This window comes from Ornithorhynchus anatinus, chromosome 3 (genome assembly GCF_004115215.2).
Source record: "Ornithorhynchus anatinus isolate Pmale09 chromosome 3, mOrnAna1.pri.v4, whole genome shotgun sequence".
Classification (NCBI taxonomy): domain Eukaryota; kingdom Metazoa; phylum Chordata; class Mammalia; order Monotremata; family Ornithorhynchidae; genus Ornithorhynchus; species Ornithorhynchus anatinus.
The window spans coordinates 129,306,501-129,450,679 of NC_041730.1; the positions used below are offsets into that span (position 1 = coordinate 129,306,501).

Genomic DNA, 144,179 nt, shown 5'->3' on the forward strand with positions numbered 1-144,179 from the left:
TCTTTGTGCCTCAGTTTCCTCATCTCTAAAATGGGGATTAAGCCTGTGAGCCCTCTGCGGGACAGGGATTGGGTCCAACTCTATTTTCTTTTTTCCGCCCCAGGGCTTAGTATAGTGCCTGGCACTTGCTTAACAAATACCATAATTATTATCTACTCCCGTGCTAAGAACAGAGCCTGGAACATAGTATGCCCTTAACAAACACCATAAATACTCACACACAAACACACAAACGTACACTCATATCATCACAGTTCTCCAAAGAAGCATAAAGCCTCTTGATCCAGCATCATAAATTGAGTATAGGGGGCTCCCAAGATGCTAATTTCACTTGGGCCAGGTCTTCACTAGGTCCAGAGTTCATTTCTGGAGCCCCGGAGTCATTTGTTCGACCCTGGGGTTAGCAGAGTCAAAGAAAGTACGATTTTCATTAGTATGTGTGGAAAATGGCTTGGGGCAGGGTGGCTGGAGATACAGATGCCCAATTTAGCTTTTCATCGCTGCATAATGAAACACAGATCGCAGCAGCATGGCTTAATGGATAGAGCATAGGCCTGGGAGTCAGAAGGACCTGGGTTCTAATCCGAGTTCCATCCCATGTCCGCTGTGTGAACTTGGTCAAGTCACTTAACTTCTCTGGGCTTCAGTTTCCTCATCTGTAAAATGGGGATTAAGACCGTAAGCCCATGTGATAACGGGATTGTGTCCAACCTTATTAACTTGCATCTACCCCAGCACTTAAAACAGTGCCTGGCATATAGTGAGCACTTCACAAGTACCTCAATTATTATTGTTATTATTATTACTACAAATCATTACAAACCATAAGTCTCCCATCATAAATAAATCTTCGTTTCAAGAAAGCAAAACTGTATACACTCATTCAAACTACTTTATGTTTGTTTAAAGTCATGCTTATTAATTCAGTGTAGCAAAAGCCACATTTGCAATTAAACAAATGGGGCCTATTTTTCCAAGGCTACATGCGGTTACCTGATCTCATTAAACAAATTTGAGTCAGTGATGAAGTAAAGGTCTCTTATATTTTTAATTAATTGTGAAAAGCTGGATCAAGCTGGGATGAGTCTGGATTCTGAGGTTAAGAAGGCAAAATACCTGGAAAATTATCTTTACTACTATTATTATTATTAATTATGTAATTATAACTTTTGTTAAACATTTACCCCGTGCCAAACACTATACTAATTACTGGGGTAGATAAAAAGCAGCCAGGTCCAAGATGTAATTCACATTCTAAGTTGGAAGGAGAACGGGCATCTTGCAGTTGAGAGAATTTGGGGAGGGTGAAGTGACTTGTCAAAGGTCACACAGCAGGTAAATGGCAGAGACAGGATTAGAACCCAGGTCCTCTGATTCCCAGGCCAGTGTGGTCTACGCACTAGGCCACGCTACTTCTCATTTTGCATGAGGCACCATGTTACTGGCTTGAAAAAAAAAAAATGAAGACAGTGCAGAGTGGGTAGAGCAAGGGCCTGGGAGTCAGAAGGTCATGGGTTCCAATCCCGGCTCCGTCACTTGTCTGCTCTGTGACCTTGGGCAAGTCACTTCACTTCTCTGGGCCTCAGTTACCTCATCTGTAAAATGGGAATTGAGACTGTGAGCCCCGCGTGGGATAGGGACTGAGTCCAACCTGACTTGCTTGTATCCACCCCAACGCTGAGTACGGTGCCCAGCACTTTAGTAAGCGCTTAACAAGGACCATTATCATTATTATAGGAGAACGTGAAAGAGGGACTGAGTTAGAAGACTATAGGCAGAGGAAGACTGCTCAAAAAAGGACAGAACAAAAACAAAACAGTGTGAAGGGGTGGAGGGAAGGGAACTGATTTTCCAGCAGTGACTGTACCCAATGTCAGACTGTCCTTACAGATCCTAAGTTATGTCAGCAATTAATAATAATAAAAAAAATGGTATTTACTCTGGGAAAAATGAACCTAATTATCATGTTTATTGTATTTATTTTTTATTTATTAAGTGCCAGAACACTGTGCTAGGTCCTGGGTTAGCAACAAGATAGATTCTACCCTCCCTGTCCCACAACAGACTTACAGTTTAAGAGGCAGGCAAACAGAGGTATCTTAGTTTTATTTTCTGTAAACAGAGGCTGAGGCACAGGTTGAGTGACCTGCTCAACATAATTAAAAGGCCAGTATTGGAAATGTGACTGGACCTTCATTTCAGAGAAGCAGCGTGGCTCAGTGAAAGAGCACGGGCTTGGGAGTCAGAGGTCATGGGTTTGAATTCAGGTTCTGCCACTTGTCAGCTGTGTGACTGTGGGCAAGTCACTTAACTTCTCGGTGCCTCGGTTACCTCATCTGTAAAAGGGGGATTAAGACTGTGAGACTCAGGTGGGACAACTTGATTACCCTGTATCTACCCCAGCACTTAGAACAGTGCGCTGCAATTAGTAAGCACCTAACAAATACCAACATCATTATTATTATTATTTCTTGACACCTCATTCTAGTTATTTTCCACTAGGCTTATACCAACTCTCATCAGAGAAGCAGTGTGAGCTAGTGGAAAGAGCACGGGGCTGGGAGTCAGGGGACTGGGTTCTAATTCCAGATACACCACTTACCTTTCATTAGTTGATTGATTCAATCATATTTATTGAATGTCTACTGTGTGCAGAGCACCGTACTAAGCACATTGGAGAGTACATTGTAACAATAAATGGATGTATTCCCTGCCTGCAATGAGCTTAAAATCTAGAGGAGGAGACAGACATTAATATAAATAAATGAATTACAAATACGTACATGAGGGCTGTGGGTCTGGGAAGGGGGATGAATAAAGGGAGCAAGTCAGGGCCATGCAGAAGAGAGTGGGAGATGTGGAAAAGTGGAGCTTAGTCTGGGAAGGCCTCTTGGAGGAGATGTCCCTTCAATAAAGCACGTCACTTAACTTCTCTGTGCTTCAGCTTCACATTCTTCATCTAAAAAATAAGGACTCACTACCTGGTCTTCCTCCTACTTAGACTTTGAGGCTCCTATTCAATGAAACTGTAACCAACCTGATTATCTTGCATCTAACCAGGTGCTTAGTACAATGTTTGGCTCCTTGATAGTGCTTAACAAAAAATATTATAATTGATATTATCAAGATTATCGTTATCATAATGTGATTTACGGTTGGATAAAAGTAGTTTTTTTTTCCCCTCACTGAAGAGACAACAGGGACAGAAATACATCTTCTGTTGAGAGATGTATAGCTCATCAGTACGTTGAGTAGATTTTCTCCCAAACTGTTGCTTAAAAGTGCGGGTGCAGCCCTATGAAAGTGGGCTGGAGGAGGGCAGTCTGGAGGATGCGGAGGAAATACAGAGTTTCATTCTCAACTCAGCTCTTGGATTACTGGTTTGCCCTAGGCGAGTCATTTATCTTAATGCTGCCTCCACTTTGTCATCTATGAAATGGAAATATGAATTCTGCCTTCCCTGTACAGGGCTCGAGGAGGCTTTCATGGGGAAGTGTCAGCTCCAGTTTGGTTTGAGTTTCCAAGTGTGAGTTTCGGATCTTACCCCCCAAACCCACCAAACAAACATAATGAAGCACTGCATTTGTATGTATTTAAAAGTGATCTCCACCTTTTGCACTGCTTATTAGATGTGGAATATTAGGCTGGAATGAGAAGAGAAATAGGCACAATTATAGATAACAAGTATTATAAATGAGTAGATGTTTATGCTTGAGTTGAAATCTTTCAATCTCAGTCTAGTTTGCTCTACCTCCTAATAGTAAAAATGATAATAATGGTACTTGTAAAAGATCTTCCTACATTCCAAGCACTGTTCTAAACCCTGGTGTAGGTACAAGTTAATCAAGTTGGACGCAGTCCCTGTTCCACAGGGGGCTCACACTTTTATCCCCATTTTACAGATGAGGTAACTGAGTCTCAGAGAAGTTAAGTGATTTGCCCAAGGTCACATAGCAGACATGCGATGGATCCGGAATTAGAACCCAGATCATTCTGACTCCCAGGTGGGTGCTCTATCCACTAAGCCCCATTGCCTCTAGTCAAATAAAATCACAGAAAGAAAGAGCTGAGAGAAACCTTTGATCCACCTAAACAGCCCCCTGCCTTCAGGCAGATGAATGACTAAGCTACTGAAGATACATGGTTATCTATTCCAATTTTTAGATGATCTTTCTATTTCCAACTGAAATTTCTCCTGATAGGATTTAAAGCCCTTTCTTAGTGTCTTGTTCCTTTAAGATTATTAGGAATGTTCATAAAGAATAATAATTAGACCCAAAATGCATACGCTCCTATCTCCATACTGGAAGATTCCTAAGATTATAGAAAATTGAGCAAAGGGAAATCAAACATCGACACTGTCTTGAACAGGAAATTTCACAAACTTCCTTTCTCTTCTCACCCCATCATATACGCTCACATTCATTAATTAAATTGTATTTATTGAGCACTTACTGTGTGCAGAGCACTGTTTGCCGGTACATCAATAATCTTAACCTATTAGAAAAAGTCCAGGACCAGGAGTCTGGACACCTGTGTTTGACTCATTTCTGCTACTTAATCAATCAATCAATCAATCAATTGATTGCACTGATTAAGTGTTTACTGTGTGCAGAGCATTGTACTAAGCACTTGGCAGAATACAATACGTCAGAGTTGATAGTTATGTTCCCAACCCACAAGCAGCTTACAGTCTGGAGTCCACTTGCCTCCTGTGTGACTTTGACAAAATCACTGAACTTCTCTGTGCCACGGTTTTCTCATTGGCAAAATGGAAATTAAATATCGGTTCTCCTTCGTCTCGAGCCTGTGAGCCCCATGAGGGACAAGGACTGATTCTGATTAAAATGTACTTACCCCTACACTTAGCATAGTCCTTTTCACATAGTAAACAAGAAAACATACAACGTTCATTATTATTATTATCAATATAATTTTAATCGTTCACATTCGATCAATGTTTAATCAGTAGTATGAATGTCTTCTGCAGCTGGCCAGATCAGTGTGCCTAGCATAGATTGTAAGACTCTGAGATCAATCTATCCCAGCGCTTAGAACAGTGCTCTGCACATAGTAAGCACTTAACAAATACCAACATTATTATTATTATCAAGAACTTAGTTTATTGAATGTGCTTGGTCTCTGCAAGCCACTCAGCACTGGGTGGTGTAATAATAATAGTAATAATAGTGGTTTTTGTTAAACATTTACTATGTGCCAGGCACTGTTCTAAGTGCTCAGGTAGATAGAAGATAATTGGGTTGGACACAGTCCCTGTCCCATTTGGGGCTCACAGTCATAATTCCCATTTTACAGATGAGGGAACTGAGGCACAGAGAAGTTAAGGGATTTGCCCAAGGTCACCCAGCAGGCAAGTGGCAGAGCAGAATTAGAACCCATGACCTCCTGTAGTTGTAATTGTACTTATGAAGTGTGTTTTGTGTGCAGAGCACAGTACTAAGCTTGGGGGAAAAAAAAAACCCAGATGGGAATTAGACATGGTCCCTGTCCCTTGCGGGTATAACGGTCTAAGATTGATGTTAATTCTGGTGGTGCTGCTGCTGCTGCTGCTGATGATAATGATTATTACTGTGGTATTTGTTAAGCTCTTGCTATGTGTCAAGCACTGTTCCAAAAGCTAGGGTTGAAAATCATGTCAGACATAGTCCCTGTCCCAAAAGTCTAAGGAGGAGGGAGAACAGATGAGGAAACTGAAGCACAGAAAAGTTAAGTAACCTGCCCAAGGTCACACAGCAGGCAAGTGGCAGAGCTGGGATTAGAAGCCAGGTCCCTCTGTCACCCACATCTGGGCACTAAGGAAGGCAGCGTAGCTCAGTGGAGAGAGCGTGGGCTTGGGAGTGAGAGATCATGGGTTCGAATTCCGCTCTACCACTTGTCAGCTTTGTGACTGTCGGCAAGTCACTTCACTTCTCTGGGCCTCAGTGACCTTATCTGTAAAATGGGAATTAAGACTGTGAGCCCCTCGTGGGCCAACCTGATTACCCTGTATCTACCCCAGCTTTAGAACAGTGCTCTGTACATAGTAAGCGCTTAACAAATACCAACACTTTCCACTAGCTCCTCAGAATACCATTGTACTCTGTTGCTTCCCTTACCTATAATTTGTTTTAAGTTAACAATAATAATAATAATAATAATTGTGGTATTTGTTAAGTGCTTACAGTGTGCCACGTATTGTACTAAGCACTGGGGTGGATAAAAGTAAATCAGGTTGGACGCGGTCCCTGTCCCACATGGGGCTCATCAGATGGGTGATGGATCCAGGTTCTGTAAGCTCCTTGAAGGCAGAGATCATGTTCACCTACTCTACTGTAATCTCCCAAGAGCTTAGTACTGCACTCTGCATACAGTAAAGCAATTAATAAATACCACTGTTTGACTAACTGATTTAAAAATGCAAGACACAACCGATTTATTTGGGTTCTTCTTTTGAGATCCTCTACAGTTCCAGCTCTTCAGACCATGACGAAGCCATGTTGCTTATGTTACAGTGAGTATTTGGCACTGTTCCGTGTGTAAAGCAGGAGGTGCGATCGAGTAACACTGTAGGCTTGCTGTCCCCGAGGACCTTCATGAAAACAACATGTCTATCTCATTAGGTGATCTGCGGGAGAAAGATCAGTCCAGGGAGAATAAAGCCACGGATGCCTGAATCCATCAGAGCTTGCTATAACTGACGCACCTATAAATACAGCATTATGCAACGAATTTCTTCCATGGAGGATTTAATACCATCTGACTCATCGGCATTTAATGAGTACCTACTGAGTGCTAGACACTGTACTGAGCACGTGGGAGAGTGAAACAATAGCAAGACACACAAGCCCTGCTCTCTAGGAGACTACAATCTGATTGATGGTGGAGGGAGGGAGACGTTACGTACCAAGACTGCAAGGCGGAAGAAGACCAACTATAAAGCGGAATGCAGTGCAAACACATCAGACCAGACAGTGGAACAAATCATTCGATGTTCAGATAAACACATAAATATTATGAAAAATAAACATAATATATACTTAATACATGCTTAATATGTACATAAGTTTAAAGAGCTCCATATGGGCAGGGAACGTGTCTGCTGATTCTTTTTGTATTGTACTCTCCCAAGTGTTTAGTACAGTGTTCTCCCATTCTAGCTGTAAACTCGTTGTGGGCAGGGAATGCATCTGTTATGTTGTTACTCTTCCAAGCACTTTGTACAGTGTTCTACACACAGTAAGCGCTCAATAAATATGATTGATTGACCGTTCTGTACCTAGTAAGTACTCGAGAGCCTTGCTTGAGTAAATATATCGAAAATACACACCAATATCCAATGCTCTCATATTCCATTTGTAAATGTAGTCATGATAATAGTAATTGTGGTATTTGTTAAATGCTCACTACCTGCCAGGCACTGTACTAAGTGCTGGGGGGATACACGCAAATAGGGCTGGCTGCGGTCCATATCACACCATTGGGCTCACGGTCTTAATCCCCATTTTATGGATGAGGAAACTGAGGCACACAGAAGTGAAGCGACTTGCCCAAGGTCACACTGTGTTATGAGAAAGTTTCTGACAAGCTTCCAGGGCTATGGAACTGATGCTGTTTTAGGGCCAAGCTCAGTCTTGAGGAGCCATTCACACAGGACCCCTGGTCTCAGGGTTTCTGCTGCCTTCAGAGGAGCAGAGTCACCTAGTGGAAGGATCACATGACTTGGGGAGGGGAGAGGGAGTCATAAGACCTGGGTTCTAATCCTGACTCTGCCACTTGTCTGCTGTGTGACCTTGGGCAAGATTTCTGTCCCACAGTTTCCTCTCCAGTAACAATGGGATAAAGTAAGTCACTGTGCTCTTTTCCCCCTTAGACAAAGGATCTCATATGGAGCAACGTCTGGGTATGATCTGATTATCATCTCGTATCTACCCCAGGGCTTAGCACAGTGGATGCTTTGGAGAGTATTCTTCTACTTGGAGAGCTCGCACATTTCTACAGAGTAGTCCTATGAGGGATTTCAAAGTATCGAATGCCATGATACTTGCCTCTTACCACTTATCCACACTGCCTCTCTAACTCTCTGTTACCGTCTATGACCAGGGAAACCAGGTTCTCCAACCAAAGTGGAGACTAGAATACACTTTTCATTAGTCCTGTGCCAAAGTTGATATTTTTATTAGCTACCTGTTGCTTTCTCTAATTTTTTATCCTTTACCCACAGTTATGTTTAAATTCTTAAGGACATCTAATTTTCAAACATAATTCAGAGGGGCCTAAAAGATCTGGCTCAATAACACACAATAGGCTGACAATGGAAAACAGTTAAATACAGCTTCTTAAGATGGCATTCACTGAACACCCTCCTCTCTATGATTCTCAATAAAACTCAAAGATGGAAACCATTATCTGCCTTTTCATAATTTTTGAGAAAGCACAGACAGCAATACTCTAGTGTAAAATGAGAAATATAGTGTTATTTCTCATAAACTGAGCCCTGAGCTACATGAGCTAACCCCAGACTTCTCATTTAATAATAACTGTGATACTTGTCACAAACTTTGGGTCAAGAGCTGTTGTACTGTGCTCTCTGAAGCACCTAATACAGTGCTTGCACACAGTAAGTGTTCAATAAATATGATTGAATGAATGAATGAATGAATGAATTGGGGTGGATGCAAGATAATCAGGCGAGACCCAGTCACTGTTATCCTGTCACATGTGGGGCTCACAGTCTAGGAGGGATGACAGGTAATCACCATTTTACAGATGAGGAAAGTGAGGCACAGAAAAGTCACATAAATTGTCCCAAGGTCACACAGCGAGCAAGTGGCCGAGCAGGGATTAGAGCTCAGATCTTCTGACTACCAGGTCCAAACTCTATTAGGCCATGCTGCTTCTTTGCTCCCCAAAGCAGGTTGATTATGTATGCCAAATAATTTGAATTTATATCTTCCCTCTCCTCTCTCTCACTGTCTTTATCTCTCTCTCTCTCTCTCATGATCACTTTACCTACTTATAGGGATATTTTAAGGATTCAAGAGTTAATGTCTGTAAAGAGCTTTGAGCTCTCAGGTGAAAACCACTGAATTACAAAAACATTAATCACCATTCAATTAAGCTCTAGTTGGGCGTTAGCTTCAATATGTATGATTCGGATTTAGGGGGCCAAATAATAATTTGTGCAGTCTCTTCTACAGAGCTGTGAAAACGTCGATCGGGCCACTGAATTAGACCTCTCACGCATCCCACATCCTTAAGTCAGGGAAACAGGATTCCGATCCCCAAATTCCAAAGGTCAGGGGCAAATGATACCATTTTGCTTTGCAGAGAGACCACACCCAGCATGAATTTTTCCATTAGAAAAGTACGCTGCATTTTCAATTGTGAGAGTGCTCCTTCAGGCATTGCAAAGGCACACCCTGAAGAGTGGTGGTGGGGAGAAGGGGGAGGGACATGTGTTACTAGCATATGTTGAGAGTGGAATGCGAGCATCTCACTGCATTCATGAATGATGGCTGACCTCAGGGCTTCGGGGATACATATGTGGATGTCCATCACGGCAGTATGAATCTGAACTGACTCTTCAGAAGGCTCTTGGGAGAATATCTTGCAAGGCCAACTCTACTAATAGCCCCGCTGGTTTGCAGTATAAGGCAGTGGGGATGGCTGCTGAGAGAAAGTCTTTAGAAAATAGTTCTATCGGCTTGTGCGGAGCCTTCAGGAGATCCAGATCAGGCTTAAAAAAAAAAATTAAAGTGGCCATTACTGAAAAAAATGCTTTTGAGAGTAATAATAATAATGTTGGCATTTGTTAAGCGCTCACTATGTGCAGAGCACAGTTCTAAGCGCTGGGGTAGGCACAGGGGAATCAGGTTGTCCCACGTGGGGTTCACAGTCTTAATCCCCATTTTACAGATGAAGCAGTGTGGCCTCATGGAAAAAGCATCCATCTAGGAGTCTGGGGACCTGGGTTCTAATCCGACTCTGCCACTCGTCTGCTGAGTGACCTCGGGCAAGACACTTAACTTTTCAGTGCCTCGGTAACCTCATCTGTAAAATGGGGATTAAGACTGTGAGCCCCACATGGGATAGGAACTTTGTCCGACCCGATTAACTTGTATCTACCTAATTTTCTGGTATCTACTCCAGCACTTAGTATGGAACCTGTGGCAAGAGCACAGGCTTGGGAGTCAGAGGTCGTGGGTTCTAATACCGCTTCCGCCACTTGTCAGCTGTGTGACTTTGAGCAGGTCACTTAACTTCTCTGGGCCTCAGTTACCTCATCTGTAAAATGGGTCTTAAGACTGTGAGCCCCATGTGGGACAACCTGATTACCCTGAATCTAACCCAGCCCTCAGAAGAGTGCTTGACACATGGTAAGAACTTAACAAATACCACAATCATTATTATTATTATTATTATTATTACATATAAAACACTTAACAGATACCATTTAAAAACTAATCTACTTAGAGAGGCTCAAATATTTCTACAGGGAAACGCAACAAGGGAATCAAATGCAATAAATGTTTGGATAGTTACAAAAAAAAACACCAGGCAGGATAGTGGTACAGGCAGGCATTCTTCCACTTACCAATAATCAATCAATCAAGTATTCAATGACATTTATTAAACACTCTCTGCAGAACACTGTAATAAGCACTTGGGAGCATACAATGCCACGGTAGACATGATTCCTGCCCTCAAAGAATTTGCAGTCTAATAATGAGTTACAAAATCAGGCCCCATCAAACTGAGGGGCCAGGTCTGGGTTTTGGTATCAGTTTGAGGTTCAATCAATTAGTCAGTCAATCGATCTGGCTTAGTGGAAAGAGCACAGGATTGGGAGTCAGAGGCCCTGGGTTCTAAATCTGACTCCACCACCACTTAACTCTTCTTTGCCTCAGTTACCTCATCTGTAAAATGGAGATTAAGACTGTGAGCCCCACAAGGAACAAGCTGATTACTTTGTAACTCTCTTGGAGGAGATGTGCCTTCAGTAAGGTTTGAAGATGGGAGAGTAATTGTCTGTCAGATTTGAGGAGGGAAGGCATTTCAGGCCAGAGGTAGGATGTGGGCCAGGGGTCGGTGGCAAGACAGGTGAGATGGAGGCACAGTGAGAGGGTTAGCATCAGAGGAGCGGAATGTGCGGACTGGGTTATAGAAGGAGAGAAGCAAGGTGAGGTAGGAGGGGGCAAGGTGATGGACTGCTTTAAAGCCAATGATGAAGAGTTTTTGTTCCATACGGTGGTGAATAGGCAAGCATTGGAGATTTTTGAGGAGGGCGTGACATAACAATTAATAATAATGACTATGGTATTTGTTAAGTGCTTACTGTGTGCCAGGCACTGTACTAAACACTGGGGTGAATACAAGCATATCAGGTTGGACACAGTCCCTGTCCCACATAGGGCTCAGAATCTAATTCCTCATTTTTACAGATGAGGGAACTGAGGCACAGAGAAGTGAAGTGACATTAGGAAAGTCACACCACAGTCAAGTGACAGAGATGAGATTAGAACCCACGACCTTCCGACTCCCAGGCCCTTGCTCTATCCACTGTGCCATACTGAAAGATAATCCAGGCAATGGAGTGAAATATGGACTGGAGTGGGGAGGGGCAGGAAGTTGGGAGGTCAGAAAGGAGGTTGATGCTGTAATCCAGTTAGGAGAGGATGAATGATTGTACTCATGTGGTATTGTTTTGGATGGAGAGGAAAGGGTGGATCTTGGAGCTGTTGTGAAGGTGAGAGCAGCAAGATTTGGTGACAGATTGGATATGTGGGTTGAATGAGAGAGTGAAGTCAAGGATGATGCCAACGTTGCAGGTGTGTGAGACAGGAAGGATGGTGGTTCTGTCTACAGTAATGGGAAAGTTCGGGAGAGGACAAGGTTTAGGAAGGACAATAAGGAGCTCTATCTTGGACATGTTGAGTTTTAGGTGGTGGGCAGACATTCAAGTGCAGATGTCCTGAAGCAGGGAGGAGATGCAAGCCTGGAAGGAGGGAGAGAGAACAGAGGAGGAGATATAGATTTGGGTGTTATCCACGTACAGATGGTAGTTGAAGCCGTGGGAGCAAATGAGTTTACCAAGGGAGTGAGTGTAGCCTGTCAGTGATCCTCATTTAAAGTCAACTGGGTATACTTGATCCAAATAAAACAGAAAGGAGAAATATAATGTAATTATCTTTTCCTGTTTTTAAGTGGAACAGAACAAATCATCATTCCTAACTGGGTGAAAATGATATAGTGCCATCTTTTAAGAAGAAATTCAAAGTTTAACTCTATGGACTATATACTGAAAGGGCTCTTCAATTCATTCATTCATTCAATTGCATTTATGGATCGCTGTTGCAGAGCAATTTACTAAGCGTTTGGGAGAGGACGGTACAACAAAAACTGACACATTCCCTGCCCACAATGAGCTTACACTCTAGAGGGAGGGAGGCAGACATTAATACAAATAAAAAAGTTACATATATGTACATAAGTGCTGTAAAGCTGGTGTTTAGTACAATGCTCTGCACACAGTAAGTGTTTAATAAATATGATTGAATGAATGAATGAATTATTTAATTTGTTAAGCACTTACCATGTGCCAAGCACTGTACTAAACTCTGGGGTAGATACAGGATTATCTTGCATAAGTAGGTAGGAGAAGACGTATTGAATCTCCACTCTGCAGATGAGGGTACTGAGGCACCAGAGAAGTGACTTGCCCAGGGTCACAAAACAGCTTTGTGGCAGAGGCAGGATTAGAACTCAGGTCTCTTGACTCCCAGGCCTGGGCTCTTTCCACTAGGGCACTCTGCTTGCCTAAATGCTTAAATGCCTCAAAATTATCCCTCATCTTCTGTACAGCATTTCAGAAGATGAGCCCCTCAAGAGACAGAGTCTATATCTAATTCTCCTCTGCATCCTCTTTCCCAGCCCTTAGTATAGTGTTCTGCACAATTGCTCAATAAATACCATTGATTGAAAAATTAATAAATGCTATTACTAAATATTACCACTACTGTTACACTGTGGGTTTTGTTTTACCTCAGGGGATTTGTTTTGCTCTGTTCAAATTCAGAACTCAAATCATCAAGCAATAATTTTTCTTTAACATTTACTGTTTACAGAGCACTGTACTAAGCACTTGGGAGACCATTCATTCATTCAATAGTATTGATTGAGCGCTTACAATGTGCAGAGCACTGTTCTAAGCACTTGGAGTGTACAATTTGGCAACAGATAGAGACAATCCCTGCCCAATAGCGGGCTCACGTTCTAAATGGGGGACTGCAGTAGAGCAGGCAAACACAAACCTTGTGTACAAGGAACCTAAAATATTCATTCAAAAAATAACTTTTCTAATGGAGTTGTTGTGAGAAAAGTTCATAGTAACTACGAGTAAAGAGGGCCATTAGAATTATAGACAGGCAAAAGCCTAGGAACCTGAAGAAGCTATTATAGCAGGAATCTAGAAATCGAAACAAAATGCTATCTGGAGGGAGTCATAATTTTCTCTGCCACAGTAAATGTTCAATAATCATGATACCGGTTAAGCAATTACTATGAGTCAAGCAGGGTTCTAAGCTCTGAGATGGATAATCAGATAATCAAGATAATCAGGACGGACACAGTCCCTCTCCCACATGGCGTTAAAAGTCTAGGATGGAATAGGATTTAATCCCCATTTTATAGATGAGGAAATTGAGGTACAGAGAATTTAAGTGACTTGCCCAAGGTCACACAGTAGAAGCGAGATTAGAACCTGGGTCCTTCTGACTCTCAGGCCTGTGCTCTATCTAGTAGGTCACGCTGCAACTCTATGGCATGTTAAGTGTGGCTTGGGCAAGGATTCCAGCCAAAGCCAAGGTGATGCTGTAAATACCAATTAGCTAATCCCCAGATCTGGGAGGCGATAACAACTTGTCCCTTCCAGACAGCAAGGTTCCTGTGATAGTCTAACCCCCCAAGGGAGCTCCATCCTGAGCCAAGACAAGTAGCAAGAACCCATCACCCCACCACCCTGAACTCAACAGCACAGGAAACCTTGTAATGAATGGCCATGACTTGAAACCTCCAGAACTGGATTTAAATTGCTTTCTGATGGAGCAGCTTTCTTTAATCAATCAATGGCGTTTCTTGAGTGCTTACTGTGTGCAAAGAGGAGCTTTAAGTACCCTACAGGTAGTCTTCAAAACACAGTTCTCCCAACATTCCCGGAAACACACAAGCCTAAACTTTATCCACTTCACGCTTGAGGAAACTGATGCTCAGAGAGGTTAAGTCAGGCCCGCTCAACGTTTTGCCAAGGGACCTTGTGTCACTCATGAGGCAGTTGCTGGAGGTGGGCCCAAGGGCCCGAGGGAAGAGGCAGAAGTCACGACCATCCTGGGTGTTGACTCCGTGGGCGGTGGCTGGAGGCAAGGGGAGAAGAGAATAGAAGCAGGCAAGGGCGTCAGGACACAACCTGGCTGTTGCAGAAGTCTGAGTTAAAGCCCGGAGAATGAAGTGAGCCAGTAGAATTGACCCAGATCCCTTCACTCTCCCAAACCTTTCGATCCCTTGACTGTCCCATTTCTTTCACTGACTTCTGGTCTTCAAGAAGCAAAATCAAGGAAGTGAAAATTCAAGTCATCGGGGAGTAAAAGGGAAAAAGTAAGATGCACGCCCCCCTATTCACTGGGTTAATGGAGGTTTCTCATAAAGGAAATAAATGAAAAGGTATGATAGAACTATAAATACATATGACAAATAATCCTGAATAAAATATTAAAGACGGTTCTTTTTTAGTAACCCAAAAGCCCGATAAATTGAAGATGGGTGCTTCCCGTTTTCCTTCAGAGCTCTTCGATTTCAGGTCTGAAGTGAAGTCTGGACATATTGATACATTTGAGGTGTGTAGACCATGTGGGTCTCTCTCTTAAAATAAAAAGTACAAATAAAACCTGTCTGGGACTGAAGCCCCTAAGTGCCGAGTGGCAGCCTAAAGCTTTAGCTTGTGGCTAAGTTACAAAGCCCTAAACAGACCTGCTGACAGACATATCTTTGCTGGAGCCAGTGGGAGCTGCTATATTTAGCCAAATTCTTTGACTGAAACATTGCTCGGGAGCAAAAGAGTATTATTCGAGGGGTGGAGAAGAGGCATTGCATTTGTGTTAAGGAAGCATCGTGAAAGCTGAGTTTTCTTCACGAGCGGTATATTTTCTCCGCATATAACATAAATTCATAGGTCTACTTCGCTTTGTGCTTGAAAAAAGTGTATTGACCCCCCTCCTCTTCTCCTTCCTTTCCGTAATTTAATAATAAAAGTGGTTACTATGTGCCAAGCACTGTACTAAATGCTGGGGTAGAGATAAGATAATCAGGGCTGACTGTTTCTGTCCCAAATGGGGCTCGCAGTCTAAGTAGGAGGGAGAACAGGTATTGAATCCTCATTTTGCAGAAGAGGAATCTGAGGCACCGAGAATCATCATCATCGCCGTCGTCATCAAAATCATAATAATGTATTAAGTGGTGACTGTATGTCGACCACTGTTTTAAATGCTGAGGTCTTGTCTTATTCTGAGTCATTTATGACCCATAGCGACTCCATGGACACATCTCTCTCAGAACACCCCACCTCCATCTGCAATCGTTCTGGTAGTGGATCCATAGCGTTTTCTTCCTTCTTCCACACAACAAACTCGAGTTTTCTTCCTCGATTCTCTCCCGTGCCTCTGCTGCCCATCACGGATGAGTTTTGCCTTGTAGCAGATGGCCTTCCACTCACCAGCTACTGCCCAAGCTAGGAATGGAACGGACAGGCCTCTGCTTGACTCTCCCTCCCATAGCCGAGACTGGTAGAGAACTGGAAACTCTCCAGGTGCCATCCTGAGAGGGGAATGCCGGGGTAGGTACAAGTTAATCAGGTCAGAAAAACCTTCTCTGTAATAATAATAATAATAATGTTGGTATTTGTTAAGCGCTTACTATGTGCAGAGCACTGTTCCAAGCGCTGGGGTAGAAGAGAAGCAGCGTGGCTCTGTGGAAAGAGCACGGGCTTTGGAGTCAGGGCTCATGAGTTCGAATCCCAACTCTGCCACTTGTCGGCTGTGTGACTGTGGGCAAGTCACTTAACTTCTCTGTGCCTCAGTTCCCTCATCTGTAAAATGGGGATTAAGACTGTGAGCCCCACGTGGGACAACCTGATTCCCCTATGTCTACCCCAGCGCTTAGAACAGTGCTCGGCACATAGTAAGCGCTTAACAAATACCAACATTATTATTATACAGGGTCATCAGGTTGTCCCATGTAAGGCTCACAGTCTTAATCCCCATTTTACAGATGAGGTCACTGAGGCTCGAATCCCGGTCTGCCACTTGTCAGCCGTGTGACTGTGGGCAAGTCACTAAACTTCTCGGAGCCTCAGTCACCTCATCTGTAAAATGGGGATGAAGACTGTGAGCCTCACGTGGGACAAGCTGATTACCCTGCATCTACCTCAGCGTTTAGAACAGTGCTCTGCACATAGTAAGCGCTTAACAAATACCAACATTATTATATCCTCTCCTTTAGGCTACTCATCTACACCAGAGTCAATACGCCCCTTATTAACCCCAATTCACAGATGAAAAAACGTGAAAACCGTGGTCCGGAACTTGCATACCAGATCACATGTAGTGATGAAAGAGCCGAGATTAGACATTATGAAAAACTATCTGCTGGTCCACTCCTCTCATTCTCACACCCAAATGCACGTCTGGACAGCTCTAGGGAGCATATGCCCAGTTTAGTGGGAGCTGGACAGGGATGTGCCCTCTTCTTTAGACGGCACCACCACCCTTTCTGTCATACAAGCTCGTAACCTTGGCGTTATCCTTGTCTCCTCTCTTTCACTCAATCTATCACTTAATCCTGTCAATTCAATCTGCAAAACATCAATAAAATCTGCTCTTTCCTCTCCATCCAAACTCCTGCTATGCTAATCCAAGAATTTATCCTATCCCGCCTTGATTATTGTAAAAACCTCCTTGCCGACTCCCTGCCTCCTGTCTCTTCCTACTCCAGTCCATACTTCACTCTGCTTTGTGGATCGTTTTTCCACAGAAACGTTCAGTCCCTGTATCCTCACTCTTCATGAAACATGAATGGTTAATAATAATGATGGTATTTGTTAAGTGCTTAATATAGACAAAGCACTGTTCTAAGCATGGAACACTGTTCTAAGTGCTGCCCACAAAGCTCAGTGAAAAGAGCACCGGGCCGGGGAGTCAGAGGTCATGGGTTCAAATCCCAGCTCTGCTGCTTGTCAGCTGTGTGAATATGGGCAAGTCACTTAACTTCTCTGGGCCTCAGTTACCTCATCTGTAAAATGGGCATTAAGACTGTGAGCCCCACGTGGGACAACCTGATCACTGTATCCTCCCCAGAGCTTAGAACAGTGCTTTGCACAAAGTAAGCGCTTAACACAAGCCATTATTAGTATTATTATTATTCATTCAATCACATCTATTGAGGCCTTACTGTGGGCAGAGCGCTGTCCTAGACGTTTGGTAGAGTACTAAACAGAACGTCCTTACCATCAGCTTTAAAGCCCTCAATCACCTTGGTCACTCCTAACTCACCTAGCTACTCTCCTAGTACCCCTAAGAGAAGCGCCGTGGCTTAGTGGAAAGAGCACAGGCTTGGGAGTCAGAGATCATGAGTTCGAATCCCAGCTCCACCACTTGTCAGCTGTGTGACTGTGAGCAAGTCACTTAACTTCTCTGTGCCTCAGTTACCTCTTCTGTAAAATGGGGATTAACTGTGAGCCTCACGTGGGACAACCTGATTACCCTGTATCTACCCCAGCGCTTAGAACAGTGCTCGGCACATAGTAAGCGCTTAACAAATACCAACATTATTATTAGTGGCAAGAGCATGACCTTGGGAGTCAGAGGTCGGGGGTTCTAATCCTGGCTCTGCCACTTATCAGCTGGGTGACTTTGGGCAAGTCACTTCACTTCTCTGTGCTTCAGTTACCTCATCTGTAAAGTGGGAATTAAGTCTGTGAGCCCAAACACAGGACAACCTGATTACTTTGTATCTACCCCAGCACTTAGAACAGTGCTTGGCACAAAGTAAGCAAATACCATGATTATTATTATTATTATTATACAACCCAGCCTGCTCACTTTGATCCTCTAAGGCTAACCTACTCACTGTACCTCGATCCCATCGATCTCTCTGCAAACCTCTTGCCCACATCCTGCCACTGGCCTGGAACGTCCACCCTCTCCATATCTGACAGGTGATGACTCTCCCCCACTTCAAAGCTTTAATGAAGACACATCTCTTCCAAGAGGCCTTCCCTGACAAAGCCCTCCTTTCCTTTTCTCCCACTCCCTTCAGCGACATCCTGACTTGTTCCCTTGAATCACTCCCCCCCCACCAGCTCCACAGCATGCATACGGACATATCTCTCATTTTATTTATTTATACTAATGTCTGTCTTCCCCTCTAGACTGTAAGCTCATTGTGTGCAGGCAATGACTCTGTTATATTGTTATAATGTCCTCCCCCAAGCACTTAGTTCAGGGCTCTGCACATAGTAGGCACTGAATAATGTTAACGTTGGTATTTATTAAGCGCTTACTATGTGCAAAGCACTGTTCTAAGCGCTGGGGGGATACAAAGTGATCAGGTTGTCCCTCATGGGGCTCACAGTCTTCATCCCCATTTTACAGATGAGGTAACTGAGGCCCAGAGAAGGGAAGTGACTTGCCCAAAGTCACACAGCTGACAAGTGGCGGAGCCGGGATTAGAGCCCACGACCTCTGACTCCCAAGCCCGGGCTCCTTCCACTGAGCCACGTTGCTTCTCGTAAAATATGAGAATAAATATGATTGAATCTCCCACCAGATTTTAAGCTCCTGGAAGTCAGGAATCACTTCTACCAACTCTGTTGCATTTGCGCATCGAGAAAACAACCAGTAAATAGGATTGATAGATTAGATGGTAGTTTAATCCCCCTTAGACTGTAAACCCCTCAAGGACAAAGGAAGCGTCTTTTACCCCTCTTGTAGTCTCCCAAGTTCTGAGTTCAGTGCTCTTCTCCCAGGAGCTGCCCACTACACACTATTAATCGGTTGACTGATCGAGTGGTTAAGGAATCAATAATGACCAGCTTCCATGCTGCTTCCCTAGCACCTACCACCTGCTAGTGAGGTCACATGGAAGCATCATCCATTCACATGGAAGCATCATCCATTCACATCAAATAATTTCATCCCTATTGCAAGGCAGAGGTAGTCTGATCCAAGTTAGATGTGGAGCTCACTTAAGAACTCGATCCGCCTTGCAAAAACCTCAAGATGCCGGAAAGAATTACAAGAACCGAATTCCCTCTGGGCTTGTCAATGTGGTCCCCGTTGAACGATGCAGACATGTCCAACTCTACCTCCTTGGAAATCATAATGTAGCTCACTCTTCCCTTTTCTAGATGAGATTCTTTAATGATCAACTTTTTCTAATAATAACTGTGCTATTTGTTAAAGCACATTCTGTGTGCCTTGCGCTCTACTAAACACTGGCAGCCCATGGCATTTATGTATACATGTTTTATTTATTTATTTACTTATGAATATTAATATCTGTCTCCACCTCTAGACTCTAAACTCATTGTGGGCAGGAGATGTGTCTGTTAATGATCATATCGTACTCTCCCAAGAGCTTAGTTCAGGGCTTTGCACAGAGTGAGCGCTCAATAAATACAATTGACTAAATGAATGGATAGAAGAGATAAGATCATCAGGTTGGACACAGTCCCTATCCCACATGTGGCTCACAGTCTAAGAGGGAGAGAGTAGAGGTATTTAATCCCCATTTTGCAGCTGAAGAAACTGAGGCACAGAGAAGCTAACTTGCCCATGGTCACAGAACAGGCAAGTGGCAGAACCAGGATTAGAAACCAGGTCTCCTAACTCCCAGACCTGTGAGCTTCCTACAGGATTATGCTGCTTCTCCATAAAGTCGTCTTCATATTTGAAGAAGACACCACTGAGGGTGAAGTTCATCTGTGGGGATGAATGTGGCCGACAAGACCGACGTGGGATCAATCAATCAATCAATCAGTGGTATTTATTGAGCACTTAATTTGTGCAGCTTAATGTACTGAGCACTTGGAAGGGTACAATACAACAGATCCACATTCCAGACCTCGTTGGACTTGAAAAAAAATCACCCCTCACTGAATTGTTGAACTTAATGTTGGTACAGTTGGTGCTGTTTTCTCTGCTTCTCTAACATAAGGTGAACCTAAAATGAGAGTTCTAGGAGACAAATATTTCTTCTGTTTCTGGGATCAGAAATGTTCCAGTGTTGTCCGTCGCCTAACGTGCTTGGCTTTGAACACTTTAAGCAATTGATATTTTCCCCCTGCCCAGCCCCACCACATTTATATGAGAACCAGCATGGTTTGGTGGCAAGAGCAAGGGCTTGGGGGTCAGAGAACGTGGCTTCTAATCACGGCTCCGCCGCTTGTCTGCTGTGTGACCTTGAGCAAGTCACTTACTTCTCAGCGCCTCAGTTACCTCATCTAGAAAATGGGGATAATAATAATAATAATGATGGTATTTGTTAAGTGCTACTATGTGTCAAGCACTGTTCTAAGCTCTGGGATAGATACAGGGTAATCAGGTTGTCCCACGTGGGGCTCACACTTTTAATCCTCATTTTACAGGTGGGGGAACTGAGGCACAGAGAAGTTAAGTGTCTTGTCAAAAGTCACACAGCATACAAGTGGCAGAGGTGGGATTAAGAGGGTGAGCCCCACATGGGAAAAGCTGAATACCTTGTATCTATCCCAGTGTTCAGAACAGTGTTTGGCACATAGTAAGCGCTTAACAAATATCATCATTATCATTATTATTATTATTTACATGCTTAGCTGCAATTTATTTTAAAGTCTGTCTCCCCTTCTAGATTGTGAGCTCCTTGTAGGCGGGGACTGGGTCTAGCCACTCTACTATATTGTACTACCCCGAGGCCTTAATACAGTGTTCTGCTCACAGTAAGCATTCAATATATACCATTGATTGATGTCGATTGATTTGATGGATGTCTCCAACAAAAAGACACATGGCATAGTGGATAGAGCACCGGTCTGGGAGTCGCAAGGCCATGGATTCTAATCCCAGCTCCACCCTTGTCTGCTGTGGCTTCGGGCAATTCACTTCACTGGGCCTCAGTTACCTCATCTGTAAAATGGGAATTGAGACTGTGAGTCCCATTTGGGACGGGGACTGTGTCCAACCCGTTTGCTTGCATCTATCCCGGTGCTTAGAACAGAGCCTGGTACATAGTAAGTGCTTAACAAATACCTTAATAATAACAGTAATGGAGTTAATTTTCAGGCACTGAATAGTCAGCATTCTTGGGCATCCCAAGCAGCATGGTAAAATAATAATAGCAACAACTATTATTATTATTAAATATTCAGCAGGATGGTGTAGTGGATAGAGCACGGGCCCAGGAATCAGAAGGCCTTGGGTTCTAATCATGGCTCCGCCACTTGTCTGCTGTGTGACCTTGGGCAAGTCGCTTCAGTTACCTGGGCCTCAATTACCTCATCTGTAAAATGGGGATTGAGTCGTCAAGCCCCATGGACAGGGACCTTGTACACCCAATTTACATGTAACCAACCAGCTCTTACTACGGTACCCGGCACACAGTAAGCACTTAACAAATACCATTATTATTATTATTGTTATTATTATTATTATTCATTCATTCATCAATTCATTCAATAGTATTTATTGAGCGCTTACTATGTGCAGAGCACTGTACTAAGCGCTTGGAATGAACAAGTCGGCAACAGATAGAGACAGTCCCTGCCGTTTGACGGGCTTACAGTCTAATCGGGGGAGTTGGACAGATGAGAACAATGGCAATAAATAGAGTCGAGGGGAAGAACATCTCGTAAAACAATGGCAACTAAATAGAATCAAGGCGATGTACAATTCATTAACAAAATAAATAGGGTAACGAAAATATATACAGTTGAGCGGACGGGTACAGTGCTGTGGGGATGGGAAGGGAGAGGTGGAGGAGCAGAGGGAAAAGGGGAAAATGAGGCTTTAGCTGCGGAGAGGTGAAGGGGGGGTGGTGGAGTAGAGGGAGAAGAGGAGCTCAGTCTGGGAAGGTCTCTTGGAGGAGGTGAGTTTTAAGTAGGGTTTTGAAGAGGGGAAGAGAATCGGTTTGGCGGAGGTGAGGAGGGAGGGCGTTCCGGGACTGCGGGAGGATGTGGCCCGGGGGTCGACGGCGGGATGGGTGAGACCGAGGGACGGTGAGGAGGTGGGTGGCGGAGGAGCAGAGCGTACGGGGTGGGCGGTGGAAAGAGAGAAGGGAGGAGAGGTAGGAAGAGGCAAGGTGATGGAGAGCCTCGAAGCCTAGAGTGAGGAGTTTTTGTTTGGAGCGGAGGTTGATAGGCGACCACTGGAGGTGTTTAAGAAGGGTAGTGACAGGCCCAGATCGTTTCTGCAGGAAGATGAGCCGGGCAGCGGAGTGAAGAATAGACCGGAGGGGGGCGAGAGAGGAGGAAGGGAGTTCAGAGAGAAGGATGACACAGTAGTCTAGCCGGGATATAACGAGAGCCCGTAGCAGTAAGGTAGCCGTTTGGGTGGAGAGGAAAGGGCGGATCTTGGCGATATCGTAGAGGTGAAACCGGCAGGTCTCGGTAACGGATAGGATGCGTGGGGTGAACGAGAGAGACGAGTCGAGGATGATACCGAGATCGCGGGCCCGAGAGACGGGAAGGACGGTCGTGCCATCCACGGTGATAGGGAAGTCTGGGAGAGGACCGGGTTTGGGAGGGAAGATGAGGAGCTCGGTCTCGCTCATGTTGAGTTTTAGGTGGCGGGCCGACATCCAGGTGGAGACGTCCCGGAGGCGGGAGGAGATGCGAGCCCGAAGGGAGGGGGAGAGGACAGGGGCGGAGATGTAGATCTGCGTGTCATCTGCGTAGAGATGGTAGTCAAAGCCGTGAGAGCGGATGAGTTCACCGAGGGAGTGAGTGTAAATGGAGAACAGAAGAGGGCCGAGAACTGACCCTTGAGGAACTCCAATAGTTAAAGGATGGGAGGGGGAGGAGGCGCCCGCGAAGGAGACCGAGAATGACCGGCCAGAGAGATAAGAGGAGAACCGGGAGAGGATGGAGTCCGTGAAGCCAAGGTGAGATAAGGTATGGAGGAGGAGGGGATGGTCGACAGTGTCAAAGGCAGCAGAGAGGTCAAGGAGGATCAGAATGGAGTAGGAGCCATTGGATTTGGCAAGAAGGAGGTCACGGGTGAGCTTAGAGAGAGCAGTCTCGGTAGAGTGGAGGGGACGGAAGCCAGATCGGAGGGGGTCCAGGAGAGAATGGGAGTTAAGGAATTCTAGGCATCGATTGTAGACGATTCGTTCTAGGATTTTGGAAAGGAAGGGTAGTAGGGAGATAGGGCGATAACTGGAGGGGGAAGTGGGGTCGAGAGCGGGTTTTCTTAGGATGGGGGAGACGTGGGCATGTTTGAAGGCAGAGGGGACGGAGCCCTTGGAGATTGAGTGGTTAAAAATAGAAGTTAAAGAAGGGAGGAGGGCAGGGGGAACGGTTTTAATAAGGTGAGAGGGAATGGGGTCCGAGGCGCAGGTGGAGGGGGTGGCACCTGCGAGGAGGGAGGAGATCTCCTCTGAGGATACTGCAGGGAAGGATGGAAAAGTAGGGGAGAGGGTCGGTGGGGGGGAGGGGAGAGGCAGAGGGGTGACTTTGGGGAGCTCAGACCTGATTGTGTTCATTTTCATGATGAAATAGGTGGCCAGATCATTGGGGGTGAGAGATGGGGGGGTGGAGGAACAGGGGGCCTAAGGAGAGAGTTAAAGGTCCGGAACAATCGGCGGGGGTGACGGGCATGGGTGTCGATGAGGGAGGAGAAGAAGTTTTGCCTGGCGGAGGAGAGGGCAGAGTTAAGGCAGGAAAGGATAAATTTGAAGTGTGTGAGGTCGGCTTGGCGCTAGGACTTTCGCCAGGGGCCCTCGGCAGCTCGAGCATAGGAGGGTAGGAGGTGGACAGAGGAGGTGATCCAGGGCTGTGGGTTAGTGGAGCGAGAGCGGCGGAGGGAAAGGGGGGTGAGAGAGTTGAGTAGAGAGGGTGGAGTTGAGAGTGGTGACCTGATCATTACTATTCTGAGCTCTGATGTTGAATGCCCTGAGAGTTTGCTCAGCCAATAACTCAGTGGAACTTCTTCCTTCCTCGTCATTCTTTCACCTATCGGCGTTGACCTTAACCCAGGCATAAATCATCCAAGATAGTAAAGATGGCTAATTCCTGGTTTACCAGGAGAAAGTTTCCCTTTGCCCTTTCAAGTGACGAGTAATATTTTAAAGCCGTCCCTGTCAGCACACTGGCTGCTACTGAAAGTGCTTTTAACACTTGATTAAGCAGAAGCGGGAGTTGTTTTCTCTTACAGGGACACTGCCAACCTAGAAGAATCTCTTACTGAACACCAACATGTTTACTCTCTCTTTGAGAACTCTTCTTCTGAAGGAATCTTCCCAATAGATGTCAGAGTCAGGGTGGGCTTCGGGCTTCTGGTTGCCCAACGGGGGAAAGATCGGCCGACCCCTTCCATTCCACGTGTGTCATCACATCACGCTGCTCACTCTCACCACATCCAGTCTCACGGCACCATGGGCTGCATTCATTCCCTTATTCATTCATTCAATCATAATTTTTGAGTGCTTACTGTGTGCAGAGCACTGTTCTAAGCGCTTGGAAAGTACAATTCAACAATAGAGACAATCCCTGCTCACAGTGGGTTTACAGTCTAAAAGGGGGAAGATATATCAAAGCAAGTAAACTAGCAACAATAAAAAAAGAATTATAGATATATATACATCAAATCAAGTAAACAGTCATCATTATAAATAAATAAAAAGAATTATAGATATATACATAAGTGCTGTGGGGCGAGGGGGAAGAGCAAAGGGAATGAGTCAAGGTGACACGGAAGGGAGGGGGAGCTGAGGAAAAAGGGGGTTCAGTCTGGGAAGGCCTCTTGGAGGAGGTGTGCCCTTCAATAGGGCTTTGGAGGGGGGAAGAGTAATTGTTGGGTGGATGTGAGGAGGGAGGACGTTACAGGCCAGAAATAGGACATGGGCCAGGGGTCAACAGCGAGACAGGCGAGAACAAGGCCCAGTGAGGAGGTTAGCGGCGTCCGAAGAGCGGAGTGTGGGGGCTGGGCTGCGGAAGGAGAGAAGGGAGGTGAGGTCGGAGAGGGCAAGGTGATGGAGAGCTTTGAAGCCAAGAGTGAAGAGTTTTTGTTTGATACGAAGGTTGATAGGCAACCACTGGAGATTTTTGAGGAGGGAGGTGATATGCCCTGAAAGTTTCTGCAGAAAGATAATCCGGGCAGCAGAGTGAAGAATGGACTGTAGTACACAACTCGTACATCCGGCATTCCATACAACATCATTAAGGGAGGTATTTAACAAATACCTCCAGAGAAACAGCATGGTCTAGTGGATAGAGCATAGGAGACCTAGAGTTCTAATCCTAACCCTGCCTCTTACTTGTTGTATCACCTTGGAAAAGTCACTTAACATCTCTGTTCTCAGTTTCTTCATCTGCAAAATGCGGATTGTAAAACGAGAATTAAGACTGTGAGCTCCATGTGGGAGATGGACTGTGTCTAATCTGATTCACTTGTAACTACCCCAGCCGTTGGTACATTGCCTAGCACATAGTATGTACTTAACAAATACCATAAATAAACCTTTCTTCGACCCGATTAGATTGTGGAAAGAGCACAGGCCTGGGAGTCAGAGGATCTTTGAATAATAATAATAATAATACTAGTATTTGTTAAGTGCTTACTATGTGCAAAGCACTGTTCTAAATGCTGGGGGAGATACAAGGTGATCAGGTTGGGGCTCACAGTCCTAATCCCCATTTTACAGATGAGATCACTGAGGCCCAGAGAAGTTAAGTGACTTGCCCACGGTCACACAGCAGACAAGGGGCAGAGCTGGGACTAGAACCCAAAACCTTCTGACTCCCAGGCCTGTGCTCCATCCACTAGGCCACACAATCCCTGCCCATAAGGAGGGAAACAAACTTTAAAACAAATTGCAGAGAGGTGAAGTAGGAGAGTATTAGGAAAGGTACATAGGTGCTTTGGGCCTGGGGTGAGTATTAAAGTGTTTAAGGGGTATACAGGGGTACACGTGCATAGTGGATACAGAGGAGATGGTAGGTGGGAGAAATGAGGGCTTAGTCCAGGAAGACTTCCTGGAGGAGATGTGATTTTAGGAGGGTTATGAAATGACAACTAAATAACAGGTTTCTGTGCTCACTTGGAACTTTCCCTGCCCTGTTAATGGGTGAGACAAACATGAAAACAATTACAACTAGAGATGTCAAAAATAAAAAAAGGCAGACTTACATACCTGAGTCTGGAGGATGGAAATGCATTCATAAGTGCCAGAATTGTCTGAAGGGATATTTTATCTCAGGGTGCTGGGAGATCTCAGTGGAATGAGCACGGGCTTGGGAGTCAGAGGTCACGGATTCAAATCCTGACTCTGCCACTTGTCAGCTGTGTGACTGTGGGCAAGTCACTTAATAATAATAATAATAATGTTGGTATTTGTTAAGCGCTTACTATGTGCCGAGCACTGTTCTAAGCGCTGGGGTAGACATAGGGGAATCAGGTTGTCCCACGTGGGGCTCACAGTCTTAATCCCCATTTTACAGATGAAGGAACTGAGGCACAGAGAAGTTAAGTGACTTGCCCACAGTCACACAGCCGACAAGTGGCAGAGCTGGGATTCGAACTCATGAGCCCTACTTCTCTGTGCCTCAGTTCCCTCATCTGTAATATGGGGATGAAGACTGTGAGCCCTCACGTGGGACAACCTGATTACCTTGTATTCATTCATTCATTCAACAGTATTTATTGAGCTCTTACTATGTGCAGAGCACTGTACTAAGCACTTAGAATGTACAAATCGGTCCAGCGCTTAGAACGATGCTCTGCACATAGTAAGCACTTAAAAATACCACCATTATTATTATTATTAATAATCACAGCTCCGCTAGTTGTCTACTGTGTGACCTTGCGCAAGTCACTTCACTTCTCAGTTCCCTCCTTTGTAAAATGGGGATTGAGAATGTGAGCCCTATGTGGGACAGGGACTCTGTCCAATCCAAGTTGCTTGTAATAATAATGTTGGTATTTGTTAAGTGCTTACTAAGTGCCGAGCACTGTTCTAAGCGCTGGGGGAGATACAGGGTCATCAGGTGGTCCCACCTGGGGCTCACACACTTTTAATCCCTATTTTACAGATGAGGGAACTGAGGCCCAGAGAAGTGAAGTGACTCGCCCACAGTCACCCAGCTGACAAGTGGCAGAGCCGGGAGTCGAACTCATGACCTCTGACTCCGAAACCCAGGCTCTTTCCACTGAGCCACGTTGTAACCACCCCAGCGCTTAGTACAGTGCCAGGCACATAGTAAGTGCTTAACAAATATCATTCTTCTTATTATTATTATTATTATTATTATTAATTGAAAAAGTCTTGTTGGAGGAAACCGGATTTTAGGAGGGATTTGAATGTGAGAAGAGCAGTGATCTGTTTGATATGGGGAGGTGGGGGTTGGGAGAAATTCCAAACTGTGGGGAACAGCAAGAGAATGGAGGCAGAAGATCTGTGAATGAGGTACTACAAGTCGATTGACTTGGGAGGAGTGAAGAATAATAATAACAATGTTGGTATTTGTTAAGCGCTTACTAGGTGCAGAACACTGTTCTAAGCGCTGGGGTAGATACAGGGTAATCAGGTTGTCCCACTAGGGGCTCACAGTCTTAATCCCCATTTTACAGATGAGGGAACTGAGGCACAGAGAAGTTAAGTGACTTGCCCACAGTCACACAGCTGGGGGACAATGGGTGAAGAAAGAATAGGTAAGTTGAGGTCAGACGGTGGAAAGCCTCAAAGCAGATTGTACTAAACACTGGGGTAGATAAAAAAGTTTCAGGTTGGACACAGTCCCTGTCCTAGTTTACAGTTGAGGTAACTGAGCCCCAGAGAAGTGAAATGACTTGCCCACGGTCACACAACAGACAGGTGGTGGAGCTGGGATTAGAACTGTAAGCCCCTCCAAGGGCAGGGACTGTCTCTATCTGTTACCGATTTGTACATTCCAAGCGCTTAGTACAGTGCTCTGCACCTAGTAAGCGCTCAATAAATACTATTGAATGAATGAATGAATGAACCCTGGTCCTTTCTGACTCCCAAGCCCAAGCTTTATCCACTAGATCACGCTGCCCGATACCAAGAGATCCAGGGAGACAGACGAGGGTTTTGAGGAGAGATGGTGGAGCGAGGGATGCTTCAGGAGGGGATCCAAGAAGCAGTTTGCGGCGTAGACTATAGCGGGGAGAGGCTGGGAGGATATAATGAGTTCAAATATGTCAGGATGAAATAGCAGAATAAATAATTGAATATATAAATGAGAGTCCGAAAGAAAATATATGTGTTGCCAAAGGTGCTGATGATAGGAATGAAATATTTAGGTGTATTAAGGATGGCTGTTAGGATGACAATGAATAGGAAGTTGTGAAATGTTCTTACCCAATCTCCCAGAGAGAAATTATATAACAATAAGAAGAAGAGGAAGAAGAGTGGTATTTGTTAAGTGCTTGCTATGTGCCAAGCACTGTTCTAAGCACTGGGGTAGATACAAGGTAATCAGGTTGTCCCATGTGGGGCTAACAATCTTCATCTCCATTTCACAGATGAGGTAACTGAGGCAAAGAGAAGTTAAGTGACTTGCCCAAAGTCACACAGCTGACAAGTGGCAGAGGTGGGATTAGAACCCACAACCTCTGACTCTCAAGCCTGAGCAATTTCCACTAAGCCATGTAATAATAATAATATTAATGTGATATATATATTGAGCACTTACTATGCCAAGCATAGACTTAAACATGGGATAGATACTGGATAATCCGGTAAAATTCCTTTCCCACATGGAACTCAATCTATCGGGGAAGGAGAATGGGTACTGAATCCCCATTTTACAGATGAGGCAACGAAAGCACAGAGAAGGTAAGTGACTTTCCCCAAGGTTTCACAGAAAATGAGTGACACACCAGGATTAGAACCCAGGTCCTCTGATTCCTAGGCCCCTGATCTCTCCTAACAGGCAGTTGGAGTTGCTAAAACAATTCTAATCCTTCCATTACGCGGCGTGGCTCAGAGGAAAGAGCCCGGGCTTGGGAGTCAGAGGTCATGGGTTCGCATCCCGGCTCTGCCACTTGTCTGCTGTGTGACTGTGGGCAAGTCACTTAACTTCTCTGTGCCTCAGTTACCTCATCTGTAAAGTGGGGATGAAGACTGTGAGCCGCAAGTGGGACAACCGGATTACCTGTATCTACCCCAGTGTTTAGAACAGTGCTCTGCACGTAGTAAGCGCTTAACAAATGCCAACATTATTATTATTATTATTACTCTAAACTCAATCAAACTCATAAGGAAGGATTCATTCATTCAAAGTATTTAGTGAGCGCTTACTATGTGCAGAGCACTGTACTAAGCGCTTGGGATGAACAAGTCGGCAACAGATAGAGACAGTCCCTGCCGTTTGACGGGCTTACGGTCTAATCGATCCTGCTACTGGTTACAAAAAGAAACATCCCCATCCCATTAGAGCTGAAATCCCTGTTTAAATCCTGAGTGGTTGACCAGATTTTTATATTGGTGGATAGCACTCCGTAGCCTGACACCACCTATCATTTTATAGTGTTCAGCAGCGTGGCTCAGTGGAAAGAGCCCGGGCTTGGGAGTCAGAGGTCATGAGTTTGAATCCCGGCTCTGCCACTTGTCAGCTGTGTGACTGTGGGCAAGTCACTTCACTTCTCTGTGCCTCAGTTACCTCATCTGTAAAATGGGGATTAACTGTGAGCCTCACGTGGCACAACCTGATGACCCTGTATCTCCCCCAGCGCTTAGAACGGTGCTCGGCACATAGTAAGTGCTTAACAAATACCAACATTATTAACTGTACCTCTGCTGCAGCTGCAGTCAGAAAGAAGCATCGCTCAATGGTTAGAGCACGGGCCTGGGAGTCACAAGGACCCCGGTTTAATCCCGGCTCCGCCGCCTGTCTGCTGCGTGTCCTTGGGCAAGTCACTTCACTGCCACTTGGCAGCTGTGTGACCGTGCGCGAGTCACTGCACTTCTCTGTGCCTCAGTACCTCATCTGTAAAATGGGGATGAAGACTGTAAGCCTCACGTGGGACAACATGATGACCCTGTATCTCCCCCAGCACTTAGAACAGTGCTCGGCACATAGTAAGCGCTTAACAAATACCAACATTATTATTCTCTGTACATCGGTTACCTCATCTGTAAAATAGGGATAGAGACTGTGTGTTCCTTGTGGGACGGGGACTGTGTCCAACCTGATTACCTCGCATCTACCCCAGTGCTTGGAATGGTGCCTGGCACATAGTAAGCACTTAACAAATACCATTTTTTTTAAAAAAAAGAGCTGAAGCTCAGAAAGATTAGGTGCCTTTCAGCTGCTATCCTCCAGACCCTCATGGGAAGGTAATGTGTCTACCAACTCTGTTGTATTATACTCTCCCAAGTGTTCAGTACAGTTCCCTGAACACAGTAGGGGATGAATAAATACCACTGATTGATGGTTTGATTCAGCATCAAGATGATTCAGCATCGAGATTCCAAACTCAGCATGGCCTAGTGGGTAGTGGATAGAGCCCGGTCCTGGGAGTCGGAAGGTTATGGGTTCTGATCCCCGTTCCACTGCTTGTCTGCTGTGTGATCTTGGGCAAGTCACTTCCCTTCTCTGTGCCTCAGTTCTCTCATCTGTAAAATGGGGATTGAGAGTATGAGCCCCCGTGCTACAGGGACTGTGTCTAACCCTATTCGCTTATAATAATGTTGGCATTTGTTAAGCGCTTACTATGTGCAGAGCACTGTTCTAAGTGCTGGGGTAGACACAGGGGAATCAGATTGTCCCACGTGGGGCTCACAGTCTTTATCCCCATTTTACAGATGAGGTAACTGAGGCACAGAGAAGTGAAGTGACTTGCCTACAGTCACACAGCTGACAAGTGGCAGACCAGGGATTCGAACTCATGACCTCTGACTCCATAGCCCGTGCTCTTTCCACTGAACCACGCTGCTGCTGCTGCTGCTGCTGCTACTAAACACCCCAGTGTTTAGTACAGTGCCGGGCACATAGTACATGATTAACAAATACCATACAGCCACTAGAAATTTTCCCTCGAGTCTGTAAGCTTGCTATGGGCAGGGAATGTCACTGTTTATTGTTGCATTTTACTTTCCCAAGTTCTTAGCACAGTGCTCTGCACACAATAAATAAGATTGAATGAACAAGTGAATGAATGGAAAGGAGTTTAGTGCACCCGGTGCTTAGAAAAGTGCTGGGCACAGAGTAAGCGCTTAACAGATACCAGTATTAATTTTACAGACAGTAGCTGATCAGTACCCCCGGCAACAATGTGTAGGGCAGAAACCGAGGCAGCGTAGAATACAACCTCTTAGCGGGTGTTTCGGGCGATCCGAGATGAAGCAAGAGAAGGCACCGGCCACTTCCGTCAAAAATGAGAATAAGCACTCTGAGGAAAATGGCTGCTTCCCAGTAGAAACAGCATAGCCCAAAACAACGGTCACTAGGCCTTGGAGATAAGAGAGCTGGGACCTAATCCTGCCTTAGCCACTTGTTGCCACCTTGGGAAAATTCCTCGGCTCTCTGTTCCTTATCTGTAAAACATCTGTTCTCCCTCCCCCTTAAACAGGGAGCCCCATGTGGGCCAGGGACTGTGTCTGATCTACTGGTATTATCAGCTTGACTTATGCAAATGGCTTAACAAAAACCGTAACTATTAGTAGTAGGAAGCGGGCAAAGGAACAAATCATCAGAAGGGTTTTGAAAAGTCAAAAAGAGGAATTTTAGAAAGAGCAAAGTGAATATAAAACTCCAGTTTCAAGCTCTTTTGGAGACCTTTTTTGGAAGCAGGAAGTCAGGAAAAGCGTACCCCGCTCCACTCACTTGTCCATATGAAACTTTTCTCTGGGGAAAAATGTTTCTGCCTAGTGCCCGTAAGCTCCTGGTGGGCAGAGATCACGCCTTGTGTATCTAGAGAAGCGGCTTGGCGTAGTGGATGGAGCAGGGCCCGGGAGTCAGAAGGTCGTGGGTTCTAATTCCCTGCTCTGCCGCTTGTCTGCTGTGTGACCTTGGGCAAGTCACTTCTCTGGGACTCAGTTCCCTCCTCTGTAAAATGGCGATTGAGACTATGAGCCCCAAATGGGACAGAGACTGTGTTCAACATGATTACTTATATCATCCCAGCACTTAGTACAGTGGCTGGCACATAGTTAAACGCTTAACAAATTCCATTGTGATTATTATTGTGCATACCAATTGCTTTTGATCATGCACTGCACTCACTGGGAATACTGTCACCACCACACTTTTGGTCCACCAGGGTGACAGAGAGGTAGTGGGGCTTCCTGGGAAAGATATTGTAGCCAAATGAGAGCAGAGCACCCAAGCAAGTGGTGAACACGGTTTGGATTTTTCCACTGTTGGAGTGGATTATTCAGTGGCTCCCTGAAAAACTGAAAAAAAAAAAAATAATACACCTGGTTGTTATTGAGAAACCTCTTGAGGGGCCCCTCCTTCTTCCCTGTCCTTTCTTCTACTTCTCAATCCAGAAGAGCCTGCATCTGATGAAACTTCATCTGCTGGAGATGAAGCTCGAATTCGTCTTGAAATATGAAACCGAATGGGTCCGCTTTACTTCCTGGTTCCTGTTGCGTTTCCCGATCTCTTTCAGGGAAGACAGCATCCATTAGACTCCACCATCGCCCTCTCATGCAATCACTCTGCTCGCTTCAGGCCCAGAGATAGGAAATAAGCTCTCTGGAGTTATAAGGGCTCATTTTATATAGATCAGTTGCTATCGTATTGTGGTGCTCAATAAATATTAAATAAAACAATCTTAATTGCTAGATTACATCATGCACATTTTAGGGTGGGGCATAAATAAATAATGCAATAATAATTAATATTGAGGTACTAACAGAGTGCTCCTTTGTTTGACTCCAACACCAAGCTGAAAGTTTTAATATTCTGGCGGTTTGTATATTTAATGAAGGCATTTCTATTCACACCAGTTAAATCCTGGAAACTAAATTCAATTTGGAAGGATCCTGGGAGTCACTGAGAGTTCTGTAGAAAATAGAAAGAAAACTATGACTCTAACTGATGTGAGGGAAGGTGAGGGGAGAGGGGAGTAAGCATTCTTGCTCCCAGTCAACTGCCCTTTCCTTCATCTTTCTCTCTTTCTTCTCTCTTCTTCCCTCTCTTCCTCCCTCCCTCCCTGCCTCTTACCTCTGCCTCTCCCCTCTCTTCCCCGTATTTCTTCTTCCTTATGTCTCTCACCCTCCTTCCAACCCTCTCTTTTAACTCTCTACCTTCCTTCCTCTCTAAGCAGCATGGCTTAGTGGGAAGAGCACGGGCTTGGGAGTCAGAGGTCATGGCTTCTAATCCCGGCTCTGCCACTTGTCTGCTGTGTGATCTTGGGCAAGCCACTTAACTTCTCTGTGCCTCATTTACCTCATCTGTAAAATGAGGATTAAGACTGTGAGCCCCACGTGGGACAAACTGATTACCTTGTATCTATCCCAGCTCTTAGACCAGTGCTTAGCACATAGTAAGCGCTTAACAAATACCATCATTATCTTACCTCTGTCTCTCCCTTCCTCTCTCTCTTACTTCCCTCTCCCTCTCTCTCTTAGCTTTTGTTCCTTCCCTTCCTCTTACTTCTCTCCCTCCTCCTCTCTCTTACCTCTCTCTCTCTCTCTCCTCACTCCATTTTACCTTCCTCCCTCTTACTTCTCTCCCTGTCTCCCGCCCTACTTCTCTTTTATCTCTTTCCATCCCTCCCTCTCTCGTCTGTCTCCCTCCCTTTCTCTCTTACCTCTCTCCCTTTCTAGTATCTTTGTCTCTCCCTTCTCTTACCTTTCTCTCCCTCTTTTGTAACCCCCTCTCTCTCATTTCTGTCTTTTCCTCCCTCTCTTTCTTATTTCTCTCTCTTGCTCCACTTTCTCCATTTTACTCAATGAATGCATATTTTGTTCCCACGTATCTGCTGTTCTGATTACCTTTTCATTGATGTAATTGAAGTTTCCCGAATGGGAAAAAGAGATACTGCTTGATCCTGATAATCAGGATCATGACCCTGTGTATAGGAATTGATTGCATTATTCATTGTTTGTGCCATGCCATTTTTGCTCTTCCATCCCTGACAATCACTTTCCCGCTGCACTGTAGAGTGAGTGCAACAGGAGAATAAGTGGGCAGGAGTGCAGCACACTGAGAAGTAAATTCCAAGATGTTTCACATGCAGCATGTATTTTCTGTCAAAGTGGCCACAATATGATGCTGAAGCCAGACTGAAGGTCCAGAACCTGGCAAGTGGTTGAGAAGTAGTATGGTCTAGTGGATAGAGCATAGGTTTAGTAGTCAGAAAGACCTGAGTTCTAATTCCAACTCCGCCACGTGTCTGCTGTGTGACCTGGGCAAGTGGCTGAAACAGCATGGCCTAGTGGCCTCCTACTTCACCTCGCTACTCTCTTACTTCAACTCAGCTCACACATTTCACTCCTCTAATTCTAACCTTCTCAATATACCTCAATCTCATCTATCTTGCTGCTGACTTCTCACATTCATTTTGCCTCTGGCTTGAAAAGCCCTCCATCCGCCTATTCAATAAACAATTACCCTCCCTGCCTTCAAAGCCTTATTGAAAGCACATCTCCAAAGGTCTCACCTCACTAAGCCCTCCTTTTCCTCTTCTCCCACTCTCTTCTGCATTGCCCTGATTTGCTGTCTTTATTCACCCCTCCTCCCAGCCTCCCAGCAGTTAGGTACAGATCTGTAATTTATTTATTTCTATTAATGGTTGTCTCCCCCTCCAGACTGCAAGCTTGTTGTGGGCAGGGAATGTGTCTGTTATATGGTTATATTGTACTCTCCCAAGCACATAGTACACTGTTCTGCATACAGTAAGCACTCAGGAAATACAACTGACTGTCTGAAAGATCATGGACCAGCAAGACAGAGGACCTGGGTTATAATCCCAGCTCTGCCACTTGTCTGCTGGGTGACCGTGAATCACTTCACTTCTCTGCCTCAGCTATTTCATCTGTAAAATGGGGATGAAGACTACAAGCCCTCTGTGGGACAGGGACTGTGTCCAACCCCATTATCTCCTATCTACCTCAGCACTTATTACAGTGCCTGGCACCTGGTAAGCACTTAAACACCATAGTTATCATTATTACTATTCTCTGTGCCTCAGTTACCTCATCTGTAAAATGGGGATTAAGACTGTGAGCCCCATGTGGGACATGTATTGTGTCTAACTTTATTTCCTTGCATCTACCCCAGCAGTTAGTAGAGTACCTGGGACATAGTAAGCGCTTAACAGATACCATAAGGAAAAAAAAAAGTGGTTTCCTTGGTAGTTGATTTTGTCTTTTCCACTAATTTTAGCCAACTATGTTCAGGACTGTGATCATACCTGTTCACCCCACGAGGGATCTTAGGAGGTTCTTTGGTCAGGAATCTTCTCCAATAATGGCATAGCTTCAAGATGTGGTCTGGGTAAAACCAGCTTTATAGGACACAGGGTGAGCACTTCATAAATACCATAATTATGATATTATCATGGACCTCTTTTCCTAATAATAATAATTATGGTATTTGCTAAGCACTTACCATATGTCAAGCACTTTACTAGGCACTGGGGTGGATACAAGCAAATTGGATTAGGATGCAGTTCCTGTCCCATGTGGGGCACACAGTTTAAATCCCCATTTTACAGATGAGGTAACAGAGTCACAGAGAAGTGAAATGACATGCCCAAGATCACACAACAGACAAGTAGCAGAGTCAGGATCAGAACCCATCACCTTCTGACTCCCAGGCCCGGGCTCTATTTTCTACACTGTGCGGCTTCTCTTTCCTAGTCCTCAATTTATAGGGTGACCTCTTTCTAGTAAATAAAAGACCTCAGTGACAGAATTTCTAGGTGATTGACAGCTAGTAGAAAGGAGACTCAATACGTAGCCTTGCTTGAGGAACACTGTGCTATCTTTAGCTGCGCTATTCTATACATTCATTCCATCCTCTCATTGAAGGCATGTGTGAAATTTGCCATTTCCTCTTGGTCAAGTCTATGCTGGGAGCTAAAACACTGAAAGAAATATAGATTGGTTGAGGAGACCAGTATTTTTTTTTTTGAATCAGGATAAACCATGTATGTATGACTGGAGCCACACTAAACTATGATTATCCCTACAGAACTGGCCTGAAAATATACTTTGGGTTTTCATAATAATAACGATAATAACAATAATGGTATTTGCTAAGTGCTTACTACGTGCCAAGTACTGTTCTTAGCGCTGGGGACGATCCAAGGTTATAATGTTGTCCCATGTGGGGCTCACAGTCTTAATCCCCATTTTACAGATGAGGTAACTGAGGTTCAGAGAAGTTAAGTGACTTGACTAAAGTCACACAGCTGACAAGTGGTGGAGTCTGGATTAGAACCCACAGTCTCTGACTCCCAAGCCGGTGCTCTTACCACTAAGTCACGCTGCTTCTCATTTCATGGAATATATGTCAAAGAAAAGTTTTAATGGCCCTGAATGGATCATGTCTACTGACTCTATTACACTGTGCTCTCCTACGCTCTTAAGATGGTGCTCTGGACACAATCAGTCAGTCAGGGGTGTTTACTGAGGGCTTACTGTGTTCAGAGAACTGTACTAAGCACCTGGAAGAGTACAATATAGCAGTGAACAGACATAATGAGCTTAGAGCATAAAGGACACAGAGTGAGTGCTCAATAACTACTGATGTACTAAATTCTTACTTAATAAATTTATCATTCCTGGGCCAGGCCTAATAATAATGGTATTTGTTAAGTGCTCACTATGTGCCGGCTACTGTAATAGGCACTGGGGTGGTTACAAGCAAATCCGGTCGGACTCAGTCCCTGCCCCACGTGGGGCTCACAGTCTTTTCATTTAATAGTATTTATTGAGCGCTTATTATGTGCAGAGCACTGTACTAAGTCCTTGGAATGTACAATTCAGCAACAGATAGAGACAATCCCTGCCCAATGATGGGCTCACAGTCTTTATCCCCATTTCACAGCTGAGGTAACTGAGGCACAGAGAAGGAAAGTGACTTGCCTCAGGTCACACAGCGGACAAGTGGCAGAGCTGAGATTAGAACCCAGGTCCTTCTGAGTCTCAGGCCTCTCTCCTCTATCCACTAGCCCACACTGCTTCTCTAGGGGCTGACTCTGTGGAGAGTTAGTGATTCCTGATCCTGGCGATTCCAGATTTGGGGCTGAAAGCTTTGTTAGCAAAAATGCAGAATTTTGGATGCCGTTGGTATTTTTTGGATAAGGGTCAGTCTGAGCTCAAATACACTGTTGTGAGCATTTTTAAACAATCCTTCTATTGCAAAAGTGTAGCAAACACTAGAGCAGGCTGAGACGGGGCTGAGGAAAGAGGGCAGTGGTTGAACAATTTCCCCCGGCTCCGTGCCGAGCCCGTTCCCCAGCCGTAGAGAGAATGAGCGGCAGAGGTGCAGTCTCATCTCCTCTGTCACTTTAGAGTGACCTTATTGGGAAGATATCAGTGAGAAAAGCTCCCTTGGAGAGGAACAGTGTGGCCAAGTGGATAGACCCAGGTCCTGGGAGTCAGAAAGACCTGAGTTGTAATCTCAGCCCTGCCACTTTTCTGCTGTGTGACCATAGGTAAATCACTTCACTTGTCTGGGCCTTAGTGCCCTCATCTGTAAAATGGAGATTGATTGTCCTAAGCACTTGGGAAAGTAGAGTATAACAATATAACAAACACATTCCCTGCCCACCGTGTGCTTACAGTTTTGTGGCACCATTCTAAACTCTGGGCTAGATAAATAGCTCTTCAGGTTGGACACGATCCCTGTCCCACATGGGGGGGTCACAGCCTTAATCTCCATTTTACAGATGAGGTAACTGAGTGCTTGGCACAAAGTAAGCGTTTTACAAATGCTATATTTATTAAGAGAGACAGAGATAGAAAGGGATAAGGTAAACCAGACCCTAAAAATGTCCAGTGGGAGCGGGAGCACACGAATCATTCGTAGTCATCTTATCCTCCCACCTCCCCTCTGGCCACTAAGTCCACCTGGTTAGTCAAGGAATAGAAGCAAGACCAGGTAACCGAGGTCCAAGAATACTTAGGTTTGAGACTGGCGAGAGCACAAACTTCACTCCCATCCCTATACTCAGCTCTCAAATAATCCTTCTCTCCAGATCTTACATTATCCACTTAGCCAACTCATTAATTGCTTCTTGCAATCAGCTAGTGAACACGGTAATGTTTCACGAAGTCCTCAGTGGCTTCAGTGGTTTGGGAAATGGGACGAGGGATGAGCAAGATAGAAAACTTGAGAGGAGTGGACAATTACATATGTGTATATATATATATATATATATATGTATATATATATATATATATATATGAAAATGGAAAGGAATAGGGAGAAAATGACATTTTTTGAAGTGTGGTGAGACATGAACAGAGAAGGGAGAACCTGGAGACAGAGAGACCAGTAATAGAGGCAAAATATCTGAGCCCTTTGACCAGGGTGACGGTCATTCGGATGACGAGGAAAGGGCATATCTACGGGAGTGTTCTGAAGAAAAAACTGAGAGAATGGCATAACTGATTGAATATGATATTTGAAAGAGATTAAGATTGAAAAGTCTTTGAGGGCAGGGATTGTGTCTACAGACTCTTTTGTATTCTTCTAAATGCTTAGTTCTTCTAATTTAGAAGCTTAATGTTTCTAAATGCTAAATTCTAGAAGCAGCGTGGTTCAGTGGAAAGAGGATGGGCTTGGGAGTCAGAGGTCATGGGTTCGAATCCCCGCTCTGTCACTTGTCAGCTGCATGACTGTGGGCAAGTCACAACTTCTCTGAGCCTTAGTTACCTCATCTGTAAAATGGGGATTAGGACTGTGAGCCTCATGTGGGACAACCTGATTATCCTGTATACCCCAGCACTTAGAACAGTGATCTGCACATAGTAAACGCTTAACAAATACCAACATTTAGTAGTAATAACAGTGGTATTTGTTAAGCACTCACTATGTGTCAGGCTCTGTTCTAAACGCTGGGGTAGATAAAATACTGTGTTGGGCACAGTTCCTGTCCCACATAGGACTCAGAATCACAGAGAAAGTAGTCAGTGAATATTATTGGTTGACTGACTGATTACCAAGTTTGATTACCAAGGCTTCAGAGACAGAGAATGGAGGAATTGTCAACTGCGAAAGGAAAGGTTTAGTTTAGTTTTGCTTTCCCCAGTGGTATTTATGGAGAACTTACTGTGTGCAGAGCACTGTACTAAGTGGGTAGCCTAGCAGATAGAGCACATGCTGGGAATCAGAAAGACCTGGGTTTTAATCCTGGTTCTGTCACTTGTCTGCTGTGTGACCCTGGACAAGTCACTTCACTTTCCTGTGCTTCGGTTATCTCGGCTATAAAATGGGAATTAAGATTGTGAGCCCCATTTGGGAGAGGGGCTATGTCCAATGCAATTTGCTTGTATCCACCCCAGCGATTAGCTTAGTCCCTGACACATAGTAAGCCCTTAACAAACACCACAATTATTGGGAAAGTACAACATAATGGAATCATTAGGCATTTTCTCTGCCCAGAATGAAGTTACATTCTAGGGATTGTGGGGAGAAAGTCAAGGAAGTTAAGTGAAGGAGAACTGTTGGAAGAGCTTTAGAGCTATTAAGCTTCATATGCCAGTAGGCTAACCATGAGAAGTTTTGGAGGCAAGAGGAAACATGAGATTGTAGAGGAAGTGAGAAGTCAAAGCTAGTTACATGGATTTGGGATTCACTGGCATATAGATGGCAGTTGAAGCATTTTGGTGATTTTGTGCAAAGACCTAAACTGGGCACTGGAATAGATATAAAATAATCAGAATAAGCACAGTTCTTGTCCCGCATGGGGCTCACAGTCTACAGGGGAGGCAAAATGATTACTTAATCCCCATTTTCTAAATGAGAAAACTGAGGCACAGAGAGGCGCAGTGACTTGTCCAAGGACACACCACAGGCAAGTTGCAGAACTGCCATTAAAACACAGACTCCTGATTTGTCTGCTGTGTGAACTTGGGCAAGTCACTTAGCTTCTCTGGGCCTCAGTTCCATCATCTGGACTGTGACCCCCACGTGAGGCCGGGACTGTGTCCAACCCGATTTGCTTGTATATGCCCCAGTGCTTAATACAGTGTTTCGGACCTAGTAAGTGCTTAACAAATGCCATAATTATTATCAATATTAACTAAAATCATATCATATTTTCATCCCATCAGAAGGAAGGCAGGAAGTGGATGATCCAACAGATGGCAATCTTTGACCCCAGACCCGCCCCCTCAACCCCCCAACCTAAGTTGATAGCTCTGGAGGGTGTTGGGTGAGGTGAAAGGTTATTTTTCTAGGCTGCTTTTTATTCTTTTCTGAGAGCTCTATGTGCAGAGCACTGAACTAAGCACTTGGAAGAGTACAAATACAACAGAGTTGGCAAGCTCATTCTTTGCCCGCAACAAGATTACAGTCTAGAGCCTGTTTCTTTTGGTTACAGAGGGAATACCCTCGAGAGAAACAGCGTGGCTTAATGGAAAGAGCTCAGGCCTGGGAATCAGAAGGACCCAGTCCCTAACCCTGGCTCTGCCACTTGTCTTCTGTGTGACCATGGGAAAGTCAACAAATACCATAATTATTATTATTATTTAATTTCTCTTTGCCTCTGTTCCCTCATCTGTAAAATGGGGATTAAGACCATGAGTCCCATGGGGGACAGGGACTCTGCCCAACACTTTTGGCTCAAATCCATCCCAGAGCATAGTACAGTGCCTGGCACATAGTGAGCGCTTAACAAATAACACCGTGATGATGGTGATGATGAAGAGCTCAATAAGGATGCTGACTGGGTATCATAATTAGCTTCATTCCTATCTCTGCTCCTAACTCGTCTACAACGGGGGTGAGATTTGCCTAAGAGGTGTTTGATTGATGGATTATAGGGCAATCTGGAGTGGATCTGCCCTGCCTCCCGCTGCTCTCTGGGACAATCCTCTACCAAGAGGCAGGCAAACAGGAAAGCAACTGGTACTTGTCTTGTGGTCTAGTATTGGATACAGATGGAAGAACACTGATTATCCATGATATAATAATAATAGCAATCATCATCATCATCATCTTTCTGCTTATGGATAATAATAACCTCCAATGTTCCATCTTTTTCCCCATCATCGTTAGCATTTACTGAGTTCTTAATAGAGGCAGAGCATTCTACTGGGTATTTAGGAATTTGCATTAGAAGTAGAATTCAGTCCCTGCCTTCTACGAGTTTACCTTCTAACTGGGGAGACGAATGAACACAAATTGTTAAATATATAATACATAAAAGAGTAGTAGGGCCATGAGTATAAGCAATAAAAATGATAAAATAATCAAATAATTAAGTGAACTAATAGGTTAAATGAACAGATGTACGCATGAGAGATCATGCTTAGTACAGTGCCTGGCACATAGTAAGCACTTCACAAATACCATTGTTATCATTACTGTTGTTAGGGTGGCACGATTGACCTCACCAACTTGGTTATATTGTACTTACCCAACCGCTTAGTACAGTGCTCTGCACACAGTAAGTGCTCAGTAAAGAAGATTGATTGATTGAATGAGGACCAGGGAAGTGAAAGGGTTGGAGAAAGTGGCTTTTTAGAAATTCGACAGTGAGGAAGGTTATGATTTAGTGGGTTTTAGAAAAGGAACTAACAATAGCCTAAAGGCTGGAGTGAGTGTGGGATGGAGAGACTGGGATATTGAACTGTAGAATACAAACTTTTTGTCTAATCCAAGCTCCAACATACTAAAAGCACTGAGCCTTTGATGTGCTCTTCCTCATTTTATCTACCTCATCAATCAATCAATCAATAGTATTTACTGAGTGCTTATTGGGTGCAAAGCATTGTACTAAGCCCTTGCAAGAGTAAAATAGAATAAATTGACTTGAACCCTGCCCTCCTGGAACTGACAATTTGCAATTTTACAATCTACCTCACTCCTGCATGTGGCCACTTTTTTGTGTGTGTGGTATTTGTTAAGGGTGTGTTTGTTATTTATCTGCCAGGCACTGTTCTAAGCTCTGGGGTAGATATAAGGTCATCAAGTTGGACACAGTCCCTGCCTCACATGTGGCTCAAGGTCCCAATCCCCATGTGATAGATGAGGTAACTGAGGCAAAGAGAAGTAAAGTGACTCGCCCAAGGTCACACAGCAGACAAGTGGTGGAGTCAGGACTAGAACCCAGGTCCTTCTGATACCCAGGCCCATGTTCTATCCACTAGGCCACAATGTTTCACATTTATTTCTATACCTTGTCCCTAAATGGATAAATTTTAAAAACTTTCAGAAGTCTGTCGGTGGTTCAATCAGAAAACACAGAAATAAGGAGAAGGGACTGTATTAAAACTAGCTCTGGATTTTGCTGGGATTTTTGATGAAGACAAATTTAGAAGAAAATTAATTCTGCCCTGAAATTGATTTGGTGGTAATTTTACATGACAGAGTAATGGCTGGATCATTTTGAAGTGTAGTTAAAAACATTCCAATTGCTCCATCATTAGTGTTACATTTAGAGTAGTCTACATGCCATGCAAAGAGTAATAAGAATCTGTACAACACAACAGGGCATAATTATTTATGTTATTATAGTCTATGAAATCAGAGCCTGGTGATTGGAACTAAACAGTACAATTCTAAACAGAACACTAGCTATCACGGAGTGTACATGGTCCCCCATTTAGAACTGTGTTTTCAACTATATTCTTTCCATGTGACCCAGAGGTGCCTAGGTTTGAGAGAGGGTAAACCCCAAGAAATCACTTGTTCTCAGTCTCATAAAATCCAAGGGCTGACAGAGCCTAAGTGGGACAAACATATTCCGCAGGTAGCTATTCTGTTTTTCCCAGCTTTAGGTGCCTGAATCGGCAAATGAATCAAAGTTCCGTCACTGGAAAGGCTCATCAGGTCTTTGGCACGGAGCAGGTAGATGAATTATTGTCAAGAAACCTGATCCCACGCAAATCAACTACGATCCAGATTCTTGGACCCAAACCCTGCCTAAGCGGTGGTAACATGCCGTCTCTCAAGATGGGTTACTATCTTGTGGTACCCTCCATGGATTGAAGTATCACATTCTCCTCCTGAATCATTTTATAACTTCTGTTCTGCAACCTCCTCCCCTTCTCCAAACCAATCTCCAGCTTCTCCTCCTTCTTTTCAACAGCTGACTTTCAGACAACTCCCTTCCTTAGAGAGATTAAGAGGCGGTTTCTGGATGCTTATACAGGCATTACGGTCACACTCTTCCCTCCGGATGGCTGAACAGTGCCTATAGAAATGGAGAGTGGCTAGATAAAGAAAGGGCACCTTTGCTGACAGATTTTTTTTTTGCTTCTCCGAAGCATCTGAGTCCGACTCTAGTTTTGTTCTTTTAGGACCTGGTTAATGGGAGGATCTGCTTGTTCCTCCCTGAGCTTAACTCGTAACAATAATAATAATAATAACATTATCATCTCAGGTTATCACTTAGGAGCAGCATGGCGTAGTGGAGAGAGCTCAGGTCTGGCAGTCAGAAAGTCATGAATTCTAATCCCGGATCTGCTTTTTGTCTTCTGTGTGACCTTGGGCAAGTCGCTTAACTTCTCTGAGCCTCAATTATCTCACCTATAAAATGGGGGTTGAGATTTTGAACCCCATGTGAGACAGGAACTGTGTCCAACCCAATTTGCTTGTATCCACCCCAGGGCTTAATAGTAGTGCTTGACACATAGTAAGCACTAAACAAATACCATCATTATTATTTTTAGTAGTAGTAATAATACTATTTATTAAGAGCTTTCATTGTGCCAAGCACTAAACTAAGCCCTGAGATAGATAAAAGATAATCAGGTCAGACGCAAACACTGTCCCACATGGGGCTCACAGTCCAAGGCGGAGAGAGAGAGAGAATACACATTGAACCTCATTTATTCATTCATTCATTCATTCACTAGTATTTACTGACCACTTACTATTTGCAGAGCACTGTACTAAACGCTTGGAATGTACAATTCGGCAACAGATAGAGACAATCCTTGCCCAATGACGGGCTCACAGTCTAATTCGGGGAGACAGATGGACAAAAACAAGACAACATAATCACGATAAATAGAATCGAGGGGTTGTATACCTCCCATTTTACAGATGAGAAAAAGAGGCACAGAGAAGTTGAATGATTTAACAAGCATGTGACAGAACCAGAGTCAGAAGCCGGGTCTCCTGGCTCCCAGGCCTGTTTTCTTTCCTCAAGGCCATGCTGTTTCTCAACAATAAGAAGTGAACCAGCAAGAACAACACCTGCTCAGCTGTGCACCTGCTCAGTAAGTTGCTCTTCAAGTGAGATGAGGTGTGGCAACGGCTTGGAGAGCAAAGCCAGCATCCTGATGCCCATGTCTACTTTCCATTTGATGAGAGAAGGAGAATTGCCTAGTGGAAAGAGCAGGGCCCTGGAAATCGGGTGACCTGGATTCTAATCCTGGCTCCTCCACTTGCTTGCTGAATGACCTTGGGCAAGTCACTTAACTTCTCGGTGCCTCAGTTTCCTCATCTGTAAAATGGAGATTCAATGTTCTTTCTCCTTCTTACTCAGACTATGAGCCCCAGTAGGGCAGGGACTACATCCGACCTGATTATCTTGTATGTACCCCAGTACTTAGTGTGGTGCTTGGCGCATAGTAAGCGCTTAACAGATACCACAGTTCTTATTTGTAAAATAGTCTGCCTTTGACGATGCCCTATCTGATGACAACTGGACAGAATGGCTACCAAAGCCCTGGAAGCTGTCCTTGATAAATAGGGAGAAAGTGGGTTTGCATGGTGGTGGAATGGGTCGTTTTTTTAGCCTGGAAGGAAACGACCTGTGCTCCCTTGAGCCAATGACACATTCGCTCTGATTGCTTGATTAGTCGATTGGCTGATTAGATATTTAGTAAGCAGTTGCTACATGCCAGACACTAGGCTAGGAACTGGAGAGAATGCAAATGAGAAGGTCAGGTGACGAAGTCGTCTCCCGCAGGGAGCTCACAATCTAAACTGTAAAGTTATTCCCTGTAAAAGGGGAATAAAGGTGGTAAGCTTTGGAGCAGTCAGGAGTTGACTTGCTGTGAGTTCTGAGATTTCTGAAGAAAGGGGCTCTGGAAAAGCAACATGCTTCTTCTTAGTCAAACCAGTCTGGTGCATTGAGATCTCAAAGAAAGAGCCCTGTCCCATTGCACAATATACTTGATAATAATCCTGGTGGTGTTTGGTTAAACACTTACTATGTGCCAAGCTCTGGGGGAGATGCAAAGCAACCAGAATAGAACACGTACAGGTTCAGTGTCCATCCCTGAGAGAGCACAGCTCTTTAATGTCCATTTTAAAGATGCGGAAATTAAGGCACAGGGAAGTTAAGTGACTTGTCCAAGGTCACCCAGCAGGCAAATGAGAGAGGAGCGATTAGAACCTAGATCTTCTGACTCCCAGTCATGTGCTCTTTCCTCTAAGCTCTGTTGCTTCTCCATTTAAAAAGTCAAATTAAATTCCCTGTTTAGCTTACTGCTAACACCAGTTTCACTAGCCCGCATCTATGCCTACCTCCCTCAGACTTAATCTTCATTATATAGTTCCCCCATGGTTTCTCATCCTTGTGCAATGTTAAACTCATTGTGAGCAGGCAATGTATCTGTATATCGTTGTATGGTACTCTCCCAAACACTCAGCATAGTGCTCTGCAAACAGAAATTGCTCAGTAAATACGACTGACCGACTGCAACTTTCAAACTGCCAACTCCCCATGTCCCACCTCCTTCCCTACAAGAGTCCGGGGGTTTTTGCCCTCAGGAGACCAGAGAGAGTGGGTTAATTCCTCTAGGCATGCAGGTTACATTTGTCAGAGCTGATGATGAAATGGGCTATTTCTGAACCACAGATCAACAGACCAATCATGTGTTGCTTAAGGGTACATCCTTGATCTTATTTTTAATGGCTCCTTAGAAAAATATTTTTCCTCCCCACCTTGAGATATTTTTAAAATGTATTGAGGTGGCTTCAGAATCCTATAAATTACTTTGGATTGAGGTTTGGATCTTAGGGAACAACTCAACAGGCCCCTTATTTTTCCCCCTCCGTGAAGTTATCTATTACTACGGGCAGATCTGGATGTAAAAATAGCTGATGAGTCTGTTTGTTTAATCTGCCTGTTACTTGACACCAAATGGTTGCTCCAATACGTACTCTGTTTCCTCCTTCCCCACCATTTGGTTTCCCCTAGCCTGGTGTCTATTTAAGTATATTTTAGTAACTTCAGATTTCTTCCTTGCTTCTCGCTTGCTTCATTTGACCGGGCTTGGCAAGTCTGGAGAGAATAGAACGGTTTGGCCTCTTCAACTCAATTTTTTAAATCTCCAATTCAAGTAACCCTGTTAAGTAGGGAGCCCTGGGCACTTGAATAATGGAAAGTGCTAGTGTCGCTGGGCTAGTGACAGGGCTGCCGTGACATTTGGTGACTGTCCGTTTCACAGAAAGAAGCAGAAGCTGGCTTGCCCCGAATGAGAATGTGGTCTCTAGGAGGTAAGGTGAGGAAAATTACTCGGGCTTTTGAATGTGAGCAGGGGGCATTAGCAAGAATCAGAAGTGCAGCTGAGTGGGCATGTGAGTGTATTTTAATAGCGTGCATTTTTAGTGTGATCTGTGAGGGTGTGTTTGCATACAAGTGAATGATGTGTAAATTCATCTTTACGTGTGCTTATTTGAAGGGATTGCATATAAACTGACATAAGTATAGGACAGTAGTTTAATAAGTGAATGAAACAAATCAGTATTCACAGTATTTCATAGACTAAAGTACAAAAAAAATAGTTTTAGTTTTTGTTGTTGTTTGCCTGTTTGTTTGTTTTGTTTACCATCCCTCTTCTAGCAAAGGCAGAGTTGGAGACTTCTTGGCAAAGAAGAAAATAATTTTTGGATATTACAGCTACTGAAATAAAAGATGGTCTCCCCACTACAGAAGCCTTCTTCACCTAAAACTCTCCCTTTCTCTCTCCTCCTTTCTCTCTTACTCAATCTCCCCTGCCTTTCTCATCACCTCTCCCGGGGATTTTATCTCTCCTATCCCCAAATTTTATAGCATTTTGAACTGTTTTCCCCATTTTCTCCCTAATGGCATGGACTGAATGCCAAGTAAAAGAGTTGTTGAATTGTTATGTGGAGGGGGTTGAACTATGGAAAGAAAATATATCTAGTAAACCTTTTGTTATTTATTAGATTATCATTTAAAATACGCTTTACCTTCAGGATTGACGGCTTGTGTTTGAAAGATAGACTCCTCCCCAAGAGAGATAACCAAAGGCCATGCTAGAAAGAAAAATGTTCCACAAATTGGTTCTCCTTGCACAAAATGACCGCCTGAAAATGCCAAATCTTTTAAAATAGCCCTTGCAGTGAGCTCACACCAGGACAAATGACTGCATCCCCTTTTAATCATGGGGAGGCTTCATGGATGGTATCAGATTTTCCAAGTCCAGTTGGTGCAGGAAATCTTCAATCTGCCAACCAGAAGAGGAATGTCGGGAGAACTCTGCAGCCATTATTCTCATCCCAATATGAAACACTTCTGCATTTCCAAAAGTCTGGAGGAGATTTGGCTTCTTTTCTCGGCGTCATTTATAAATAGGCACCTGTCGGAAGATCCAAGGGACAAATCGGATTCCATTCCTGGGTCTTGGGGAGAGAGGTGACCAGGTATGTCCTTGAGATGAAGGAGTGTCTAGAAGGAGCCAGATTGATTGGGTTCATTCCCCACCAATAATCCGAGGAAGGGTAGCACCATTAGGACAGGATCAAGAGAGTAGAGAAATGGGCAGAAAGGGGAAAAAATACAATTCTGTGAAGAATGATGTCGAACTACCAATAGTTTTCTTCACCCAGTGAAAACTGCATGGATTTGATTGTTTTCACTGACCTGTTTCTCGTCAGTAATGGAGTGGTAGAGATTTTTGCCAAGGGGGGGAAGCTCCTCACCTCAAAATAGCTCTATTCCTTCAGCCTGTGCCAGAAATCTCAGAAACTGAATCTGGTCTGAGCTGTTTTCCTCACTGGCCCTTTGGGATTTGATTACACTGGCCCCATTACTACACGCTACAGTCATGGAGTAAAGGCTCTCAGAAAATGCAAACCAGATGAAGGACGGATCTTCAGACTCTAACCAAGTCCACCATGGCTAGTATCCGGCTGCCCTTTCCACATGGGGTAGGTAGTGAAAGCAGATGTGTCTCAGTGGGCGTAGATCTTGCTGCTTAAACTCATCTGCACAAAATCCAGTGAACTGCAGGACACGTTCTGGTGCCAATTCTTTTGTTTCACATTGCCACATGGCCCGGGATGTTACCGGGAAATTTTCTGAGGGGAGAGTCATTTTCTGGAGAGCAATGAGATGATTTGAGTTTGTGGGGGCACTGTGAAGTGGATCGGTTGTATACGTCTGTGTGTTTTACATGAGTGGCTATGTGGTCAAGTTCATCAGGGAAGGCAGAATTTATGAATCGGGTTAATGTAAGGGATTTGTTTGCTGGGAATGATGGTGGGACAGCTGTGTATATGTGGTGCACCTGTGTGTATGTGTAGAAGGGAGTATATCACGATAGCAAGAAGCACATCATGGGCTAACAATTGTGAGAACTGTATGGATATATGTTTAGGTGCATGAGTCAAGATTTTTATGTAATTTTTATCTAGCTTATGTCATCTGTCTCAATGCAGAGCAATATGTCTTTAAGATTTTAAGTTTAAGGTGATCTTATCGATAAGATAGTGGGAGAGAAATATTTCAGAATCCAGTAGCTCTATCTGCAAAAATAGAAATAGTGATAATGCCAGCAGCAATAATAATTTGATTGTCAATTCCCCTTTAAGGAAGTAATTCCTACTTGTGCTTGTTAAATCCTTGAGGGCAAAGGCGATATTTGACCTCGCTGAACTGGGTTCTCCAAGTTGCACTACGCCAGGCTGCTTCACTAAATGACTACATGACTAAACTCAGGACTTCTGAATGCCCCACTCACAATCAAGCCACTTTTTTCTCAACAAGATGCCTACAGTCTTCTTGGCTAATGCCTTTATTTTTAGAATGTGTAAAGACTAGATTAAAAGGAGGAAATACATCACAGTGACACTCGATTGTCCCCTAGTCAGCGGCTTCTCCTCCAGAAGGGCTTGCAGGGGAGCTAGGCCCCCAAACCCGACTGTAAAGTCGGTGTGGGCCCAGAATGTGTCCATTTATTGTTCCATTGTACTCTCCCAAGTGCTTAGTACAGCGCGCGGCAGAAAGTGCTCAATAATTACGATTGATTCACTTGCCAGAATCCATGGTGGGAACTAGAAAATGAACCATCAAGTGCTTGAAGTCAATCTGCAGACAATCGATCAATCGGTTAATCGATCAATAGTGTTTAATGAGGGCCTGCTGTGTGCAGAACACTAGACCGAGCATTTGGGAGAGTCCGACGGGGGTACGTGGCACAATCCTAGACCTCGAAGAGCTGACCATCTAACACCGGGATAGGCACATAGAAGTATTTCATTCATTCATTCCACCGTATTTATCGAGAGCTTACTGTGTGCAGAGCACTCCACTAAGGGCTTGGGAGAGTACAATACAACCAAAAACAGTTACTGAGAGGAGGAAAAAGGAACTGGAAAGATGGATAGGTGCATGAACACTTCGTAAATAGTGGAACAAGTAGGTCAAGACAGGTACATATTTATTATTCTATTTATTTCATTAGTGATGTGTATATATCTATAATTCTATTTATTTATATTGATGCCTGTCTAGTTTGTTTTGTTCTGTTTTGTTGTCTGCCTCCCTCCTTCTAGACTGTGAGCCCATTGTTGGGTCGGGATTGTCTCTATTTGTTGCCTAATTGTACTTTCCAAGCACTTAGTACAGTGCTCTGCACACAGCAAGGGCTCAATAAATACGATTGAATTAATTGAGTCATACTGCTTGGGCAAATCTTTGGAATTTAAGGAGAGTCCTAAGCAAGGAAAATGGAGAGGGAATTCCAGAGGCTTCTTCCCCTCCACAGCCTCTTCCCCACTCCCCCCTGAGCACTACCTGCTTTGGGGCATGAGCAATGGGATAGGTCTGGGAAGTGAGAAGCAGCGTGGCTTAGTGGAAAGAGCACAGGTTTGGGAATCAGAGGTTGTGGGTTCTAATTCCAGCTCCACCACTTGTCAGCTGTGTGATTTTGGGCAAGTCACTTAGCTTCTCTGTGCCTCAGTTACCTTATCTGTAAAATTGGGATTAAGACTGTGAGCCCCACGTGGGACAACCTGCTAACCTTCTATCTAACCCAGCACTTAGAACAGTGCTTGGCACATAGTAAGAACTTGACATATATTTTCATCATCATCATCATGTGGCGCTCCACAGAGATGAAGCATTCTTTCCCCTCCCTCTTTGGAAATTCAGAACAGCTCTCTTTCCACCCCAAGCTGAAGGAGTAAGAGTGGCAATGATAGTAATAATAATCTTGAAGTCTAGAAATAAGAATGCAAATAATAATAATAATAGTGCATATTATGTGTTAAGGAGTGTACTAAGCATTGATAATATGTTAAGGAGTGTACTAAGCATGATAATCAGGTCCCATATGGGGCTCACAGTTTAAATAAGAGAACAGGGATTGAATCCCCATTTTACAGTTGAGGAAATTGAGGCACAGAGAAATTAAGTGTTTTGCCCAAGGTCACCCAGTAGTAAGTGGCAGAGTTGGAATTAGAACCCAGGTCCTCTGACTCCCAAGCCTGGGCTCTTTCTACTAGGCCAGGCTGTTTCTAGATGTTAATACCCAGGAGCTTTCTTCCAGAGGGTTCCAGTTGCGGGTTAGAGTTATTCCACCATGCTTAGCCCTGGGGAATTCTCACCACCCTATTTTGGGGTCTCCACTGTGTGACCCCAGAATCACCCAGCCCCGTCTGGGAGCAAGTGGGTGGATGGGTGGGTGCAGCGTTATCACCGACCACCCACTCCATGGCCACTCTGCTTCCTCATCCTCTGAAGAGTTCAGCCAGGATGCCGGGGACCCAGGTGACTGTGTCCTGGGTGCCCATGGATTTAGCTGTCATAGGTTTCTTTATATTAATGTCTGTCTCCCCCTCTAGACTGTATGCTTGTTGTGGGCGGGGAATATGTCTGTTTATCACTGTATTGTACTCTACCAATTGCTATTTCAGAGCTCCACATACAGTAAGCACTCATAAATGCGTGGCTCAGTGGAAAGAGCACGGGCTTTGGAGTCAGAGCTCATGGGTTCGAATCCCCGCTCCGCCACTTGTCAGCTGTGTGACTTTGGGCAAGTCACTTAACTTCTCGGTGCCTCAGTTACCTCATCTGTAAAATGGGGTTTAATTGTGAGCCCCACGTGGGACAACCTGATTCCCCTGTGTCTACCCCAGCGCTTAGAACAGTGCTCGGCACATAGTGAGCGCTTAACAAATACCAACATTATTATTATTATTATAAATATGATCGAATGAATTAATGAATGAATGTCGGGTGCTCCTATTTTAAGGATCTGGGAATCAGAAGGACCCACATTCTAATCCCGACTCCTCCACTTGTCTGCTGTGTGACCCCGGGCAGTCACTTCACTTCTCTGTGCCTTAGTTACCTCATCTGTAAAATGGGGATTAAGGTTTTGAGCCCAATCTGGGACAGGACTGTTTCCAACCCATGTACCTTGCATCTGCCCCAGCTCTTAGAACAGTTACTGGCTCATAGTAAGCGGTTAAATACCACAATTATTATTCTTATTATTATTTGGACAGCTTGGTCTGGAAGGCAGGGTGAACTTTGTTGGGGGAGGAAGAGGAGGAAACATTTCTGGCATGACCTCTAGACTGTAAGCCCATGGTAGGCAGGGAATGCATCTATTTATTGGTGTACTGTACTCTCCCAAGTGCATAGTACAGTGCTTCGCGCACAGTAAATGTTCAATAAATATGGCTGAATGAAGGAATGAATGAATGACCTTGCCCATTTGGGTGGGGTGGGATGATTCCTCAGAACCAAGGACAGTTCCCCCGAGCTGCCCATACCCCTTTAACCCAAAGTAGATAATAATAATATCATAATCATATTAAACACTTACTATCTGTCAAGCACTGTTCTAAGCGCTTGGGTAGATAGAAGTTAATCAAGTTGGACACAGCGCCTGTCCCACATGGGTCTCACAGTCTTAGTCACCGTTTTACAGATGAGACAACTGAGGCACAGCAAAGTAAGTGACTTGTCCAAGGTTACGCAGTAGATAATTGGCAGAGCCAGGATTAGAACCCAGGCCCTTTAGACTCCCAGGCCCACTAGGCCATGCTGCTTCGCACAGTAATGGCCCCGGGGGTCTGGCCTGGGGACGGAGCGAGGGCAGGTGGCTGTCGTCTCTTTGAGCAGATGACCTCCACCTCTCCTTCACAAAACCCTATGGGCTGTGGCTTGAAGATTCTGGCTGGGGGGCCATCCGGCTACAGAACGGCAGGAGAAAGGTCCCCTCGCAAGAGGTATTTCAAGGGCAACACCGGGCAAGGAGGGCAGCAACTCGGTTTGGCTTCAGAGTCCCGAATAGCTGCTGTGCTTGGACCAAACCAAGTGAATCGGATACACGACTAAACACCACCACTATCTCAGACCCATCAATCAACCCTCGTTCCTTCCGTCGATCTGCGTGCATTGGTGAATACACCCTCTATTTATCCGCACAACTCTGCTAATTATAAATCAGGGGTGATCTTGGAAAGCCAGAAATCAGAATCAATCAGAAGTATTTACTGAGTGCTCTCCGTGAGCCGAGCACTGAATTAAGCACTTGGGAGAATATGCTATAACAGAAGGGGGGAAATAGGTTTTCCCTTCCCTTTCTGCCCAGAGATTGCCCTAGCTGCCCTTTCCAAGACTGAGACTTCTTTAATTAGTTTTTTCCACCCTCAGCCTTGCCAACCTTTTGGGCTATGGCCTACACGGTACCTTCTAATTGGGGCAGGACTCGTGTATCCTGTATCCCGGGAGGGCTTCCAAACTCACCCTCAGACATCCAGACACAAACAGCGGCTCATTTGCATTTGCATTTTCCCGTTTTTCTCTGAGGAAGTGCCCCCCTTCCCATCTCTGCAGGCCTCCTTTCCCTCTCTCCTCGCCTTCTGGCAGCCTCCAGCATGACCAGAGGGGCTCTTCAAAGCAATCAACTAGATATTTGGATGAGATTTATGTGGAGAGACAGCCTTAACTTGAAATTTAAGGATGGGAAAGGAGAGAGGGAAGAAAGTCTTCAATTTGCTTGAAAAGTCTCTAAAGAAGCTTTAGGAGGTTAACATTGGATGTGAACCAAATGAATCTGTAGAGTCAGCAGCAAACTGCAGGATCTTCCAGCTCTCAGCTACAGTAGCGCCTTTCTCTAAGGCCCGCCTGTGTCTATCAATGATATTTTGGCTCACACACAACTATCAGATGTTACGTGATTCCTGTTTCTGTCTATCATCTTTATTTTGGGGCATTTCTTTCGACACTAGCTCACCCGCCAAATGCTTCTGCTGTGTCCCGTCAGGATTTGTGATTTTTTTTTCTTCTTCTTGGAAACAGCTATCTATTCCAACTCAGAGAAAGGCAATTGAATGCCTGTAACTCACAGAGTTGACAAATACTCGGGGGTCAGTGAGCTTGGCCTACCGGTAATTTAGATTCGGAACGTCTTCTGCTGCCAGTTTGATCCTGCAGTAAGGGATCACATCATTCATGCTAAATTGGAGAACTGCCTCAACAAATTAACACAAAAGCCCTGCTTAGACGGTGAAAACCTTGTGGGACGGGACTCATTTTTATCTGGTATTTCCCCATGCTTGATACAGCGCTTGACACATAGCAAATTCTGAAGAAGTACCGCGCCCAGAGAGGGTGAATCCGGAAAGAACATGCGCCTGGGAGTCAAGGGACCCGGGTTCTAATCCCAGCTCTGCCACCAGCCTGCTGTGTGACCTTGGGTAAGTTGTTTTGCCTCTCTGGGCTTTGGTTTCTTCATCTATAAAATGGGGATGAGATGCGAGCTCTCCCTACCTCGTGCTTGGATTGAGAGGCTGTGTAGGAAAGGGACTGCCTGAACTCATTACCTCAGTTTGCCTCGGGAGATTTGCATTTGCATATAGTAAGTTCATTTGTTCATTCAACTGTATTTATTGAGCACGTACCGTGTGCAGAGCACTGTACTAATTGCTTGGCAGAGTACAATACATCAATAAACAGTCACATTTCCTGTCCATTCATTCTTAAGGAGTACCATAACTAACTAACCACAGACTCAAAGGGTTGGAAGAGATTTGGAGGCCATGTACAGTGATTCTCCCGACTTTACAATTTACAAGCTTAATAATACTTTGCTTCTTAAAAGACACCCAGTATTGTAGTCTACTAAGTGCTTAGTACAGTGCTCTGCACACAGTAAGCTTTCGGTAAATACCACTGACTGATTCTAGTGCTCACTAGTTCCACAGTGCTTAATACCTTATGAAAATCTCTAACTCTACGTTACTTATATTTTCTCTGTCTTTGGCCAGTTGTTCATATCTTTCCCCTAATCACTCATCGATATTTATTGAGCGTACTAGAGTTTGAGAGAGTACAATAGAGTTAGTGGACAGGATCCTTGCCTTCAAGGAGTTCACAATCCAGTGGAAAATCTTACACACCATCCCTTCTGTTCCACCACACTTAAATTCATCTAAAAGTCCATCTCCTATAAATCATTTCTTCCAGGAAGACTTCCCAAAATAATCTTCGCCCAGCTTTCTTGTTGTGACTTCATGCTAGCCCCGTTAGAGCTCAGGAGCCCCTGTTTACTTTTTATTTTCTTGTTTGTGTTATTTATTCCTATTCTCTCTCTCTTTCACCCATGATATCTGTGACAATCCTAGTTCACTTGTGTCACCTGTTAGACTGTAAAATCCTCAAGGTCTGATACCAATTTGTTTTTAATAGTTATTAAAGGCCAAATGTGTGAAAAACACTTTATCCTGGAAAAAAAAATTGTAGTGGTGGTGGTGATGGTAGCAGTAGTAGTAGTAATAATAGTATTTCTTCAACATTTTCTATGTGCAGAGCACTGTGCTAAGCCCTGGGAGAGGTTAGAATTAGAAATGGTCCCTGATCCTGATGAGAAGTAGTATTTCCTAGTGGAAAGACCACAGCTCTCTGGTAATCAGAGGACCTGGGTTCTAACCCTGGCTCTACCTGTGGTGTGCCCTAGGCCAATTCCAAGTGCTTAGTACAGTGCTCTGCACATAGTAAGCACTCAATAAATACTATTGAATGAATTAATGAATGTCACTTGACTTCTCTGTGCCTCAATTTCCTCATCTGTAAAGTGGGAATTCAATTCCTGCTCTCCCCTACTAGTCTATGAGCTCCATGGCTCACTGGAAAGATCCTGGGCTTGGGAGTCAGAGGTCATGGGTTCGAATCGCCACTCTGCCACTTGTCAGCTGTGTGACTGTGGGCAAGTCACTTCACTTCTCTGGGCCTCAGTTCCCTCATCTGTAAAATAGGGATTAAGACTTTGAGCCTCACGTGGGACAACCTGATTACTCTGTATCTACCCCAGTGCTTAGAACAGTGCTCGGCACATAGTAAGTGCTTAACAAATACCAACATTATTATGTGGGACAGAGGTTGTGTTCAACCTAATTATCTTGTATTTCCCTCAGCGCTTAACACAGTGATTCTCAGATAGTAAGTGCTTAATACAATCATAATTATTATTAATTGCATAGTGTCCGTGGTGTTCAAGGGGCACAGAATATAGTAAGATTGGGGGAGAAAGAAGGGGGTAGGCAACGGAAACATAAGGAAAAGTGAAACAAGCAGCATGGCGTAGTGGATAGAGCAGGGGCCTGGGAGTCAGAAGGTCAGGGGTTCTAATCCCTGCTGTGCTACTTGTCTACTGTGTGGCCTTGGGCAAGTCACTTCACTTCCCTGGGCCTCAGTTACCTCATCTGTAAAACGAGGATTGGGACTGTGAGCCCCACATGGGTCAGGGACTGTGCCCAACTCGATTTGCTTGTGTCCACCCCAGGGCTTAGTACAGTGCCTGGGCACATAGTAAGTGCTTAACAAATACCACCATTATAAAAACCCAGGAAAGACAAAGACCATGAGAAATATGAAAAGAGAAATAGGGGATGGTGGCTACAAGAACAACTTCCCTTGCTTCCCAGAATCTTACAGACACCACCTTAGTCTAGAAGTTGATTTCTCATACCCTTCCTGAGCTAAAGCAGGCGATCAGTTCAGACTTGTTTAAAACAGATTGACTTAATTTACCCATTGTACATAAAAGTGACCATCAGTAAAGATGGTTGGTAAATTTAGGGAAATTAAAGTCCAAGGCTTGGGCGGGATTTCTAGGAAGTGATATGTTCTTGAGGGAGAAATACTGTTGTATTAGGCTTTATATTATAAAGGGAATAAAATCCAGGGCCCCGCAGTGCACCAACTCTTAGAAATAGTCAAAATGCTTCTGTTGGGTGTCTTGGAGCTGAAACGGTTGGAAATTCGGGGACCAATGAGAATAGTGAAATAATCAAAGGGGAACATGTTTGCTAATTCTATTATACTGTACTCTTCCCCAGTGCTTAGTACAGTGTTCCGCACATAGTAAATGTTCAATAAATGTCAATGACTGATAGATTGATGGATGGGAAATCCCAATGGTGGAGGCAGAGTAGCGCCTTTCCCAGGCTGGAGGGGTCCTGTCCAGAGGTCTTGGGGATTAGAAGGAAGATCTCACTTCTCTTGCTTTTCCCCCCTACTCAGACTGGAGCAAAAACTGATGAGAAATCCTGATGGTGTGAAAGGACAAAGCTATCTGTGGTAAAAGATCTTTACTTTTATTGTATGTTTCCCTGAGGACTGTAAGCCCCTAATGCGAAGGGATAGAAGCAGTATGGCTTAGTGGAAAGTACAAGGGCTTGGGAGTCAGAAGATGGGGTTCTAATCCCAGCTCCGCCACTTGTCTGCTGTGTGTCCTCAGACAAGTCACTTACCTTCTCTGTGCCTCAGATAACTCATCTATGTAATGGGGATTTGTTGCAGGCTGGGAATGTCCCTGTTTATTGTTGTATTGTACTTTCCCAAGTGCATAGTACAGTGCTGTGTACACTGTAAGCAGCGTGGCTCAGTGGAAAGAGCCCGGGCTTGGGAGTCAGAGGTCATGGGTTTGAATCCCGGCTCTGCCACTTGTCAGCTGTGTGACTGTGGGTAAGTCACTTAACTTCTCTGGGACTCAGTTACCTCATCTGTAATATGGGGATTAACTGTGAGCCTCACGTGGGACAACCTGTTTACCCTGTATCTACCCCAGCGCTTAGAACAGTGCTCTGTGCATAGTAAGTGCTTAACAAATACCAACATTATTGTTATTATTATTATTATTATTATTAATAAATGTGATTGAATGAATGAATAAATGTGAGCCCTACATGGGACAAGGATTGTGTCCCAACTGATAACTCTGTATCGATTCCAGGGCTTAGTACAGTGACTGGCACATAGTAAGCATTTGAAAAATACCATTGTAAAATCATCTTTCTACAGTGAGCACTCAATCACTTGATCAAGAGAATGACCATCTATAAACCTATACCCTCATATATTACTTAAATAGGAGTAAATCATTCTTTAGCTTCTTATTTAGGTCAAATAAGCCCAGCTTTTTATTCTTTTTTTCAATAAATAATGAATTAAGACACTGAGTCCCATGTGGCACAGGGATTGTGTCTAATCTGATTAGCTTTTATCTACCCCAGCGCTTAGTACAGTGTTTAATAAATATCATAAAAAATGTGATTTTTGTTAAGCATTCTCTATATGCTAAGCACTAGGGTATGAACAATACAAGATTCAGTCCATCAATATCTGCTGAGCATTTGCCCTGTGCAGAGCACTGTACTAAGAACTTGGGAAAGTATTCTTTAATATGATACAGTATTAATTTTTATTCATGTCTGTTTCCCCTTCTAGACTCTAAACTTGTTATAGGCAGGGAACATGTCTACTAATTCTGTTGTACTGTACTCTCCAAAGTGCTTGGTTCAGTGCTCTGCACATAATGAGCATGAAATAAATAACATTGATGATGATGGTAACTTCTAAATTAGAATTAAAAACAGAAAAGAGCCAGGAAAAGCACTGTGGCCTAGTGGATAGAGCAGGGGGCTGGGAGTCAGAAGGACGTGAGTTCTAATCCCAACTCTGCTATGTGTCTGCTGTGAGACCTTGGACAAATCACTTTACTTCTCTGTGCCTCAGTCACCTCATCTGTAAAAAATTGGGATTAAGACTGTGAACCTAATGTGGAACAGGGATTGTGCCAACCCAATTGCTTTATCTCTACCCCAGCACTTAGTACAGTGCCTGATACTTAATAAGTGCTTAAATACCACACTATTATTATTAATATCATTATTAGTATTGAAGGATTGTAATCTGCTGTTCTAAAGGTTTTGAGGTACAAAGGTGTAACCAAATTCTCTTGGAAGGCGGGTAAGGAATCTACTAAATTCCCACAGCAGGATGTTGGTGGATATCAGAAATTCTTGCGCACGCGCTTGACTAACCTAAAGTTCCCCCAACAGCTCCTGCATTCATTCACTCGTTCATTCAGTCGTATTGATTGAGCGCTTACTGTGTGCAGAGCAATAAACCTACACATTGCCTGCTCACAGAGATCAGTAAAAGGCCAGAGAGAAGGAGCTAGCTTGGGGAAGCATAGGAGGCAAGTGGCAGCAACCTACAGAATGAGGCTCCACAAAAGTAGCTCTCTCATCAGCCCTCCAGTCTTCCTCTTTGCCTGTAGTCCCTCTACCATTCACCATCATTTGACAGAGCCCTTAGCCAAAAACCAGTAGTCAGACAATAGTATTTATTAATTCATTCAATCATATTGATTGAGCACTGTATGCAAAGCACTGTACTAAGCACTTGGAAAGAATAATTCGACAACAGATAGACAATCCCTGCCCAACGACGGGCTCCCAGTCTTTGAACGCTTTCTGCAGGCAGATCACTGTATTCAGTCCTGGGGAAAGTACTATATAACAATATCACAGATGCATTCTCTGCCCACAATGAGTTTACAGTCTAGAAGGTGCTCAGTAAATCATCCATATTTATTGAGGGCCTACTTCATGCAGAACATCATACTATGACTTCGGAGAGTACAGGAGAAGCAAAACATCAGATTCCCACCGTTCAGGAACTTTTTTCAATCTAATGGGCATTCGTAGGAAGTGGTAAAAATTAAATTAGGATGAGAATAGCTAAATAAATCATTGAGCATAGTAATAATTATTATCATTATGGTATTTAAGTGCTTACTATATGTCAAGGACCGTTCTAAGTACTGGGGTAGATACAAGTTAAGCATGGCCTAGTGGGTAAAGCACGGGACTGGGAGTCAGAAGGCCATGGGTTCTAATCCCAGCTCCATCACTCGTCTGTTATATGACCTTGGGCAGTCACTTCACTTCTCTGGGCTTCAGTTCCCTTATCTGTAAAATGGGGATTAAGACTGTGAGCCCTTTGTGGGACAGGGATTGTGTCCAACCCAATTCGTTTGTTTCACCCCAGCACTTGAAACAGTTCCTGTTACATAGTAAGTGCTGAACGAATGCCATAATAATAATAATAATAATCAGGTCAGAAACAGTCCCTGCCCAAGGTGGGGCTACAGTCGAAATCGATTTTACAAATCTCCATTTTAGAGATGAGAAAATGGAGGCACAGAGAAGTTAAGTCACTTGCCTAAGGTCACATGGCAGACAAGCAGCAGAGCTGGGATTAGAACCCAGGTCTTCTGACACCCAGGCCCATGCTTTTTCCACTAGGCCATGCTGCTTTGGATGAATGTACAAATTATGTAGAAATCTATGATCTACCTAAGTGATGAAGACAAGAATTAAATATGAAAGTGGTAAGGGCAGTGCTGAGTTAGTGACAGATGTTACGAATTGATCAATGAAAGCTTTCAGAAGGAGGTGGATTTTTTTTTTTTTAAGAAAGTTCTAGAAAATGGGGAGGTGTGGAGGACTGAATGTCAGGCTGGTGGAACAGCACCATACAGGGATTGAAGGCAAAAAGGTCAAGAGCGAGGTTCCAGAGAACAAACTGGAGAGTGTCAAGAGAAGAGAGCTGATACTTAAGATGGAGAAAGCTGGTCCAAGAAGCCAATGTAAGGAGTTTCTGCTTGATGCAGAGAGAGATGGGTATACACTGGAGTGGTGGTGGTTTTTTTCATGACATTTGTTACACGTTTACTATATGCCAGGCACTGTACTATGCGCTGGGGTACATACTAGCCAATCTGATTGGACACAGTCCACATCCCACAAGGCTCCCAATCTTTATCCCACTTTTACGGATGAGGTAACCGCGGCCCAGAGAAGTTCAATTACTTGGCCAAGGTCACAGAGCAGATAGATGGCGGAGAGGTATTAGAACCCAAGTCCTCTGACTCCCAGGCCTGGACTCTTCACAGTAGGCCACACTGCTTCTCTGAAATGTTCATGGAGTGGAGATGTTTGCCGAGCGGTGCTTTAGGAAAATGATTCAGGTGGCAATGTATAGTGTAGGCTGAAGTGGGGAGAGGTTGGAGGCAGGGAGACCAGTGAAGAGGTTGATGATAAGTGAGGAGGCTGATAATAATATACTCATTTAAGACTAGCATTCATTAAGGGAAAGAAGTCAAGAACAGGGGGCAATTAGAGGGCAGGTGGAGTGGGAGATTAAAAGCCTGCCTCACTGATTTAAGACCCACCATTTCACTTTGCCAAGATTCAATTTTTTCCTCTGTAAAAAAAAGAAAATGCAAAGCTTGTCTCATGACTCAGCAACTGAGACAACCAAGATATTCTGAGGATACATAGAGGAGAGAGGACCGTGAACCCTTTTAGACTGTGAGGCTTTTGCGGGACAGGAAGTTTATTGAGCACTTACTGTGTGCAGAGCACTGTACTAAGCACTTGGGAAGTACAATTTGGCAACAGATAGAGACAATCCCTGCCCAACAATGGGCTTACAGTCTAGAAGGGGAGACAGACAACAAAACCAAACAAGTAGACAGGCATCAATACCATCAAAATAGATAGAATCATAGATAAATGCACATCATTAATAAAATAGAGCAATACATATGTACAATATATACAAGTGCTGTGGGGAGGGGAAATGGGTAAGGCGGGGGGCAGTAGGGGCAATGGAGAGGGGAGGAGGAGCAGAGGGAAAGGGAGGGCTCAGTCTGGTAATTGTATCCACACACAGTAAGCACTTAAATACAATAAAGAAAAAAAATAAATCTAGAGTTCATCAAGGTAAGCACGGTGGACATAGGAGAAGCACTATACGTAGGAGAAGTAGTATGACCGAATGGCAGCTTCAAGGGCGTGGGAGTCAGAAAATCTAGATTTTAACCTGAGCACCACCACTGGCCTTCCGAGTGACCTTAGGTAAGTAACCTAACTTCTTTGAGCCTTGGTTTCCTTGTTTTTAAAACTTCTCCCTCCCATTTGGACTGTGAGCCCCACGTGGGACAGGGACTGTATCTGACCTAATATGGTATCTACCTCGGCACTTAGCACAGAGTAGGAACTTATCAAATAGCACAACTTAAGAGGTGGGGAGAGGATGTAACATCTCCACTTAACATATGAGTAACTGAGGCACGGGGAGGTTAAGTAACCTCCCAAAGGTTTTGCTGTCTCCCCACTTGAACATCTGGAGTAGAGCTAGGAAAATACTGGAACTCCTTGGTCAAAAGATGTAGGTCCTTACATCGTTTACATTATAGGAAGGAAAGGAATCATGGTCCCCCAGCTTGTTTGAGAGTAAAAAAAAAATCACTGGACAAATATATTAAAATATTATCAATAATTTTCCAAGAGTCATTCAAATTACCAATAAGCTCATTCCAAGCAAAATTATTTTTCTGCTCAACATTCACAAGGGGATATTTTGCTCTAATAACTTCATTCTTGTATTTATCGGCTGTAGCAAACCAGGCTGACCAAAAACGTAAATCAATTTCCAGTTTCCAAGCACGTTCCGGACAGAGCTGGGAGCATTCCAATCAGCGAGTGGCAGGAAGAGCACTTTGGAGCAGGAAATAGTGATTTTCACTTGTCATGGCACTCTATGGTCAGAGACATAAAGCGCTGCGCCTCACTGTCTAATCTCCTATGCCACCTCTTCTCTCACATCATGTCTCTGCCAGGAACTTCCTCTCCCTTTCGAATCTACCAGGCACGAATTTTCCCATCTTCCCAGCCTTTCTGAAGACATGCCAACTTCAGGAAGTTTCTCCTAATTAACTTATCTTCCCAGGTTTTGACTTTTCAACTGCCACTCTGGCACTCCTAGACCACATCAGCACTTAATGATCTTACAATCTCCCCTGGCACTTATATACGCATTTTACATGTTCTGTTCCTTCAGTAGTGACTCAAATACATATCCTCTTTTTCTCTTTCCTCTCAACTGTAAATTTTTTCAGGGTCTGTCTCCCCTGGCAAACTGGGCATTCCTTGAAGGCGTGTCTACTGACTTGTCTGTATTCTTGCAAGGACTTATTATGGGTTTTATAATAATAATAATAATTATGGTATTTGTTAGCATTTACTAATGTGCCTAGCACTGTTCTAAGCACTGGAGTAGATACAAGGGAATCTGATTGTCCCACGTGGGGCTCACATTTTTTAATCCCATTTAACACATGAAGTAGCTGAGGCACAGATAAGTTAAGTGATTTGCCCAAGGTCACACAGCAGACAAATGGTGAAGCTGGGATTAGAAACCATGACCTCTGACTCCCAAGCCCAGGCTTTTTCCACTAAGCCACGCTGCAACAATATTAACAACAATAATAATATGCTATTTGTTGAGCACTTACTTCAAGCACTGTGCTAAGTGCTGGGGTAGAAAGAAGTTAGTCAAGTTGGACACAGTTCCTTTCACACCCGGGGCTCACAGTTTAAGCAAAAGGAGAAATGGACAAATGCTTAGTACAGTGGTCTGCACATAGTATGCGCTCAATAAATACTATTGAATTAATACAGTTCCCACTCTCACAAGGGTTTGCAATCTAAGAGGGAGGCAGAACAGGAAATTAATCCCAATTTAGCTGACAAAGAAAGGGAGGCACAGAGAAGTTAAGTGACTTGTACAAAGCCAACCAGCAGGCAAGTAGCTGAGCTGAGCCAGGTCTTCTGACTCCCAGGACTGCGCTCCATCCACTAGAACACATTGCTCTTTACAATAGTTAGCACAGTTTTCACCCTATTCAAAGCTTTTCTACGATCCCACCTTGGGTAAGACACTTAACTTCACTACGCTCAATTAGCTCATCTGTAAAATCGGGATTGAGAGCCCCATGTGGGACATGGACTGGGTCCAACCCGATTAACTTATATTCATTAATTCAATCGTATTTATTGAGCACTTACTAGGTGCAGAACACTGGACTAAGCACTTGAAGTGTATAATTTGGCAACAGTTAGAGACAATCCCTGCCTAACAACGGGCTCACACTCTTATATCTACCCCAGTGTTCAGTAGAGTGCCTGGAACATAGTAACTGCTTAACAAATACCATAAAAAAAAAAAAAAAACTACCCTGAATAATTCCCAACACCCCAAATTTCCCTTAACACTGCGGTCATTTCTAGCACTTTGTTTATTCGGGTCCTCAGCACCTATCTTTGTTCCTTCACTTGTGCAGTAGCTCTGCCACTTGTCAGCTGTGTGACTGTGGGCAAGTCACTTAACTTCTCTGTGCCTCAGTTCCCTCATCTGTAAAATGGGGATTAAGACTGTGAGCCCCACGTGGGACAACCTGATTCCCCTCTGTTTACCCCAGCGCTTAGAACAGTGCTCTGCACATAGTAAGCGCTTAACAAATACCAACATTTATTTATTTATTTATTTTTCTGATGATTTTATTTGTAAATATTGCTTGTCTGTTGAAATGTAAGCTCAGAGCAGGGAATGTATCACTTTTTTCTATCCTTTCTCTAGCATTGACTAGTGTTTATCGCTCCCAGTTGGCTCTCAAAAAATGCCCTTACTACTACTATCACTAAAAGCAGTATGGCCTAGAGGATAGAGCAAGGACCTGGGAGTCTGAAGGTCATGGGTTCTAATCCCAGCTCTGCCCCTTGTCTCCTGTGTGAGTTTGGGCTAGTCACTTAACTTCTCTATGTCTCAGTTCCCTGACCTCTAAAATGGGGATTAAGACTGTTAACCCTGTGTGGGACGGGGACTTTGTCCAAACCAATTACCAGCATGGCTTAGCGGAAAGAGCACAGACTTGGGAGTCAGAGGATGTGGGTTCTAATTCCGACTCTGCCACCTGCATGCTGTGTGGCTTTGGGCAAGTCACATAACTTGTCTATGCCTCAATTACCTCATCTGGAAAATGGGGATTAAGACTGAGCCCCACGTGGGACAACCTGATGACCTTGTATCTACCTCAGTGCTTAGAACAGTGCTTGGCACCTAGTAAGCGCTTCACAAATACCATAATTATCATTATCTTCTCCAGCATTTAAAACAGTGCCTAGCACATAGTAAGCACTTAAATACCATCATTATTAATTATTTCTACTACTAACACTATTGCTATGACTACTGTTTCTACTATTCACCATTACGATTATCATTACTACTAACACTATTACTACAATCACAATTACAAGAGCCCAGCTTGGGAGTCAGAGGTCGTAGGTTCTAATCCCAGTTCCGGCACTCGTCAGCTATGTGACTTTAGGCAAATCGCTTCACTTCTCGTGCCTCAGTTCCCTCATCTGTAAAATGGGGATGAGAATGTGAGCCCCAAGTGGGACAACCTGATCACCTTGAATCTCTCCCAGCACTTAGAACAGTGTTTGGTACATAGTAAGCACTTAAATGCCATTATTATTATTACTAAAATTACTATATTACTTCTATTACCACTACTATCATTACTGCTATTTGGAGAAGCAGCCTGGCCAAGTGAAAAGAGAAAGGCCTGAGAGTCAAGAAACCTGGGTTCTAATCCCGGTTCTGCCACTTGTCTGCTGTTTGACCTTGAGCAAATCACTTCACTTCCCTGTGCCTCAGTTCCCTCATCTGTAAATAGGGATTAAATTCTGGTCTCCTACTTAGACCTGTGAGACCTGTGTGGGCCTGATTATCTTGAATAACAATAATATAATAATGATTGTTATTTGTTAAGCACTTAGTATGTGCAAATCACTGTTCTAAGCGCTGGAGAATTACAAGGTGATCAGGTTGTCCCAAGTGGGGCTCACAGTCTTAATCCCCATTTTACAGACGAGGGAACTGAAGCACAGAGAAGTGAAGTGACTTGCCCGGAGTCACATAGTTGACAAGTGGTGGAGCTGGTATTAGAACCTATGCCCTCTGATTCCCAAGCCCGGGCTCTTTCCACTGAATCAAGCTGCTTCTCTACCCCACTGCTTAGTACAGTGCTTGGCGCATAATAAGCGCTTAACAAATATTGCTATTCCTACTCCTACTACTGTTAATACAGTACTACTACTGGGAGAAGCAGCATGGCTTAGTGGCAAGAGCCTGGGCTTAGGAGTCAGAGGATGTGGGTTCTAAACCCGGATCCTTCACATATCTGCTGTGTGACCTTGGGCAAGCCATTTAATTTCTCTGTGCCTCAGTTACCTCATCTTGAAAATGGGGATTTAGACTGTGAGTCCCCTGTGGGACAACCTAATTACCTTATCTACCCCATTGCTTAGAACAGTGCTTGGCACATAGTAAGCACTTAATACCATATTTATTTTTGTATTATTGTTCAAATCATACCAAAGAGGGTGGAAAGGGCATGGAAAATGGCTTCTGCCACAGTGGCTGTGATGGCAGCGAGACCAACTTCATCTAAAAAGACTTGAGCTTCTGTCCTTCACCTTGTCTGCTGCAGCTGCTGCCCGGCTTGACCCAGGCAACACCGAAGAATGCAGAAAAACCTTCAGCAACAGCAAGAGCACTTGAACTGGTAAAAAGAACAGTTCCCCTCAAAGATTCCACTCTTGCCACAAAAATCATGATACCGTGCTCTGCCTCCAGCTTTCCACTCTATTGGCCTCCTCAGAAGCAGCAGCACCGGCCTAGTGGATAGAGCACAACAGGCCTGGGAGTCAGAAAGATCTGCGTTCAAATCCCAGATCCACCATTTGTCTGCTGTGTGACCTTGGGCAAATCAGTTAACTTCTCTGGGCCTCATCTGTAAAATGGGGATTAAAACTATTAGCCCTAGGTAGGCTCTTCCCCCATTCAAAGCCCTACTGAAGGCTCACCTCCTCCAAGAGGCCTTCCCAGACTAAGCCCCCCTTTTCCTCAGCTCTCCCTCCCTTCCGCGTCACCTCGACTAGCTCCCTTTGCCCTTCCCCCTCTCCCCACCCCACAGCACTTATGTATATATGTATATATCTATAATTCTCTTTATTTACAATCAGGGCTATTTATTTGTTTTGATGTGTATGTATCGATAATTCTATTTACTTGTAATGATGCCCGTTTACTTGTTTTGATGTCCATTTCCCCTCTTCTAGACTGGAAGCCTGTTGTGGGCAGGGATTGTCTATCTTTATTGCTGAGTTGTACTTTCCAAGCGCTTAGTAGAGTGCTCTGTGCACAGTAAGTGCTCAATAAATACAAATGAATGAGTGAGCAGGGACTTTGTCCAACCCAACTATTTTGAATCTACCCCAGAGCTTAGAACAGTGCCTGGCACATAGTAAGCACTTAAATACCACAGTGATTATTAGTATCAGTTGTAATGGCAGAAATAGTTGCTAATTTCACCTGCACCTAATCAATGCTGCTTCTCTCTTGGCTTTGGTGAGTATCTGCCGATTTCCTGTGATTTTACTCCACTTTACCTTTTCTTACCAGCTCTTTGTCTCCCCTGGTCCCTTATCATTAAAACCGAGGAAACCAAATGTTTTGAACCAAACCAATAAAGGGAGAAATCTATGGATCTGGGAAAGAGAACTCTGATCTCTGACTCTGCCCCACAGCCATTATCTATATATACTTCTTTATATCAGTGTCTGTCCCCATCCTCTAGACTGTAAGCTAGGTGCAGGCAGGGAATGTGTCTGTTAGATTGTTTTACTCTACTTTCTCAAGTTTAACTACAGTGCTCTGCACGCAGAAAATGCTCAATAAATACAACTGACTCACTGGGACGTGAAGAAAAGACAAGCCCTGCTTTTCGGCTCTAGTTCTGTCAGGACAATGCCAGCCATGTTTGCTGCATGAGGCAGCTGCTTTTTAAAAAAAGAAAATTCCTTTGGTGGCCCAGGTGGGCTCAGGGCAACCCTAATCTATCCATCAATCATTCATATTCATTCATTCAATAGTATTTGAGAGCTTACTATGTGCAGAGCACTGTACTAAGTGCTTGGAATGTACAATTCAGCAACAGATAGAGATAATCCCTGCCCAACAATGGACTCATTGAGTGGTTACTGTGTGCAGAGCATGGTATTAAGTGCTTGGGAGGATTTAATGAGCTGTGTGCAGAGCCCTGAAGATAGCATGAAATCCTGAAGTTCATAATAATGATAACTGTGGTATTCTTAAGGCACTTACTATATGCCAGAGACTGTACTAAGCACTGGGGTAGATACAAGGTAATTAAATTGACCCAATCCCTGTCCTGCATAGGACTTCCAGTCTTAATCTCCATTTACAGATGAGGTAACTGAGGCCCAGAGAAGTGAAGTGACTTGCCCAAGTTCACACAGAGACAAGTAGTGGAGAAGGCATTAGAACCCAGGTCCTTCCGACTCCCAGGCCCATTCTCTATCCATCAGGCCACACTGCTTCACTGTTGTCAGGACTAATATTGTACTACATTTCTTCCTTCTGCATTCCCTCCACTCCCTCTGACCTCCCTACTCTACCCAATTGACAGATAGCACTTGGGCCCTTTCCATCTGCAAGCCAGGTCTCCTTTCTCCTGCTGTCACCCTGGGCAACCTCCAGGACAACCTCTGAGCCTAGCACAACTTTCTTTTTTTATAATAATAACAGTAATGGCATTTGCTAAATACTTACAGTCTGCGAGCCCGTTGATGGATAAGGATTCTATCAGTTGCCAAATTGTACTTTCCAAGCACTTAGTACAGTGATCTGCACACAGTAAGCACTCAATAAATACAACTGAATGAATGAAAGAACTGTGCTAGGTACTGGGTTAAATATAAAACAATCAGGTCAGCCAATCCTTTGCTTACATGGGGCTCACAAGCTTAAGAAGGGGGACTAGAGATCTTATCCCCAGGATATAGATGAGGAAACTGAGGCACAGTTAAATCAAGTGACTTGTCTAAGATTACACAGGAGGCATGTAAAGAAGTCAGAATTAGGAACCAGTCTTCTGACTACTCTCGTCCACTTTCCACTAGACAATAGACTAGTGTAGATACATTATGAAAATAGACATTGAAACAATACATCTTCTATATTATAGGAGTGCCCCCATTAGTCACCATGGAGACCATTTTAGAGGGACAGCTGCATGACTGATCTGGGGTCATTGTCTCTCTGCTAGAAGACTTAGACCCTTTAAGTTACCTCCAGATCCAGGTTCGGATTCAGCCTTATCTCCTTTAGCAGTCCTCCTTCTGCCTCGGGTTTCCCCAGAACTCTGCCTCTCCTTCATCTCTTCCCCACGTCTCCGCTTCTCACACTGCAACCTGCTCTCCCCACTACCTCGGGGCACATGAGCTATTAACACATGACCTCCTCGCCCCCAGCTGGTCCAGAGATGTTCATCCCAACTTTCCCCTTTTCTGGCTTCAAGTGGCCCAGCTGCTGCTCTGAAAGATTTTCTGAGGGGGCCAGAGGCGATTCATTCTGTTCTCCCTAACGCCTCTGGTCTCAACACCTTCTGTTCAACAGAGGATTGACCCTGCTGTGGCTTTAGCCCATGCACTTCTGGACTAGAAGAGAGCGATCCAGTCCAGAGACAGGATGCCGGCGAGGGGTCGGTGGCGAGATAGAAGACACGGAGGGACGGTGAGAAGGTTGGCATTAGAAGAGCCAAGTGTATGAGTTGGTCTGGAGTAGGAGAACAGTGAGGCGAGGTAGGAGGGAGTAAGAAGAGGGTGCTTCACTTCTCTGTGTCTCAGTTCCCTCATCTGAAAAATGGAAATTAAGACCGTGAGCTCCATTTGGGAAAGAGACTGTGTCCAACCTGATTAACTTGTATTCATTCATTCAATCGTATTTATTGAGTGCTTACTGTGTGCAGAGCACTGTACTAAGCACTTGGAAAGTACAATTCGGCAACAGAGACACTCCCTGCCCACAAGAGGCTCAGAGTCTAGAAGGGGGGAGACAGACATCAAAACAAATAAACAGGTATCAGTAACATCAGTATAAATAAATAGAATTATAGATATATACACATCTTTAAATCTACTCTTCTTAGAGAAATTACACGGCTTAGTGGAAAAAGCACGAGTTTGGGAGTCAGAGGTCATGGGTTCTAATCCTGGCTCCGCCACTTATTAGCTGTGTGATTTTGGGCAAGTCATTTAACTTCTTTGTGCCTCAGTTACCTCATCTGTAAAATGGGGATTAAGACTGAGCGCCCCAGGTGGGACAACCTGATTACCTTGTATCAACCCCAGTGCTTAGAACAGTGCTTTTCACAGAATAAGTGCTTAACAAATACCATAATGATAATAATACTCCAGCGCTTAGAACAGTACCCGGCACATACTAAGCCCTTAACAAATACCATAATGAATCAACCATGGCACCATCTAGAGGGGTTTGGATGGTCCCGAGCCCCTGCTCCTGAAACCTGGGCGATCGCTCAAATAGTGCTATTTATTTAGCCATTAAGGCATGCAGAGCAATGTATTGATCCCTAGGGAGAGTACAGTAGAGTAGGTAATCAATCAATCACTCAATCGGTGGTATTTATTGAACACTTATCGTATGCAGAGCATAATGTTGAGCATTTGGCAGAGTAGAATATAGCAAAATTTGGAGGCTTATCCCCTGCCCACTATGAGCTGGCAATCAAGAAGGGGACACAGATATTAAAATAAATTAAAGATATGTACATAAGTGCTGTAGGGCTAGGGATGGGGTGAGTAAATGGGACAGATACAAGTGCAAGGCTAAACACGGAAGGGAAAAAGCGTAGGGGAAATGAAGACTTAGTCGGGGAAGGCCTTTTGAAAGATATGCAATTTTAATAAGTCTCGGAAGGTGGGGAGAGCGATGATCTGCAAGCTTTGAGAGGAAGGGCGTTCCAGGCCAGTGGTAGGGTGTGGGGGAAGTGTCAGTGGTGAGATAGATGAGATGGAAGTACAGTGGGTGAGCCGGCATTAACAGGGCAAAGTTAGATGGCTGGGTTGTAGTGGGAAATCAGTGAAGTAAAATAGGAGGGTAACAGTGTGATAGAGAGCTTTAAAGTCAATGGTAAGGAGTTTCTGATCGATGTAGAGGTGGATGGACAGCTACTGGAAGTTTTTGAGTGGGGTAGACACAAACCCTGCCCACAAAGACCTTATATTCTAGTGGGGGAGACAGACAAAATAAATTACAGATAGGGAAGCCACAGAGCATAAGATATATACATAAGTGCTCTGGGGTCCTGGGCGCTGAGTAAGAAAGTGCTTAGTGAATGTGGACATATGAGTACAGAAATGATGCAGAAAGAAGGGAGAACAGGATGGGCAGATGAGCGATTAGTCAGGGAAATCTTCCTGGAAGAGATCCTGGCTCTGCCATTGGCCTGCCGTGTGACCTTGGGCAAGTCACATCTTCTCTGGGCCTCATTTTCCTCATCTATGAAATGAAGATTGAAGGCGGGTCCTCCTTCCTTCTTAGACTGTGAGCCCCATGTAGGACAGGGATTGCATCTGACAATCATTTTGTATCTATCCTAGTGAGCCCCACGTGAGAGAGGGACTGGCTTCTGAACTGATTAACTTACATCTATCCCACTAGTTAGTACGGTGCTAAAGTCCTTAAATACCACAGTTTTTATTACCGTATGATTTTAGTAGGATTTTGAAGACAGCAAGAGAGGCAATCTGGAGAATATGAAGAAGGAGGGAGTTCCAGGCAGGAGGGAGGGTCTGAGTGAGGGGTAAATGGTGAGAGAGAAAAGATTGACACATGAGTTGATGGAATGAAGTAATGATAGGTAGGAAGAAGAGAGCTGATATGTTGTATATACTGCTAGCACGTTGTGGACAAGGAATGAGTCTGCCAACTCAGTCAATCAATCCATAGTATTTATTGAACGCTATGCTCAGAGCACTGTACTAAGCACTTGGGAGAGTACAATATAACAGGGCTGGCAGGCATGTTCTCTGCCACAACAACCTTACAGTCTAGAGGGGGAGACAGACATTAGGATAAATAAATTACAGATATGTATAAAGTGCTGTGGGGCTTAGGGGACAGTGAATAAAGAGAGCAAATCAGGGAGACACAGAAGGGAGTGGGAGAAGAGGAAAGGAGGGCTTAGTCAGGGAAGGCCTCTTGGAGGAGATGGGCCTTCTGTAAGGATTTGCAGGAGGGGAGAGTCATTGTCTGTCAGATATGAAGAGGCAGGGCATTCCGGGCTAGAGGCGGGACGTGGGCAAGAGGTCGGAGGCAAGATAGATGAGATCAAGGTACAGAAAGTAGGTTGGCACCAGAGTAGCAAAATGCATGGCCTGGGTTTAGTAGGAGAGCAGTGAGGTGAAGTGAGAGGGAGCCAGGCAAGGCAAAGTGTACAATACAACAGAGCTCTCCCAGGCACTTAGTACAGTGGTCTGCACACCGTAAGCACTCAATAAATAATACTGATGCTGATTTAGTCACTCTAGAGAAGCAGCATGGGCTAATGGAAAGAGCATGGAGCTGGGAGACTGGGAATATGGGTTCTAATTCCAGCTCTGCCATATGTCTGTCATGTGAGACCCTGGGTAAGTCACTTCACTTCTCTATGCCTCAGTTACCTCATCTGCAAAATGGGGATTAAGACTGTGAGCCCCATGTGGGACAGAGACTGTGTAACCTGATTAGCTTGTATCTACACCAGGTCTTAGAACAGTGCTTGTCACAAAGTAAGCACTTAACAAATGCCACAATTCTTATTATTAATTATTAGATTCCCCTGTTTCTGACTGACTCAGAAAGTCCATTTGTATTTAACACAAGATCTATGACATCCGGGGAGGGTTGGGGGGACTTAGACGCATATTTTAATTCTTCTCTTTCATTCAATAGTATTTATTGATCTCTTACTATGGGAGGAGCATTGTACTCTTTGATGTGCACATGTAAGTACTTGGTGACTTTATATCCAAAGGAAGTCATAGATCATGTCCATAACATTTTAGCCTTGGAAGAAGCTTTTTAGCTTCATGCTCATATGGGGGCTAATTGAATAAAAACTTCATTCAGTAGGACTGGTGGAGAGGAAGACCCTCAGACACAGGGAATGGCACCACCTTAAATGAAACTGTCCTCTGGCCCTAACAAAGCTGTTTCTGAGAAATGATGTATATACAGTGCTTTAAGATTCTAATCAATTTGTTTTTTCATAGATACGCAAAAAGAAAAAATCAGTTATCTGCATTAATTCTATTTCCCACTGACCCTTCCAACTGCCCCTTTGTAAATTGTTCAGTTCTCTATCCTGCCAGCACTTCAATCAGCCATTTATACTTATTGAGCTCTTACTATGTGCACAGCACTGAACTAAGCACTTGGGAGAGTACAATAAAACAGAATTACCAGATAAATTCCCTGCCATAAAGAGCTTACTTGCTTTGCAAATGAAAAACTCTGTCAAAAAACTCTGCGTTTCTTTTGTTTTGTTTTTATGGTCTTTGTAAAGCACATATGTTCCAGTCAATCAATCATGTTTAGTGAGTGCTTACTGTACTAAGCATGTCTGTACTAAGGGTTGGGGTAGATGCAAGATAATCGGGTAGGGGACAGTCCCTGTTCCACATAGAGTTCACAGTAATAGCCCCCATTTTACAGATGAAGTAACTGAGGCACAAAGAAGTTAAGTGACTAGCCCAAGGTCACACAGGAGACAAGTGGCAGAGCTGGGATTAGAACCCAGGTCCTCTGACTCCCTGGCCGGTGCTCCTTCCATTAAGGCACACTGCTTCTGAGTATGGATTAGGTGACGGGGAGGTTGACAGGAGTGGATAGGCACAGAAAATGGCTCTTGAATTTCAATTTCTGGGCTTCTGTAAACTGGGGTTTTGACTTATTCCATACTTTGATAAGACTTGTAGGTACCCACTGGACATTTCTGAGTTACGATAACCACCATGTAATTGTAAATTGAAGTGGTTAGTTGTAGTGGAAATTTTTTTCCATGGTAATTTTGGTTCCTTTCCCATTAAGTGAGTGAAAGCGAGAGAAGCAGCATAGCTTAGTGGATAGAATATGGGCCTGGGAGTCAGACGGGCCTGGGTTCTAATCCAGGCTCTGTCATATGTCTGCTGTTTAACTTTGGGCAAGCCACAAAACTTTTCTGTGCCTCAGTCACCTCATCTGGAAAATGGGGATTATGAGTTGGACCCCCATGTGGGACAAGGACTATGTCCAACTTGATCAACTTGTAATAATAATGTTGGTATTTGTTAAGCGCTTACTATGTGCAGAGCACTGTTCTAAGCGCTGGGGTAGACACAGGGGAATCAGGTTGTCCCACGTGGGGCTCACAGTCTTAATCCCCATTTTACAGACGAGGGAACTGAGGCACAGAGAAGTTAAGTGACTTGCTCACAGTCACACAGCTGACAAGTGGCAGAGCAGGGATTAGAACCCATGTCCTCTGACTCCCAAGATCGTGCTCTTTCCAGTAAACCCCACTGCTTCTTGTTTGGGTGATGTTGGAATTGAGCCCTCTTTGGGATGGATAATGAGGAGCCGTCATCTCTGAACTTTTCAAAGACTAGCTCGATCCTGTTAGTGAGTTGGCATGCCAATCGACTGTGAGAGCTAAAGGATATTTCATGCCTGTGTCTGTGCATAGAGAGAGAAAAAAATGAGAGAGAGAGAGAGAGGGAGAGAGAGAGAAGGATATATCTTTAGTATTTAAAGAAGATGTCACTAACGGTGAGGTTCACCTATGGGATTTAGTAGATAAATACTATTATTTGGCCCAGAGCTAGATGGCTGTCGGTCAGCTCATTCTCATCCCTGAGGGGTCTTCCCTGGAAAACTCTAGCCAGTTTCAGCAAGCTGGCTGGCCCCCTGCACCTCTCAGACAGCTGTCCGATTGCTTCCCCATCTGTTCCACGACCCTTACCAAATGCACAGCTCAGGAACTCGTGCAGAAGAGGATGCTGGGCTCCTTGGCTTATTTTCCCTACTCTTATCTAGACTCTATAGATCCAGGGCTGATCACTTTATCTGTGAAAGGGAAACCACAGACTTCCCTTGGAAAGTATATGAAGTCTTCAAATGAGAAACATCAATTAGAAGCAGGTTTATTAAATAGGAGTCCTGAGCTTGGCCACGAAAGGTGCTACTGTAATGTAAATCTAATCAATAAATACTGAGGCAAATTCCCCCAGAGTCTGAGCTCCTCTCTGATGGTAAGTTAGGTGTGTTGGAAGAGCTAATAAAACTGCTACAGGTGCTAAATATCGTTGGATAGACTGAGGCATAACACAGGGTGATAAATCAAGAGTTAAATTAGAATGATGAAGTTATTAATAATTGATTCTAGTATGTTAACATTAATAATGGTAATAATGATGATACCTAAAGCTCACAACTAAACCGTGTTGAAAGAGGGGGCCAAGGGGCAAGAGCATGGTACTGGGAGTCAGAGGACCTGGGTTCGTGGCTCTTCCACTTGTGTGATGTGTGAACTAGAGCAAGTCAGTTGACTTATCTGAGCCTCAGTTACCTCATCTGTAAAATGGGGATTATATCCTCCTTCCTCTGATTTAGACTGTGAGCCCCAGGTGGGACAGGGATTCTGTCCAACTGAAGTATCTTGTATCTACTTACCCCAGTCCTTAGTTTAGTGCCTGGCATATAATAAGCTCTCAATGGGTACCATTAAAAATATACAGACTCCAAGACACGGAAAACTTTCAGGCTCAATTATCTCCCTTCGTTCAGTCAGTCAGTGATATTTATTGAGCTTCTACTGCGTGCAGAGCACTACAGTAAGCACTTGGGGGAGTATAGTACAGTAGAGTTGATAGACATGTTTCCTGCCCACAATGAGCTCAGGCTAGAGGAGGAGACCCTTCTGTTTTCCATTTACACTCACTCCCTCGGTGAACTCATTCGCTCTCATGGCTTTGACTAGCATCTCTGCACAGATGACACGCAGATCTACATCTCCGCCCCCGTCCTCTCCCCCTCCCTTCGGGCTCGCAGCTCCTCCCGCCTCCGGGACGTCTCCACCTGGATGTCGGCCCGCCACCTAAAACTCAACATGAGCGAGACTGAGCTCCTCATCTTCCCTCCCAAACCCGGTCCTCTCCCAGACTTCCCTATCACTGTGGATGGCACGACCATCCTTCCTGTCTCTCGGGCCCATGATCTCGGTGTCATCCTTGACTCATCTCTCTCGTTGACCCCACATATCCTATCCGTTACCGAGACCTGCCGGTTTCACCTTTACAATATCGCCAAGATCCGCCCTTTCCTCTCCACCCAAATGGCTACCTTACTGTTACGGGCTCTAGTTATATCCCGGCTAGACTACTGTGTCAGCCTTCTCTCTGACCTCCCTTCCTCCTCTCTCGCCCCACTCCGGTCTATTCTTCACTCCGCTGCCCGGCTCATCTTCCCGCAGAAACGATCCGGGCATGTCACTCCCCTTCTCAAACAACTCCAGTGGTTGCCTATTAACCTCCGCTCCAAACAAAAACTCCTCACTCTAGGCTTCAAGGCTCTACATCACCTTGCCCCTTCCTACCTCTCCTCCCTTCTCTCTTTCTACCACCCACCCCGCACGCTCCGCTCCTCCGCAGCCCACCTCCTCACCGTCCCTCGGTCTCGCCTATCCCGCCGTCGACCCCTGGGTCACGTCCTCCCGCGGTCCTGGAACGCCCTCCCTCCTCACCTCCGCCAAACTGATTCTCTTCCCCTCTTCAAAACCCTACTTAAAACTCACCTCCTCCGAGAGGCCTTCCCAGACTGAGCTCCTCTTCTCCCTCTTCTCCCTCTACCACCCCCCCCACCTCTCCGCAGCTTAACCCTCTTTTCCCCCCATTTCCCTCTGCTCCTCCCCCTCTCCCTTCCCATCCCCTCAGCACTGTACTCATCTGCTCAACTGTATATATTTTCATTACCCTATTTATTTTGTTAATGAAATGTACATCGCCTCGATTCTATTTAGTTTCCATTGTTTTTACAAGATGTTCTTCCCCTCGACTCTATTTATTGCCATTGTTCTTGTCTGTCCGTCTCCCCCGATTAGACCGTAAGCCCGTCAAATGGCAGGGACTGTCTCTCTCTGTTGCCGACTTGTTCATTCCAAGCAATTAGTACAGTGCTCTGCACATAGTAAGCGCTCAATAAATACTATTGAATGAATATTAATATATATAAATCATTTATAATCATAATAATATTGGTATTTGTTAAGTGCTTATTATGTGCAGAGCACTGTTCTACGCGCTGGGGGAGATACAGGGTAATCAGGTCGTCCCACGTGAGGCTCACAGTTAATCCCCATTTTACAGATGAGATAACTGGGGCACAGAGAAGTGAAGTGACTTGCCCACAGTCACACAGCTGACAGGTGGCAGAGCCGGGAGTCGAACCCATGACCTCTTACTTCGAAGCCCAGGCTCTTTCCACTGAGCCACGCTGCTTCCCTGGTAAATTTATAATTTATAGATATGTATATAAGTGCTTTGAGATTGTGAGAGTGGGGTGAATACCAGCTGTCCAAAGAGTACAGATCCAAGTGCATATTTGACTCAGAGGGAGAGGCAGGCAGGGAAAAGGCCTTAATTGAGGAAGGCCTCTTGGAGGAGAGGTGACCTTGAACATGGGGAGAGTGGTAATCTGGGGTAGAATATGGAGTGGGAGGGAATACCAGGCCAGAAGAAGGATGAGGGCACTGTGATGCAGAAGGGAGTGGGAGATGAGGAAAAGAGGGGTTTAGTCTGGGAAGGCCTCCTAGAGAAGATGTGACTTCAGTAAGGCTTTGGGGGGGGGGTAATGCCTGTCTCCCTCCCACTTCTCTTGGGAGCCCTTTGTGGGACTTGATCATCTTTATCTACCCCAGTGCTTAGTACAGTGCTTGGCATAAAGCAAGGAGTTAACAAAAACCACAATTATTATTTTTCTTATTATGATTATCCATGGCATCTTTATTCATTCATTCAATAATATTTATTGAGCACTTACTGTGTGCAGACCACTGTAATAAGAGCTTGGAAAGTAAAATACAGCAATGAAGAGAGATGATCCCTGGCCACATCAGGCTTACAGTCTACAGCTGGGGAGACTGACATCAATACAAGTAAACAGGCATCAATGTAAATAAATAGAATTATAGATATATACATAAATTCACGAGTGCTGTAGGGCAGGGAGAGGCAGGGAAGAGCAAAAGGAGTGAGTCGAAGTGACATGGAAAGGAGGGAGAGCTGAAGAAAAGAGGGTTTAGTCTGGGAAGGCCTCCTAGAGGAAGTGCGCCATCAGAAGGGCTTAGAAGGGGGAAGAGTGATTGGCGGATTTGAGAAGGGAGGGTGTTCCAGGACAGAGGTAGGATGTGGGCCAGGAGTCAGTGCTGAGACAGGCGAGATGGAGGCACAACACCGGAGGAGTGGAGTGTGTGAGCTGGGGTGTAGAAAGAGAGAAGGGAGGTGAGGTAGGAAGAGGCAAGGTGATGGAGAGCTTTAAAGTCAATAGTGAGGAGCTTCTGTTTGACACAGAGGTGGATAGGCAACCACTGGAGATTTTTTAGGAGCAGGGTGACATGCCCTGAATGTTTCTTTAGAAAGATAATCCGGGCAGTGGAGTGAAGTATGGACTGAAGTGGGGATAGGCAGGAGGTTGGGAGATGAGAAAGGAGGCTGATGCAGTAATCCAGTTGGGATAAGATGAGTGATTGTACTAACGTGGCAGTGGTTAGAATGGTGAGGAAAGGGTGGATCTTGGCAACATTGTGAAGGTGAGACCGACGGGATTTGGTGACGGGCTGGATATGTGGGGTGAATGAGAGAGCAGAGTTAAGGATGACACCAAGCTTACAAACTTGTGAGACGGGAAGGATGATGGTGCAGTTTACAGTGACGAGAAAGTTCGGCAGAGGACAGGGTTTGGGAGGGAAGATAAGTTCTGTCTTGGACATACTGAGTTTGAGGTGATGGGAGGACATCCATGTAGAGATGTCCTGAAGGTTGAAGGAGATGCGAGCCTGGAGAGAGGGAGGGAGAATAGGAGAGGAGGTGTAGAATTAGGTGTCATCTGCATATAGATGGTAGTTGAAGCCATGGGAGTGAATGAGTTCTCCAAGGGAGTGAGTGTAGATGGAGAATAGAAGGGGACCAAGAACTGAACCTTGAGGGTCCCCTACAGTTAGGGGATGGGAGGGGAGGAGGAGCCCACGAAGGAGACTGGGATTGAAAAGCCAGAGAGATAAGGGGACAACCAAGAGAGGCCGGAGTCAGTGAAGCCGAGGTTGGATAATGTATGGAGAAGAAGGGGATGGTCCAATGTCAAAGGCAGCTGAGAAATAGAGGAGGATTAGAACCCTAAACACCTCCTCCAAAGGATGGGAAGATAATAGATTCAACATCTACCCTACTAGATTCTAAGCTTTTTGAGGGCAAGGATCACATCTTCTAAGTCTATTGCCCTTTCCCAACGTCGTAATACAGTGATGGACACACGGAAGATGTTGAATGAGCGTTGACAGATTCTCCTTCACTTGTCATTTGACAGTGGGAGCGATTTTCTTCAACTCATGACTACAGATGGTGAACACCTCAAGGAACAGAGTCCCCATTTAATACCCACCTGTGTACTTTTTCCCAGTACTTATCACAATGCCCTGCACCCAGCAAGTGTTTAATAACTACTAATATTACTACAAAATGTGCAGAGAACTCTGAGACTGCAGCTCTGGCAGCGTGAGGCAGAAAATGGAGTCAGATTTGGATCTGCATCTGAAAATAATGTAGTATGATCTGTAGCACTTAGTGTTAGAGGGTCAATCACATTCCCTTTCTGAATCCATTCTTGTGTGCTCTGAGTAACTTTAGCTCTTTTATCCTTCAGCACAAGCTGTTCCATGAAGCAATCATTTATGCGGTTGAGAAATTGCTTCTCCAAATCATGTCCCAAAGGGACAGTTTAAATTGGGTAGCTGAAGTCATCCATTATTATTGCTCAAGTAGATGTTGTTACAGCCCTGATCTCTCCCAACGCTTTGCATTTGCCATCATTGTTCATTCCTATGTCCAGCTGGATGGTTTTCTTTCAGTGAAAGTGTAGAACAACTTCTACTGGATAAGCTTTTCCGCCTCACAAACTAGCCCTCTGAAGAAACGTAAACTCATTTACTCTTATGTCCACAGCGAGTCTTATGGATTTCCCCACTCTTCCTGAAATAGACCTGGGAAAATTCAGAGAACCTGCCCTTTCAAGACTTGAATTTGTCCTTACTAGTTGGAGGAATGTCTGGTTGGAATGATGGATGGATGGATGGTGGATGAATGGATGAATGCTTGATTTCATTTTGCTTTGAAATAACAGATGAGCTTCATGCTGAGATAATGGAATTACTATCTTTATTACACACTTACTAGTTGTCAAACATTGAACTAAGCACTAGGGTCCATAAACTATAATTAGATTCATTCATTCAGTTGTATTTATTAAGCGCTGACTGTGTGCAGACCACTGTACTAAACGCTTGGGAAGTACAATTCAGCAACAGAGACAATCCCTACTCAACAGAGAGAGACTTTCATTCAATTCATTGTCATATTTACTGAGTGCTTACTGTGTGCCGAGCAAATGAGCTTAGCACTTGAGAGAATATAAAATACCAATAAATAGACACGTTCTCTCACCACAATGAGCTTATAGTCTAGGGACAAGTTTATAGTCTATGCAGTCTACAGTATAGACAGTCTACACACTGCAGTCTAGACAGTTCCTGACCCACATGAGATTCATAATTTAACATGGAAAGAAGAACAGGAATCTCATTCCTATTTTACAGATGATGAAACTGAGACCCAAGGAGAGTGGCCGAGTTGGGAATAGAACCTGGCTACCCTGTCAATCTCTAGCTCTTTCCGTGAGGCAATATTGTATTGTTCCATGTAACTTTTCCGGGATGTTTGTTAAGTGCTTAATATGTGCCAGACACTGTACTAAGCACTGGGGTAGAGCCCAGTCACAGTCATAATCCCCATTTTACAGATGAGGTAACTGGAGCACAGAGAAGTTAAGTGACTTGCCCAAGGTCCCACAGCAGATTAGTGACAGAGCTGGGATTGGAACCAAGATGCTCTTACTGGCAGGCCTGTGCTCTTTCTACTAGGCCACACTTCTGCCCACCAGGCCATGCTGCTTCTCAATTACCTTCTTCCCTCCTTCCTTAGATGGTCTTAATCTTTTGGGGACAAAAACTACTTAAAAAAAGGAATCTTGAGCTCCAGGGGCAGTGGCATAGTGTAGCCAGTTTAATTTTGCTTTTCTAAAGACCTGTTGGAGGTCCTTTGGATGAAGTCATGACCACTCTGGATTTTTATTTAACTCACCTATGAAGGGAATAAAGAAGTGCTTCACTTCCTCTGACTCAGGAAGTGATACGAAGGGTCACAAGTAGATGGAATTGAAAAGAAATCCCACTTTTCACTCAGCCCAACTGTAAAGCTAGCTAGCAAACCGTTTAATGTTTACTTTAATCTTCACTTTCAAACTGGAACTTTCAGGTTTTATGGCAACATCTACTTTGGCAAATTAGTTCAGACATCTCAGGGCTAAACTATGCTAAAGTCTGGTCTGTGTCGATTCCGATTATTCAAGCCTAAAAATACATTTACTCAGGCCTCCAAGGGGCAAAGGTGACCATCGCTCCAGGGGTTTAGCCCTGGGCATGAGAACCTAATAACTTCATCCTCAGAGCATTTTGGTCCTGGGCAGCCAGCTCGCCCAGGCCCTATGAGCAGGTAAGAGGCCGGAAGGGGAACCAGTCAACTCCAGTGTAATCAGATAGCTTTGGGGAGGTTGTAGGGTAAGACATCCTAATTCTCCTCAGCCTTTCAGCTGCCTTTGATACTGTGGACAACTCCATTCTTCTGGAAACATTATCCAACCTCGGCTTCATTCATTCATTTCTTTAATCGTATTTATTGAGCGCTTACTCTGAGCCAGGCACTGTTCTAAGCTCCGGGGTAGATACAAGATAATCAGGTTAGACACAGTCCATGTTCCACATGGGCCTTCCAGTCTTATTCCCCATTTTACAGATGGGGTAACTGAAGCACAGAGTGCTTCCCCAACTAAGCATTCATTTCCTCTTTTCCTTCTCTCTCCTCTGTAGTCCTTGCACTTGGATTGGTAGCCATTATTCACCCGGCTCTCAGCCTCACAGCACAAGCAGTATCCACTATTTGTTTTAATGAATGTCTCCCTCTCTAGACTGTAAGCTCTTTATGGGCTGGGAAAATTTTGACCAACTCTGTTATATTGTTATATCGCAACCTTTTAACGCAGTGCTCTGCCCACAGTAAGCCTTCAATAAATATGATTGATTGTCAAGGGTTAGGGTTCCAAACCACTGGGGTTAAATCCATGGGGTCACTGTTTCTTGGCAGTAGTGAATGATGACATTGGTGAAGAAAAGAATGCAGCTATGAAAAGGAAATAAATAGCCTCTTATCTTTCTCTCCCTTCTCTCCTGCCACCTTCTCCTCTTTTTCTCCTTCTTCCTTTCTCTCCCCTTGGTTACTTCCTCCCTCTTCCTTCTCTCTTTCCCTCTTATGCTCTTCTTTTCTCCAGGACATGGGTTCTAATCCCAGCTCCTCCACTTGTCTGCTGTGTGACCTTGGGCAAGTCACTTCTCTTCTCCGTGCCTAAGTTACCTCATCTGTAAAATGGGGAGTAAGACTGTGAGCCCCTCATGGGACACCCTGATTCCTTTGTATAATAAGGATGGTATTTGTAACTATTCTCAGCCCTTAGAACAGTGCTTAGCATATAGTAAGCATTTTCCCCACCCTTTCAAGCTTCATCAAAACCACACCCCTGTGTTTGAAAGGAAAACTTGGCCCCCTGTCTAAGCCTCTACTATCTAACCTTTAATCGTGATCCCAATCAGGCAAGTAATTGAGGTCACAGGGTAATTTTAGGACAGAATTAGCCAGCCCAGCATAGTTTTAGGACAGAGTTAGTCAGCCTGGAATTTAACTGAAGTCTCAACTCCTTCTCCAAATACAGCTGTAGCCTCACTCCTCACTGGGCACAGGGAATCAATGAATGATCCAAATTTACAAAATGGGATGATGAAAAAGCCTAATGGAGAGGTTCCCAAACTCAATCAATCAGTCAATCAATCAATCAATGGTACTTCTCCTGCCCAGGGCCCTATGCTCAACCAGACGATCCCTTTTCCAGACCTCGCCTCTGCCAGCATCCACTAATGGGCTCCATTCTGGGATCGTTTGTTAATGAAGATGGTGTAGCCCGGCCCTGCATTTAGCCACCGAGGGAGATCATCAAGTAAAAATAAAAGGCTACCCACCCACAAGGAAGAGGCTGCACTTAAGACTTACTGATCGTAATGTAACCCAGGGTGTCACTGCCAAATGCCGGAGTGAGTTATGACAGGAGCCGCCAACCTGCATCCCAGAGAAAAAGAGCCGGCTCAGTAAGTCACATCACCCACCTCCAGGCCCTTACTTGGTTTGCCCGGTGTCTGGATCAATGAGAGACATAGAATTTGGGCCAGGCTCTGTGCAGGGGTAAATGACCATGCTCACCGTAGCAAGAGGAAGACAGAATGTTGGGACTTTTTAAAGACTGTTTAGGAATTTTTAAGCATTTTCTTGTTATAGATTTGGGGCACCATTTCAGAAATGGGGCTGTAGGCCATGTGGAAAGTAGAAAGACCCTCCCAAATGTGGAAAAGGGGGCAGGGGAGGGAGCTAAGGCTCAAAAAGGAGAAAATATCTGCACAAGGTCACTCCATAAGGGTTTTATAGAGGCAAGGAGAGCACTGGGGCTTTCTGATCTCCGGTCCAGTTCATACCTCGCTCTCATCTCTCCCACGGCCTCTTTCCTCACTCACGCTGTCCCTTCCGTCCTCCACAAACACTCTTCCTTCATTCAAAGGCCACCTAAAATCCCATCTCCTCCAACTAGCCTTCCCTAAATAATCTCCAAATCATATTTATCCTGCCAATCACATCTAGACATTCTGTAGTCAGTCTCATCTTAGGCACGTGTGTACGTCTGAGTGTGAATGTTATTCAACTGTACATTCAATTTTTATGCTGATTCCTTTATTTGTAAATATTTTTTAGTCTGTTTTTTTTTTTTCCATTTGAGACTATTTCTTATTGAGAGAGAACATGTTTCTTCATTCTTCTGTACCTCTCCGAGTGCTAACTAGAGGGGAGTGTAGTATACAGGGAAGGGTATACTATTACTAGCGTTACTAGTATGTGTACTACCACCACCAGCATCCAAGAGTATGGGCCTGGGGGACAGAGGTTCTGGGTTTTAATCCTGGTTCTGTCACTTGCCTTATGACCTTAGGCAAGTCATTTAACTTTTTCTCTGGGTTTTATATTTCCTCATCTGTACAATGGGGATTCACTATCTCTTCTCTCTCCTACTTAGATTGTGAACCCTATGTGGGACCTGATTATCTTTTATCTACCCCAGTGCTTAGTACAGTGTCTGGAGCATAGTAAGTGCCTAACAATAATAATGGCATTTGTTAAGTGCTTACTATGTGCCAACCACTGTTCTAAGCGCTGGGGGCGGGGATACAAGGTGATCAGGTTGTCCCACGTGAGGCTCACAGTTAATCCCCATTTTACAGATGAGGTAATTGAGGCCCAGAGAGGATAAGTGACTTGCCCAAAGTCACACAGCTGATAAGTGGCAGAGCCGGAATTAGAACCCATGACCTCTGACTCCCAAGCCCGGGCTTTTTCCACTGAGCCACGCTGCTTCTCAACAAACACTATGATTATTATTACTACTAAGTTCTTGGGTCCAGACTGCTCTTCCTTCTCAAGGAAAATCATTTCTGCATTTGTATTCATTCATTCATTCACTTGTACTTATTGAGCACTTACTGTGTGCAGAGCACTGTACCTAGCACTCGTATTCACCTAGTCGACAAGGTATTGAACTTTGTTACAGCTGACGTGATTAAAAATAACTTACCCTTCATCAGTCAACAAAATGATGGAGTGAGTCCCCCTCATGAAGTCATCCTAAAACTGTCACAGGATTTCCCCAAACCTGCTCTGGTTTTTAGACTTCCAAGCCAGATAAATTGCCTCATCATCCCTAAATTTGTGTGTATGGGTGAGGAGGCGGAGGGAAGGGGAATGAATGTACTGGAGAATTGAAAGGAATAAAAAGATGTTTCTACAGTTCAGGAACCAACGAGATCAATAACGGAAGCCCACGGAAATAGGGAATCAGCAGGGGTGGGTGAGAGGTGGGAGGGATGGCTACTATAGAACACACCATGTAGACTCCAAAATCCAGTTTAGGGAAATAAATCCTGGCTTCATGTTAAGTTATAATCTCCTTACAGTTATCCTCATCTCCATGTTACAGATGTGAAAGCAGATACTGAGAGGTTAAATGACTTGCCCAAGGCTATAAAGAACATTAAGTGCTGATCAGTTGGCATCTCTGCTGTCCAAACTCCCTTTGACATATGGGCAGCAGAAATGAGTCAGGATTGAAGAGATTACTTTTCCTTCAAGGTGGCAGCCAATATGGTGTTTCAGTATGGTGTTATCCGTGGGGCAGACACCTTAAAAGGTTTCAACCTTCACTTCAGGTAGCAATACTTTGTGTTTTCCCATCAGTTTCTTTCATTCATTCAATAGTATTTATTGAGCGCTTACTACGTGCAGAGCACTGTACTAAGCGTTTGGGATGAACAAGTCGGCAACAGATAGAGACAGTCCCTGCCGTTTGACGGGCTTACAGTCTAATCGGGGGAGACGGACAGACGAGAGCAATGGCAATAAATAGAGTCAAGGGGAAGAACATCTCGTAAAAACAATGGCAACTAAATAGAATCGAGGCGATGTACAATTCATTAACAAAGTAAATAGGGTAACGAAAATATATACAGTTGAGCGGACGAGTACAGTGCTGTGGGGATGGGAAGGGAGAGGTGGAGGAGCAGAGGGAAAAGGGGAAAAAGAGGGTTTAGGTGCGAAGAGGTAAAGGGGGGATGGCAGAGGGAGTAGAGGGAGAAGAGGAGCTCAGTCTGGGAACGCCTCTTGGAGGAGGTGAGTTTTAAGTAGCGTTTTGAAGAGGGAAAGAGAATCAGTTTGGCGGAGGTGAGGAGGGAGGGCGTTCCGGGACCGCGGGAGGACGTGACCCGGGGGTCGACGGCGGGATAGGCGGGACCGAGGGACGGTGAGGAGGTGGGCGGCGGAGGAGCGGAGCGTGCGGGGTGGGTGGTAGAAAGAGAGAAGGGAGGAGAGGTAGGAAGGGGCAAGGTGATGGAGAGCCTTGAAGCCTAGAGTTTCTATCTAAGAAGCTCACAGCCTTCTGCCAAGATAGCCATTATACAGTCCAGCCTTCCTATGGTAAATGTGACCACCAGGGTGACCCCCATTTTAAGATTTAGAATTATTTTAATATTATTCTTAATATTAATATTATTACCAATATTTTTGCATGTGTGAAGTACTTATTATGTGTCAAGCACCATTCTAAACGCTGGGTTGATGCAAGTTAATCAGATTGGACACAGCCCCTATCCCACATGTGGCTCATAGTCTAAGAAGGAGGAAGAACAGGTATTGAATCCCCTTTTTACAATTGAGGAAACTGAACCATAGAGAAGTTGAGTGATTTGCCCAAGGTCTCCCAGCAGACGACTGGCAGAGCCGGGATCAGAACCCAGGTCCTCTGCCTGCCAGGTCCATGCTGTTTCCAATAGGCCGTGCTGCTTCCCACAAAACCTGGAGCCCAGAGAAGAACTGCTTTGCTCTAGATTCCACATCAGGGGTGGAGGTGGGACCTGGATCCAGGATTCTTGCTCACTGAACCCAGGATTTTGTATGGTAGAGGAGTGGCTATCTGCATTTCCCCTATTTTTGCTATCTATAATCTATTTTCCTATCTATAATCTACCTTCCCCTTTAGACTGTAAACTCCTTCTGTGCAGGGGTCGTGTCTCCCAACCTTATTGTATTATAGTTTCCCAATGCTTAGTATTTTGCTCTGCACACAGTAAGCACTCAATGAATGCCACTGATTGATAGATTGCATTGTGTTCATGGACTGCACTGTGACATCACGTCTACTCGGGTAGTTTTGTTTCACTTCAGTTTGCTGTGAACTTCTTTCCGTCTCACAAGCCTGTAACCTTGGCATTATCCTTGACTCCTCCCTTTCATTCAACTCACATATTCAAGCCATCACAAAATCTCGTCGGTCTCACTTTCACGACATCGCTAAAATCTGCCCTTTTCTCTCCATTCAAATTGCTACCACGTTAATACGATCACTCATCCTATCCCGCCCGGACTACTGGACCAGGCTCCTTGCTGACCTCCCACCCTCCTCCCTCTCCCCACTCCAGTCCATACTTCACTCTGCTGCCCAGATCATTTTTCTACAATGGCTTCTAATAACGGAAGCCCACGGAAATAGGGAATCAGCAGGGGAGGCTGAGAGGTGGGAGGGATGGCTACTATAGAACTATAGACTACTATAGACTACTATATCCGTCACCCCACTCCTCAAAAAACTCCAGTGTTGCCTATCCACTACTGTATCAGACAGAAACTCTTCACCATTGGCTTTAAAACAGTCGCCTTACCCTCTCATATTTCACCTCGTTACTCTCTACTACAACCCAGCCTGCACACTTCGCTCCTCTAATGCTAACCCGCTCACTATGTCTCGAGCTCATCTATCTTTCCGTCACATCCTGCCTCTGGCCTGAAACGCCCTTCCTTCTCAAATCTGACAATCACTCTCCCCTCTTCAAAGCCTTATTGAAGGCACTTTTCTTCCAGGAGGCCTCCCCTGACTAAGCCCCCCTTTTCATCTTCTCCCTCTCCCTTCAGCATTGCCCTGATTTGCTCCCTTTGCTCTTCCCCTTTCCAGACCCACAGCACTTATACACATATTTGTAATTTATTTATATTAATGTTGTCTCCCCTCCTCTAGACTGTAAGTTCACTGTGGGCAGGGAATGTGTCTGTTTATTGTTGTGCTCTCCCAAGCTCTTACTACAGTTCTCTGCACACAGTAAGCCCTCAAGAAATGATTGAATGAACAACTGAATTCTTCCCCAACTCCAGCTCACCTAGCTGTCTTGAAAACAAATTCAGAAACAAGTGAGATCAACTCCAATATTCCAGGGCCTTCTGGGTGTGATAAAGAAAAACCTCTGTCATCCTGGCTGTCTTAAACCACTTTTTATGTTTCCGTTTAACCGAGAAGTGGAAAAACCGTTCAATTAAAACAATTAAATCTACCCCATCTTAGGCTTATGAAAACCACACTGAAGAAGCTTTATCAAACTCAAGCATAACAACCTCAGGTGGCTTCCTGAGGACCAGGTTGGCAAGGGCTAGAAAGAGAACGAAGGAAGCAGCAGAGAAATTGAGGAAGAACCGAGGTGTTTTTTCCCACTTTTCCCACCTTCAAAAACCTCCTAAAATCACAACTCCTCCAAGACACCTTCCCAGCCAAAGCCTTTTATTTCTCCTCTCTGCTCTCCCCTCTAACTCGACTTTGAACTTGGCTGTTTACTCCTTAAAATCTTAGATTCCCACCCCAGCCCCACAGTACTTGAAACAGCTTGGCTCAGTGGAAAGAGCCCAGGCTTGGGAGTCAGAGGTCATGGGTTCGAATCCTGCCTCTGCCACTTGTCAGCTGTGTGACTGTGGGCAAGTCACTTCACTCCTCTGTGCCTCAGTTACCTCATCTGTAAAATGGGGATTAACGGAGAGCCTCACGTGGGACAATCTGATTACCTTGTATCTCCCCCAGCACTTAGAACAGTGCTCTGCACATAGTAAACGCTTAACAAATACCAACATTATTATTATACTTATGTAAATATTCTTATACTCAACAATTTCTCCTATCACAAATCTAAATGAATGTCTGTCTCCCCCGTATACTGTGTGCTCCTTGTGGACAGAGGTCAGGTCTACCACCTCTATTCATTCAATAGTAGTTATTGAGCGCTTAGTATGTGCAGAGCACTGTACTAAGCGCTTGGAATGTACAAATCGGTAACAGATAGAGACAGTCCCTGCCCTTTGACGGGCTCTATTGCGTTGTACTTTCCCAAAAACCTAGCAAAGCGTTCCACACGTGGTAGGCCCCCAATAAATACCACCAATTGATAGATTGACTGATGATTTTAAAGTCACTTTCCTCTCTGACCATAATGACAGATCTTCCTCCCTCATCATTATCATCATCATCATCATCATCAATGGTAGAGAAGCAGCACGGCATAGTGGAAAGGGCACAGGTCTGGGAGTCAGAAGGTCCTGAGTTCTAATCTCAGCTCCACCACTTGTCTGCTGTGTGATCTTGGGCAAGTCATTTCATTTCTCTGGGCCTCAGTTACCCCATCTGTAAAATGGGGATTGTGACTGACTGTGAGCTCCAAACGGGACAGAGACTCTGCCCAAGCCTACTTGCTTGTATTCACCCCCGTGCTGAGTACAGTACCTGGCACATAATAAGCATTTAACTAATACCTCAATTATTATTATTTATTGAGCGCTTCCTGTTTGGAGAGTGCTGTTCTCAGCACATGGGTGAATATAATACAGTAGAGTTGATGGGCACGTTCTCTGCCTACAGTGAATTTACAGTCTAGAGAGGGAGACAGAGAAGCAGCGTGGCTCAGTGAAAAGAGCACGGGCTTGGGAGTCAGAGGTCATGGGTTCTAATCCCGGCTCCGCCGCTTGTCAGCTGTGCGACTTTGGGCAAGTCACTTTACTTCTCTGTGCCTCAGTTACCTCATCTGTAAAATGAGGACTAAGACTGTGAGCCCCACTGGGTCAACCTGATCACTTTGTAACCCCCCCAGCGCTTAGAACCATGCTTTGCACATAGTAAGCGCTTACAAAATACCACTATTATTATTATATTAATATAAACAAATAATTTGTAATATACAATCTGTACATATTTGCATACGTTCTGTGGACTTGAGGGTGGGGTGAATATAAAATGCCCAAAGGTCACAGACCCAAGGGCATAGAAGATGCAGAAGGGAGAGAGAGCAGGGGAAAAGAGGGTTTAATCGGTGCCAGGCTCTTGGAGGAGACGTGAGCTCAGTAAGGTTTTGAAAGTTGTTAGAGTTGTAGTCTGGCATCTGCAGAGGGAGAGGGAGACGGAGACGGAGAGGGAGAGGGAGGGAGTTCCAGCATATTAGATTTTGTGTCCACCTTCTCCAAACAACATTTTTCCATTTAATTTCCAACTGAATTAATCCTTTTTTCCTTTTATTCTTCAACTGAATTATCCTCCCTTGTCAATTAAAAGGATAAAACAGTACGAAATTGCTGAAGTTAAGTCTAACCTCAGAATGATAGTCAGAGCTGGGCTCAAGACCAAAAAGAAATGGAAACCTTTTTCAGCATCTCCATCTCCAATCTCTAACTCTTCATTTCCATAGGCCTGTAGCCTATTTCACCAAGGCTTTAGCTTCCCCTTGTTTTCAAACCAAACTGACACTACATCCTTGATCAACCTGAAACTGAGGGAGACCTCAGAAAGATCCTTCATTCATCTTAAGCAGTGTGGCTTAGTAGAAAGAGCACAGGCTTGGGAGTCAGAGGTCGTGGGTTCTAATCCCAGTTTCACCACTTGTCTGCTGTGTGACCTTGAGCAAGCCACTTAACTTCTCCATGCCTCAGTTACCTCCTCTGTAAAATGGGGATTAAGACTATGAGACCCATCTGGGACAACTTGGTTACCTTATATCTATTCCATCCTTAGAACAGGGTGTGGCACAGAAGAAGCACCTAACAAGTACCATTATTATTATTATTATGATAAAATATAATTCCCAAGTTCTCTTGGCTCCAAATACATTTGGTGACATTGCTGACTTCTGGTCCACAACCTCCCTCTGGCCTGGAACAACCTCCCCCTTCATTGTCTGCTGTGTGACCTTGGGCAAGTCACTTCACTTCTCTGGGCCTCAGTTCCCTCATCTATAAAATGGGGATTGAGACTGTGAGTCCCACGTGGGACAGGGACTGTGCCCCACCCAGTTTGCCTGTATCCACTCCAGAGCTCAGTACAGTGCCTGGCACATAGTAAGTGCTTAACAAATACCATAATTAATAATGATAATAATGTTGGTGTTTGTTAAGCGCTTACTATGTGCGGAGCACTGTTCTAAGCACTGGGGGAGATACAGGGTCTTCAGGTTGTCCCACGTGAGGCTCACAGTTAATGCCCATTTTACAGATGAGGGAACTGAGGCACATAGAAGTGAAGTAACTTGTCCACAGTCACACAGCTGACAAGTGGCAGAGCCGGGAGTCGAACTCATGACCTCTGACTCTGAAGCCCGGGCTCTTTCCACTGAGCCATGCTGCTTATTATTTTTATCATCATTATTATTATTTTATATGACAGACAACCACACTCTCCATCTTCAAAAATTTATAAAAATACCATCTCCTCTAAGAGGCTTATCTCTGACTAAACTCTCATTTCTTCTATGCTCTCTCCCTTCTGTACCACCCTTGCGCTTGGATCTGTTCCCTTTATTCACCCCACCCTCAGTATTTATGTACATATCCGTAATTCATTGTATTGTCTGTCTTCCCCTCCCCTCTTCTCCAAGCATTTAGTACAGTGTTCTGCATACAGTAGGCAATCAATTAAATATGAGTGATTGATTGATTATTCTTCCACTACTAAACACCATTCTCTCCACTTTTATCCTGAATCTCACATGACTTCATGGTGGGTGTCACAGTTCTACACTTTTAACATGTTCTCTAGACACTCAAAGCACTTTCACGGTACTTTTGAGTTTCCATAAAATAAGTGTAGGGAGAAGTCCATTTTGAACTGTTGCTTACTGAATGCTAATAAGGGAACTAATGAGAAATGAGAATAAATCAGTTAGCAGACACTTTCTCTGCCCAACTGTCCAAAGGTACTGATTTTTGGTTATGAAACAGTTGCAGAATTCTTTCCTTGTTGCCTCTGAGAGAATATTTTCATATTTATGCACAGCTGCCCTCCGTCCCTCCCCATAAAGAGACTTGATTGCTGGAACTAGTAATGTCTATCCCAGTCACACCAGCTCCCAGGAATCTCTTAGCTAACCCACCTGACAAGCGATCAGTAGCATTTGTTGAGCACTTATTATTCGCAAGTACTCAGCTAAGTGGTTGTGTGAGTACAAGAGTGGGAGCAGAATCCAAAACTGGAGGCGGGGGGGAGGGAGAGAGAGAGGAGAGAGAGACAGAGTGCTGTCCTTTATCTCCAAAGACACTAATGGTAACATTCCCCTCTGAGTTTGTGTGTGACGAAAAGGCCGAAGGGAGGCCTATAGTACCGACCGCACTGTGCACACAAAAATGCTATCCTTTTTCACTTCTCATTCCTTGTGCGGCTTTTGCACAAAAGAGTCTCTTCTCTCTTGAATACCATACACCATACTGCCCTACCCTTGGTAATTTGACTCTGAGTTTTCAGCTGAGATGCGGCAATGTCTGAGACTTTGTTCGACTGTGTCCTTAAAATACCCTCCCTGCCCTTCTTGCTTTCATTTTCCCTATTTCAGCTCTCCGTACAGCAGTTGCAATAGTAATTGTGGTAATAATAGTGGTAATAGTTGTAATAATATTAGTAATAGTGGAAGTTATAGTTGGCGTTTTAGTGGTAATGGTATTTATTAAGGGCTTACTGTGTGCAGAACACTTTACCAAGTGCTGGGAAAGAGTGCGGAGAGTTGTTTGGGTATCCTGCTGAAATTCATTTTACTCAAGGTCCAAAGAGAATAGGTCTGTGAGGAAACCATATGCTACGATACTGACTTCGTTCCAGAACTTTATTGTTTTTTGTCCTTTCTTGTGGTTTTTTTACACTGTAAGCTCCTCCTCTAGATTGAAGCAGCTTGGCTCAGTGGAAAGAGCATGGGCTTGGGAGTCAGAGGTCATGGGTTTGAATCCTGGATCTGCCACTTGTCGGCTGTGTGACTGTGGACAAGTCACTCAACTTCTCTGTGCCTCAGTTACCTCATCTGTAAAATTGGTATTAAGACTGTGAGCCTCATGTGGGACAACATGATTACCCTGTATCTACCCCAGCGCTTAGAACAGTGGTCTGCACATAGTAAGCGCTTAACAAGTACCAACATTATTAGATTGTAAGTTCCTAGTGGCAGGGAATGATGTGTCTACCAACTCTGTTGCACTGGACTCTCCCAAGTGCATAGTATAGTGTTCTGCACACAGTAAGTGCTCAATAAATATTCATTCATTCAGTAGTATTTATTGAGCATTTACTATGTGCAGAGCACTGTATTAAGAGCTTGGAATGTATAATTTGGCAACAGAGACAATCCCTGCCCGATAACGGGCTTACAGTCTAAACAACGGGTTCATAGTCTAAATACCATTGATTGATTGATTGATTTCTTGCCATTTGGTATTCAATTCGAGCCCATAATGACATTGGTGGAACCACTCAAGGAGTCAGATAATAATTAAAATTATAATAATTCCGGTATTTGTTAAGTGCTTACTATGTGCTAGGCACTGTCCTAAGCATCAGGTAGTTACAAGAGAATAGGGTTGGACTCAGCCCCTGTCCCATGTGGGGCTCACAGTCCTAATCCCCATTTTACAGATGAGGTAACAGACACAGAGAAGTTAAGCAACTAGCCCAAGGTCACTCAGCAGATAATTTCTGGAGCTACTTGGGCCACTTGGGTTATGGTGTCTAAATTGGGTCAGGTCTTGTCACTGTCGAGAAGCTCGGGCAGCACAACAGTTCTGAAGCCAGATAGCAATAATAATAATAATGATAATAATAATGATTTGTGCCAAGCTCTGTAGAAGATACAAGATAATCAAGTTAGACACAATCTTTGTCCTATGTGGGAGTCACAGTCTTGGGCAGGGTGGAGAGAGAATAAGTATTTCATCCTCATTTTACAGATGAGGAAACTAAGGCCCAGAAAAGTTAAGTTGCCCAAGGACACACAGCAGGTAAATGGAGCTGGGATTAGAACACAGGTCTTCTGACTTCTATGTCCATGATCTTAAACAAAGCTATACTTATTATTTTTTTTAATGGAATCACAATGGGATTTGAAGAAGAATTTTCAAGCTGTAATCCTTGAATTCATGTGGCAATTGTTATACAGGCATCAAATGATGCAAATAGGAAAGTATCCATTGACAAAAATTATTCCTTGGGTAAGGGGAGTGGGGAGAAAACTGAGGAATTTTCTTTATGGCAGTTTAATATTCATTCATGCCCTTCCTATTGGTACTGTAGTCTTTTTTTTTTTTTTTTTTACTTAATTGCGTAACAATTGCTGTCCATGTAAACTGGTCAGATGGGTAAAGTTAATTCATCTATGTTCTAGACTCTAGTAAGTTCGCTGTGGACAGGGAATGTGTTGACCAACATTGTTATATTGTACTTTTTCACACTCTAAGTCCAGTGCTCTGCACACAGTAAGTGCTCAATAAATACCGTTGATGATGATACAGCACTTAGTACAGTGCTCTGGACACAGTCAGTGCTCAATAAATACGATTGAATGATACACCATTTGGAGAATAAACCATACATATAATATATAAAAACCTAGTGGTCTAGTGGAAAGAACTTGTACCAGGGAGTCAGAGGACCTGGGTCCAATCCCAACTCTGTCCCTTGTCTGCTGTGTGATCTTGGGCAAAGCGCTTCACTTCCCTGGGCCTCAGTTTCCTCACCTCTAAAATGGGGAGCCAATCCCTGTTTTCCCTCCTACTTTGATTGGGAGGCCCATGTTGGATAGGGACCGTGTCCAACCTGATTAACCTGCATCTGCCCCAGTGCTTAGAACGGTGCTCGACATGTAGGAAGTGCTTAAGAGATACCATTATTATTACGGGTATACATTACAGCAAATATAATAAATATAATAATAATAACATATGTGTATATGTGTGTACTTCAAAGACCACTTCAGAATCCTTAGTGATAAAGGATGTTTCTATCGCTACAGTAGAATGGTCCACATCATTACTTCACTAATCCACAAACCTATTAATTCTTCTCAAAACCCAGGCAACCTCACAACGAAGATTAAAATAAGAGACTGCAGGAAGACCTAGAATTACTAAGACTTGGGGGCTTGATAAATTATCTGTTGACACATTGATTGTGTTATCAAAAGCAATTTCAACTAAACTGCACTTGTCCCAGTAAATGAGGAGCCTGCAGCCTGTAATTTTCAATCCCGGTTTTTATTATACTTTTTGATTTACTCACTGATTCCCACTGAAGCACAAATCAGAGAGGTTTAACCCAGCCCTTTGGTGAGAAAAGGAAAGTAGAATGCCCCATGAGAATACAAGGTACTCTCCTATTCCAAGTAAACTTTTGCTTCCAGGGCCAGAAATTTCAAAATATCAATCCTAAACTGGGTCCAATAAAAGATTTGCAGTGAAACAGATTTGCATTCACCCTTAAAGGGGAGAATGACTTTCTCAAAAATAAAAAGTTTCTCCACTCACGCTTCCAACTGACATCTCTACAGCCCGGGTTCTCGCTCTTCCACTTCCACTATCCCACATTCTTCCTTAGCCCCTTCACTCTCCTCCCCAAATCCTCCCTGTTAACTTCCCTCACTCAGCTTCACTCCTCTGTAAATCACCTTCAGCTTCCTTAATATCCTTTGTATCTACAATGCCCCAACTCAGACACACGCGTGTACCCGCACCCTTAGATAATAGTAATAATAATAATAATGGTATTTTTTAAGTGCTTACTATGTGCCAGGCACCATTCTAAGTGCTGGGGTAAATACAAGGTAAACAGATTGTCCCACGTGGGGCTCACAGTCTCAAGCCCCATTTTACAGATGAGGTAACTGAGGCACAGAGAACTGTGGAGAAACTGGGATTAGAACCCACAGCCTCTGACTCCCACGCCCGTGCTCTTGCCACTAGGCCATACTGCCCCATGCTGCTTAGATATACTTCCACACACACTAAACTGCTGAATGATAATCATGATATTTCTTTCAGGCTTACTATGGGCCAAGAGCTGTCATAGATAGAAGATGATCAGATCAGATAAAATCCCTGCCCCACAATGGGCTCACAATCTAGGGAGAGGAAGACCAGGTATTAAAGCCACATTTTACAGATGAGGAAATGGAGGCACAGCGAAGTAAAGTGACTTGAACAAGGTCTTACAGCAATGAAGTGGCAGACTGAGGATTATGACCCATATCCCCTGCCTGTCAGTCTTGCTCTCTGTCTACTAGGCCATGCTGTCTCTCACTCTGTTTCTACTTCACTGAGAGGAGCACAAGGAAGTGGAATTGGACAGGGAATTCTACCGGTGGTTCAGAAGAGGAGTGATGTGCAGCCTGTAATCTGCATTCAGACCTGGAACTCCTGGAATCCCGGCTCTGCCACTTGTCAGCTGTGTGACTGTGGGCAAGTCACCTAACTTCTCTGTGCTTCAGTTACCTCATCTGTAAAATGGGGATTAACTGGGAGCCTCATGTGGGACAACCTGATTCCCCTCTATCTACCCCAGCGCTTAGAGCAGTGCACTGCACATAGTAAGCGCTTAACAAATACCAACATTATTATTATTTGGCCTTAGACTTTGGCCTTTAATAATAATAATAATAATGATAATAATAATAATAATTCTGGTATTTGTTAATTGCTTACTATGTGGCAAGCACTATTCTAAGCTCTGGGGTAGATACAAGATAATCAGGTTGGACACAGTCCCTGCCCCACATCAGGATAACCGTGCTGATCCCTGTTTTACAGATAAGGTATCTGAGGCACAGAGAAGTTAAATGACTTGCCCATGGTCACACAGCAGATATGGGGCAAAACTGGAATTAGAACCAAGGTCCTCTGACTCCCCTGCCCACTCTTTCCACAAGGCCATGCTGCTTCTCTCACGCTCATTTAGTTCCGGGTATTTTCATACCTCACCTCCTCCTGCTGATGATGTTGGTGATGATAACAGTGGTATTTGTTAAGTTCTTATTACGTGCCAAGCACTGTACAGAGCACTAGGATAGATACAAGATAATCATGTCCCACATGGGCTCACGGTCTAAGTAAGAGGGAGAACAGATATTGAATCCCCATTTAGCAGATAAGGGTACTTGACTTGCCCAAGGTTACACAGAAGGTAGGTGGTGGAATCGGGATTAAAACCCACGGCTTCTGACTCCCAGGCCCCGTGCTTTTTTCATTAAGCCGCACTTCCCTCCCTCTCTCCTCTTCCCATTCTCATACCCCAGTCCCTCTCAGCCAGTCCCATTGTCTGGAAGCAATCTCCGATCCAATGAATGTTTGGAGCTGAACACCCAAATGGAAACCCATTTGTTTTTATACATTTATATATAATAAGGACGTCCTTAGGCGTCGAGAGTGGTGTTTTATTGAGTAAGGAACTTTGTTAAGTGGAGCTGTTCAAATTCAGCATTATCATATTCTAGATATTTCAGGAAGAGTCTCTACAAGAAGTAACAACAGTGAGAGAGATCGGGTGGGCTCTACAGAGGAACTACGCCATTAAGGATAGCGATGCCGCTATATGGTGAATCGCTTTATTCAACCGTATTTATTGAGTGCTTACTGTGTGCAGAGCACTGTACTAAGCAGCAGGAAGAGTAAGACAAGAAACAGACACATTCCCTGCCATAAAGCCAGCACAGGGGGATGATTTAAGACTTTACCAACTCCTTTAAATTTCACTTCAGCCAGTAAGAGCAAAACCAGGGAGGGTCCTGGGAAGCAAGCAGTGCCGGGCCTTCCTCTTGTCTTCCTCACTCCCCAGCCTGGCATACGTGGCCACCGCCTCACCTCCCGGGAGCAAGCTTTGAATCCGTTCTGTATTAGGGAAGACTCTCTGCTCCTGATCTGTTCCCCTTCAGTTTCCCCACCTTTCTGCTTGGACCAAGTTGGGTTGCAGTTTTCATTCTGTATGTTTTGAAACAGAAACCTGATCTTGTATTCTTCAGGGTTTCTAGGACTTTTTTAAAAGTATTAAGTATGAAATTCTCAGCAGATTTGGTGATGCTTTAGCTGTAACCACATCATCACCCCAGAAGCAAGCTTGGAATCTTAACTGCCTTCCTTCCCTGCCCGTCCCCTACCCCGCCCCACACCCAGACTGCAAAGTTTTCACTAAGCACGTTTTAAAACAATACCCTGATCTAGTTTTCTTCGAGAACCCTAGAACATCTCAAATGATGAATCATGAAATACTTGGCAAAAGCTGCCAGGGTCGCTCCCGTTTTCTTTTCCCCACTCCGCCAACCAGATCTCAGCAATAATAATGTAACGATATTGATGATATTCATTAAGAGCTTACTATGTTCATTCATTCATTCATTCTAGTATTTATTGAGCGCTTACTATGTGCAGAGCACTGTACTAAGTGCTTGGAATGTACAAATCGGTAACAGATAGAGACAGTCCCTGCCCTTTGACGGGCTTACAGTCTAATCGGGGGAGACGGACAGACAAGAACAATAGCAATAAATAGAATCAAGAATAAATAGAATCAAGAATGTGTGTCAAGCACTGTTCTAAGCACTGGGGTAGATACAAGCTAATCAAGATCCTGTCTGGGGAAACCAATCACAAGAAGCAACACATAAAGTGACACTGTAAAGCAATGCTTTAAACTGATAGCCTACAAATCAAAGAAGGTCTTCCAAGGAACCAAACATTTTGTAGTTGTTCGTTCCTTAGCTAGGCACATCTTTCTCGTGTACCCATAATGTCTACCAACTTCATTGTATTGTCCTCTCCCAAGCACTTGCTCTGCAAACATTAAGCACTCAATAAATATGATTGATTGTTAGCTTTTATCATTGATATTATTATTAATAATGGTATTTGTTAAGTGCTTACTTTGTGCCAGACACTGTACTAAGGATTGCAGTGGATTCAAGCAAATCGGGTTGGACACAGTCCCTGTCCCACGTGGAGCTCTCAGTCTCAATCCCCATTTTATAGATGAGGTAACTGAGGCACAGAGAAGTGAAGTGCCTTGCCCAAGGTCACACAGCAGACAAGTGGCAGAGCTGGGATTAGAACCCATGACCCTCTAACTCCCAGGCCCGGGCTCTATCGACTATGACAGTATTAGAAACGCTTCACAATGTCTTGGTTCCGAACAAAGGAAACTCTCCCTTGTTTATTCCTGGATGACCAGAATGAAGCATATTTTAGTCTCAGAATAAAAAGGGGAATGAAAGAGCAGTAAATTCTAGATTGGGCTCTCTCACTTTTATGGGATGATGGTACAAGCTGTTTCTCTGCGCTTCAGTGAATGGGTGGGAAAATAATAACTCTCAACTGCCAAGTAAGGTTGGAATGGTTAGGAGTAAAATCTACTAGATTAGGAGTTCCTTGAGAGCAAGGACCATGTATACTAACTAAATTGTATTCTCCCGTGTGGTTACTACACTGCTCTACACAGGACTGATGTTTAATCAATTTGGAGTGATAGTGAGTTGATAACTCTTCTCGCCATGGGAGAGGAAACAGTTGGGTGTTCTTAGAGGAAATCACTATGTGGGTTTAAATAGGAAGAAGAGTACCACCCATAGCCTCTTCTCTCGAAGGTATCCACAAGTAAATCTGACTGGCTCATTCAGGCAGCATAGAAATTGCAACTCAGAAAACTCCCTGTTCCTAGCGAAGGCATTTTCTTTCCCACTTGGAAAATGGCATAGAAAAATCAATCAATAAATCATATTTATTGTGTGCTATGTGCAGAGCACTTTACTAAGCACTTGGGAGACACGTCTCTACCCACAATGAGCTTACAGACTAGAGGGGAAGACAGACATTGATAATAGTGATGGTATTTGTTAAGCGCTACTATGTGCCAGGCACTGTATTAAGCGCTGGGGTGGATAAGATCGAATTAGGTTGGACACAGATTCTGTCCCATGTGGGGCTCACAGTCTCACTCCCCAGTTTTACAGATGAGATAACATAAATAGATTATGGATTTTTTTTAAAATGTTATTTGTTAAGCACTTATTATGTGCCAGGGACTGTACTAAGTGCTGTGGTAGATACAAAGTAATCAGGTAGGACATAGTCCCTGTCCCACATGGGGCTCACAGTCTTAATCCCCATTTTACAGATGAGGTAACTGAGGCATAGAGAAGTGAAGTGAGTTTTCCAAAGTCACAACACGGACAAGTGGCGGAGCCGGGATTAGAACCCAGATCCTTCTAACCCCAAGCCCATGCTCTATCCAGGAGACCACACTGGTTCTCTATGTACAAAGGTGTTGTGGAGCTGAGGTAGGGGTGAATAAAGAGAACACAAGCGCAAGGGTGATACAGAAGGGATTGGGAGAAGGGAAGGCCTCTTGGAGGAGGTGTGCCTTCAATAAGGTTTTGAAGGTGGGGAGAGTGATCATCTATGTGATATGAAGGGGTCGGGGGGGGGGGGGTGGAATCCAGGCTAGAGGCAGGGCATGAGCCAGAGATCAGCAATGAGATAGATGAGATAAGAGTTGCTTCCAACAGTTGGGTAAACCACCATGTCTGCAGGGAGGGATTCTTCTCTTGAACCAAGATTGGAGTAGAAATGGGCCCATTTTTGTTCCTCAAAAGGATTTTTTGCTTGCACCCTTACCAAGGCCCCAGGAGGCATGTGGGGGAGAGATTAGGTTCTCTAGGCTCAACCACAGAAAGATTTGTGGGGGGGGGGGGGGAGGGCGGTGGGATGTATCATGAGAAACGCTTAGAATTAATTTTATAATTGTTTATTATTTCACTGACCTGAGCTAGAGCCAAGACAGTAACGTCCATGTAGGAAAGACCTTGGAAATCAAGTCCCCTGATACTTTCTGTATTTAAAATCTACATGATGGTTTCATTTTAATTAGTTTACACTTCATTCTGAGCACTCTTCAAATTCTCTTGGGCAGTTTTGGGTACTCTTAGCTGTCAGAGTGGTTACTAGATTCTTATGCCAACAATAAATGATATACTGTAATACACTATTGCTTTTTAAGTGGGCTTGTGTTTGACTGAACTGACTTTCCTTACTTTAACCAAAGACATTAAATGGTCTAAGCATGTGAAAATCGACTGTTGGGACCCTAGATTTTGTTGGCTCCATCTGAAATGATGTCAAGATTAAAAAATCAAGATGTCTTCAACTGTTTCCTAAATGACTGTTGAATTGAGAGCAAATGACACAACTGAGGGGGAAATTTGACACCTATTTCAATTTACGGAAACAACTGCCTTTGTTTTGAAGGTGGCAGAATCACAAACTCCAAAGATCTGGAGATCAAGTGTATCACTGCTACTAAGTTAATACAGTAACTTATCCTATCCCACCTTGATTACTATATCAGTCTCCTTGCTGACCGCTCAGCCTCCTGTATCTCCCCACTCCAGTCAATACTTCACTCTGCTGCCAAGATCATCTTTCTATAAAAATGTTCAGGACATGTTTCCCCACTCCTCAAGAAACTCCAGGGGTTGCCCATCCACCTCTGAACTAAACAAAAGCTTCTTACCATTGGCTTTAAAACACTCCATCATCTTGCCCCTTCCTACCTCACCTCATTACTTTCCTACTACAACCCAGCCCACACACTCTGCTCCTCTAATGCCAACCTTCTCCCTAAACCTCAATTTTGTCTATCTCGCCACCAACTCCTCATCCACATCCTGCCTCTGAACCGGGACACCCTCCCTCCTCAAATCCGACAATTACCCTCCCCCACTTCAAAGCCTGATTGAAGGCACATCTTCTCCAAAAGGCCGTCGCTGACTAAACTCTTCTTTCTTCTTGTCCCACTCCTTTCTGCGTCATCCTGGCTTGCTTCCTTTATTCATCCCCTGTCCCAGCCCCACAGCATTTATGTACATATTTGTAATTTATTTATATTAATGTCTTTCTGCCCGTTCTACACTGTAAGCTCATTGTGGGCAGGGAATGTGTCCGTTTACTGTTATATTGTACTCTCCCAAGCATTTAGTACAGTGTTTTGCACACAGTTAGTGCTCAATAAATACGATTGAAACTGGAATAAATACAATTGAAATATTTAGATTAAGACAATTCTTGCTTAACTCTGTTCCACTGAACTATTTTCAACTTCTCACTATAGATGGGCAGCAATGAATCATAACCCAAGGATGAGAGGAAGTTCTAAATATACAGAGGCCCAGGAGAAAATCTCCAAAAGGTATGCTCTTCCAGTATACATTCATATAAAAAGGAAGGTTCCTGAGAAGGATCTAACTGGGATTCCTCTCATTTCCAGTTTCACTACTGAACTTCATGAAATTTGTACATTTAGAGTAATGATATAATAGTAATAGATACTATAATAACATTTGTATTGTACTCTTCAAGCACTTAGAATAGTGCTCTGCACACAGTAAGTGCTCAATAAATATCCTCGACGATGATAATGATGGTAATAATTCTAATAACAGTATTCATTAATAATAATAATGTTGGTATTTGTTAAGTGCTTATGATGTGCAGAGCACTGTTCTAAGCACTGGGTTAGATACAGGGTAATGAGGTTGTCCCACGTGAGGCTCACAGTCTTAATTCCCATTTTACAGATGAGGTAACTGAGGCACAGAGAAGTTAAGTGACTTGCCTAAGGTCACCTAGCTGACAAGGGGCAGAGGCGGGATTCGAACCCATGACCTCTGACTCTCAAGCCCATGCTCTTTCCACTTAGCCACACTGCTTCTCATTAAGCACTTAGTATTTGCCAAATCCTGGGATAGATACAAAATAATCAGATTAGACACAAATCCCTGTCCCATATGGGGCTCGCACTCTAAGGGAAAGGGAGAACAGGTATTTTATCCCAATTTTTCAGATGAGGAAATTAAGCATTAAATAACTTGCCCTTTGGCAGGAAAGTGGCAGGTCTAAAATTTGAAACTGGGCCTCTGAAACGTCGGTAGTAACAATATTTAGTAAGTGGTTTCTGTGTGCAGAACACTGCACTAAGCCCTGGGAGAGAACGCACAGGTGGGAATTAGCTATGGTTTCTGCCCCTCTGGGGGGGCTCACTAACTCATATTATAGCCACATGTCTGAGACTTATGAGCAGTGTGAAGTAGAAAATTGAGCCAATTATCCTGATAATTCAGGACCCAAGAATGCTTGGCCTAATGGAAAGAGCATGAGCCTGGGAGCCAAAGGATGTGGGTTCTAATCACAGCTCTGCCACTTGTCTGCTCAGTGACTTTGCACAAGTCATTTCACTTCTCTGGGCCTCAGTTCCTTCAAGTGAAAAATGGGAATTGAATATGCGTTCTCCCTCCTACTTAGGCTGAGAGCCCCATGTGGGACCTGACGATCCACTGTTTAGTAAACTGCTTGGCACATAGTAAGTGCTTAACAAATACCACAATTTTCATTATTATTTTTATTATCATTATCATTATTATTACCAAGGATTTTCTCTCACTGCCTAGGAAGGAATTGGTTGAATGAGCAGTTATTCCAATCATTATTTTCCATTTTTTCAGTGGTGTTCAAGTAATAACTGGGGAAATTGCCTCAATTCTCCAATATACTTAGGTAGTGTAAACTGTTCTAGAAGAAATGCCTAGATATTTCAGCATAAACCGACTCTATTTGTTAGCATCGATCCCAGCACTTAGTCCGATGCTTGGCACACAGTAAGTGCTTAAAAAATACCACCACTAAACCAAGTTTAAACCTAGCTCAAGAAGAAACCATTCCCCAGTAGCTAGCAGCCTTCTCCTTGGACTGCTTCTGTGATCACTTGGGGACACCGGCACCACCCTAAAACTAACTGGGCCTAGCTTCCTTTAGGTGATCCCTTACCTCAGAAATGTCCCAAGACGGAAAGGTCCCCAGATGGGGATGTGAGGGGAGCAACAAAATGGCCATGTACATCTTATGTGGATTACAGTGTCTTGCAGAAGGAAAGAGAAGGAGGAGGAGGAGGAGGAGGAGGAGGAGGAGGAGGAGGAGGAGGAGGAGGCGTGGGGGGGGGGGGGTAGGAGGAGGAAGAGGAAGAGGAGAATGATGGGAAGAGAAGAATTCATTCATTCAATAGTATTTATTGAGCACCTACTATGTGCAGAGCACTGTACTAAGTGCTTGGAATGGGGGGAGGAGGAGGAGGAACAGGAAGAGGGAGAGGAAGAGAAGGGGGGAGGAGAAGAAATGGGAGGAAGAAGAGGAGGAACTAGAGGAGTTGGAGCAGGAGGAGGAGGAGAGAAGAAACAGGAGGAGGAGGAGAGGAGGAGAAGGAGGAATCAGAGGAGGAACAGGAGGAGGAAATGGAAGAGGAGGGGGGAGAAGGAGGGGAAACGAGGAGGAGCAACTGGAAGAGGAGGGGGAAGAAGGAGGAGGAACAGGAGGAGGAGGAGGAAGAGGAAGAGGATGAGGAGCAAGAAGAGGACAAGGAAGAGGAGGAGGAGTTGGGAGGAGGAGGAGAAGGAAGAAGAGGAGGAGGAGTGAGAGGAGGAGGAACTGGAAGAGGAGGAGGAGGAGTTGGAGAAGAAAGAGAATAAGGAGGAGAAAGAGGAACAGGAAGAAGAGAGGACCTCCGGTTCTCAATCACCAGCCTCCTGGGCTGTTTTTGTGGGATTTGTTTGGGGAGTTTTTTTAATGGTATTTGTTATGTCCTATGTGCCAGGCACTGTACTAAATGCTGGGGTTGATACAAGCTAGGCAGGTTGGACATAGTCCCTGTCCCATGTGAGGCTCATGGTCTTTGTGCCCATTTTACAGATGAGGTAACTGAGGCCCAGAGAAGTGAAGTGACTTGTCCAAGGTCACACAGTAGACGAGTGGCAGAGTCTGATTTTGAAACCCGATCCTCTGCTCCCAAACCCATGTTCTTTCCACTAGGCCATGCTGTTTCCACCTAGAAGACAGCCTTGGAGGCTGTCAAATTCTATAGCTGGGTAAGCTATGGCAGAAGCCAATGGGGCAGGAGTCCAGGTGGATAATGTAGGACAAACAATCCTGGAGCCGTGGAGAGGAATGGCTTAGCAAATTGCTAACCTTCCCTCTCTCCCTTTAATCATGCCCTCTCTCCTCCTTTCTTAACTTCTCTGGGCCTCAGTTACTTCATCCGTAGAATGGGAATAAAGATCGTGAGTCCCATGTGAAACATGGACTCTGCCCTACCTGATTATCTTTTATCTACCCCAGCACTTAGTATGGTGCCTGGTACGTAGTAAGTGCTTAACAAATATCATTTAAGAAAAAAAATGAAAAAAATAAACAAGGAGAAAAAAAGCCCCAGGGTTGGGTCTGATCTCAGATCTCTTACCATTAGATGAAAGGGAGATAGGTGGCAGGTAAGAGAAGGAATAGGGAGAAAGAAAGAGGGAAATAACTTCTGTGGTGATTTTACCTTTATCTTCTTCCATTATTTGGAGGAGTTCAAGATATTTCATCAAATATTTATTGTTCCCAACTCCAGATGACCTTGTTGTGGGCAGAGAATGTCACTGTTCATTGTTGTATTGCACTTTCCCATGTGCTTAGTAGAGTGCTCTGCACACAGTAAGCACTCAATAAATACAATTGAATGAATTACTCTGACGCCCAACTCCCCATTCCTTGAGGTCATCAGCAAGGTACCTTTTCCAGCACATTGAGGAGTGGGATTCAGGATTTTTTTCCCTTCACCACAAAACCCTCTGAGCACGTCACCAGTGAGAGGTGATGCCTTGGAATTGGAGCTTCTGACAACTTACTTAGTGATCATTCAAACAACCCTGTTTATTGAGTGCATACTGTGGGCAGAGCACTCTTCTAAGCACTTAGGAGAATACAATATTACAGAGTTTGTAGATGCCTTCCCTGCCCACAAGAAGCTTGTGGTCTAGTGATGACTACTGTGGTTATTTTACTTTATCCTCTACCTTTTGGGGGAAGGATTCAAGATATTTCTTCAAACGCTTGTTGTTCCAAACACCAGTTAAGCAAACCGTCAGCTATCGTCCTTGTGAATTGAGAAGGCCTACACTTGCTGCCCTCTACACTTTAAACACGTTGTGGACAGGGAACAGGTCTACAAATTCTATTCAACTGTACTCTCCCAAGTGCTTAGTACGGTACTCTCCACACAGTAAGCGCTCAATAAATACCATCGATTGCTGAGTGATGCTTCCCTGTAGTACGGTGCTTGGCATGTAGTTGGCCCTCGTTCAGATAGTTTACCAATTAGAATGTTCCCACCTTCTGTCCTGGAAAATCTTAGGCCTGATAAATATCCCACATTGTGTTTTGCTTTTCATATAGACATGATTGAGAAGGAGCATGGCTTAGTGGACAGAGCACAGGGCTGGGAGTCAGAAGGACCTGGGTTCTAATCTAGGCTCTGCCACTTGTCTATTGTGTGACCTTGGGCAAGTCACTTCAGTTCTCTGGGCCTCAGTTACCTCATCTGTAAAATGAGGGTAAGAGTATGAGCCCCATGTGGAACAGGGATTGTGTCCAACTCGATTAACCTGTGTCTGTCCCAGGGCTCAGAACAGTGCTTGGCACATAGCAAGTGCTTAACAAGTACCATAGTTAGTATTTATAAAGCATCATGATTTACACTTTATTATTATTGTTTTTTCAGAAAAAAGGATCTCATGTGACCGCACCGGGTGAACGAAAGCTCCCATTTTGGAGGGAGGATTTTTTATTGGTCAGCCACAAAGGAGGGTGGGAAAAAGAAAAGACTCCAGGCCTTTCACTCCATAGAAGAGGAAGTTAGTTTCCCGATTGACATGGACAATGCAGGGGAATAAGAAATGCTCCGATGGACTGAGCGACTCTTCGAGCATTGGGAGCGTCTTGGATGATGCAGATCGAGAGGTGAGCAGTCTTACAGACCGGGCATTCAGGAGCTTGTGTATTGCTGAAGAGGCATCCTTCAACGACTCCAATCTCGTCATCTCGCCAGATATCTCTCGCCAGTTCTTTGGGAAATTTCACCAGGGAACCGTAAGCCATGTGCTCAAGAAAAGCAACCTCTGTAACAGATTACCATCCCAAGGGAATGAACGCGCGACCTGGGCCTCAACATTCCAACGGTTACCGAAATACGTTCAAGGGGAGGAGAGATATCCCAAGGGTGGTACCCCGCCACTGCCCCCGCCAGCAAGGAAAGCACTGGAGGTGCCAGTGTCAGGGTTGAGGAGCAGCAAACCCATCTCCAAGGTATCGTCACTGATTAAGACTTTTGACAGGACAGAAAGCCAGCGCCCCAACAATTCATCCCCAGCCCATAAGCAGGCTGTCCAGAGAAGCTCTCCAAAATGCTCCCTTCGCCCCGGGAGTGGAGTTAATTTCTGCTTCGATTCAGCATTTCTAACGGTCAGGAAGGTGCCTGCCGAACTGTCAGACCCAAGCCAAACTAAACGCTGGCCTGGTGCCAAGCAGGCGCCGGAAGATTCGTCCGAACATTCGGATCTGGCATATGACCGCGACGGCCTCAGTCCCGACCCGCCGGAACCCACCGATTCATTTCAGGCGAGTCTCGGCCACCCTCCTCAAAAGCCTAGCAGGGGTAAGACGGGCAAGGGTAAAGAATGGGCAAGCCAAGGGAGCTTCCTTCACAGTGAAAACAGCGCATTCGAGTCATGGAATACGCATAGTCAGAAGATGCTCGAGAGGCAGGAGGTTACCGAAGTTCCACCCGAAACCAAGGTCCTCCTTCATTACGATGACATGCCGTTATTCAGAGAGCCCCATACATCTGAATGTAAAACGTCGCCCAGCCACACCAGGGTGGCCTTAAATGAGGAAGAGAGCATTCAGGGAGAGGTCGTTCCTTGCTCCTCCGGGTCCCAAGTCACTTCCGATCCATCGGCCTCTGAATTCCCGGGCCTTGCCAGGAAAGAAAAGCCTTCTCATTCAGAACCCAACTCTGAGATGGTGAGCACCCAAGCCCCGTGGCGGAGACCAAAAAATGGCAGGAGGGGAAAGGAGATGAGACGGGAAGGAGCAAACGAAATGAAAAAGATCAATGGACAAGGCTCTTCTTTAAATAAAAGTCCGGATGCCGTAGAGCCGCATAATGAAAATGATGCAGTAAGAGAACGGGTGAACTCAGTGGATGCCAGTGAAGCTTATGGCCCTCCTTTTAACATCAGTAAGCTACTGACTCCCATCCTACCTACCAAACAGGTCATAAATTCTTTGGAAAATCAATCGGCTCGGATAACCCCCCCACTCCCAGAAAAGGCACCAGAAGGTAGAGAACAGGAGGGGCGGGGGTTTAGTGATTATCAATCTCGAGACAGTTACAAGTCCAAAGTGCCTAGTTTGCTATTCAACCTCAAGGATGTTCGAAAACGTGTAAAGAGCACTTACAGTCCTTTGCCTCTCTTAAAAAGTCTCGATGAGAAAATCAAAGGCCGGGATTATGTCAAACAAGAGACTGTCAGCAATGGAATCTTCAACCTGATTGAAGAAAGCCCACAGGACATGTCTACTAAGGATAATCCACAACTCTTCCCCTCTTTGCCTTATGAGAATAATGAGGAGGAGAGTAAAAAATACATAAACGGACAATGCATGGATAATTATCTGTCTCTAAGTTCACCTCCGATCTTAACAGAACCTCCCTTCTACATCAATGGAGAGGGTCCAGAACAAAGCAATTCCAAGGCTGAAGATCTCGTTAGAGAACCCGAGGGCAGTAAAATGATTCCGGGCTTAGGGCACCAGTTAAATGAACCCAATTTTAAGAAGGGTCAGCATTTGCCCTCACTGAAACTTTATGGTACAGACGCCGCAGATAGCAGTGAAAATCAATTGAGTAATCACTGCCCTGAAAACTTAATGCCAAGATCCATCTCACAAGAAAATCAACAAGAGAGAGAAGCTGGAAATCAGAAAGCAAATCTCAGCCAGAAAATATCACCGGTTCCACTGTCCCCAGAGGAAGAAGATGTATTTTATAGTGATAGCCAATCCGATTTTTTCCCAAGCCTCAAAAACAAAGCTATAATTAGCACCAGCTCATCTGACCAATCATTCGCCTCCTTTGAGGACCTACAGTCTCCGAGAGAGCCGTGGCAGAAAGCAAGGTTTCCAGAAAGTCAAAGGGAAGAGGGGCAGAGTGGCCTGGATGAGAGGCAAAAGAGAGAGAAGAAAGAGAACACAGAGAGAGAAGAGGAGTTGCGATACTCTGCTCTGGTCAATGGTGACACCATCAGAGAAGAGGGAGACGAAGAGAGCATGATGCAGAGGGAAAGAAAGAGAGATATACAGATGAATGACCCTAAAGAACTCGACTGCCAGGAGACTTGGTCAGGTGGAAATACAGCTGTCCTCCTTCCCCTTAAAGAAGATCTCCAGTTATCACCTTCCTCCAGTTCCCACAAACACATTGTGTTTACAATTAAAGATAACACCTTCAAGTCAACTCCTGTGATCAAGCCCATCTTGTTGCCCTTGCTGAGAACTCAGTCGTCTGAAGAGGCGTCAAACAGTGGTAAGAGAGAAACCACCAGGGCAATGGCGGAGTGGGCAGAGATGGGAAACCAGGTTTACCAGGAGGCCCAAGACACACCCGATCGTCAACAACAGGGCCAGGCCTCTGGGTCAACCGTGGAACCCTCGGAGGCAAGTAAAGGAGCCTTCGGGGCTACAAACCACGGTAGGCAGATCTCATCCAGAGTGGGGCGTTCTCTTCCTGGAACAGGAGTTATCCCTTCAGAAGATGAGGGTGACTTGCCAGGTGATGTGCTGATGAAGGATGGTGCATCGAGAAAGGTACCAAAGTGCACTGTGGGAAGCCACCGGGAGAGCAAGCCAAGAAACAAAGAGAAAGTAAAACCAGCCATTGTTTTATCAAGTGTGGATCCTGAGGGACACCTCTCCCCCAACCAAGCCCTCGCCCATTTGGAAGAACAGACAGAGGGTTTTAAAGGTCACTTATTATCGGCTTCTAGGACAGGGTCCTCGGTGAGACACATAAGCCCAGAAGAGATGATGAGCTCTCCTACGGCAAATTCTCTAGTAGGGAGCAGTAGGTATTCTCCTGCCACCAGCGCGATTCTGGAGGAGTGCTCTGACGATCGGGATACCTTGCAGGGGAATTTTGCCTGCTCAACAGTAACAAGCCCACTGTCAGGCCTAGACACGCACCTAACCGGCCCGGTACCAGAAACAAAGTCAAGTACTAAGATGAGAAGGAGGGAGGATGGTGTATGTCTACCGAGGTGGAATATGGGATGTAACCCTCTCGATCCATATTCTGAAGGGCGGATGGACTCCTCCCAGAGAGGGTTGCTTTCTGAGCACATTGCCAACTCAACATCTCCCTGCGAGAAGTCACCACCCACCGGGCATGTGGAAAGGTCAGCAGGGAAGCCACCCGCTGTCCCACCCAAGACTGAAAAGGCCCTCCGCCGGGCCAAGAAACTCGCAAACAAGAGGAGAACGACTGACCCGCAACAAGAAAAGCACGCTGACGTACAGGAGGAAAAACCCCAAGCAGATGAACCAGGTACGACGTGGGGAAGGCCTCTGTCTCCCAGTGAGATTTCTCTAGTCACCTTCCCTACTGTCCACTCCCTTCCACCTTCCACACACCGCCACTCTGTCGCCACCTTCCCTGAGCCCATATGGAGGAGGCAACGGATCATCCAGTCGGTCACCCCGGTGCCCTCCTACCCGGCAACTCAGCGGAAGCTCCTCCAGGACCCCCACTCCGGAGAATACTTTGTCTTCGATCTACCCGTTCAAGTACAAATTAAGACTTTTTACGATCCAGAGACAGGCAAGTACGTCAAAGTCTCCATCCCTTCCTCTGAGAAAGACACGCTTGACCCAGCCTCTCCAGAAGTTTTCAATTCACCTCACGTGGTATACCCTGGCTTCCAGCCTCTATCGGTGACTTCTTTAGCCCCTCTGAGGTCCGCTTCTGAACTCTCCACTCCTATTTTTAGGCAGAATGCTCAGACAATGGAACCGACCGAGAAGAGGTATCCAAGCCCGGGGGATTCAAGACACCTAGGCGCATCTGGGGGTGTCGCGCAAAGTCACCCCACTGACGAGATGCCCCAGAGCTCAGAAACCACAGCACATGAAGCCACAAGTCTGGATGTTACTTCTACGAATGATTTAGAGGACCTTGCTGCAGAAGGGATCTCTTGAAAAATCAAAATGACTAAAGTCAAGAACACCCTTCCCCTCCTAGAACTATTTCCTTTTTACAGATGTTCAGAGAGCTCCGCAAATGTTCACCTGAGACCTGTCAATCAATCAATCCTATTTATTCAGCACTTCCTGTGCTTAGAGCACTGTATTAAGAGCTTGGGAGAGTACAGTATGAAAGAGATGTAGAAAGTAGATATGTTCCCTGCCCACAAGGAGCTTCCAGTCCATCGCCAAGGATGGCCCTCGGGTTTCTGAGAGAAATGAAACCAAAGGATTCTATCTCTCCGGGCAGGGGAGGTAAGAAGGTGAACAGATTCCCCGTCCAATTCTGGAAGTTCATTTTGGTTTGGGTGAATGAAAAATGGCCCATCTGTGGGAAAGGCAGTGGACCCATAAAAGAACCCTTATCCCTCCTCTCCTTCCCATCTCTCTCCTCACCGGCTGTGATCATTGCTGCTTCCACCGACGCACTGAGGATTTCCTCTCCAGGAAGCCATTTTGCTCGAGATTGAGGTGGCCAAGGGTGACAACCGGCTCCCTGTTAAAACTGTTGTATTTAGAACCATCCCAACTCCCTCTTCCGCTGATAGTAAGCTTCCTGGGATGGCAAAGGCACTTGGCTGGAATACTCTAATTGAGTTTGGATTCAAACACCCCAGTAAACCCAAAAGACTTGCAGGCACTGGTGTACACTGAAAAGAACCCAGATTTTCCTATGAACTCTATTACTGTATACTGGATATACAGTAAAAGCACAGCCTTCATCACAAGATGAGATAAAGATACAGCAACAGTTTTCCAGATATCTGGTGCAGGTTTCACTCAAAATCCACCTAGATAGTACTAGAAAACTGACATTGGCCACATCATCTCAGGATGAATCTTAGCTGGGCAAATCCTCCCTGCAAGAGAGAAACCCAACAGAATTCTGTTCAAGTGCTTATTTGGTTAGACAGGGTTTGCTTTTCTCGAGGAAACTTTCTTCAACAAGCCACGCTCCGATACGAGGAAGGAGCTAACTTTTCAAAGTGAAGAGAGTTTGCAGGTGGTTTTCGGTCTTTGGACCGGTACCGTTCTCTAGGAAAAGGGGTGAAATAAAATCGCCATTTTCAAATGTTCAAAAGGAAATGTTCCCATAATACCTACAGTCACCCTATGTAAAATGTCTGCCATCTTTGCCTTGTACCTTTCATCTGACTGTATAAACAGTATTCCATGCTATGCATGGCACAATTATAATTGAGCAGCTCAGCTTAGAAGCATCTCAGGTATACAACCCAGTGCAGGTATTCACTTTACAGAGTTTGATTCACACCACGGTGGCTATTGACCTGCAACCAAGATGAGCTTGACTTGTTTTGAGGTCACCTGCAGTTAGGCCTTGATTTCAATCCCAAAGATGAAGATTTGGACAACCTTGGGTTGTGGGGTTTATTGGTTAGTTCCCGAATCAAATAGTGTAAAAAAAAGTGTGTGATTAGGCACCTGCACCTTGAAGGCTATGATGACTTTTGCACTGTATGAAATAATAATGTTCTGGACACAAAGGACTGTAGTCTGTGACTCTTTCCTTTTTGCCAAGACACCCTAATGCATGTGACATGGAAAACCCTATGCTTTTTGTAGTTCTGTGTGTCACCTGGAAAACATACCATCGGCTGCCAGTCACTTCCTTTTCTGTTCTTATAGGTGAAATTTTTTGACTGTAGCATGAGGTGCTTTCTAGTTCTGGCCCCGGATGACCTACTTTGCGTAGAGACTTGGACTAATAGAATACATATACAAAAACCAGTAGTTAGCAGAAGACAAAATGGTTTCTTGAGAGCTTTTTGATCTGCTCTCTTAGAATTGTTTTCTCAATCATTCTGAGATGTTTGTTGCCATAAGCAATGGCTCTTGATATCTATAGTTTCTCTAAAGGTGAAATGTACCTTTTTTAAAAAAATTGCAAACTCTTGTTTCCAAAATGCTTCCAAACTTTTGACTGTTTTTATCTGTTTGCCTGGGTCCTCCTAGTTTCAAGAAAGCCCACATCAATTGGATGGGAGAGTTCTTGACCTACGGAGGTCTTTTCCTATGAAACAGGTGGATGGCCAAGCCCTGATAAATTTGTTCCAGGATCATCCACAATTCAGGATGCAATTTGAAATTCCAACCTTTGATATTTGCCCAACTCAATGGAACCAGATAGCTGCACATTCAGAATGTCCCCCTGTCAAAGCACATACTTTCTTTAGCAGTTTCCAATTTAGAATGCAAAATTCTTGCTAATTAGCATGCCAGCAATATGCTTTCCTAACAACTGGGTCTAATGGACTACAGAATAACAATGTGGAAAAGAAGAGCACAATGGGAAATTATTACTGAATGCAGTTTTGCTTCCCAACATCAGTTGTAGTCCAGACCTTCCAACCTGAATTCTCAGGTTGGGCCTGGTGATCCTTTTAAAAATGCATTCAAAATACACTGCAAATCTGAATGTTTTGTGGTGACAGTAATGGGGCCTAGAAAACTGACTCTAGAGAGAGGACTATGTACTGGAGTACTGGTTTTCTGCTCATTTAATATGTACTACTCACGGTTTTCCTCTCAGATGGCCAATTTGGTATCCAACAACAGAACTACACCTGTCTGGCTCTGAAATGATCCCAGGGAAGTAGAGAACGGTCCTAGGAGATTCTCTGGGTATTTCGATGGAGTTTTATAGATAACGTTCTTCTGGAGACATAAACATTGTGAACCCTAAATCTCAGCAATGGAATGTGACCTTGGGCAAGTCACTTCACTCCTCTGTGCCTTAGTTACCACATCTGTAAAATGGGGATTAAGATTGTGAGCCCTATGTGGGACAGGGACTGTGTCCAACCTATTTGCTTATATGCATCCCACCTCTTAGAAGAGTGCTTGGCACATAGTAAGCCTTTAACAAATACCAAGAGGCCTACTGATATTTTTTTGGATTAAATTGCAACTAAGTAATTTATCATAGGTTAGACAATAGAGTTTTACAATTCTAGTAATTTTTTTTCCCTTCACAATCAGGTTTCAGAACTTTCACAGCTGAGTCAACTGGGTCAGGGGGCTTGCAGAGAGTAGATTTCACAATGATCCTGGTGCTAGATCTTAGAAAGAGTCCATTGGTGGGGGAAGGGCCAGGAAGCTCTTTAAAACCACCCTCTCTCCAATTAGATTATCTAATCTTAAATAGGCTCTCTGCCTTTTGATCTTTTATAATTCTACACTGCCCTTTGAAGACCCTATTTTCCCTTCCCAGAGAAACATTCAATTCCATTCAGGAGGGAAAAAATGAAACATTTTAACTAAGTTCAGTGTTGATGAACAGAACCTTCAAGCACTTTGGCCAGTGGGATAGGTGGTGTGTTTTCACCTTTGAAAATAGAGGAATTGGCTCAGTGTGTCACAGAAGTGGAAAGGACCTTTGAGAAGTTCTATGGGCAAGGCTGTTGAAGAAGCATTTGATCTAACATTTTCACAAATCAATGCAGCACATTCAAGATTTAAAAGCTCAACAAAAGTTGAGGCGTGGGCATAGTAGTGCCTGAAACGCTGCAATCAATGAATGGTATGTTTTCCCACAGAAACACCAATGATCAGTAAGTACAACGATTCTTAATATTAAAAGCACACAATGGATTTTTCTTTTAATGAGAACCAAGTTGGGCATCCGAACAATCTTAATAACAATGGGAGTGCAACAACATGGACAACTTCAGTTTCTTTGAGTGTGTTCTAAATGATATTTCCTTCTCTCCAATCATAATGCCAAATGACTCTGAATACTTTCATTTACTGGCTTGGGTAGGAATGAGGAAAGTTTAGCAAACAATCAAACTTCACTGGTTAGGGCTACCATACCTTCCCATCGATGCAGCTCACTCATCTAAATGTAATTGTTTTTAAAGTTGAGGGTGTTTACAGCTGACTACTTGGGATTAAAGATATAATCCATGTCTGTTGTAGATCTATTGTAGAGATGGAAGAGAAGCAGCATGGCCTAGTGGAAAGAGCATGGGCCTGGGAGTTAGAAAACCTGGGCTTTAATCTCGACTCTGTGAGTTGCCTACTGTATGACAACTTGGGCAAGTCACTAACTGTGTGTCAACTTCCTCAGCTGTAAAATAGGTATTTTAGTGTGAAGCCATTGTGGGACAGGGACCGGCTCTGACCTGATTAACTTGTATCTACCCTAGTCTTTAGTACAGTGCTTGACATGTAGTAAGCAAATAACAAACATCAACATAATGATAATAATAGAAGCATTAGGCAGTCTAGAGCTGCCCTATGGCACACAGATACCCAGGTGGCAAGGAATGCCTGATTTTGTCTTATAAGCTGACTTCACATGAATATTTTTCAGATGTGTGGCCTCAAGCAAAGGTTGGGACACTGAGCAGAGTTCCTTAATTCTTCATTCTTGGACTAAACCCTTGGCTTCCCTTTGAATCTCTGTCAGTCAATCAATCAATCCATCATTGGTGCTTATTGAGCCATCAGTTGTCCCTCAATAAATAGCCTTCTTTCTTCTCCAGTGACAAAGTGCCTAGGAAAGCAGTGATCAGGTCTCCTATTTCTACTGTACTGCCATATGCCTAGAACGGTATTCAGCTCCCAGGAGGTGCTCAATAAGTATTATTGATAAACGGACTTCAGGTCGAGTTGTCAGGCAGAAAATGAAAGATCAAATTCCATTTCTCCTCCATGGATACGCATTACTCATCACCTCTCCCCCTGCTCGTTATTAGCAGTGAACATGACTGCTAATTCTATTGTACTCTCCCAAGCACTTAGTACAGTGCTCTGCTCATTGCAAGCACTTGATAAATACCACTGTTTGATTATGATCTAGGATCCCCCAAACACCAGCATAAGTTAAAGCTTGTAGGACAACCAACTTGAATCATTGAGTCTTCTTACCTGTCAGGTGGTATAACATTTGGTATTCTGAATGTAATTGGATGTAACTGGGAATATATGAATTTTCTAAACAGTTCTTTGAGCTTTTGATCTCTTTCTCATTTGCCATTCTGGATAATGTCCTATTGGCATATTGCACAGGTGAAATTAAATTCACAAATAAAATAAATATATTTGGTTTACAACAACTCTATTGCCATTGTCCTGTTATGTTGACATTCGTGGGTTTAATTTTTTTTTTTCCTTTGGGTTAAATACCTTGCCAGAAAAAAGCAAGCACCAAAAAAAAGTGTGTCATATTAGGACTTTTCAGTAGGATGCACAATATCGATGGCCCGTCTTTCCTAAGCTTCCAAAAAAGACAACTCAGAGTGTCAAATGGCCCACTCAAACTTTACCTCTGGACTATTCCTGGGATCTTATTTGGTGAAAAGGTAAGCTGCTGCCCAGCAAAAGCAACCAAAAACAGAGAACCAGTTTCATATCACTGTCCTATCTGTCAGGTTTAATTGCCTTTGTGGGCAGGATGCAACCAGCATCTTTTCACAAAAATCACAAATCTCTAGAGATACTGGGAGTTCTGGGGTTGAATATTGAAAACCCAAGTGCTTAGTACAGTGATCTGCACACAGTAAGTGCTCAATAAATACGACTGAATGAATAAAAACCACCCTCACCCCAGGGCTCAAGAAAGAATCTGTGATGTGCCTACAGATCACAGACCACATTACTTAAGCATGTTAGATACCGAACTATAGCCACCAGAGGTAGGCAGAGGCCCTGGTGCCCTCTTCCCTCCCCACCCTTTCTACTCAGACCAAAGTCCACCCCCTTCCCTCCTTCCTGGGTCAAGAAGCTCATTCCTTGATCCTGTACAGCAGGGCCTGCCTTTAGCCCCTCAGCTAAAGTAGAGCAGTAAGAAGCAGTGTGTCCTAGTGGAAAGAGCACGAGTCTGGCTCCACATTTGTCTGCTGGGTGACCTTGAGCAAGTCACTTAACTGCTCTGTATCTTAGCGACCTCATCTGTAAAATGGGGATTGAGACTGTGAGCTCCATGTGGGACAGGGACTGTGACCAGTAGGATTATCTTGTATCTACCCCACAGCTTAATAGAGGGCCTGACATATAGTAAAGCATTTACAAATATCATTTAAGTTTAAAAAAACCCTCCATGACAGCAGGGATTGTGTCTAGCAACTCTACTGCACTCTCCCAAACCCTTAGTACAGTGCTCTGTATCCAGTAGGTGATCAAGAGAAAATATTGGTGAATGGCTATTCCTAGGAAGACTCTTTCACTACGGCCCCTAAATCCCACGTTGTATTGGGAGGTCGATTATTTAGCAATGGGATTAAGTATTTATATGCCAAACACTGTGCTAAATATTGGGGCCAATACAAGATGATCAAATAAGATCCAGTCTCTGTTCCACAGAGTGCTCATAGTTCAAGAAGACTAGGCATTTTAACTCCATTTTACAGATGAGGAAACTACTCCAGCACTTAATACAGTCACATAGTAAGCGCTTTTAACAAATAACATTTAAAACAAAAGAGAGACCTGGAGTCTCTGAAATTCACTATTCCCTGGCACTCATGGGCCCCTATCCACCTGAGGGGTAGAGGGTTGGCCTGGGGTAGCTTACCCTTCTACTTGATGGTTACAATGGCTCAAATGCCTGTGTCTATAAAATTAGCAAAATCATGACAGGATAAGCCAGAGTTCCAGTGGTGATTTCTTCATAGAGAAAGTGTGTCCTGAGTCTAATGCTTCGCACAGTGTTTGGCATGTAGTAAGTACTTAATTCCCTCTCAGGATCACACCTGGAGAGTTTCCAGTACTCTACCAGTCTCAGCTACAGGAGGGAAAATCAGGCAGAGGCATATCCATTCCATTCCTAGCTTGGGCAGTGGCTAGCGAGTGGAAGGCAATCTGCCACAGGTAAAAACTCCCCTGTGCTGGACAGCAGCGGCACGGGAGAGAGTCGAGGGTGGAGACTTAAGTTTACTGTTGTATTGTACTCTCCCAAGCACTTGTTACAGTGCTCTGCACACAGTGGTTGCTCATTAAATACGATTGAATGAACGAATGAATGAATACTGTGCAGAAGAAGACAGTGGTAAGCCGCTTCCATATTTCCACCAAGAAAAATCTGTGGGTCCATTACCAGAACGATTGTAGATGGAGATAGGGCATTCTGGGAGAGATGTGTCCATGGAGTTGCTATGGGTCAGAGACGACTCAACAACTTTAGACAAGTACGTAATGAATGCTGTGACTAAATAATGAAAACACAAATTAGCCGGACAAGGTCAGATCTGCAGGATAATTCGGGTAAAAATCATGCAGTCTGGCCTCAATTATCTAGAAATTTCAGGGGAAGGTTCCACCTTGGTTACAATATTTGATTTTAACGTATTTCAGACCATTTGCTGAAGGAGGCCTGGCACAAATGTTTAAGGGAGTTTTTGCTCTGGGCTGGTCTGCTTTAGGGAGAGAGGAGATTGCTAACCAAAGTTCCAGGCCCTGGATCCAGTCTCTATGGGTACCTCAGGATTGGGAAGTAGCAGGGAAAAAATGGAAAAAGTTTGGGTGTGAGAGTCAAGGACCCAGCTCTGCCACTTCAATCAATTGATGATATTCATTGAGAGCTTACTACGTGCACAGCAATGTACTAAGTACTTGAGAGAGTATAATACAATATAGTCCAGAACAGGAGACAGACATTAATATAAAGAAATTACAGATGTGTACATAAGTCCTCTGGGGCTGAAGGTGGGGTGAATATCAAGTGTCCAAGGGTACAGACATAAATGAACAGATGATGCAGAAGGGAGTGGGAGTCGGGGAAAAGAGGCTACTTACCCGCTCTGTGATACTGGTCAAGTCGCTTATTTTTCTTCATCTCTGAAATGTGGGTTCAATACCTATTCTCTCCTCCTCCTTAGACTGTGAGCCCTATGTGGAACAGGTGCTGTGTCAGACCTGATTATCCTGTGCTTACCCCAGTGCTTAGTACAGTACTTGGCACATAGCAAGCACTTAACAAATACTACGATTATTAGAATTGGCAGGTATTGCATAAGAAGCTATAAACCAGGGCAGGTAGGTTTTGTAAGAGAGCAGTAGGAGGAGGAAAAGGAGGAGAGCCTGATGCAGAGAGCCAGCTGGTCAATCAATCAGTGATATTTACTGAACTCTAATTGGTGCAGAGCACTTTACTAAGTAAGGACTTGGCAAAGTACACTACAACAGAGTAGGTAGACTTGTTCTGCCTCACATAGAGTTTACAGTCTAGAGGGGAATAAAGAGATTGATATAAATCAATTATAAATATGTACGTAAGTGCTGTGGGGCTGAGGGAAGGGTGGATAACAAGTGCTGCCTAAAGGATACAGATCCAAATGCAGCCTAGGTGATGCCATTTCCTGAGAAGACTGACAAGGAAAAGGACACTGACTGGGAAAAAAAAAAAAAAAAGAAAACTGAAAGGGTACCTGATTGAGACCCACAGAATCCTGAAATGTGTGGTAGAGCCAACAAGGGATTCTTGTACATCAGATCCCACACAAAAACAGAACAGTGAAACGCCCTATCTAAATTTGAAAGTAACTGATTCAACACCCACAAAAGAAAATGCTTCTTCACCCTGTGGACGGAAAGCATATGGAATTCAGGACCAAGGGGCTGAAAACAAATGGTCCAAAACAGGTCACTAAAGGGAAACACTGAGAATACAGAGGGAAAGATTAGGGTTGATAGATGCTACATTAGAATTATAATAATAATTATAAGAAGTATTATAGTACTTATTAAGTGCTTACTATGTGCCAAGCACTGTTCTAAGAGTTGGGGTAGATACAGTTAGTCAGGTTGGACACAGTCCCTGTCCCACGTCGGGCTCACGCTTCTAATCCCTTTTTACAAATGATGTAATTGAAGCCCAGAGAAGTGAAGTGACTTGTTCAAGGTCACACAGCAGACATGTGACATAACAGGAATTAGAATCCATGTACTTCTGACTCCCAGATCCATGCTCTATCCACTAAACCACACTGCATGTCTAAGACAACAACCATCCCATGGGACCTCCAAGCATCCTGTTGCTATAAAGACAGAAGACCAGGCCACACAGACCACTGGTCTGACAGAGTAATGGCAGGTAAAGATGAAGATCAACTGTCAGACAAAGCTCTTCTCATTCTTTCCCTCCTCGTGGTTGGAATCTCCTGGACAGTAGCATTGTATAGAAGGTGGTGCAAAGTTACTCTGCTGTCATGGAAATATCACAAAGAACTGGTGGCATAAACCAAACTACTCAACTTGTTGAATTCCCAACTTTGGTTCACTTCTAGGTTTAAGTTTCTTCTGGTCCAGCTCAGGGACTCTCCCTCTCAAGAGAGTAGGCTCAGGATGTCTGGCCTGGCCCTTCCCACCCTAATTCCTAGCTGAGAGTCTAAGTTCTTGTTTATCTGGAATGGTTATGTAAGCTCCTCGAGGGAGGGCTCATGGCTACCAACTGTATCGCACTGTACTCTCCCAAGGGTTTAGTATAGTGCCCTACACAGTAAGTGCTCAATAAATGCCATTAATTGATTACTTGGTATTTAATACAAGCAGCATGGTGTAGTGGATAGAGCACGGGTCTGGGAGTCAGAAGATCATGGGTTCTAATACTGGCTGCACCACGTGTTTACTGTGTGACCTTGGGCAAATCACTTAACTTCTTTATGCCTCAGTTACCTCATGTGTAAAAAATGGGGATTGAGACTGTGAGCCCCATGTGGGACAGCGACTGTGCCCAACCTGATTAACTTGTATCTACCCTAGCACTCAGAACAGTGATTGGCATGTAGTAAGCACTTAACAAGTACTCTAATTATTGTTATTATCATTAATTGATTTTATACAGAGTGGAAGTTGAACAGATTCTTGCTGGTGAGGAGAATCATGATGATGATTATGATCACTGATGCAGGGGTGGAACTAGGACTAAAACTCAAGTTCCTGATAATAATAATACCTGTTCACTGTACCTTGATCATTCCTGTCTTACTGATGTTCTCTTTCTAATATCCTCCCTCTATCCTGAACCTCTCTCCCACTTTCCTGCTGATAGACCACCAATTCTATCTCCTCCATGAGGCCTTCACCAGCAGGGTTCGTGGAAGAAATTTGCTATAGACTGAAGGCACAGGATGGGAAAGAGGACCTGAAGGATCCCCAGCCCCTGAGTGAGACTGTTTTTAATTACCCCAGCTATGGCCCCCAGATTCTGTACATTGGTATTATGCACAATCAACAGAACTACCATATCCCTGGGAGGCAGGCCCCTGAGGAAGAATAAGTATATCCCTGTACCAGGAGAAGAACGGCCCAACTTCAGGAATGTATTTCTTATCCCACAAAGAGGGAGGCTAGAAATCATAGAGCAAGGACAAACCCAAATATAATAATAATAATGAATAACAATTATGGTATTTTTTAAGTTCTTACTATGGGCCAGGCACTGAATCACACTATCCACTGGGGATGCAAGCAGATTGGGTTGGACACAGTTCCTGTCCCACGTGGGGCCCACAGTCTCAATCCCCATTTTACAGATGAGGTAATCAAGGTACGGAGAAGATAAGTGACCTGCCCAGTGTCACACAACAGAGAAGTGGTAGAGCTGGGATTAGAACCCGTGACCTTCTGACTGCCAGGCTCATGCTCTACCCACTACACTGTGCTGCTTCTCATAACATCTGGACTGTGGGAAACTACTGGACTTGGTCAGAGGAAACTTCACCAGGTGATAATGTGCCCACAGCAGCCTCTCTCTACTGCTGTGCTTGCAAAGCTCACAACCCAAGCCACCCTTCAGAGTAAACCAGAACGTCTTATAAAAATGTGCTGCTTACCCCTTGCTGTTGAGTTTTGCCATGACAATCACTCTCCCACACTTCAAAGTCTTACTGAAGGCACATCTCCTCAAAGAGGTTTTCCCTGACCAAGCCCTCCTTTCCACTTCTTCCACTCCCTTCGGTATCACCCTGACTTGCTCCCTGTATTCATCCCCCTTCCCAGCCCCACTGCACTTACATCCACAGGGCTCATGAGTTCGAATCCCAGCTCTGCCACTTGTCGGCTGTGTGACGGTGGGCAAGCCACTTAACTTCTCTGTGCCTCAGTTCCCTCATCTGTAAAATGGGGATCAAGACTGTGAGCCCCACGTGGGACAACCTGATTCCCCTTTGTCTACCCCAGCGCTTAGAACAGTGCTCGGCACATAGTAAGCGCTTAACAAATACCAACATTATTATTACTATCTGTAGTTTATTTAATAATAATAATAATGTTGGTATTTGTTAAGCGCTTACTGCGTGCAGTTACACTGTTCTAAGCGCTGGGGTAGATACAGGGGAATGATGTTGTCCCACGTGAGGCTCACAGTCTTCATCCCCATTTTACAGATGAGGGAACTGAGGCACAGAAAAGTGAAGTGACTTGTCCACAGTCACACAGTTGACAAGGGGTTTATTAATGTCTGTCTGCCCCTCTAAATTCTCTATGGGCAGGGAATATTTCTGTTAATTGTTACATTGTACTCTCCCAAGTGCTTAGTACAGTGCTCTGCACAAGTAAGCGCTCAATAAATACAATTCAATAAATGAATGATCTTTGAGTGTCAGATCTCCCCTCTCTGAGCCTTTGGGTCTCCCTCTGCTGACTGGCATATGAGCGTTTATTCTTCCTACTTCAGAATAAATAAGCTATGACTTATCTGGCATCCTCTCGGTGCGGTTGCTCTAAATTTCAGGTATCACTCTTAAAACCTGTTACAGTGACTGACCCTCATCTCCCCCATTACCCACCCTCCTTTGGCTCTGTACCCTTTAAGCACTTTGATACTCACTCCGCCTCAGTCTCACAGCGCTTGGACCCATCTCCTTGTACTTTGCAATTTCCCATTACGTGCTGTTTCTCCCAGGCCCACCACGGGGAGGAGTGGATGGGCTTTAGCAGCAAGGGGAGGGAAGGAAGAAGGAGACCTTCTAATTCCTCTATTAGCTGCCAAAAACACTGCTTTGGCCAATGATTAAGCTAATCATTAAGTCCGAAAGAGTCTGTGAAGAGCTTATTCCACCACACAAACAGCAGGTCATTTCCACTCCTTTCTTCGTCTCCCTCTTCCTTCTGTGTCTCCCTGACTTGCTCCCTTCATTCATTCCCCCACCCAGCCCCACAACACTTCCATCATTTATTTATTACAAATTGTAATTTCCCAGCGCTTAGTAGAGTGTTCTGCACGCAGTAAGAGCTCATTAAATACGACTGAATGAATTGACTTATTTACATGAATGTCCCTCTCCCCCTCTAGACTGTAAGCTCACTGCGAGTAGGCAATGGGTCTATTAAATTGCTATACTGTCCTCTCTCAAGGACTTAGTACAGTGCTCTGCACACAGTTAGCGCTCAATAAATATGACTGACTGACCAAGCCACAGTTCTTTGCTTAACGGACATAGGTCGTGTGACTACTGCCAACAAGCCACAGGCTGAAAAAGCTGAATTGGAATTGAATGATTATTCAATTTAGCTAAAATCAAGTGAAGGAGATTAGACAAATTGCATTAACCAAGTGTGGTTCATGGGCTTGTTTACTCCCTATTATCAGCACATTGAGCAGACAACATCGGGCTATGGGAGGACCCGGTATCTCAACAGTCAACCAAATTGATTAATTAACTGATCGATTGTAAATGTATAATGTCATCTTATAAAACATCTCTGTGGAAGGAAAGACCCTGGACAGCCTCGCCAAGCCCTGTGCTAAACCCTAGGACAATCGGATCAAACGTGTTCAAGTTTGCCCCAAGAGAGAAGCAGCGTGGCTCTGTGGAAAGAGCCCGGGCTTGGAAGTCAGAGGTCATAGGTTTGAATCCCTGCTCTGCTACTTGCCAGCTGTGTGACTGTGGGCAAGTCACTTCACTTCTCTGTGCCTCAGTTACCTCATCTGTAAAATGGGAACTAAGACTGTGAGCCTCACGTGGGACAACCTGATTACCCTGTATCTACTCCAGCGCTTAGAACAGTGCTCTGCACATAGTAAGCGCTTAACAAATACCAACATTATTCAATTCATAATCTAGGATTAATTCTCAAAACCCCATATCATATTCCAGCAGACATCAATGGCCATAAGTATTTATGCCCATCTTTAGCACGTAACCATATGTGTACATTCAATTATGTATTGTGATATTTCCTCCTGGAACAATCTCCAGCCCATTGGTGGGCAGGGATTGTCTCTATCTGTTGCCGAACTGTACATTCCAAGAGCTTAGTACAGTGTTCTGCACACAGTAACTGCTCAATAAATACGATTGAATGAATCTGATCCTCACAGAATGGCTGTGAACCCCACAGCGTGGCTTAATGGCAAGAGCACAGGCTTGGGAGTCAGAGGCTGTGGGTTCTAATCTCAGCTCTGCCACTTCTCAGCTGTGTGACTTTAGGCAAGTCATTTCACTTCTCTGTGCCTCAGTTACCTCATCTGTAAAATGGGTATTAAAACCATGAGCCCCATGTGGGACAACCTGATAATCTCATATCTACTCCAGCACTTAGAACAGTGCTTGGCATAGAGTAAGCACTTAATAAATACCATCATTATTGTTATTACTATTATTATTACTATTGTTATTATTATCCTCATTCTTTATTTGCTTTCACTACTTGTTAAAGAGTTTGTACATCAATTTTCCCCATTAAACTGTCACCTCATGATGGGCAAAGGACACAGGTTTTGCTTCTGTTGTATTTTCCCCAGTGCTTGGCATTGTGTGTGACACACTGTAGTCATTCACTAATTTATATCAATAATAATAATAATAATAATAATGTTGGTATTTGTTAAGCGCTTACTATGGGCCGAGCACCGTTCTAAGCGCTGGGGTAGACATAGGGGAATCAGGTTGTCCCACGTGGGGCTCACAGTCTTCATCCCCATTTTACAGATGAGGGAACTGAGGCCCAGAGAAGTTAAGTGACTCGCCCACAGTCACACAGCCGACAAGTGGCAGAGCTGAGATTCGAACTCATGAGCCGTGACTCCAAAGCCCGTGCTCTTTCCACTGAGCCACGCTGCTTCTCTATCACTTCTACTATTACTAAAAAATACATCAAGACATGATTTTATCCCCATTTCATTCATTCATTCATTCAATAGTATTTATTGAGCGCTTACTATGTGCAGAGCACTGTACTAAGCGCTTGGAATGAACAAGTCGGCAACAGATAGAGACGGTCCCTGCCGTTTGACGGGCTTACGGTCTAATCGGGGGAGACGGACGGACGAGAACGATGGCGATAAATAGAGTCGATGGGAAGAACATCTCGTAAAAACAATGGCGACTAAGTAGAATCGAGGCGATGTACATTTCATTGACAAAATAAATAGGGTAACGAAAATATATACAGTTGAGCGGACGAGTACAGTGCTGTGGGGATGGGAAGGGAGAGGTGGAGGAGCAGAGGGAAAAGGGGAAAAAGGGGGTTAAGCTGCGGAGAGGTAAAGGGGGGTGGTAGAGGGAGTAGAGGGAGAAGAGGGGCTCAGTCTGGGAAGGCCTCTCGGAGGAGGTGAGTTTTAAGTAGGGTTTTGAAGAGGGGAAGAGAATCAGTTTGGAGGAGGTGAGGAGGGAGGGCGTTCCGGGACCGCGGGAGGACGTGGCCCGGGGGTCGACGGCGGGATAGGCGAGACCGAGGGACGGCGAGGAGGTGGGCGGCGGAGGAGCGGAGCGTGCGGGGTGGGCGGTAGAAAGGGAGAAGGGAGGAGAGGTAGGAAGGGGCAAGGTGATGGAGAGCCTCGAAGCCTAGAGTGAGGAGTTTTTGTTTGGAGCGGAGGTCGATAGGCAACCACTGGAGTTGTTTAAGAAGGGGAGTGACATGCCCAGATCGTTTCTGCAGGAAGATGAGCCGGGCAGCGGAGTGAAGAATAGACCGGAGCGGGGCGAGAGAGGAGGAAGGGAGGTCAGAGAGAAGGATGACACAGTAGTCTAGCCGGGATATAACGAGAGCCCGTAACAGTAAGGTAGCCATTTGGGTGGAGAGGAAAGGGTGGATTTCACTAATGAGAAACTGAGGCAAAGAGAGGTGGCCAGTGTAATAACAAAAACAACACTATTAATGAATAGCAATAATGATGATGATTATTATTTGTGCTTACTATATTTCAAGCACTATACTAACAACTGGGGTAGTAATAATAATAATTATGGTATTTGTTAAGTGCTTACTATGTGCCAAGCACTGTTCTAAATACAAGAAAATCAGGTCTGACACAATCCTTTTCCACATGGGGCTCACAGTCTACTCATTCATTCATTCAATCATATTTATTGAGCGCTTACTGTGTGCCAAGTACTGGAGCCAGAGGTCATGGGTTCGACTCCCGGCTCTGTCACTTGTCAGCTGTGTGACTGTGGGAGAGTCACTTAACTTCTCTGTGCCTCAGTTACCTCACCTGTAAAATGGGGATTAACTGTGAGCCTCACGTGGGACAACCTGATTACCCTGTATCTACCCCAGCGCTTAGAACAGTGCTCTGCACATAGTAAGCGCTTAACAGATACCAACATTATTATTACTAAGGCATTTGGGAGAGTACAACACAACAACAAACCGACACATTCCTGCCCACAATGAGCTGACAGTATAGACGGGGAACCAGACATTAGTATAAATAAAGAAATAAATGACAGCGATATGCAGATATATACATATGTGCTGTGGCAATGGGAGGGAGGATGAATGAAGGAGAAAGTAAGAGAGGTGCAGAAGGGAGTGAGAGAAGAAAAGAGGAGGGCTTCATCAGGTAAGTCCTCTTGGAGGAGATGTGCCTAAGAGGGAAGAAGAACAGGTATTGAATCCCCATTTACAGATAAGGAAACCGAGACACAGAGAAGTTAACTGACTTGCCCAAGGTCACACAACAGGAAATTCAGGGTACTGGAATCAGAAGCTAGGTCCTCTGACTCCTAAACTCACGTTCTTAGCCTTGGACCATGCTGCTCCAGAACTCAGGTCTTCTAGTATTTCCCACCAGCCTAGACTGACTTGCAGGACGGTGACAGCAAATCAGTCCTTTGTCAGACACTGAGCTCCCTTGGACTTCCAGAAGAGTGAAATGAAGGGAAAGACACTCCAAAAGCAAAATGGCACAGCCTTCTTGAATAACTCTTCAAGGCCCAAAGGCCACAATAGATCTACTATTGCAATTAGGCCAGGTGACCAGTCAGTCTTATTTTTATAATTGGTGGGGTGGACACAAGCAAGTCGGATTGGACACAGTCCCTCTCCCAAATAGGGCTCGCGATCTTAATCCCAATTTTACAGATGAGGTCACTGAGGCACAAAGTGAAGTGACTTGCCCAAGGCCACACAAGTGGCAGAGCCAGGATTAAAAGGTATGACCTTCTGACTCCCAGGTTATTATTATTACACTATCCACTATGCCATGCTGCTTCCTAAGAATAAACAGACATATTCCCTGCCTATAACAAGCTTACAGTCTAGAACGGGTAGACAGACATTAATAGAAATGTTTCAGGTATGTATGTAAGTGCCGTGGGGCTGGGAGGGGGGGTGAATAAAGGGAGCAAGTCCGGATGATACAGAAGAGAATGAGAGAAGAGGAAAGGAGGGCTTAATCAGGAAAGACCTCTTGGACTAATTAAGCTACTCTCCTCTCTTTCTCATTTCCCCAACCTACAGCTCCATAAGGATGGAGCAAGATCCTTAAGGGCCACTACAGTCTCTGTCTTAATAATCGTAACTATTATTATTGGTATTATTGGATTTGTGGGGAACTTATTCTCTGTCAAGTATTGTTCTCAGTGCTGGGGTAGATTCAAGGTGATCAGGTTGGACACAGTCTCTATCCCACGTGAGACTCACAGTCTTATTGCAATCTACCTATTAAAGCTCCATCTTCAAACTGGCACTGCTCACTGCTTCCAACGCTGCTTCACTTCTGTGGCATTTGAGCAGGGTCTGTGGATACAGGGAGAGTAGGGAGACAGTAATAATCATAATAATTATGCTATTTCAGTGCTTACTATGTGCCAGACACTGTGCAATGCCCTGGAGTGGATACAGGCAAACTGGGTTGGACACAGTCCTTGTCCCAGGTGGGACTCACAGTCTCCATCCCAATTTTACAGATGTGGGATAACTGAGGCCCAGAGAAGTGAAGTGATTTTCTCAAGGTCACACAAGTGTCTGTCTCCCCCGATTAGACCGTAAGCCCGTCAAACGGCAGGGACTGTCTCTATCTGTTGCCGACTTGTTCATTCCAAGCGCTTAGTACAGTGCTCTGCACAAAGTAAGCGCTCAATAAATACTATTGAATGAATGAAAGTGCCGGAGCTGGGTTTAGGACTCATGATCTCTGACTCCCAGTGCTCATTTTTATGTATTTTTATTACCCTATTTATTTTGTTAATGAGATGTACATCCCCTTGATTCTATTTTCGTGATTATGTTGTCTTGCTTTTGTCTGTTTCCCCCGATTAGACGGTAAGCCCCTCACTGGGCAGGGATTGTCTCTATCTGTTGCCGAATTGTACATTCCAAGTGTTTAGTACAGTGCTCTGCACATAGTTAGTGCTCAATAAATACTACTGAATGAATGAATTACTCCAATACTAAATTAGCCATTCTCCACCACCGAAGCGGTAAGAGGTTAGTAGAACTTCTGCACACAATAAGCACTCAAAAAATACCCCTGACAGACTGACTGATTTGATTGAATTCAAGGTTCAATAAAAGCAATGGAAAAATCTCGGTACCTCTGTCACTGCTAGGGATAATAAATACAGTGGTATTTTCTAATGGTATCAGTTAAGCATTTACTATGTTCCAGGCACGGTCCTAAGCATTGGGGTAGATTCAAGGTTAATCAGGTTGGACACAGACCGTGTTCCACAAACGGATCGTAGCCTTAATCCCCATTTTGCAGATGAGGTAAGTGAGGCACAGAGAAGTGAAGTGACTGGCCCAAGGTCACATAGCAGATAAGTGGTAGAGCCAGGATTAGAATACAGGTCCCTGTTTCCCAAGCCTGTACTCTTTCCACTAGGGAATAGATGATTGTTCTCCTTCTTCAAAGCAGTATTGAAGTGACAACTCCTCCAAAAAACCCTCCTTACCTCTTCTCCCACTTCTTTCTGCATCACCCTGACTTGCTTTTTTCATTCATCCCCCTTCCAGCCCTGTGATATTCATTCATTCATTCATTCGATAGTATTTATTGAGCGCTTACTATGTGCAGAGCACTGTACTAAGCGCTTGGAATGAACAAGTCGGCAACAGATAGAGACAGTCCCTGCCGTTTGAGGGGCTTACAGTCTAATCAGGGGAGATGGACAGACAAGAACAATGGCAATAAATGTATATATCTATAATTTTTTTTCATGTATGTGCATTACTATCAGTCTCTCTCTTTAGACTGTGAGCTCGCTGTGGGCAGGGAATGTGTCTTTTTATTGTTATATTGTACTCTCCCAAATACTAAGTACAGTCCTTTTCATAGTGAGCACTCAGTAAATATGATTGAATGAATGAAGGTGACCCTGCTTCTCTATTTGTTAAGTACTTATTATGTAATAATAATTATGGTATTTGTTAAGTGCTTACTATTTGCCAGGTACTGTAATAATAACAATGGTATTTGTTAAGTACTTACTATGTGTCAGGCACTGTATTAAAGACCGGGGTGGACGCAAGCAAATCGGGTTGGACACAGTCCCTGTCCTACATAGGGCTTACAGTCTTAATCCCCATTTTATAGATGAGGTAACTGAGGCACAGATAAGTCAGGTGACTTGCCCAATGCTGCACAGAAGACAAGTGGCAGAGCTGGGATTAGAACCCATGACCTTCTGACTCCCAGGCCCGTGCTCTATCCACTACACCATGCTGCTTCATTCCAGAGTGGATACAATAATAATGTATTTGTTAAGCGCTTACTATGTGCAGAGCACTGTTCTAAGCGCTGGAGTTGATACAGGGTAATCAGGTTGTCCCACGTGAGGCTTACAGGCATAATCCCCATTTTACAGATGAGGTAACTGAGGCACAGAGAATTGAAGTGACTTGCCCACAGTCACACAGCTGACAAGTGGCAGAGCTGGGATTCGAACCCATGACTTCTGACTCCCAAGCCCTACAAGCAAATGGGTTGGACACAGTCCCTGTCCCATGTGGGGCTCACAATCTCAATCCCCATTTTACAGATGTGAGGTAACTGAGGCCCAGAGAAGTGAAGTGACTTGTCCAAGGTCATCAAAAAGACAAGTGGTGGAGCTGGGATTAGAACCCATGACTTTCTGACTCCCAGGCCCGTGCTCTATCCACTACGCCAGTAGACACAAAATAATCAGGTCATACACAGTTCCTCTCCCACATGGGCTCCCTGTCCAAGTTAGAATCCCCTTTCTAAAGATGAGGAAGCAGGAACAGATAAAGTAGCATGGCCTAGTGGATGGACCATGGGCCTGGGAGTCAAAAGGACCTGGGTTCTAATCCTAGCTCTGCCACTTGTCTGCTGTGTGACCTTGGATAAGTCACTTAACTTCTTTGTGCCTCAGTGATCTCATCTATAAAATGGGGATTAAGACTGTGAGGCCCATATGCGACAGGGACCGTGTCCAACCTTATTTCCTTATATCTATCCAGCACGTAGAACAGTGCCTGGCACTTAGTAAATGCTTAGATGCCATTGAAATAAAGAGTTATGTGACTTGCCCAAGTTCATATAGCAGGCAAGTGGCAGAGGCTGGGATTTGAATCCATCTTCTGACTTCCAGGCCAGTGTTCTTTCCACTAAGCAACACTACTTATTAAGCAACACAACTTCTCAGGAAGAAAGGAAGAGTTGCAACGGGAAGAGGGAATGTCCCTGAAGGAAAAACTTTGATTCCAGCCGCTCACCGACGTGAAAAATAATTAAGGAATCCCTGTGTGAGAGAGAGAGAAGGTCACTGTTTCTCATTCTGCCCGGGACAATAAACATTAAATAAGTCAGTTTCTGATGCAAGTCCAGCTTGTCTGTGACACCCAGGGTAATAATCTATCTGGACATTTAACTAAACCCAATTAAGCCTAGCACACCATTAATGAATTACTGAAACAGTCATTTCCATATCTGCATTGGGAGGTTGTGTTTTGCTAGTTTAACTTTCTCGACTGTATAAACAGCAAAACTCTCAGGAGCTGTAGAACAAACCCCAGCCTGTGAGTTTCAGACTGTATCTGAGGAGGGAGATATTGTATATGATGGGCTACAGAGGCCCTAGCGAATACTTGCAAATGGGTAATTTGGAGTCCTTCAAATGCATCACTCATTTTTATTATAGAAATTTGCTTTAGTGCCACAGAGTAGGTAAAAGAACATGGAACTCTGGAGTAAATTGAACCTTAAGGCTTCTGTGAGTTGTCCATTATTTCCGACTTAACGCTGGTTTATTGGTAAGTAGCAACTGGCTTTGGGCTAATAAGCCTCCATCCCATGGGAGTATGTCACTGTCAATTGCGGGGGCATGCGGAGGGAAGGGTCAGGATCCGGGAGTTCTAAAACTCCTCTTGCTACTGGGCTCCTGAAGTGAACGAATGAGGTGACGCGACCTAGGAATTCCTCAAGAAAATGGTGGCTTGTGAGGAGAGCTATGGAGGTGAGAAGACTTGACAACCGTGGGCTGATTCTCTATTGAAGCTGACAAATAATTCAAACAGCTTAGTACAGTGCTCTGCACACAGTAAGTGCTCAGTAAATACGATTGAATAAATGAAAAAACAGAAAACGGCTCCCCTAGGTGCCTTGGACACTACTTGAATTCTCCCACATTGACTATTCCATCTGCCTCCTTGCTGATCTCCCTGTCTCCTATCTCTCCCCATTCCAGTCCATATTTGGACTGAGAAGCAGCATGACCTAGTGGCAAGAGCACAGTTTTGGAAGTCAAAGGTGGTGGGTCTTAATGCTGACTTTGCCACTTGTCTGCTGTGTGACCTTGGGGAAGTCACATCACTTCTCCATGCCTCAGTTACTTCATCTGGAAAATGGGGACAAAGAGGGTGAGCCTCATGTGGGTCAGGGACTGTGTCCAACCTGATTACCTTGTAGTTACCCCAGGGTTTAGAATATTGCCTGGCACATAGTAAGTGCTTTACAAATGCCATAATAATAATTATTATTGTTATTATATACTTCATTCTGTTGCCCAAATCATTTTTCTTTAAAAACATTCAGTTGGACATTACTATTTCTATTGTTGCTACAAACTACTATTCTACTAGCAATAAAAACAATAAAATGTGTGATATGTTCCAATCACTAAGGAAAATGCAAAATAATGAAATTAGACACAGTTCCTCTACTACACGGGGCTCACAATCTAAGATTGATCAATTAATCAATCATATTTATTATGCACTGACTATATACGGAGCCCTGTAGTAAGTACTTGGGAGATTACAATATAACAAATTTTGTAGGCATGTTCCCTGACCGAAAGTATTTTACAGTTTAGACAGGGAGACAGGATGTCAAATAATTTACGGATACAGAATAATAATAATAATAATAATAATAATAATGATGGTATTTGTTAAGCACTTACTATGTGTCATGCACTGTTCTAAGCTCTGGGTTAGATACAGGATAATCAGCTTGCCCCACATGGGACACGTACTCTTAATCCCCATTTTACAGATGAGGTAACTGAGGCACAGAGAAGTTAGTGACTTGCCTAAAGTCACACAGCTGACAAGTAGCAGTGCCGGAATTAGAACCCATGACCTCTGACTCCCAAGCCCGGGCTCTTTACACCAAGCCATGCTGCTTCCATACATAAGAGCTGTTGGCTGATTGTGGGATGAATAAAGGGCACCAATCCAAGTGCAAGTGGGTCCACCACTTGTCTGCTGTGTGGCCTTGGGGAAATCACTTAACCTCTGGCTGCCTCAGTTACTTCACCTGTAAAATGGGGATTAAGACTGTGAGCCCCATATTGGACATGAACTATAACCAATCTGATTAGCTGTATCTACTATAACACTTAGTACAGTACCTGGAACACAGTAAGTGCATAACAAATACCATCTAAAATGAAAGAAAAAGAAAGATAAAAAAAAGGTGCCGCAGAAGGGAAAGGGAGTAGGGGAAGTGGTTTAGTCAGGGAAGGCATAATAATGTTGGCATTTGTTAAGCGCTTACTATGTGCAGAGCACTGTTCTAAGCGCTGGGGTAGACACAGGGGAATCAGGTTGTCCCACGTGGGGCTCACAGTCTTAATCCCCATTTTACAGATGAGGTAACTCAGGCGCAGAGAAGTGAAGTGACTTGTCCATAGTCACACAGCTGACAAGTGGCAGATCCGGGATTTGAACCCATGACCTCTGACTCCAAAGCCCATGCTCTTTCCACTGAGCCACACTGCTTCTCCATCCTGAATGAGATGTGATTTCAGTAAGACTTGGAAGGTGGGGAGAGTAATGATGTGTTGGATTTGAAGGGAGAGGGAGTTCCAAGCCAGAGGCAGGATGTGGACGGGAGGTTGGCAGTGAGGTAGATGAGATCCAGGTACAGTACATTGGATGATGTCAAGGGAGTGAAGTGGGTGTGCTCAAAATAACAATAATAACTGTGGTGTTTGTTACTTACTTACTGTGTGCCAGGAACCATTTTAAGCACTAGGATGGATACGAGCAAATCAGGTTGGATACAATCCCTGTCCCACATGGGGCTCACAGTCTTAATCCCCATTTTACGGATGAGTTATCTGAGGCACAGAAAAGTGAAGTGGCTTTCCCAAGATCACGAAGCAGACAATTGGTGGGACCAGGATTAGAACTCAGATCCTTCTGACTCCCAGGACCGCGCTTTAGCCACTTCAAAACTAACCACACGGTCAGGCAAAGCCCAGGGCAGAGTCTGAGCCCCTCCGTGGTTTCATTTCTTGGCACTCAGGGAGCAAGTGGATGTTCACGCTTCGCCATCTAATAAGTTAGATTGAACACCATTTTTTTCTATCTCTCCCAGAAAGAGAAACAATTATTCATTGCTTCATTGCTGTGTTGTAATAGGAAATCAGCAAGGTGAGATAGGAGGGGGCAAGGTGATTGAGTGCTTTACAGCCAACAGTAAGGAATTTCTTTTTGATGTGGAATCATCTCTCTCATTCAAGTCACATATTCAATCTGGCACCAAATCCTGTCTGTTCTACCTTCATGACATTGCTCAAATCTGCCCTTCTGTGCCCATCCCAACTGCTACTTTGTTGATCCATGTGCTTTCATCAGTGGTCCTAGTTTGGTACAAACTCAGCTCTTCTAGACTACAGGAATTACCTTCTTGATGAACCCTGCGTTAAAGAGAAGGAAAAGATGCAGAAGGAGGAAATGGTAAACCGCTTCTGGATTTTTACCAAGAAAACTATGGATACACCATCGGAACGATTCCAGGTGGAGGTGAGGCGTTCTGGGAGAGATGTGTCCGTGGTGTCGCTAAGGGTCGGAGACGACTCGACGGCATAAGACAAGACGAGACTATTACTACTCAGTGTCCATCAACAAAAAGGCGTATCTGATGCTGTCCAGTTTCACTGTTTGCCCAGAATAAGGCACGTGATGCCACGGGTCATAAGGTCCGACGACCTCAATTATCCTTGTATTGCTCTCCAGGAAAAATAACAGTAATAATAATAATGGTATTTGCTTAGCACTTACTATGGGTTTAAGAAGATCCAAGTTAATCAGGTTGGATAAGTCCCTGGTCCACAAGGGGTTCACAGTTTAAGTTCAAATAATAATGATAATTGTGGTATTTGTTAAGTGCTTACTATGTGTCAGGCTCTGTAGCGCTGGATTGGATACAAGCAAATCAGGTTGGACCCAGTCCTTGTCCCATGTGGGGCTCACAGTCTCAGTCCCCATTTTACAGATGAGGGAACTGAGGAGCAGAGAACTGAAGTGATGCCATTTTACAGATGAGGAAACTGGGGCACAAAAGAGTTAAATGACTTGCCCAAGATCACACAACAAGCAAGAGCCAGAACCAAGATTAGAACCCAGGTCTTCTGACTCCCAAGCTCATGAAGCCATACTGCTTCGCTGCTTCCACTGCTTAGAACAGTGCCCTTCATGTGGCAAGCACCTAAGATGTGGCAAACCAAGCAAGCAAAAATAACTGTCTTCCAGAATGCAAAGAATTGCATATTGACCAGCAGTTCTTCAAGTCCATGGAGAACCAGGTAAGAGGAAATGAGCATAAAGCATCAAAGGGATTGATTGGCCATGAGAGGGATAAAACCATGGAATAGGCTCCTCAAAAGGGGAATGCGGAGCCTGGTTCTCTGAGGTTTCCCATGTGTTCTGGATGATTTACTGGTTCAATTACTCAATAAAACAAAGGTATTTATTGAGTGTTAACTGTATGCAGAGCAATGTACTAGGTGCTTGGGAGTGTTTAATACAACAAAGTCTTGGGCACGATCCTTGCCCTCAAGGAGCTTCCAGGGTAGAGGTTCTCCCCCTGGAGCCTGGGCCTAAACCAAACAAGCACTTCCAGCTCACTAGTCTGTGGTTCCTCCGACGATGTGCAGCCAGGCCTAAAACAGGCCCTGGATTAGAGAAGCAGCATGGCCTAGTTTGGTAGAGCACAGGCCTGAGGGTCAGAAAGACCGGGGTTTTGATCCTGGCTCTGCCAGTTGTCTGCCGTGTGTCCTTGGGCAATCACTTAACTTCATGCCTCAGTTACCTCGTCTGGAAAATGGGGATTAAGACTGTGAGCCTCATGTGGGACATAGACTGTGTCTAATCTGATTACCTTATATCTACCCCAACACTTAGTACAGTGCCAGGTACACAGTACTTGTTTAATAAATACCACAATTATTACATATAGATAGATGGATAGATATCGAGATAGATAGGATTATGGATAGATAGGTAAACAGATAGATAGATGGATAGGTAGATAGAGATAGATAGAGATAGATAGATAGATAGATAGATAAAGTAGATAACTTGAATGGTTTTCCTCCATGTACTGGATGAGAGTTAAATGAGGAAAATCCTGAGCCCAGGATGTTCTAGAAGGACTCTGAGAGGGAAAGGGGTAATATAATAATGGGGTTTATAAATGGCCTCTCTCAGGGGGGCATTGTGTGTTTTATGGGCCTTATCTAATTATTGCAATCCTCTGTGCCCTGAGGAAGACAGGAACATAGAATTCCAACAGTGACAGTAAAATCCTGAATCTTGCTGGAAGCCCCTCTATCCCCCCAAACACACACATTCCCAATATATTCTGCATAAAAACCCAGCCTCTGCTGGTGCTATTTCCTGATGTTTCGACACATGTCTTAATCAAACCAGCAGTTCTGGAAACAAGGGACCAAAGGTCTGGAGAAGGAAGTCAGCCATCATGAGAAGCAGCACGGCGTAGTGGATATAGCACAGGGCTGGGAGTCAGAAGATCATGGGTTCTAATCCCAGCTTCGCCATCTGTCGCGTGTGGGACCTGGGACGAGTCACTTCACTTCTCTGTGCCTCAGTTACTGCATCTGTAAAATGTGGATCAAGATTGTTAGCCCCACGTGGGACAGCTCTGCGCACACACTAAGCGCTCAATAAATAGAAGTGAATGAATGAATGAAAGGGACTGTGTCCAACCTGATTTACTTGTGTCCACCCTAGCAGTTAGTACAGTGCCTGACATATAGTAAGCACTTAGTAAATACCATAATTATTATTATTGTCATCTCCTGGAGGCGAGCGGGAGTTCACCTCAGAAAATGGCCAACCAGTGCAGAACACATGGACTATCCAGGTGAGCTGGACAATGGTCTAATGGGCTGAAGTTATGAGCCTAAGGGCTGGGGGCCTCACCTAGCTGGAATCTTTCATTAAGGGTGGTTTTGCAGGTAATTGCTGCAGCAAACCTTGTGCAGTGCAGATCTGAAAGACCTGCGTTAAAAAAAAAAAGCAAACCACACAAACGAAAAAAAAAAACCTCAAGGAGAAATAAGCGCTCCAGTACCTGGGGGAGAACTACTAAAGTTGCTACTGTTTGCATTTAGAGAGCGATTGTCTCTTGCCGGGAAAGTGAATGCAGAAGTTTAATAAAGGATAATTCTTAAGCGGAGGGACTGAAAGTGAATCGAATTCAGATGACAAAGCAAATACAACTTAATTAGAAAAAAAGCCGCTCCAGCCTTCTGCCAACATAAAGAACTAAAGAGAGAGATCTGTGGACAGTTAAAATGCCCACTACCCCTTTCCCCCTATGGGTATCAAGATAATGGGGGTATGTTTTAAGACAAATGCAGAGGACCGGGAACAAAACTTTCTCAGCTGTATCATTTTAGGAAAGTTACTTCAGCATTATATGCCTCAGCTTCCCTAACTGAGCAATGGGCCTTCTCTTTATGTAAGTGCTCAATAAATACGATGAATGAATGAATGAATGAATGAACTGTACATAGTGAATATAGATGCTTAGACCTGTGAGTGCAGACACCGTTAACTCCCGAAATCCTCTCTTTGAACCAAGAATGGTGAGTCTTCACAACAGAGAGTGATTTAACCCAGTGCCATTACCACATTAGCTAATAGTAAAGCTCGTAAACAGAGCCTCAGTTCGATACTTAAGAGAAGCAATGTGGCCTAATGGAAAGAGCATGGGTCTGGGAGTCAGAAGGACCTGGGCTCCGATCCTGATTCTGCCACTTGTCTGCTGAGTGACCCTGGACAAGTCACTTGACTTCTCTGAGCCTCATTTAGGTTATCTGTAATATGGGGATTAAGACTGTGATCCCCACGTGGGACAGGGCTTAGTACAGCTCCTGGCACATAGCAAATGCTTAAAATATACCACAGTTATCATTATTATTATATCACCAGTAGAAACTCCCATCAGAACAATTATAGTGGAGAGAACATTTGAAGGCAAATGTCACTATCCAGAATTGAATATTAAGATAGGATCAATCAATCAAGGTATTTATTGAGCATTCCTTGCATGCAGAGCACCACATGAGTTCTTAGGAAAGAACAATATATTTGGTCAATCAATCAACTGAATTTACTGAATGTTTACTGTGTTCAGAGTACAGCACTAGGCACTTGGGAGCACACGATACAACAGAGATGGAAGATATGTTCCATGCCCTGACTGAGCTTACATCGATGGGGAGAGACAGACATTAATATTAATAAATGAATTACAGATATGTAAACAAGTGCTGTGGAGCTGAGGGAGGGGTGAATTAAAGGGTGAATATCCAAATGCAAGGGTGACACCCAAGGGAGTAGGAGAAGAGGAAATGAGGGCTTAGTTAGGGAAGGCCTGGTCGACATGATCCCGGAATTGTAGAAATAAGAAGTATGAATGAAGCATGGACTGTAGAGAGAATAGGTTGGAGCAGGGAGGTCAACAAGGAGACCGATACAGTAGTTGAGGCAGGATATGATGAATGTGTGAACAAGCATGACAGCAGTTTGGATGGAAGTGAAGATTCTAGAGACGTCATGAAGTTAGAACTGAAAAATTCATAATGACAGACCGAATGTGTGGTTTGAACGAAAGAGATGAGTGGAGGGTAATGCCAAGATTGTGGGCTTGTGAAACAAGAAGGAAGGTGATAGGGAAGTGGGTGAGAAGGACAGGGTTTGGGAGGGGAGTTGAGGAGTTCAGTTTGGGACATGTTGAATTTGAGATGTCGCTATAATATCAAAATAGAGATGTCCTGAAGGTGGGAGGAAATGCGAGACTAAAGGGAGAGAGAGAGGTCAGGGCTGGAGTTGTGGATTTGGGAATCATCCATGTAGAGATGGTAGTTGAAGCCTTGGGAGAAGATGAGTTCTCTACAGGAGTAGGTGGAGATATCCAGAAGGGGTCCTAAAACTGAAACTTGAGGGACTCCAACATTTGGGAGTGGGAGAAAAAGGAAGAGCTGGTGAAAGAGGTCAAGAACACACAACCAGAGACAGGAGGAGAATTAGAAGTCAGAGGCAGTAAAACCCAGGTTAGATATTAAATTAATTTTTGTCTGCTTCAATTTGACCCTCTCTTCTGCCCGACAATAATACTTCTCCTTTTTATTTCACGCCCATACCCATGGTCCCCACTAAATGTTCCAGGCATTTAACTCCCTCCTCAAAGATCCTGTTCCCCTACCCTCACCAGAGAAGCAGCATGCCCTAGTGGATGGGTCTGAGAGTCAGAGAATCTAGGTTCTAATCCTGGCTCCGCCACTTGTCAGTGTGACCTTGGGCAAGCCACTCCACTTCTCTGTGCTTAAATTTCCTCATCTGTAAATGGGGATTAAGACAGTAAACCCAATGTGGGACAGGGGCTGTGTCCAACCCAATATGCTTGCATACCCCCAGCCCAGCACTTAGTACAATGTCTAACAAATAACACAATTACTATTATTATTATCACTTTCTCCTAGTCACCTGGCCACATACTTCAACAACAAAATTGAAACCATGAGCGTGATCTCCCTAAAATCTCCCCTACCCCTCTCCAATCCCCCGCTCCTCCACCCTCTTCGCCTCTCCCTATATTTCCTGCAGTAACTCAAGAAGAGATCTCTTGCTTCCTTTCTGAATCTACCCATTCCACACATGCTTCTGACCCCATCCCTTCTGACCGTTTTAAAGCATGTACTCCCTCCTTTTTTCCCTCCCTGACCACCATCTTCAACTGTTCACTCTCCAATGGCTTCTTCCCCACTGCTTTCAAACGTGCTTTGTATCCTCTAACCTAAAATACCCTCCTTGGATCCCAAGCTCCCTCCAGTTATCATGCCATCTCCCTCCTACCATTCCTCTCCAAACCTGTTCACTCCCAATGTTTCCACTTTCTCTCCTCCAATTCCCTCCCTGATTCCCTCCAATCTGGCTTCTAGCTCCTTCGCTCCATGGAAGCACCCCTCAAAATCACCAATGATATCATTATAGCCAAACCCAACGGCCTCTTCTCCATTCTAGCCCTCCTCACCCCCTCAGGTGCCTTCTAAACTACTGACCAACCCTTTCTCCTGGAAACACTGTCTAACCTTAGCTTCACTGACACTGCTCTCTCCTGGTTCTCCTCCTATAACTCTGACCACTCCTTTTCAGTCTGTTTTTCAGGCTCCATCTTTGCCTCCCTGCCTCTAACTGTGGTGATCCACCAAGGATCAGTTCTGGGGCCCCTTCTATTCTCCATCTACACTCACTCCCTTGGAGAACTCATTCGCTCCCATGGCTTCAACTACCATCTTTACGTAGAGGATTCCCAAATTTACCTCTCTAGCCCTGATCTGTCTCCTTCTCAGCAATCCCACATTTCCTCCTGTCTTCAGAACATCTCTACTTGGAAGTCCCACTAACACCTCAATATGTCCAGAACAGAATTCTTTATCTTTCCACACAAACCCTTCCCTTCCCTGTTTTTCCCAATTCTGTAGACAATACCACTATTCTCCCTCTCCCGCAAGCCCATAGCCTCGGCGATGTTCTCGACTCATCTCTCATTCAACACACATAGTCAATTTGTCATCAAATCCTGTCAGTTCTATCTTCTTGATATTGCTAAAATCCGCCCTTTCCGCTCTATCTAAACTTCTACAACACAAATTAAAGTACTTTTCATATCCTGCCTTGATTACTGTATCGGCTTCCTTGCTCTCATCCCTACCTCCTGTCTCTCCCCACTACAGTCCAAATTGCATTGTGCTGCACAGATCATTTTTCTAGAAAACCATTCAGTCTACATCTCTGCGCTCTTTAAAAACCCTATTTTTCCCATCTTATTCATTGTAGTCATCATCATCAATGGTATCTGTTGAACTCTGTGTGCTTGGAAGGGCTTGGAAGAGTACGAAACAGAGTTGACAGACATGTCCCCTTACCCCAGTGAATTTATGGTCCTTTTTGATGTTTTATTTGCATTTTTATTGTTTCATCTCTCCTTTCTGTCTGTCACCAAACCCCTTGACTTCCTTTAAGTTTTTTTTTTTTTTTCCAGATTGAGAATTCCTTGAAGATTATGCATGGTACTAAATCCAGACACATTTTTTTTTCTTATGGACTGGAAGTTCTTCAAAGGCTATATACAGATGGTGTGTAATTCAGACCCAAATATTTTTCCCCAACACTTAATACAATGGCCTGCACAAAATAGATACTTAAGTAAATTATTACTACAACAACTAGCTAGGATCTCCTCACCCCAGTGGCACTGGGTAAAAATCAAGAAGACTTGTTGACTGTAAACTCATTGTGGACAGGGAATGTGTCTGTTCGGTGTTATATTGTACTCTCTCAAGCGCTCAGTACACTGCTCTACACACAGTAAGAACTCAATAGATATGATTGACTGGCTGACTGAAAGCAAACAAAAAAAACATATGAACACCTCTGTGCTTCTCAGGCATTGGATCACTAGTTCATTAGCATTATTTGGATGCTTAATTGTTCCGGTTTCGAAGTTCATTATCACCAGTAAACCAGGGAAAGCAGTTACAATTGAGTATCCTGGGTAATTCTAATGAACTGCTGATACTTCAAGAATAACACAGTTTAGCCAGGCTTTAAATGACAAGCAGCATTGTGGAGGAAAAAAATAATTATCATTAAATATTTATTACAATGACAATACACAATAATAATAATAATAACATAATAGTAATATTATGCAATAAGGATTATGGTATTTGTTAAGCATTTACTATGTGCCAGGCACTGTACTAAAGTCTGGGCGTGGATAAAAGCAAATAGGGTTGGACACAGTCCCCATTTTACAGATGAGGTAACTGAGGCACAGAGAAATGAAGTGACTTACCCAAGATCTCACAGCAGACAAGTGGCGGAGCCGGGATTAGAACCCATGACCTTCTGACTCCCAGGCCTGTGCTCTATCCACCCACATATTCAATTTGTCACCAAATCTTGTAAGTTCTACATTCACAACATCACTAAAATCTGCCCTTTCATCTTCATCCTGTTACCATGCTGAACCACGCACTTATCCTAAGCCTACTTGACTCCTGCATCAGCCTCCTTGCTGACCTCTCTCTGCCGCCTGACTCCTCCCTCTCCAGTCCATACTCCACTTTGCTGCCTGGATCATTTTTATCTCTCAATTCCTCAAAAACCTCCATAGTTGACCATCCACCTCCACATCAAACCACCTGCTTTAAAGTATTGAATCAGCTCTCCCCCTCCTGCCCTATCTCATCATTCTCCTACAACTTGGCTCATATACACTTCACTCCTTTAACCCCAACCTACGTATTGTACCTCAATATCGTCCATCTCGCCACTGACCCCTTCTCCTCCTGGCCCAGAATTTCCCTGGTTTTAAAATCCACCAGACCACTTCACTCCCCACCTTCAAAGTCCTCCTAAAATTGCATCTTCCACAAGAGGATTTTCCTAAGTCCCCAGTTCTCCTACTCTCCCTCCCTTCTGTACTGCTTATGTACTTAGATCTGTACCACCTAAGTAGTTGAGACTCACCTCATCCTCAGACCCACGACTCTAGGTACAGACTCTTATCCTATTCCATTTCCCCTATCTGGGGTTTATTTTAATACCCATCTCCCCCTGAGGACTGTAAACTCCTTGTGGGCCAGGATTATGTCTATCGGCTCTATTGTAGTGTATTTTCCCAAGTGCTCGGTACAGTGATCTGTTAGCACAAAGCACTCAATAAATTCCATTGACCGATAGAAATAGAGGGCAATCTCTTTGTGAACAGGGAACAAATCACATCTTTCTGTTGTTCTTTTTCAAGTGCTAGAAACTATCTCCTTGTCCACATCAGGCAGAGCACAGCTGTCCCCATATCCAAATGCTTCTTAAAATTCCACCTTCTCCAGTAAGCTTTCCCTGATTCATTTTCGATCTCCCTGAGCTATATCACTCATTTATTCATTCATTCAATCAAATCAATTGAGCTCTCGCTATGTGCATAGCACTTTAGTAATAATAATAATAATTCTGGTATTTATTAAGCACTTACTTTGTGCCAGGCACCATAGTAAGCACTGGGGTGGGTATAAGAAAATCAGGTTGGACCCAGTCCGAGTCCTGAATAGGGCTTACAGTGTTAACCCTTATTTTACAGATGAGGTAACTGAGGCACAGAGAAGTGAAGTGACTTTCTCAAGGCCACACAGCAGACAAGTGGAAGAGCTGGGGTTAGAACCCATGACCTTAAAGCTCATCTCCTCCGAGAGGCCTTCCCAGATTGAGCTCCCCTTTTCCCTCTGCTCCCTCTACCCCCCCCTTCACCTCTCCACAGCTTAACCCTCTTCTCCCCCCTTTCCCTCTGCTCCTCCCCCTCTCCCATCCCCTCCCCTCAGCACTGTACTCATCCGCTCAACTGTATATATCTTCATTACTCTATTTATTTTGTTAATGAGATGTACATCACCCTGATTCTATTTATTTGCTATTGTTTTAATGAGATGCTTTTCCCCTTGATTCTATTTATTGCCACTGTTCTTGTCTGTCTCCCCTGATTAGACTGTAAGCCCGTCAAAGGGCAGGGACTGTCTCTATCTCTTACCGATTTGTACATTCCAAGAGCTTAGTACAATGCTCTGCACATAGTAAGCACTCAATAAATACGAATGAATGAATGAATGAATGAATGAATGAATGAATGAATGAATGAATGACCTTCTGACTCTCAGGCCCTTGCTCTATCCACTACACAAGCACGTGGGAGAATACAATACAACAGTAAACAGACACATTGCCCACAACCAGTTCACAGTCTAACATTTATCAATATATTTACACTCTCCCTAGCACTCACATACAAATAAATTGGGCTGCTTTATTTATTTTGACCACTCTGATTGCAAATATTTTTGTTTTTCTCACTTATTAGGGTGTAAATTCCTCCTGGGCAGGTGAGGCATCACTTCATTATTCTGTACTTTCCAATTTCTTAGTGCCGAGATCTGAACCAAATGGTAGCTAAAACCAATGAAAGTTATTTTTTGAGCGCTTACACTATACAGAGCATTGCATTACGTGCCCAAATGCTACTACTACAGTTTATTTCACCCAGAGCATGCTCAAAAAAATCCTAATGGGACTACTAGTTTGGACTTTCTCTTGTTTTACATGCAGTCATAGGAGTCAAGGTGGTTTGGAACATGTTTATAAAATAAAGAAAATACTAATGAAAGGAAGCCCTTACCCACCCACCAGATCACACCACTCTATCCATTTCAATCAATCAATGATA

General features: G+C 44.3%; 1 protein-coding gene and 2 non-coding genes across 4 annotated transcripts; 2 read left to right on the top strand and 1 right to left on the bottom strand.

The window, feature by feature from the left end:
- Nucleotides 1–15,736: 15,736 nt before the first annotated feature.
- Nucleotides 15,737–15,874, bottom strand: LOC114810632. Its single transcript, XR_003758327.1, has one exon. It is a non-coding gene; the product is annotated as a small nucleolar RNA SNORA7 (small nucleolar RNA).
- A 30,672-nt stretch (nucleotides 15,875–46,546) lies between these two features.
- C3H10orf71 (chromosome 3 C10orf71 homolog) lies at nucleotides 46,547–113,778 on the top strand. Of its 2 annotated transcripts, none has more exons than XM_039911625.1 (3): nucleotides 46,547–46,848; nucleotides 101,934–102,011; nucleotides 106,410–113,778. In XM_039911625.1, exon 3 carries the CDS (start codon nucleotides 106,568–106,570, stop codon nucleotides 110,939–110,941), a length of 4,374 nt encoding a protein of 1,457 aa, XP_039767559.1. In that variant the 5' UTR covers nucleotides 46,547–46,848; nucleotides 101,934–102,011; nucleotides 106,410–106,567; the 3' UTR covers nucleotides 110,942–113,778. The 2 variants fall into 2 exon arrangements, with proteins under 2 accessions (XP_039767559.1, XP_028917235.1); XM_029061402.2 differs by having other exon boundaries at nucleotides 46,547–46,843.
- Nucleotides 113,779–117,684: 3,906 nt separating this feature from the next.
- LOC114810562 lies at nucleotides 117,685–117,822 on the top strand. The gene has a single exon (XR_003758258.1). It is a non-coding gene; the product is annotated as a small nucleolar RNA SNORA7 (small nucleolar RNA).
- The last annotated feature ends 26,357 nt before the right edge of the window (nucleotides 117,823–144,179 follow it).

Bases quoted from the DNA above. Each gene is read 5' to 3' on its own strand.
- C3H10orf71 (XM_039911625.1), top strand. From the start codon at position 106,568: ATGCAGGGGAATAAGAAATGCTCCGATGGACTGAGCGACTCTTCGAGC.